This window comes from Mustela erminea, chromosome 7 (assembly GCF_009829155.1).
Source record: "Mustela erminea isolate mMusErm1 chromosome 7, mMusErm1.Pri, whole genome shotgun sequence".
Taxonomy (NCBI): Eukaryota; Metazoa; Chordata; class Mammalia; order Carnivora; family Mustelidae; genus Mustela; species Mustela erminea.
In genome coordinates this window covers 104,956,555-105,076,716 of record NC_045620.1, presented here as the reverse complement: position 1 = coordinate 105,076,716, position 120,162 = coordinate 104,956,555, and the positions used below count along the sequence as shown (strand labels likewise).

Genomic DNA, 120,162 nt, shown 5'->3' with positions numbered 1-120,162 from the left:
TGCACGTCTGGACTGTGGGATCGCCGCGGCCCCAAGGTGCTACACCCTCCTCTTGGGTCTGGCTAAGGCCTCGGGAGCCTTCCACTCCCCTCCAACATTTTCCCCTCTTGCTCCCTCTCTCCCATCCACAAGTGTTGGACTCCGGCCGGGCTCTTTCTCCTCCTCACCTCCAGCCGCCCCTCCCCTCTTTTTCAGTCCCCTCCCTTTCTCTCCACTCCCGCCCCCCATCCCGGGCCGCCCAGGCTCAGCCCATGGCCCGCCCCTGCCCGCCCCTACTGTCCGGCCCGGTCCCCTTCCTTCCCCTTGGCTGCCCGCTTCTCCGCCCGCCCTCCTTCCCGCCCCCTCCCCACCCCAACTGGCTCGGGTCCGCTCGGACTCGGCCCCCGGCCCGCCCCTTTCGGCCCTAGGCACCTCCTGCCCGCGGCTCGGCCGGGCACTTCGGGGTTAGCTGTCCTGGCGGCAGCGTTGGGCTTTTTTGGTGGCGCGCTGGATCCGGGACGGGCCAGGTTTAGGACGTCTGTCTGTCCCTCGATCGGGAGAGAATTCCCATACGCGCAGCCCCGGGATGGGGCGGGCCCTGCTGCCGCTACTGCTGTGGTTCTTCCTCCCGGCGTTCTGGAACGGAGGTGAGTGCGCGGGGCCCAGGGCCAAGCGCTGAGGGCCGGGGGCTGGCGCCTCGGAGCTCGGGGAAGGGTGCGCGCCAACGGGGGCGCGCCGGGCTGCTGGGCAAGTTTGCAGACACCTCCGCACGCCCCAGGAGAGCCAGAGAGTGGAGCGCAGGGACCCCAGCAACCCACTAACGGGGCACTCAGTATGGGTCGTGGGTGCACGTCCCGGTGGAGTCAGGTAGGGGTGGGCACCGAGGGTTCCCCTTTACCGCAGTGGAGGAAATCGAGCTCGGCCCGACGCGCTGCTGGTCCCGAACTTTTTGCTCCAGAGGAATGTTGGTCGCAGATCTGGTCGGGAATGCGCTGGAAACTTTCCCCTAGACACCGTTGCGTGGTTGGATCCCGGCTCTGGCAGTAGTTCTGGGAGCCGCGGGCCCCATCTCCCGAGGGAGACTAGCAGCCTTGGGAAGTTGGGATCACATTCCTGGTGCTGCGATCGACCAAGGACGGGAGACCAACAGGGAGGAACAGCGGTCCAGTCTGCTCCCACTGGGTCCTTATAGGTAATGTTAATACCTCTTTGCAAGGACACCCTGTGAGTGTGGGGACCCTGGACTTAGGGGAAGCATTCTTTTAACCCCTGTTATTGCTGAACAGAATCTAATGTGCTTGGACAGCGTCTAGGTTTGTCCTGATACGGTCACATTCCAATATAAGGTTCTAGATTGGTAAGTGGAGGCCAGGTAAGGAGGGTTACGTTCTGCATCAACAACCTGTTTGGAGGCTAAGTAACAAGTTAAAAGTTTGATCGCTGATGCATTTCTTGAGGAAGCTGGGAGAAACCTAACCAGGTTTTGCCAAAAAGAAAAAGAAATGGTGTGTGTGTGTGGGGGGGTATTTTGAATAAATACATTCTTAGTTAAAAGTTTTCTATTTCCATTCAGCATGTGGTTTTTGTCTCTTTTGACCATGAACATGGATGAATAGCTTTTACCTAATAACAGTCCAAGATATTTTTAAAGAATACTTGGAAAGTTCGGTTTATAGTTAAGCAATTTACTTAAATGTTTTCCTTTGAGATTTTCGTTTGAAAACTCAGGTGCTCAAATAAAAAATTCTTAAGCAGTGAACCCTCTTGTTACACATTAAATTACATATGCAATTTATAATTTGGGGCCACAGAGCAATTTGAAGCAAACATCAAAAGCCAAACCAATCAAAGAACCATTCTCCACCCCCACCAAACCCTAAAAAATTCTTCAGCATTTCTGCCAGATCCCATTTTTCATAATCTGCTGCAAATCTGTTCAATTTTGTTACTACTCAGGACTGACCATAAATAGTCTTGGAGGTATTGTGAATGTGAAAATTATGGGAAAAGCAACAAAAGCGACGGTTTTGGTGCTTAAAAGATATTTTAAAATGGTGTTTCTCCAAATTTTTAAAAACCAATTATCAAAAACCTTTTGTAGCAGACTTTAGCTTTAGTCAGATAATCCTAAAAGGTCTGCTAAACCCACCAAGCAGGAAAAATGAAAATTTTCTCCAGTTCTTCTTCTACCTTTAACCTTTTTTTTTTTTTTAAATAAGAGAAAGAGAGCGAGCTGGGGGGTGGGGCAGAGGGAGGAGAGTTTTTTTTTTTTTTTTAAGTTTATTTGAGAGAGAAAGAGTGAGAGAGCATGAGCAAGGAGAGAGGCAGAGGGAAAAGCAGACTCCTCACTGAGCAAGGAGCCTGATGCAGGGCTCAATCCTATGACTTTGGGATTCTGACCAGAGCTGAAGGGAGATGCTTAATTGACTGGGTCACCCAAGTGCCCAAGAGAGAGAATCTTAAGCAGACTCCATGTCCACCCTGATGCAGGGGTCCATATCAGATCACGACCTAAGCCAAAATAGAGTCCACCCCTTAATCAAATAAGCCACCCAGGCACCCTACCTTCTGGTTTTATCTTGAATTAATCAGTGAGATGTCTGACAGTGTTGTATCTTACCTTGTGAAAGCTCAAAGGTTGGGGTTCTCAGTGGCAGAATTAGAACAGAAGTAAGAATGCTATGGGTAGAGACTAAACATCGAAATTAGAACCTTTGTCCAGTTTTAATTAAGATTTTAGCGGAAGTGGGAGAAAGAGGGACAAGGTGAAGGATGTGTGTATATGCAATGGAGGGGAATGGATAAATAATTAAAATTTACGTATCACTTTAACCCCGGACTTCCCCCTCCCCAATACACACACAGATGCATACACACAAACACTATCCCATGAAGAAACACACATACACAGAGAACTGAAACTGCTGAACCATGGTCATCAGACTTCCCAGTATGTCCTTTCTGCTCAGTCTCTGGATGGGGGAGCCAGTGAGCAGGGAAACCAAGCAAAGGTTGGCTGTCTAGAGGGCCAGGGAGAGGATAGAGGAAAAATATAAAAGTGGAAAAAGTGAAGGACTCAGCCCATCATGAAGCAGTACCTACAGCTGAACTCAGTCCTTAGAACAAATTGTTTAAAAGTTAAAGGTTAAAACCCTTTAACATTAGCATTTCCTTCCCAAGCTTATAGGATGCAGGAACCCATATTACAACATATTGTAAGTATTTTCCCCCTAGAGAACTTTAAGTCTTCCCGCTGTTTACAAGCTTTATGACAATGGGCTCAAATGCTTTTTAGAAGTAAGCAGGACACATTTTAAAAATAAATAGTTTTAAAGAAGTCATTTGGATCCTCTTTTTGGAAGTGATGACTGGAACACAGATATGTTTAAAATTAATAATAACTTCTCAGTTTTATTTTTAGAAATAATTTCCAGATAATCAAAGGAGCAGGGCCAGTAAGTTACCAGCAGGACCAGTAAGTTATGAACAGGTTGAATCTTTAGTTCCCCTTGAATTGGGAACATGTTACCAGGTAGAAAAGCTGAGCCAGGATATTGATTCCCCTTACCTATAAATGAACACATGTATAACCGCGGCTTCCTACATAATACCCAGAATGAAATTAGAGAGATGAATTGGATTGTGTTTGTGTTGTGTCCCTTTCTTTAAAATTCTCCAGCAGCTTCCCACTCCTCCCAGGGTTTGCAGGGATATGAAGAGCCTTCCCACTCCCTTTGCCCCATTTCTGCCTTTTCTAATGTTCACACTGCTCCAGCCACAAGCATCTGTCTAGCACGTTTGCAGTGGATGTTCCCTCCAAATGGAATCTTTTCCCCCAAGATCTCTGCATGCTGGCTTCTTCTTGGGTTTCAGCTCAGATGTCTTAGAAGAGGCCTTACCTCACTCCCACCCCAACCAGAGTTACACAATACACACCTACTCACTCTCTCCATTGAATTTATTTTCCCAAGAACACTTTTCACTACCCGATGGTGAGATGGCAACGGTGCTTTCACCCACGTCAATGCTCAGTGAGTATCTGGCTGGTGTCAGAGGGCCAGGCCCCTATGGGTCTCACCATGTGCCCCTCCCCCTTCTCTGCTCCGGCTGGCTCACCCCAACACAGAATTGCTGCACCTCCCATGCCCTTGTGTTTGGGGCTTGGTTGATAGAAAACAGTCTATATTTTGCTGTGATGCCAAAGTGATTTTGTCACTAGGAAACTTAGGGCATTGATAGAAGATCAATTTTTGGACTGTATTAACCCAATAAAACAATATTGACATTTTATATTTTCTTAACTGTTCCAGGTAGAGGGGAAAAAAACAGGTCAAAAGTTGATTTTTCATGTTAACATGAATAGCATGTTAACAGGGATAGAAGCTCCCTGCCAGAGGTGGGTTGCCCGATATCCTGTTAGTTGTGACCCTGAGTGCCTTGCCTTTGGCCCATTGTCACTGGTTTGATATTACCCAAACTGCATGGCTTTGGGTTGGTATGCATCTCTGCAGGAGGTTAATGATTATGAAAATTAGAAAAAAGCAGGTTCACCACAGGAGTTTCTTGGGACTTGGATGGAAATGTTAAGGCGGTGTGGGGGCTGGGTAGGCAGCAAGCCCGGCTCCTTGTCCCGCCCTGCTGGCTGATCTTTGGGGAGCTCTGAGGGCCATGGGTAACTCGGGACCTCAGTTTCCTCTCTGGTACCGTGGGTCTCTTCACTAGTCACAGAACTTGGCAGGAGGATGAAATGAGCTAAGGGCACGCGGTAAATGCTCCCAAAATATTAGCCATCATTGCTTTTGGTTCTCCATTCTTCTGAACTCAAACTTTGGGGTAATGTTTCTCCCAGACAAAAAGTGTTGGGGGGAAAGGTTCTTTTCTCGCTGAAATGTATCCTAAGCTGCAGCCTGAAATACGAGAACAGAGCTGTGGGCCACCCCCTCGTCGCTGCGTTTTAGGGCTTTGTTCCTCGTCCTTGCTTGCGGAACCTAATGCCTATCACTTGTGGCTTGTCCGGTGAGGCAGGGCCTGCCTTGCCACCTCTCCCCCCACCCCCCCTTCGCCCCATTACCTTCGCTTGTTGACTTCAGACTTAACATACTACGGGAATAGCTTCCTGTCATGTGCCTCTCAGGAAGGTATAAAAATGCAGTCCAATTCCTGCTCAACTTTTCCCACAGAACCCTACTCCAGAGTGGGTGTGGTTTGTTGTTGTTGTGGTATTTGTTTTGGTTTTCTTGATTTTGAATGTAAAGCCTCCAGATAATCCCTTTCCCTTTTATCAGCTGAAACTAGGTTTCCCCAGTGAAGCCCTCTGGCTGCAGCCGATACACAATGAGGCTTTGTCTCTTGGATTAACTGTGGACGGTCTGAGTGTGTGTGCCTGCGGGTGGCCCCGTGAACACCGGGAACCCGCCGGGAGCTCCCGAGGCACTCCCGCCTCCCAGATACTTCCTGTTTGGTGGCTGGTGTGAGCCAGCACCCAGGTACCCTGAGGGAAGCCCTGACTTCTCCACATCATCTACTCCGGGCCTGTGCTGACCCCCAACTGGGAAGTAACTTACTCTGTCACTTACTCTGTCTCTTCACCCGTGTTTTAGACCTTCTGCCTCCAGCTGAGGGCTGAAAATGCCTCCTGGCCGGGGTTGAGAATTCCATTAGGATCTGTGGCTGTGACCTGCTGGGGAAGCCCTATTTCTGGTGTTTTATTTATTTACTTGAGTGATAGAGCTCTTAAGAGAGGAGAAAGAGAGAGAGAGAATATGGGAGAAGCAGACTCCCTGCAGAGCAAAGAGCCCCATGCGGGGGTGGGGGGGGCGGGGGCTGGAGAACACGATCCCAGGACCCTGGGATCACCTGAGTCTAAGGCAGATGCTTAACTGACTGAGCCACCCAGGCTCCCCAAGTTTCTGGTGTTTCGGAGTGATAAATGGGGCAGCTGGGTAGCTCCTTTTGTTAAGCGGCTGCCTTCAGCTCAGGTCAAGATCCCAGGGTTATGGGATGAGCCCCTCATGGGCTCTCTGCTCAACGAGGAACCCGCTTCTCCCTCTCCCTCTGCTGCCCCCTACTTGTGTGCTCCCAAGCACATGCTGTTTCTCTCTCTCTGTCAAATAAATTAATAAAATCTTTTTTAAAAAATTTGATAAATGGAGAAAGAGTGATTATGTCTTATACATGTCATAGAAAAACCTACAGAGTTCTTTCACTTAATGGTAAAATGGATTTTCCATGCGTCTTGGGGGTGGTTGGGGAGGACCAGCTGAGGAGAGAGAAAGAGAGAGAGGAGACAGATGTTGATGTTATGTTTGGACCAAAATCTTACAGAAGTTTTACACCAAAAACTAACAATGTTGGAGAAACTTACACTTGGGGAAAACCCATTTCATTTTATCTCAATTTATAGACTTTGATGACAGCAAATTCTATGCACCTGTGTCTCCTTGTACCTAGTCATTACTGTGTCTTCTGGGTATTTCTCAGTCGGTTCCTTCAAAGGTGCTGTCTGGCGCCTGTAGAGTGAGCCAAGGCCCCAGCTAGATCTGATCTTCACACTGTTGGTGTCCGCCCCTAGCTCACTCGGTAAGGGGGCTCGCCCTCAGGACATAGGTCTCAGGTTGGCATTTGACAATCAGGCAGATGCTCTCAGACAGATCTCTTTTTGTATAATCTGCTTTTTTGGAGGGGTGGCAGAGCTCCATTTACCTCAACATTCGGGGACAGTAAACGTCTTAGAATCTGCCTTCTCTGTGGTCTTGCCTCTCATTAGACACACAAAGGAAAGCCTTGTTTATCTTGGAGAAGCGATTGTTTTGCTATTTTAAGCTTTAGAGCTTGTTCTAGCTCCTGAGTAGACTGGCCTCATTATGGTTTTTGAAAATGGTATCTCTTTTTTTTTTTTCTTTAACAAGTCAGAACAAGCTGTCTTAATGGAGAATATTAGAACATGGACTCCAAGTTGCTGGAAGTTGTTTTCTGTCTCCGCACTACTTAGTGAATGCACAGTGAAGTCATGAATATTCATGGGCTCCCAAGTGCTGCCTCTTTGGGGGGTTGGTTTTCCACTGGCTCTAGTACAGGGCAGGCTGCCTCCACACAGGAAGTGAAACCCGCCCTTGAGCCTTTCTACAATTCTGCCTCATGATCTGAAGATTTGTTGTTGAAAACAATGCTCTTTGAAAGTTTGGGGGCAAAGAAAAAAGGAAGCTCATTAGATTTAGTATTCCGTCTAAAACATTCATTGAAAAATATAACGTCTGGGAATCTAGAGAGAGATGTTCTCATCCCAGTTTTGATACTAACTTGCAGGGACACCTGGGGTATGGTGCACCTCCTTTTGGAAACTCCACATCCCCACCTTTCAAATGGAAGGGCAGATGGGTGATTCTGGGCTCCCCTTCTGGGCAGAAAACAGATTCTGTCTGAAGAGGAGAGGTGGGGTGGGGACACGGTCTCTGTGTGGTTCCAGACACAGTGCCTTAGCAGGAGGGTGAATGAACCTCCCAGCCCGGTGTCTGACTCTGGTTGTGAGTGTCCTCAGGCATCAGCCTAGAAATGGCGCCAGAGGCAACACAAGAGTCTTTCTTAAAAATGACTCATACCAGTGGGTTCTGTCCTATGGGCGGCTGCCATTCCCTGACGCCTGAGCTGTCTGTGCCCCCGTCATGTAGCCCCTCCAGCTATGCAGATGTATATTTCTGAGAATACTGGACCTGCCCAAACAAATTATGGCTTCTTATGATCAAATCTATAGGGATTATGGACTCTTGGGTTCTGGAAGACATGGGGATGGTTATACAGTCTTTCTAGAAGGACTGGTCAGAGTAAAGCATGTCTCCACAGGGTGCACAGCAGAATCCCCAGGGTCCAGGGGGGGAATTACATCATTTTTAAAAAGTCTGTTCATGACAAAGCCTAAGAGACTCTTAATCTCACAAAACAAACTGAGGGTTGCTGGGGGGGAGGAAGGTAGAGAGAGGGTGGTTGGATTATGGACATTGGGGAAGGTATGTGCTATGGTGAGTGCTGTGAAGTGTGTAAGCCTGACGACTCACAGACCTATACCCCTGGGGCTAATAATACATTATATGTCAATAAAAAAATTTTTTTAAAAGTCTGTTCATTTAGTATCACGATATAATTTTATATTTGGAAATTAAATAAGTATTTTATAATGTGAATTGTAGGATGTAAAGCTCATAAGCATATTGGCTAGGACGACAAGGACAAACCCCTAGGAAGCTGTTTCAAAATACAGAAACCGAAGCCCCACTCAGGTCATATGGACTCAGTCTTTAGGATACAGCCCTAACCACCAGGAGTCCAAGCCATTCTGAGCTCACTTCTGGTGACACCCCACCAATGCAGTGCGTCTGACTCTTGAGGAAGACTGGGATGCCTCACACCTTCTCCCATTGAGGCCCCCCCATTGCTCCCCACTCCAGTCTGCTCACCTTGTCTCACCTCCTCCAGAGAAAATCACTCCTCCAACGCTAGGTGTTTTAATTCTCACGCATCTCTTTACCCTTTGACAACACATAATTGTATTGGTGACACTTCGCAGTGTTGTTTGACACCATGGCAGGTAGGGCCTACTTTTGGTTGCATGTAACAGAAAACCTCACTTCAGTGGCTCAGCCAAAAGGAAGGTATTTCTCTCCTCCAACAGGCAGTCTGAGGGTAGGTAGGCTGGGGTTGGGACAGAGACCCCATGATGTGGTCAGGGGCCTGGCTCTTCCTGGCTCTTCAGTCTGTCATCTGAAATATGATGGCATACTGCATGTTTTTAGTTTTAGAGCTTATCGCCTCCAAATGGATGCTGCATCTCTGGGCATTTCATTTGCATTCCAAGAAGAAGGAATTGGGAGGGACAATATACAGCCAGTTTCATACCAGCTGAGTCTGCCCTTTTTAGGCCATAAGAAGGTTATAGCTTTATGCAAAGCCCCAAGCTGTTGACTTCTGCTTGAGTTTCCTTGGCTGTACCAAGCTGCAAGGAAGAGTGACAAATCAAGTGTGTTAGCAAGTGGCTCCCTGAATGAGATCAGGTCCCATTTGTAGGAAGAGGAAGACTGAGCATTGAATAGGACATCAGCAGCTGTTGCTATGCACTTGGGATAAAATTTTATATGAATAGTGTGCTTTCTTGCAGCATGCTTTCTCATTCTGTGTTAAGTTTCCTAGACTCATCTGGGTTGAACAGTGCCCTGGTGTACTTACCTTCATAAGGCAACTATGTGGATACACCGTAGTTTATTTATCCGGGCTCCTTCTATTGGGCATTTAGACTTTTCTGCATTTTTCTGTTACAAGCAATGTTGCTGGTGTGGAAATGGGGTTCAGAGCAGACAGTAGAGAAAGCATTCTTGAGATGTCTTTGAAGCAAAACTGGTCTTAGTGTAAAGCACAGGGACAGGGTCCCTGGGCAAGAAGAGTTGCACTGAGGTCCTGAGGAGTGGTCCATTCTATACTTTCAAATTGGGAGGGGGTTAGGGACAGTACAAGCTTCCCAGGTATTTTGGGAACAAGGTTTCCAGGACCCTGAGAGGGCTCGCTATTGTTAGGAAAAGGTCTTTTATTGCTGTTTAGTAAAAACCTCAGTCATGAGACCCTTCAGATGTGTATCAGTGGGTTGTAGGCTTGTGGGATGACTGCCAACATATATCTTGGGGTAGAGAAGAAGGAAGTTTCCAAAGGAATTTCCATTTGTTTAAAGTAGATTCACAGGACCCTGGGGTGGGGGGGGGTCAGGCTGAGATTGCCTTTTGCTCTTAGCCAAGTGTCAACGTCAAGGCTGAGCTCCTGGAGGAAAGTCACTCTGCCTGTTTTAAGGACTTGTCAATGGTCTGTAAGTAGTAAGGACATTTAATTTTTTCTTTGGCCTTTGTTCCCAACATCAGTGCCATGAGCATTCTTGTTTTTAATATCTTCCTTAGGGAGGTTTAATTTGCTATAATAAAACGCACAGATTGTAATTGTTGAGTTTGATGAGTTCTGACAAATACGTGTCAAAACCACTACCCAAGTTAAGATAGCCGTAACCTTGTGTGTGTGTGTCTCACCATGAACAAGTGTGAGTCCTTAGCGGTGGAAATGCTGAGTGTGGGTTGTAGGCTGTAGGTAAGAGGAATACATATTCTCATCATATATTGCCAAATTGTTATTAGAGTAGAGAAAAACCTTTCTTCTGCACATCTTATAGGTAGGTGATTGCTGTGTAAGATCTCAACTGAGGCATTTCTTCAATACCGAAAGAATAACTCTAGATAGGTCTGGTAATGCTGCTCAGGGCTGGTTGTAGCCGGTTGCAAAGCAGGCTGAGACCATCTTAGCAGCACCCACTAACCTTCCAGGCTCACCACCCATCACCCCTTCCCCGCCCTTGCCTGGCACCAGGCACACCGGAGGCCCGTTCTGTCCAGCCCTCAGAAGCAACCACAAGCAGGGGCTTGGGAGCTGGAGCCTGAATGTGGCTGGTGAAGCGAGGGCTGGTGGGACCGGGAGAAGTCCCTTTACTCCTTCCCACCGGTGATGATCTGCACAAGCTGCTTAGCACCTGTGAACTTCAGGCTACTCGCTATAAACTGGGGGCAGTGGTAGTCCCTGCCGGGGATCAGAGAGGATCGTGTAGGTGGAAAGATTGGCAGAATGTGAGTGACCGGAGATAAAACAGGTGCTACAGCTTTTCCCTCTTCCCCAATAGAAGATACTAATCATTGTTGGATTTTTAAAATTAAATTTTTGGGATAACTTTAGATTCTTATGCTGTTTCTAATAAGAAATAATATGGAGAAGCTCCCACGTACCCTTTACCTAGTTTCTGCCAAAGGGTAGCATCTTAGGAAACTAGTACAATATCACAGGCCGGAAACTGTCATGGATTCACTCCACTAGCGCAGGAACCCCCGTAGTGCCCTCTTAGAGCCTACCCATAGCCCTCTGCCCTCTCACCTCCTTAACCCCTGGCAGTCAATGATCGGTTTTCCATTTCTGTAACTTTGTCATTTCAGAAATGCCACAAAAATGGAATCAGACTGTATTAGCTTTATTTTGCTGCCATGACAAATTACCACAAACTTAGCTGCTTGAAACAACAAAATATCATATCTTACAGTTCAGTAAGTCAGAAGTCTGACATGGGTCTCACTGGCGCTAACATCAGGGGGACAGCAGGACGTCCTTCCTTTCTGGAGTCTGTAGGGAGAGGCTGTGTCCTTGCCTTTTCTAACTTCTAGGGCCCACCCATAGTCCGTTGCTCCTGGCGCCTTCCTCCATCTTCAAAGCCAGCAAGCATGGGTTGTGCCCTTCTGGCATTGCAACACTGACCCCAAGTCTTCTGCCTCCCTTTCTGCTTTTATAGACCCTTGAAATTACACATTCTTGACAGCATTTGGTGATGTCACCATTTTTAATTTTAGTCATCCCGAGAGGTATGAAGTAATACCACACTGTGGTCTTAATTTGAATTTCCCTAATGGTTTACGATGCTGAACCCATTCTCATGAGCATATTTGTCATCCATATATACTCTTTGACCAAAGCCTTCTTCATGTCTTTGCCCTTTTCTAATTGGATTTGTCTGTTTCTTATTGAGTTTGGAGGGTTCTTTAGTAATCTAGATACTAGTGCTTTGTCAGATTAGGTGGTTTGCAAATAATTTCTCCAGGTCTGTAGTTGTTGGTTTTTGTTTTTGGTTTTGGTTTTTCTTAATGGGGTCTTTTGCAGAGCAGACATTTTTAGTTTTGATGAAATTCAGTCTATTACTTTTTTTTTAAAAGGTTTTTTAAAAAAATTATTTATTTGACAGAGATCACAAGTAGGCAGAGAGGCAGGCGGGGGGGGGGGGGAGCAGGCTCCCCACTGAGCAGAGGACCCCCCCCCCCATGTGGGCCTCTATCCCAGGACCCTGGGATCATGACGTGAGCCAAAGGCAGAGGCTTTAACCCAGGGAGCCACCCAGGCGCCCCTACATTTTCTTATGTATCATACTTTGGTGGCAAGTATAAGACTCTTTGCCTAGCTCTAGATCCTGAAGATATTCTCCTCTATTTTTTTTCTAAAAGTTTTACGTTTTACATTTCTATCTCATGTATTAGATATTAGTTCATTTTGAATAAACTGTAAGACTTAGGTCAAGTTTGATTTTTTTTTGCCTATGGATATCTGCCTGCTCCAGCATCATTTGTTTAAAAAACTATCTTTCCTCCATTGAATTGCTTCCGACCTTTGCCAAAAAGCAGTTGGATAGGGGCACCTGGGTGGCTCAGTGGGTTAAAGCCTCTGCTTTCCACTCCGGTCATGATCTCAGGATCCTGGGATCAAGCCCCGTATTGGGCTCTCTGCTCAGCAGGGCAACCTGCCCTCTCTGCTTGCCTGCCTACTTGTGATCCTCTGTCAAATAAATAAATAAAATCTTAAAAAAAAAAAAAAGATTTAAAAAAAGCAGTTGGATGAATTTATGTGGGTCTGTTTCTGGTTTTCTTGTGTTCCATTGATCCATGTGTCTGTACCTCTGCCATTACTATCCAGTTTGATTATTACAAGCTATGTAATAAGTTTTGAAATTGGGGAGACTGATTCTTCTCATTTTATTCTTCTTTTTCAAAACTGTTTTAGCTATTCTAGATCCTTTACTTTTCCACACAAATTTTAGAAGTACATTGTTTTTATCTACAAAAAAAAAAATCTTCCTGGTACCTTAAGAGTTGTGTTAAATCTTTATGTGCTTTTTTTTCTGACATCAAATATGTAGATTCAACAACAAATTCTCCAGTTCTCTGACCTCAACTGGGCGTCCTACAGTTCAGTTCAGTTCTGATACTACCTACCTAGAGTTAGCCTAGACCTCACAGGTTAGAGGCTCAATCTCATAGGACTGCCCTCCACTTAAGACACCAGCCCAAAGGAACTCTCTAGGCTACCTACCTTCTGCCCAGCTGATACAAATTCTTTCCCTTTCACATTTGGTAATACACTAGACAGAACTACAGAACTCAGAAAAGCATTGTTCTTATAATGACAGCTTTATTAGAAATGATACAATTCAGGAATAGCCAAATGGAAGAGATATATTGGGCAACCTGTAGGAGAAGAGGTTCAGAGCTTCCTTGTCTTCTCTGGGTGTACCTCCCTCCAACATGTTGATGTGTTCACTAACTCAGAAGTTCCCCAAGCCTTGTTGTTTCAGGAGTTTTACATGGGGTTCCATTACATGAGCGTGATTGTTTAAATCATCAGCCATTAGTGACTAAACTCAATTTCCAGCCCTTTTTTCCTACCAGAAGGTTGGGTGTGGGGCAGAATATTCTAATCCTCTAATCCCGTGTTTTTCTGATGACCAGCTCCTATCCAGAAGCAATCTAGGGGCCCCACCCTAAGTCACCTCATTAGCATGAACTCCGATGTGTTCTTTATGAATAACAAAAGATATTTCTATCACTCAGTAAATTCTAGGGATTTTAGGAGCTCTGGGGACAAGGACCAGATAAATGTATTTTTATTATACCACAATCTGTGCATTACCTTGAGGAGAATTAATATCTTTACTTCGTTAAGACTTCCAATTTATGAGCCCAGTATGTCTCTCCATTTATTTAGAACTTTTTTTCATTTCTCCTATCAGTGCTTTGTAGTTTTCAGGATGTGAGTTCTCAATGTGCTTTGTTAGATTTATACCTAAGTATTTCATCATTTGGGAGTAATTGTAAATGGTACTATATATTTAATTTTGAGGTCTATGTGTTCATTACTTAGTATATAGAAGTAAAATAACTTGTATATTTATCTTGTATCCTATGACCTTGATGAAATCAGTTATTTGACCTAAGGACATTTTTTTTGTGATTCTGTGAAATTTGCTATGTGGACAGTCATATCTGCAAAATAGTGACTATTTTATTTCTTCCTTTCTGATCTTTTCATTCTGATGCTTTTTATTTTTTCTTGCGTTACTGCCTTGACTAGAACTTTCAGCACTATGTTGACTAAGAATGGGGAATGCAGGGGCTCCTGGGTGGCTCAGTCAGTTAAGCATCTGACTCGATCTCAGGGTCATGAGTTCAAACCCTTTGTTGCGCTCCATGCTGGGCATGGAGTCTACTTGAAAACAAACAAACAAAAAATGGAGTAAGCAGAAGTTTTGCTTTGTTTCTAATCTAAGAGGAAAAGAATGAAGTTTTTCACATAAAGTAAAATGACAGCCATTGGGTTTTTGTTGATGCTCTTTATCAAGTTCAGTAAGTTTTCTGTCTCTATTTTTTTAAAAACTGTGAATGGGTATTGAATGGTTGTGGGACTTTGTTAAATGATTGGTATGATTATGTGATTTTCTTCTTTTTTTTTTTTTTTAAAGATTTATTTATTTATTTATTTGACACACACACACACAGAGATAGATCACAAGTAGGCAGAGAGGCAGGCAGAGAGAGAGGAAGGGAAGCAGTCTCCCTGCTGAGCAGAGAGCCCGATGTGGGACTCGATCCCAGGACCCTGAGATCATGACCTGAGCCGAAGGCAGCGGCTTAACCCACTGAGCCACCCAGGCGCCCCTATGTGATTTTCTTCTTTAACCTGTTAATGTGGTGGATGATATTGATTGATTTTCATTGATTTCATATACTGAACCAACTTTCTATCCATGGAATAAATTCCACTTGATCTTGGTATATAAGTCTCTTTATATGTTGTTGAATTCTATTTGCTGATATTTTATTAAGAAGTTTTTGCATCTATATTCAAGAAGGATGTTGATCTGTACTTTTTTTCTGTACTGTGTCTAGTTTTGGTATCAAGATACCAGCTTCAGCTTCATAAAATATATTGGCTTTTGTCCTCTCATATTTTCTGGAAAATATTATATAGACTGTGTGCTAATTCTCCTTTAAGCATTTGGTATAATTATCCAGTGAAACCATTTTGGCCTGGAAATTTATTTTTTGGCGAGTTTTCTAGATGATGAATTTAATGTCCTTTGCAGTTACAGGGATATTCAAATTATCTGTTTCATATTGGGTGAGTTATAGAAGTTTGTGTCTTTTGTGGAATTAGTCCATTTCCTCTATGTTGTCAGATTTGTGTGAGAGTTCTTCGTAGTATTTAATTATTAATCTTTTGATGTCTGTACAATGAATAGTAATTTTCCTTGTTTCATTCCTGATAGTAGTAATTTGTGTCCTCTCTTTTTCTTTGTAGTCTTGCTAGAGACTTGTCAGTTTCAGTGGTTATTTTCAAACAACCAGTTCTTCATTTCATTGATTTTCTCTAATACTTTTCTTTTTTCAATTCCATTTCCTATAAGTACATTATTTTTTGTTTTGCTCTTCTTTTTCTGTGTTCTGAGGTTAGATTACTGAATAAATTCTCCCTCGGCACTATGTTGTATCCCACAAATTTTGGTATGTTTTATCTTTATTTTTATTCAGTTCAGTATATTTTCATATTTCCCTTGAGATATCTTCTTTGATCCATAGATTATATGGAAGTTTAGTTTGCAAGTATTTGAAAAATTTCCTATTACCTTTCTGTTATTTCTAATTATTTCCACTGTGGTCAGAGACACAAACTGTATGATTTTAATTCTTTTACATTTCTTGATTTGCTTTATGGCACAGGATATGGTTTATCTTGGTTTATGTCCCATCGTCATTTGGAAAGAATGTGGATTCTGCTGTTGTTGGATGGAATGTTCTATAAATGTAGAGACTAGATTCTTTCCATTGGCAATGCCATCCAGTTCTTCTATAGTCTTGCTTATTTTCTGCCTTGTTCTTTGTTCAGTTTTTTGATCTTTTATTTTTTAAGATTTTATTTATTTATTTGACAGAGAGAGACAGCAAGAGAGGGAACATATGCAGAAATGGGAGAGGGAGAAGCAGACTCCCCACTGAGCAGGGAGCCCAACGCAGGGCTCCATCCCAGGACCTGGGATCATGACTGAGCAAAGGCAGTTGCTTAACAACTGAGCCACCAAGGTGCCCCTCTTTGATCAGTTCTTGAGAGAGAGAGATGGTGAAGTCTCCACCTATAATTGTTAATTTGCTTTTTCTCCTTTCAGTTATATCAGTTTTTGTTTCACTTATTTTGGTTTGTTTGGTACACACTCCTTTATGACTTCTATATCTTCTTGGTAGATTGAGTCTTTATCATTATATAATTTGCCTTTCTGTCTCTGGTAATTTTCTCTGCTTTGAAATCTACTTTATCTGATATCAATGTAGCTATCCTTCTTTCTTTTGATTAATAGTTACATGGTACATTTTTTTCTATCTTTGTGTTCAACTTGCCAGTATCATTATATTTGCTGTGAATTTCTTATAAACAACAGATAGCTGGATAAGGTTTTTTTAATCTGCTGTGCCAATCTTGGTATTTTAATATACTTAGATCATTTACATTTAATGTAATTATATATTAGGCATTGCTCTTTCGTCAGTTCAAGGTAATTATAAAATCCCTACTTCCTTTTAAGTTCCTTTATTTCCCCATTTAAAACATAATTATCTTAACTATATTTCTTCCTCATATATAGAACTATATCAGATGGTGTTACAATTATTCTTCAACCATCAGGCATAATTTAGAAAACTCAAGAAGAGGAAAGTCTATTGTATTGACCAATATTTTTGCTTTCTGTTTTTTCCTTGCTTCCTGTGATTCAGGTTTCCTTCTTTTATTGTTTTCTTTCTGTTTAGAGAATTTCCTCTAGCTATTTTTTAAGAGTAGGTCTGCTGATGACAAATTCTTAGTTTTCCTTCATCTGGAATATTTTGGTTTCCCCTTCACTTCTGAAAAATTCTGAGTTGACAGTTCTTTCCTTTCAGCACTTATGAAACTTGCCACTTCCTTTTGTCCTCAGTGGTTCCTTATATGAATTATACTGCCAGTTGAATTGTGTTTCCCCTATAGGGGAGACACCATCTCTCTATCTCAGTGCTTTGAAAAAGTTCTCTTTGTCTTTACTGTTCAGAAGTTTGACTATGATGTATCTTAGTGTGGATATTTTTGGGGTTTATTTTCAGATGTTTAAACTCAGATGTTTGATTTTGTAGGTTTATATTTTTTGTAAGGTTTAGGAAGCTTTCAGCATTATTTCTTCAAGTTCTTTTTCATTCTTGCTCTCTTCTTTCTCCACTCCTTCCAGGACTCTGATAATACAAATGTTAGATCTTTTGTAATAGTCCTGTAGGTTCCAGAGTCTCTGTTCATTTTTTTTTTCCCAGTCTCTTTTCTTTCTGTTGTTCAGATTAGATAATTTTCTATGGTTCTGTCTTCCAGTTCACTGATTCTTTTTTTTTTTTTTTTAAGATTTTACTTATTTATTTGACTGAGAGAGATCAAAAGCAGGCAGAGAAGCAGGCAGAGAGGGAAGGGGAAGCAGGCTCCCCCCTGAGCAGAGAGCCTGATGCGGGGCTCCATCCCAGGATCCCCAAGATCATGACCTGAGCCAAGGCTAAGGTGTAACCCACTGAGCCACCCCGGTGCCCCAGTTCACGGATTCTTTCATCTGCCCCTCCCTTCCATTATTGAGACCACTCATTGAGTTTCTAATTTTGGTTATTGTATTTTTTAGTTCAAAAAGTTGAATTTAAAAAACATATATCTTTTATTTCTTTATTGTGACTTTATTTTCTTGTCAAGGCTTCTATTTTCGTAAGTTTCTTGTTCATACTTGCTCACTGAAGTATTTTCATGATTCCTTTTTTAAAACCTTTTTTAGGGTGCCTGGGTGGCTCAGTGGTTAAGTGTTTGCCGTCCCGTCAGGTCATTAGGATCCACCGATTAGGATCGAGCTGGGATCCAGTAGAAGTCCTCCCATTCCCGCTTCCCCTCCTTGTGTTCCCTCTCTCCTGTGTCTTTCTCTGTCAAATAAATAAATAAAATCTAAAAAAATAATAAAACCTTTTTCAGATAATTCTCTGTCACCTTGCCGTTGGTATTTCCGTTTGAGATTGAATGTTTTATTGAAACCTAGACATTTAGGGGTATTATATTATGAGACTCTGGCTCTTACTTTTATCTTTTGTTACACTGGGTTTCCTCTCAGCTGCTCTGGCTAGCGAAGAGGTATGCTGCCTCTTCACTACCTGCCGGAGGTAGAATTCTAGGTTTTCTCTTCAGCCTGCATTGGCATCTGAGTGTAAGTTACTGCTGGTTAGAGGTCGGGTGGGAGTTCTGGCTGCCCATTAGGTTTCCACTGACACCTCCTGTCTGGGAAGAGATGTGGTGCCTTAGTACTTCCTGACTGTGCCCCACCTTACCTCCACTGACACTAGGGGAAGAAGAGGGATGGCCTCACTGGCAGCAGTGAAAGCCCTGATTATCTACTAGGCCTTCTCTGCTGCCACCCTAATGGGGATGAGGAGGGATGCCTCATTAATGCCAGGTGGGAGTGGAAGTCTAGGCTCTCCACCTAACCTTTGATAGCATGGGTGGGGGTGGGACCATAGGTTTTTCTGGGTGGTTTACCCGGAGGAGAACAATTTTTTTTTTTTTTAAAGATTTTATTTATTTTTCAGAGGGAGAGAGAGGGAGAGAGCAAGCACAGGCAGACAGAATGGCAGGCAGAGGCAGAGGGAGAAGCAGGCTCCCCGCTGAGCAAGGAACCTGATGTGGGACTCGATCCCAGGACGTTGGGATCATGACCTGAGCCGAAGACAGCTGCTCAATCAACTGAGCCACCCAGGCGTCCCGAGAATAATTTTTTTAAAAATATTTTATTTATTTATTTGAGAGTGAGAGAGTGCACATGAGCTGGGGGAGGGGCACAGAGAGAAGCAGGCACTTTGCTGAATGTGGAACCTAATGTGGGACTTAATCCCAGGACCCTGGGGTCATGACCTGAGCTGAAGGCAGACACTTAACCGATTGAGGCGCCCAGGAGAACAGTTTATTTTCTAAAAAATTTTCTGTATGGATGGGCTCTCCCTTTCCTGGTCTTTTGACTCAGGAAAAAAGGCTTTTTGAGGGTTTTGCTTTTGTTTGTTTGTTTGGTTGGTGGTGATGTTCTTTGCCTGATAACATTTCCAAATTGAGACATATGGAGCCAGAGGGAAACCCAGAGAATTTATCTTCATGGTGGGCTAGCATCCTGAAGTCCTGGCTGGGTTCATCTACCTTCTCTCCACTTTTTAGAGTAGTTGTTGTTGTTGTTGCTGTTGTTTGTTTGTTTAATGTTTGTTTCTGCTGTTTTATGTGTACTTAGTTGGACAAGTAAGGAAAAGTATATCTGTTTTTATAGAATTCTCTTTGACAAACTTGTTTGGTGTTCCAGAAAGTCACATTTTAAAGAATTTTTTTTTTTTTTAATTTGACAGAGAGAAATATCACAAGTAGGCAGAGAGGCAGGCAGAGAGAGAGGGGGAAGCAGGCTCCCCACTGAGCAGAGAGGCCATGCGGGGCTTGATCCCAGAACTCTGGGATCATGATCCGAGCCAAAGGCAGAGGCTTTAACCCACTGAGCCACCCAGGCGCCCAGAAAGTCACATTTTAAAAGGAAATAATTTTTTTTTAAAGAATGGCTTTTTATTTTCTTTTAAAGATTTTATTTATTTGAGAGAGAGTGTGTGTGTACGTGCCTGTGAGCAGGAGGGACAGACGGAGAGAGAGAATCCCAAGGAGACTCCCATGCTTCTGCAGAGTCCAACACCCATGGCCCCAAGATCATGACTCTAGCCAAAATCAAGAGTCTGACACTCAACTGACTGAGCCACCCAGGCGCCCTGAAAATGGCTTTTTATTACTAGGCATTAAGGTATTGGTGGGCTGGAGAGTGTATGTTGGGAGTGGCGTGATGGAGGAATTTAGGAGCCTGAGAGTCTCTGCCAGATCTCCTGAAAGCCACCACATCTGGCCCTTGGGGAGAACCAACCTCAGATACCCGGGGGACAAAGTGCTTCACCACTTTGGCCAGAAAGTGTTCCTTCAGTCTTCCATGACACTTGGTGTGCTGCCCAAGGGGAAGGAGAAGGAAAAACCTCAGTTAAGTAAACATATGTTCATATTTCCCTGCGAGAGGTTGAATGGTCCAAGTCAGCATAACTGGTCCCATATGTTCAGCATTGATGGTTCAGACATGACTAGTTGCACCTTCGAAATGACAGATAATTTGTTTCTTGTTATGAAAGTCTTAACTGGGGGTGAGCTGGTGGCTCAGTCGGTTAAGCATCTGCCTTCAACTCAGGTCGTGATCTCAGGGTCCTGGGATTGAGCCCCGTGTCGGGCTTCCTGCCCAACAGGGAGTCTGCTTCTCCTTCTGCTCTCTCCCTGTGTTCTTCTCCCTGCTGGTACTCTCTCTCTCTCAGATTAATAAATAAAATCTTTAAAAAAAGAAAATCTTAACTGCCATTTATTGCATGTCTGTGCGTGCCAGACACCACATGGAATTTTATGTGCAGTATTCTGCTATTCTGAAAGAAGGACGTGTTACAGATGAGGGGACTGAATCTCACTTAAACAAGTGACTTGCACAAGGTCATCTGGTCTCTGAATGGCTGAGCTGGGTGGGGCTAAACATTGCTTCTTTGACTCCAGAGTTCTAGGTAGCATGCTCCCCAACCACAGGCATTAAAATCTGAGCCTTCTGGGTAGGGTTCTCAGGTGGAACCCTTAAGAGCCCGTTTCCCCAAGGTGATTTGGGCTACTGGATCCATTCCCTTAGAGCAGGGGGGTCTGACCGGGGCTACACATAAAAATCACTACAAGATATGTATTTTTTTTTTTTAAGTCCGGATACCCAAACTGTACCCCTGACCATTAAACTCAAGCTTTGGAAGAAAAGCAGGCAGCAGAACTTTAAAACCTGCTATGGAGATTCCGATGTTCTGCTAGTTTGGAAGGCATGCTGGAGAGTTAGAAGGCAATGATAAGGAGTCACAGTCAGATTCTGGAACTCTTTTCTGGTTGAACTGGTGTTCCTCTACAGAAAGGATTTGAGGGGTGCCGTCCGCTTGGGAAGCTTCATTTACAAAGCACTTCTACCAAGAAAAAGTTAAACGCCCAAGTCAGGAAGTGGGGTACAGGCTAAAGGAGATCACGAGGAGCTACTTAAAGGCCTTTGAGGCCCTTGGAACTTCATTGCAGAAGTGCGTGCACGAGAAGGAAGGGTGCAGACAGGGCTCTGCTTTTTTTCTTAAGCCAGAAGGAATACCAGGGAGAGTGGGGGAAGGGATCCTGGGTATCCTGGGTATCAACATTGTTGCCCAGAGGTCTGAGCTCCTCTACACCATCCAAGCTGGGGCTGAGAGGTTGAATAGTTTGCTTGATGTGCTGCGGTCCCTGTTTGCCCCCTCCAGACCCACTCTTAACCCTGCTGTGCATCCCAGCAGACCAGCCTATGGGAGGGCAACCAGGAACTCACTCCCTGGCACTCTGGCTCCAGCTGGTTTGAGCTAAAGGATACTAAGTTACATATATTTGACTGACTAGATCTCTGTGTACTGGCATATCCATTGCTTATCTGAAATTCAAGTGTAACTGGAACGTCTTGTTTTTTATCTGGCAACACTATGCCCGTTGGGGGGCATGTGGAAAATCTGATCTGCCCACACCATGTTTTATACCCGACTTTGCTTTCTTCCCTCTGGACAGGCATGCCAGCGGGTTTTTGCTGGCATTCCATCTTTTCTGCTGTCACACCATAGCTGTGACCCCTCTGCACAAGCAGCCACACCATGTACTCCCCTTGCTTTCCAGTGAAGCCCCTGCTCCCCTGCTAGAGGCTGTTCTGCCCCGGTCAGCTACCCAGTATCTGCTAGCCGGGTTTTGCTGCACTTGGTACAAAAGGGACTGTTCAGGAGTCAGTGTCATCCCAAGAATGGTCTTTTTGTGTGTGTGTCACTTTTCCCAAGTGGTGGAGTGCATTTCCCAGATGGTGGAGTGCATTCACCTCAGCAAAGCTAACGTTTGCCATTTATAGTTTGGGAACAATCGAGTCAAGTGATTTCAGGGTAAAGGTTTTTTAAATTTTTCCCTCATTAAGTATTGCTGCTGCTGCTCTTTATCAATTGAGAAACCTTCACGTTGACATAAAGTGAAACAAAACAAAGTAGAAAGTTTCTGTTTGTTCTGTGTTTGGCCTCAGCCAGTCGCAGGGATGGGGAAAGAGTTTTTAAACTAGATGACAGGCAAGCTGCCCAGGGTCATGGTTCAGATATCGGCCAGAAGGATGGGGGTGGGGGAAGGGAGACAGTCCAGGTATGGCCCTTTCTCTTGGAGGGGGACACAGGACACTGCTGCTACAAAAGGGAGCCTTTTGTAAACTGCAAACTCACCGCTGAAGGAGGCCTTTCTTCCAGCTGTCGGGGGGCCACTTGATAGCAAAGCTACAACAGCCAGCCAGGTCAGATATGCGGCCTTAGTTCCTGGGCAGAGGGCATCCCTCCCTCGGTCTATCGCTGCTCTCCTTGACCACGTATGCTTTGCAGGTGGGAAGCAAAGAACCCACAGGCGTTCCAGGCTAAGCCCTCACTCTTGCCTCCTCCTCTGGGCCTCCTGATTCTGAGGCTGAGCTTCAGGGAGCTCACAAAACCTCTGTTTTGTTGTTTGAAGAAGTGTAGAAAGAGCCAGGCAGTGGGTCCCACAGGCTGGCACTTGAGTCCTGGGCTTATTTCAACACTCAGGCTAAGGTGCTACCGCTCTCCCTGTCCGGGCACCCAGGATTGTAAAGCAGATTGATGGCACCGGCACCCAAGGCGGGGTTGAATTAAATAGGGCTGACCAACCTGCACTCTTCCTCCCGCAGGCCTCCCTGCCACCCAGCCCCGCCCAGTCATCCTCCCATGGTTTAGAGGGCCTCCAAGGCCCAGGTGCTGCCCAGTGCACCCATTCCACCCACTACCCCAGACCTGCAATTTTAGTGGCTTCCGCTTCCCATATCCACCTGGGGCTGTAGTCCCAAGGCTTGGAGAGGAGGAAAGGAGCTCATGTTATGAAAGCATTATGGAGACCAGCCGGCCCTACAAAAATACCTTTGAGCCCAGAGGCTTCTGGCCATCACAAGCCAAAAGTTTCTTTTCTCCTCTTATTTGCAGGTGCCAATTTTGTCCTTCCAGTGTTGCTGTTCCCTATGCACTGACCTCTCTGATTAGTCCCACCACTCAGTCCTACAAGGCCCAGGCCTGGCCTCAGACATCCTACTTCAGGTGACCAGCAGGCCGCAGGTGCAGATGCTAGCCAATGACAACAACATCAGCCAAAACCTGTAGAAAGTTCTAGCAGACCCTGGACATCTGGTCATGTCCTACCACCTAGGCACTCATTGCAGGGGATTAGAGAGGCTAAAGAGCTCTTCTGAGGTCATCTCAGGTAGCAGGGGACTTTCCTAGGCAACCATTGAACAGTACTAATCACCAACCAGCCCACTTGCCATCATGCACACTCAGCAAGCATGCAGCCAATATTTGTGGACTTAAAGGTGGGATGTGTTAGTTGATGACACAGAAAGTAGGCTGCTCGCTAGCATTCCCTGGCTGACCAGTTGTGAGTCTACCGAACTAAGGTCCCTAAATGTCTGGCTCACTGTGGTTACGTGTGGTTGGTGGAAAGGTGTTGCTTCAGAGGCATGCCAGCATCCCATCTCCGTCACTCCCAGCCACAGGAGTGTCCCTACCTGGACCAACTCTCTTCCCTGCTCAGCCTTCAGAACTCTGCCCACATCACACCCATTTAGTCCGTGGAGGTTCACTGCGCATTGGGTCCGTGTCATACATCCTGCTGGGTTCAGGCCATGTCACCTCCAGCTTCTGAGGAAGCTGTAAATTTGTTCAGAAAAACAAGGCGAATCCACATGAAACAATGGACATTGTATCTATACAGTTTATTTGTTGCATGAATAAATATTTGCTAATCATGTCCCGTAAGCCTGTCCCTGCACTCAGCACTGGACGTCCATGATGGTGACAGGATCCCTGTCTGTACGAAGCTGATGTCAGAATCTGGTCAAGGACTGAGTGATGATAAGGAACCAGCAGGGATGCTCCATCAGCAGCTGCAGGGCTGGATGGGCGTGGCCCCCTACAGCTGGCAGTGCAGCTGCTGGAACAGCTGGATAGCTACTCTCCCACCTGGCTGGGAGGCCAGTTATCCAAGGCTACTTAGTAGCAGTTACTTAGGTATGGTTGAACTTCCCATTTCATTGGCTTATCCAGTGCACAGAAGGAAACAATCTGGAAAGGGGAAGAGGGGAGGGTGAAGTTTCTTGTGAATTACACCCAGATAACAGCAGGAAGCAGCCAGCTTTTCCCTGTATGACCAAATTATCATTCAGTCTCTGTGGGCTTTAATAATCTCTCACGCTGACTAAACATTGTCTTCAGTATGTGTCCATCTAACGGGCTGTCATGTTGCCTTTTGCTGTCTTAAGGATGAGTTAACAGGAGCACAGCTGGTGAGGACTAAAAGGTTGGTTCTATAAGCAAGCCTTGTTGGCCTAGTCTCCTCCTCCTGTCCTAACTCCCTCCCTCCCCAATAATTTTAAAGTGGTCCACTTCTATGTTTTCTGGGAAAAACAGGGGGAGGGGCATTATACATGGAAGTAGTTGAAACAGTGAAAAGTTAGCAGCTTAACATATGATCTCTAGGACTGGTCATTGCCCTGGCCCTTGGGTCCAAAACCTGGGATTGGTTATTTTGCCTTTTTTTCACATTATCTGTAATCACTCAGGGCCCCCTGTCTGCACTGCAGAGTTCTAAAGCACCATTGACCGTTAAATGAATGGCAACCCCACCAGCGCCCCCCACAGTTGTGCAGTGGGAACCTCACCATCCTTACCATCCATGAGGAGTTGTTCAGTCCTTGCGCTCAACCATGTAAATCAGCCCCTCTCAGGTATTGGAGAGTGGCAAGTTTTTAGTGATTCACAATAAAATAAGAAAATAGTAAGAAACAGAGGCGCCTGGGTGGCTGTGTTGGTTGAGTGTCTGACTCTTGATTTTGGCCTTGTGGGGCTCCCTGCTCTGTGCAAAGTCTATTTGTCCATCTCCCTCTTTTCCTCCCACGCTTGTGCTCTCTTCTCTCTCTCTCAAATAAATGATGGGTAAAATCTAAAAAAAAAAAAAAAAGAAAAAAAGAAAAAGAAAGAAAGAAATAGGGATGGCTGGCTGGCTGGCTGGATGGCTCAGTTACTTAAGCAGCTGCCTTAGCTCAAGTCATGATCAATCCCAGGATCCTGGGATCAAGCCTTGCATCAGGCTCTGGCTCAGTGGGGGGTCTGCTTCTCCCTCTCCCTTTGTTCTCTCTCTCTCTCAAGTAAATAAATAAAATCTTAAAAAAAAAAAAAAAGGAACAAAGAAAGACTAATAGCTAACAGTTACTGAGTGCTGACTATGAGCCCGACATAGGAATTCGTCCTTTCTTGCTAACAGCAACTCTATGGGGCACCATTATTGCCATCCCCCTGTGAGGAAGCTGAACCAGAAGCCCCTCCTGGCCTGTACTGTTCTTGCAACAGCCAGAATCATGACCACTCCAGAGAACTCCCCGGTGTTCTGAGATTACATCCTTCCTAAGAACTTGGTGTCGGACTGACCTTTCTGTTGCAGGATAGTGGCGATAGTGAGTTTGGCCCCTGGCCCCCTCCCCCCATCCTTCCTGCTTCCTGGCCGCTCTGCTGGTTAGGTCTTCGCAATCTTCCTGGCAGGTTCCCCACCTCCTGGCCGCCTCCTTCCTGCTCCTCTTGCTCCCACTCAACCGGATGTCAGTGCCAGGGTCAAGTATGGCTATGACCTTCCCCCTCCCCTACTCAGAAACCTTCCAGGAATGGTTGCTGCTTCAGACAGGACTCGGGGCTCTCCACGGTCAGCCTGTATTTACTCGCTCGATCACTTTGCTCCGAACACGGGAACGCCACCCTACGGCTACATTCGTGTTCCCAAACTATTAGGGCCTCCTCTTTCTCTTCAGTTTCCCACCACTCCTGCCGCTTGAAACCCTGTCCACTTCCCCCTCCCTCCTCTAATTCATGCTCTTACTTATTCATTCAACACACCTACTTTGAGCATCATCTGTGAACTGGCTACAGAGCGAGTACAAGGCCTCTTGGGGCTCTCAGTCCAATAGGAGAGAAAGAACTGAATGAGAAATCATAGGAGGTGTTACAAAGGGGAGGGGCCCCAGCACCTAATGGAGGAGGCTAAGTAATCAGGGGTGGGGAGGGACCAGGGAAGCCCTCTGTGACACTGTCAAGAACCAACCCCCTCCCCCCCCCAGTTAGCTATATCCCATTTTCCCTATAACTCCTAGGTCCCTCTGCTGCTCCCCCTCTGGGGCAAGTGCCTTTCTGTCCCCCATTAGACTATCACAGCAAATCTTAGACCCAGTGCTATGTAAGTACTGGTTGGGAATTGAATCATTGTATCCACTCCTGGCAATTCAACTCATGGAGCTTAGCTATCTTTTCAGCCATCGTAATGATTACAGGGTGGGTTTGCTCTCCTGACATCATCGGAGTGGGTGGCTGGCCCTTTAGTTTGTTCGGTGAGCTGCTTAGCTCATAGAAAACTGAAGACTGTATCCAACTGTAATCAGGGGTTATTTTGCAGGGTTGGGATTACAAAACAGGTTTCCATTTTATATTTTTTGTGTTTCTATAAATATTTGAATTTTCCACTACCAACTTGGGTTACCTTTATCTTAGCATTTTAAATGTCTTCAAGTAAATTAAACAAACCAAAGAATTATTTGCTTCTCCCACTCCACTTGTTTGCTTTCTGTTTCAAGAAAAACAAAGTTATCCAGACGTACCGCTGACTTCCCATTCCCATGGATATCAGTGAATAAGGACCATAGACAAGTTTGCTGATTTAAGAGGCAAAGGTGAATTGTAAGTGCTTCAAAGCCTCAAGAAAAAGAGCATTCTTGTGAACGGTCTGAAGGCATAAAAGAAACGGCCAGAGCATTCATAACTGCAGAAAGTATCCCCAAATTCAGAGGAGATGGTGGAACTGGATAGGACCCAGGCAGAGCTTTGCTGTTCCCTGCTAAGAGCCCAGGCCTACACTCACGCATAAGATTTGCCTGGCATGGGGGCGAGAGGAGAGGCAGGGGCCCCTCTCTGCAGAGTCGCCCTGACCTCCGCTCCCTGGAATAAATGAACGCTCCCATCACAGCACACTCATCCATCTGGATGGCTGGGCTCAAGGCCAGCCTACGGCTGACCCACATAGTCTTCTGCAAAGCTTGCAGAGGGCCCCTGCTCTCCCACAGCCACTGAAACCTCAGGCTAAAGGGAAGCAGTGAGCTTTCCCCGGTTTCTTATAGTGAAATCTCTTCTTCTCCAACCTGGCATTCACCCTGGAGGTAGTTCTCAAATGCATCAACTACGAGAGCCGAACTGGGTTGAAAGAGTACGTAGAGAAGACTTCTAACAGGAGCTGTGACCTTCAGCTGAGGAAGATGTACAGGCTAGAGTGACTTGGCAGGGAGGAAGCCAGAGGAGCAAATTCTCAGATCCTGTCATCTGCCCCCCAAATCTCCTGTTTGTATCTCCATTGGCCAGATAAGTGCTTAGTTGACTTCTTATCCTAAACATTACTTGTCGTTTATTTGAAATTCAAGCTTAACTAAGCGTCCTGTGTTCCTATTTGCTAAATCTGGCACAGCTCTAAGCAGAGACCACCCTACTCTCACACACACACACGCATGCGCGCGCGTGCGCAGGAGCCCAGGAGGGTGTGACATTCTGAGTGTGGCAGAGGGACAGCCACTGAGTGGGTACCCCCAGTCACTTACTCACAAAATGCCTGTGAATCTCCCATTCTTTGCCTGTCTCAAGCACTTGAGGCCAACGTGTTCGAATCCATAATCACCAGCAGAGAATGTGTGCTCCAGAAGTGCTATGAAAAAGAAAAACAGAACTACTATTGTGGGCCAGTATTTTTAGAAATACTTGTGGGCCAAATGAAATCAACATTTCCAGGTCCATTCTAGCATTTTACTGGAAGCTCCAAGTCATTCCATAGTCACGAATGACTGTCAAGAATGACTGATGTTTTCCCCCATACCTGTAGATGGGTCACGTTGAGGCACAAGAATTGTAAACTCCTGTCTTTGTAACCGGTAGTAGCCTTTGCAAGATCACTGGTTGGATTTGTGGCATAGTCTGTGACTGGGAGACAGTGAGAAAAGTGATCTCAGGGGCCATCACCTTCCTGCCATGCTGTTGAGTTGGGTATGAAGGACTTTGAATGAGTCGCCGTTATAAAAAATGGGTAAAAATGGTCAAAAGGTGCAAAGGTCCAGTTATAAAATAAGTTAAGTCCTGGTGATGTAATATACAGTAGGGTGACTATTGTTAACAGTATTGTATTGTAAAAAAGCCAAAATACTGTATTGTATACTCTCTGCCTAAGAGAGTAGGTCTTTAAAGTTCTCATCACAAGAAAAAACATTTTATAACTCTGTGTTGTGATGGTAGTCTGCTAAACTAACTAGATAAACATTTTGCATTATATACAAATATCAAATCACTATGTTGTGTACCTGAAACTAATATAATATGTCAGTTGTATCTCAATTAAAAAAAAAAAAAGTAAACTTTTGAATGGGTACCTGGGTGGCTCAGTCGGTTAAGTGTCTGACTCTTGATTTCGGCTCAGATTATGATCTCAGGCTCGTGAGATTGAACCCCGCATCAGGCTCCATGTTGAGCAAGTAACCTACTTAAGATTCTCTCCCTCTCCCTCTGCTCCTCCCCATGTCTGCCCCTCTTATGCTTACACGTGCTCTCTCTCTAAAATAACAATTAAATTAATTAAAGGAAATTAAATTAAAAAAAGGAAACAATTTTTGATGGGGGGAGTTCTAGTTCTTAAACATTCTTTAGGAGATAAGTAAACTGATGAATGAGCTTGTGAATGAGAATATACATCCAGACGTGTGTTAAATACGTTCTGCTCGTGTTTTCTAAGGACACTGAGGATACCCCAGTTCTCTCCCATCGTGGCCTTAGAGATTGGGAACCGATTTGGGAAACCCCATTATTTAAAAGGCTTAAAGTCAGGGACGTCTGGGTGGCTCAGTGGGTTAAGCCTCTGCCTTCGGCTCAGGTCATGGTCTCAGGGTCCTGGGATGGAGCCCCGCATCTGGCTCTCTGCTCAGCCGGGAGCCTACTTCCTCCTCTCTGCCTGCCTCTCTGCCTACTTGTGATCTCTCTCCTTCTGCTAAATAAATAAATAAAATCTTAAAAAAAAAAAAAGGGCTAAAAGTCAGATTTCTGTTTTGCAGCTGTGGCAGAGGTGAGGGAAGAAACCAAGCCTGACCTCCCATTGCCAGGAGGCCTGCAGGCTGACCACGTGCCGTTATCCCTTCCTCACACCAGTGGGTACCAGCCTGCCACGATGTCTTCACCAACTCAGCCTGGACGACCGCCTACAGGGAGTGCAGCCCATGCCGGGGTGACCTCTGCTGGGTCAAAGCTCCTACCGCCTCTGGCATTCAATCGTACAATTGGCCACATAATACTCTCTGAGCATAAGGATGTAAAATTTAATTGCTCCATCAATATACCTACTGCGTACCAGGACATTGCAGTTATTTCTTGGTGGAAGGATGGGAAGGAGTTGGTCGGGGCCCATCATGCCATTACTCAGTTTTATCCGGATGACGAAGTTACAGCAATAATTGCTTCCTTCAGGTATGTGTTCTTTCTCCTTTCCTTTTTGAATGTTGTTATGTTATTTGTGATTCAAAAGTAAAAACCTCCTAAGTTGAAAGACGGCTTTTTGGTTTCTGTGTGAGCAGCCCTCCGGGTGCCGTTAGAGTACAGATTCACAGCAGACAGTCTGTGTGGCTGATCTCTTTTATGTGGATCTTGGCCCCACTCAAACTGGATTATCAGAGGCTCTGCCTTCTGGGGAATCCCCCCCCCCGACCTGCAAGTCATGTCAAGCTCCCACTTGACTCAAGAACTTTCCCAGTGAGTGGGAACACTGTTGTTGTTTTTTTTTTAAGATTTTATTTATTTATTTGACACAGAGAGAGACACAGTGAGAGAGGGAACGCAAGCAGGGGGAATGGGAGAAGAAGAAGCAGACTTCCCACACAGCAGGCAGCCCAATGTGGGGGTCGATCCAGGACCCCGGGATCATGACCTGAGCTGAAGGCAGCTGCTTAATAACTGAGCCACCCAGGCACCCCGGGAACACTGTTTCTTTCCGGGTGTAAAGAGACATCTAAATTACCCCATGGGCGTGGAGCTTTGAACACATTCCCATCCCTTTCATTGGCCTTATCCCCCCTCTCTCCCCCACCTGTCCCCAGCATCCCCTGCTTCTGCAGATCGTGGCGCTGACGTAGCCCTCATGCCTGTTGGGGTGGGAAAAAGCTGGAAAGTCTGTAAAGGCTGGGGAAATGAGAAAACCTTAAGCCACCTGGGTCACTGTCTCTGTGTTCCACTCTGTTTTGGCAAGGGCCAGCCGAACGCGTTGGTCGGGGGAGGGTTGGCAGGGCTAAGCCAAGTCAGCATGTACATCTGGAAGAATCTGTTGTCCCGAGGATTGCGTCATCGTATTTTCAACATCCTGCAGACAGCCAGCTGCTTCCCCTCACCACACTCCCTCTTTTATTTTCTAATCTCTCCTCTTTCGCTAGAAGAGGTTTGGGTGTTTGGTTTGGTTTTGAGTCAGAGTCTCCTTGCGTGTACAGCTTTGGAGTTCAGTGGACCTGTGGTCCTAGAAAGCTCCAAACGAGGTCAGAGGCACACAGTTGGAGCAAATGCCTTTTTCCGTGGGATTCCTCCACTCCGAGCAGAGCCCTCTTTGATCTGGGACATTTTCACTTTCTCTGGCCTGATACTCGTGGCTGTCTGAGACAATGTCATGTCTTCTGGTGAATCATTTTGTTTCCTTTTCAGAAAGCTGCCTCAGAGATGCCACAAGGCTAACAACTCCAGTTTGAGTTGAGTGTGTCCATACTTCCACAAGATACACCCTTTTTTTTTTTTTTTTCCTAAGTTATAGGCTTCGTTAGCATCAAAGTAAAGAACACAGCTTTCATATTTTCCACCGGTTGATTTAAACTCGGGCTGGTTCTCTCGGGCTGCCATTCTCAGCCAGTGGCTGAGACCACTCAGGAGACTTGACTACATACTTTAATCCATCAACTACAAAACACAGATGTTTTACCATGCTATGGACACAGCTTCTGATGAGAGATCACTATTTAATAGTGAATAAGAAGCAGTTTATTTTTTCTTAAAGATTTTATTTATTTGAGAGAGAGTGAGAGAGAGAGAGAGAGAGAGAGTGAGTGAGCATGAGCAGGGGGAGGGGCAGAGGGAGAAGCAGACTCCCCACTGAGCAGGAAGCCGTGCAGGGCTCTATCCTGAGACTCCGGGATCGTGTCCTGAGCTGAAGGCAGACGCTTAGCCCACTGAGCCACCCAGGTGCCCCTAAGGAACAGTTTAAAGGCTTAAAGAAACAGAAAGCTGACACATTGGGCTCATCAGGTATCATTAGGAGGAAAGCACTACCCTGCTGACTCTCTGGGCTGGGAGTCCTGAACAAGGGTCCTGCCACTAGCCAGCCAGGAGACGATGGGTGAGCTGCCTTCTTACCAAAGAGATGAGTTTGGACTCCATGACCAGCGCTTCAGGTGTGTTCAAAGGGGCCATGAAATGATACCAAAGGACATAAACTGGAGAGATTTTTTTTTTTAAATTTTTTAATTTTTTATAAATATATGATGTATTATTAGCCCCAGGGGTACAGGTCTGTGAATTGCCAGGTTTACACATTCATAGCACTCACCATAGCACATACCCTCCCCAATGTCCATAACCCCACCACCCTCTCCCTACACCCTACCCCCAGCAACTCTCAGTTCATTTTGTGAGATTAAGAGTCTCTTATGGTTTGTCTCCCTCCCGATCCCACCTTGTTTCATTTATTCTTTTCCTACCCCCCAAACCCCCCACGTTGCCTCTCTATTTCCTCATATCAGGGAGATCATATGACAGTTGTCTTTCTCCGATTGACTTATTTCACTAAGCATAATACCCTCTAGTTCCATCCATGTCGTCACAAATGGCAAGATTTCATTTCTTTTGATGGCTGCATAGTATTCCAGTGTGTGTGTGTGTGTGTGTGTGTGTGTGTGTATAAATATACCACATCTTCTTTATTCATTCATCTGTTGATGGACATCTAGGCTCTTTCCGTAATTTGGCTATTGTTGACATTGCTGCTATAAACTTTCGGGTGCACGTGTCCCTTCGGATCACTACATTTGTATCTTTAGAGTAAATACCCTAAACTGGAGAGTTTTTAAACTTAAAGTACATAGTGGCGTATCTTGGGATTTGTGTCTTCAGAGTTCAGAAGGGGACCTGGGTCATATCTTTAGAACTTAAGAAAAAAGGTTATATTTTTGCACGGATTCAGCTTCATTTTCATAAACTCATTCTGAAGCGGGGAAAAAAAATCTTATCACACTTCCAAACTAAGCCGTAAAACAGATATAGTGCTCAGAATTCTTATAAATGGTGGATGCTGTGCTGAATTAAGTAGCTTGGGGGACAGTACCGAGTCTAATATCTTTCAACTATATTAAAGTCATGTTCAGGTGACCCAGGAACTGTATAGTGATTCATTATCGTGAATTAATCAAGATTATAAATATTTGTGTAATTGCTTGGCAGGAGAGAAGGATGTTGGAGACCCTGAATTTGATATCTTATAGATGAGGACCCTGAAGTCCCTATGAGCAGGGTGACTTGTCCAGGGTCACTAGGGAGTAAGCTGTCACCCTTAAGCAGGGGGCTTGATTTGCACACCTGCGGTGTCTTCTGTTCTCACATCTCATGGGCCCTAAAACAAATCTACTCTGGTTCCCAGTAAAGAGTTAAAGATTAGTGTGAGGCTTTCCATGTGTGGAATTTAATAAAGAATTCATGAGCCTGTAATTTTGTTGGGGTTGCCATTAATAATACCTGTATGGACCACAGGTATTTAAGGGAATGGACAAAATACAGATGTGTGTATATTGGCAGAGGTCAGAGGAATTATGGAGAGAAACACAAAGTATTTCGAGTCAGGACATGAAGCCATTATTGTATAAGGTGTTATAAGAAAGGCTGGAATTCACATGAATTTTGAAAATGACGGGGTCCCCAAATTGAGGCCCCCACAGCACTATGTACCAACGTGTATCCTTTAACTAGGAAGCCGTTGGGGGTTGTTGGAGACTGACAAGATTGTGGATGTGATTTAACTTTCTTAGTCTTTCTCGGTTCCACATTTCCTCTTCTACATTGGGCAGACCCTACACTTACACTCCCAAACGCTCCATTCTGAAAACAAGTGTTAGTCAAGTGTCTGGTCTTTGACGCTAAAACAAGACCCGTTCTGGTTGAAGGTGTACACTAAGGTGTGTGCGCACTTAAGGCAGTGGAGTTTTCCCCTCTTATTTCTTCCATTGCTTCCACACCCACCCCCCACTTTTCCGTGGTGGCCCAATGCCATCATGGCGCCCTCTCCCTTCCAAAGGAAGAAAAGACCTTGATAAAGTAATTTACATAGGAAAATATACACATCACTGGTGACGTCATTTTAGACACGAGGAGTAGAGATCTGTTTTTCCCCCAAATCACCACACAGGCAGCTGCTCACCAGTTATAAAAATAGCCAACCTTGCTCATGAAGGTGTTTACAGGCACCTTACTGGAAGAACAACTGCCTGAATGAACATCTGGACGTTGAGGTAAGGAGGGTAGAGCTGGTCTGTGTCCTGCCTGGACCTGTGAACAGGATAGAGGGAAAGAGAGAACCTGATGTCAGGAGCAGAAGTACTAAGATAGTGTTAATATGTTAAGGTGGTGTTTCCTTCAGATTATAGACTTGACCTTGAAGGGGAAATCAGGGGAAAGGACGTGGCATCTCCCAGGAGTCAATTCATCTTTCAATCATACCTCAGTTGAGGGTGAGAGGGTAGAAATGACAGATGTTCACATGCATTAAGTACAAGTCCCCCCTACTTGGGCAGGACTAGAGGAGATGTAGCATCATGAAGGAGAATGTTCCTGAAAGATTTTAGAAACTGCTTGGTCTTAGTTCCTGTAGGTATATATTTTCAAGTTATTTTATTTTATTTTTTAAAATTTATTTATTCAACAGATAGAGATCACAAGTAGGCAGAGAGGCAGGCAGAGAGAGAGGTGGAAGCAGGCTCCTTGCCGAGCAGGGAGCCCGACGTAGGGCTTGATCCCAGGACCCTGGGATCATGACCCGAGCTGAAGGCAGAGGCTTTAACCCACTGAGCCACCCGGGTGCCCCTCAAGTTATTTTAATAATGATAAATGTACTTTGTTAAATACTTAGAAAATACTGTACACATACAGAGAAACTGGCCCACAACCCCGAGGAATCTTTTCCAACCACATATAAATTTAGTATTCCTGAAATGAAATTGACATTTCATGACACAGATGATTATGTATCTCGTTTCGCTCATCTAACGTTACGAATGTCTTCCTGTATAATTAAACGTCTTCAGAATATTTCAGTGGTTCTATACAGCACTGTGCCCTGCTGCGGTAAAATGGAAACACATGTAGAAGAATGTAAATGAAATTGTAAAGGGAAAACCTTAAAGATTATTTTCAAAATGCCAACACCCCGGGCACATACAGGGAAAGAAATAACTGATATGGTATTTCAAGTCTAGATGCCCTCTTGAGCTGGGTCCATTCTGTGCTAACAATTTACATTTTTTCCTCTTTCACTTGAATGTCTATTATAGGTGTAGGAAATGCTTGGTGTCTGCTAGCAGGTTGCAGTATTCCTCATTGATGGCTTGGGGATTAATCCTAAAAATTGCACCCCCACCCTGCATACGCCACGTTCCTGACCTCATCCTAAGTGGTGTGCAGCTCAGGCTGCTTTTCTCCAGAACTCCTTCCTTTGGTCCTTTGCAGGACTTTAAGTCACAGGGCTGGGCCACCCCCTTGGCTCTCTGACCGACCATATAGTACCTCATTTGCATATCAACTTGATACCAACTTGAAACTGTAGCTCAACCATTTGTGCAGATCCCAAGATGCTGCATAGCCAGGGTCTTTCCCTGGAGTCTCTCAAAGAGGGTATAAGTTGGGGGTACACTCTGGCTTTGGCGGAAACACTCAATGGTCAGGTAAAGCGTTCCAGGCCATCACCAGCCATCAGACCAGAAGACTGGGGAGACCAGCTCTCAAGTAAAAACAAAGTGACTCTTAATCTCACCAAACAAACTGAGGGTTGCTGGGGGGAGGGGGTTTGGGAGAAGGGGGTGGGATTATGGACATTGGGGAAGGTATGTGCTTTGGTGAGTGCTGTGAAGTGTGTAAACCTGATGATTCACAGACCTGTACCCCTGGGGATAAAAATATATGTTTATAAAAAATAAAAAAATTAAAAAAAAAAAAACAAGGGACGCCTGGGTGGCTCAGTTGATTAAGCAGCTGCCTTCGGCTCAGGTCATGATCCCAGCGTCCTGGGATCGAGTCCCACATGGGGCTCCTTGCTCAGCAGGGAGCCTGCTTCTCCCTCAGCCTCTGCCTGCCATTCTGTCTGCCTGTGCTCGCTCTCTCTCCCTCTCTCTCTGAAGAAAAAATTAAAAAAATCTTTAAAAAAAACAAAACAACAACAACAACAAAAAAAAAACAAAAAAAAAAAAACCCAAAAGCCGCAGTTCCTGTAGGCAGCCAGTGCCTGGAGATTTAGTTTATTGGGGTAATTTGTGGCCAAGGGAAAGGATTTGATATGTTTTCTATGTAGCCTCAGGATTCCCCACTGGGAATGAAATTCTAGCTTAGTTGTCAGGAGCTAAAGCTGGAAGGACTTTATTGGTTTCTAAAAGTTGGGGTTCTTTAAAATTTTTTTTCCATTTTTAATTTTTTTCTTGTGGTAAAATATACATAAGCTACAATGTACTGTTTTAACCCGTTCTAAGCTTACGGTTCAGCAGCACTAAGTGCATTCACTCTGTTACTCAGCCCTCACCACCAACCCTGCCCAGAACTTTCTCATCCTCTCAAAGGGAAACTCCATGCCCGTTAAAGCCTAATCCACATCCTCTTTTCCCCCAGCCCTTTCTTTTCTATTTTCTTTCTCTGCAGCTTACTCCAGGTACCTCATATAAGGGGAATCGTGCAATATTTGCTCTTTCTCTGTGTTTCTTTTAAGAACACTGCAGCACTTAGCTGCTCCTGAAGAGCCATTCCAGAGCAAGGCCGTCTAGCTCTGAGAGGTCTGCGGTGCGGGACAGGGAGGCTCTGTGTGTCCTTGCAGCTGGCCCTGGGGCTCTGTCCAGGTGGTTCCTGTCTAGACGCGGTGGCTGAGTCCGTGTGGTGGCTTTGGTTTTCCCTGATTCAGATGTTTGTATTTGACCAAAATCTGACACGATTTTTATACCTTCTTGGAAGCAATGCATACACATGGTAAATAAAATATTCCAACAGTTCAAAAATCCTCTCTTCCACTCCAGCCTCCAGCCGCTCCCCAGCGAGGAGCTGTGGTTATCCACGTCTTTGGTATCTTTCAGAGATATTCAGTCCATATGAGTTGTGTGTGTGTGTGTGTGTGTGTGTGTGTGTGTGCACGCGCCTGGCCCCAGAGTTCATCTGTTAAAATGTTCCAGCTCTGGTTAAATCAATACCCAGGAGCCAGTGTTTTCTGTGGCTCTGTAAATACTGTTTTCAGCTGAGTCACATAGTAGGTTCTGATTACATCTTACTTCTTTATAGCTTTTTGATTTCCCTCAATTTAAGAGCTTCTTTGTTGGTTAGTTTGCTTAATTTTCTAAGTTTCAATCTCTCTTTTGTCCCTAAACTCTAAAAGCATCTTCTCGCAAAGTGATGAAATTACTAGGCTTGATTTTTTTCCTAGGAGTTGCCTGTCCTGGAAATGTCCCTCCTCCTGCTCCAGTCAGACCAGCTTGCCCCCCAACCCTGGGGTACAGCTCAGTCATGCTACCATCATGGAGGCCCTTGTGGCTCCTGTTTCCACCAGGAGCTCCAGGTTCCACATACCCTGGCCCCCAACCCCACTTCTTGTCTTTGACTCCCAAACTTTGGCACAGAGCCCACCCTCTACTAGTGTGGATTTTGCGTGTCTGAAAATGTCATTGTTTTTTATGCCTTCACCTTGAGGTAGTTTGGCTGGATACAGAATTCAAAAGGAAAATAATTTCCTGTTGTCGTTTGGAAGTCATTGATCTACCTGCTTGTCGCTCACAGATTTGTTCTTGAGAAGTATGGTGCTGTTCTGATTAATGGGTTGTGCTGCTTTACTTCTCTCTGGAAGCTTCTGGGATCTCCACTTTATCTTGGAGCGGTGACATTCCCTGGTGAAGCCCCTTAGTGGGTCTTTTCTCTCCCATTGTGCTGCCCACCTAGGGGCCTGATTAGGAAAGACCCAGATATCCAGTTCCTGGGGCATTTTCTTCAGTTATGCTCCCCTTCCTGTGTTCTTTCTGGAACTCCTCTTACTCAGTTGTTGGAACGCCTTGATTGCTATTCTGAGCTCAGAGCCTTCACTAGGGAGCCTCTAGAGCCTGCCTGCTATTTCCTTTATGGAGAAGGAGGAGCTCCGGGACAACCGCTCCTGTGTCCGCCTCCCCCCTCCCTGCCTTCAGCTCAGCAGCCTTTTACTTACTTGTCTAGGAGGTAAAAACTAGAGCTATCTTAGAAAGTCTTTCCTGCACTGTAAGTAAGATGGCTCCTGACTTGCTAATTAACGCAGGCACATAGCCCTTCTCCCCAGAGGACTGGTCACCTTTTCCTGATAATGAATGACGCAAGTTTTGATCATGTTCTCTTTGCCCTCCTTTTCTACTCCTGGCCTGGATTTTTCTTCTTTGCTGATTGGCTTAAGGTACTCCTAGACTTTTTGTGCCTTTTGTGTCTGACTTCTGCAGCCCAGGTTGGGCTGTTAAAATATTAACTTACCCCTAATGTTTTCTCTCAATTCTCTGGGGCCTCTGCACAGATGTACTTTGCATCCTTGGGCTGCTTTCCTGGGGCTCTGCCCTGCATGCCTCTGTGGCCTTCGCTCTCCCTCTGGTCCCTGGCTTCCTCAGTTACGTGGCAAACCTGCTACAACACCAGGGTCCCAGACCCCAGCCCAGAGCCAGGTCCTCAAAGGCACGGTTGTCCTCATCCTGTCAGATCTCATCATCAGTCCAGCCCCCGGGTCTTGCCTCAAGAAAAGGATTCCTCTTATAAATAAACTTGTGAAATATGCGGAAAGGACCCCCCTCTTCGGTAGCCATGACCTTGGTATTTTTTTGGAACCGCAGAGGAGACTTGACTGGTCAGCCACATAGGATCTTCAGGAGCTTCCAAGAGCAGGGGGCACCATTAAGCTACCAAGTGATACTCGTGATGGACAGTGCCCCATCCTAGACACATGCTTCTCTTCTTTTCTCTTCCTGTCACCATGACATTCCTGGAGGTTTATCAGAAGAGTGTCGGCTAGACCCTTATCTGGAGCTGTGAGGTCTCCTCCCATGTTCTCCTGGTGACCTATAGACATCGTGACCTTGGTTCCTGCCGTCAAGCATGGAGAGAGACCTGGCCTTTCTTTGCCCTTGAGTCTTTCCTAAGTGCAACATTCATTCATCAGGGGCATTTCCAAAATTATACCACTCCTACACGGGAATGAGGGGAAAGGTGAAGATAGTATTCTAAGTCAGTGGGTGTGCTGCTCAGGTTGGCACATCAGGAAATGCAGGTAACATGTGAGAGTCATGTTATTCGGTCTTGGAACTAATACGGTGGTACTGTTAACCCAGGCAGCTCTGGTTCCCCTGGTTCTGAGTGACACCATTGTTGTTGTTGTTTTAAGATTTTATTTACTTATTTGAGAGAAAGAGAGGGAGAGAGAGCATGAGCAAGAGGGCACAAGCAGGGGAAGCTGCAGAGGAAGGGGGAAAAGCAGACTCTTCACTGAGCAGAGAGCCCAATGTGGGACTCAATCCCGGGACCCTGGGATCATGACCTGAGCTGAAGGCAGATGCTTCACCAACCGAGCCACCCAGGTGCCCCTGATTGACACTACTCTTGACATATATTTTAGTTACTCTGCTGATCAGAAGCAAAAAGGGATCTGCAAAATGGCATTATTGGGGAGAAGTTGTAATTTAAAATTCCTGGGGCACCTGGGTGGCTCAGTCAGTGAAGCATCTGCCTTCTGCTCAGGTTGAGCCCCACATCAGGCTCTCCACTCAGTGGGGGACCTGTTCCTCCCTCTGCCTGCTGCTCCCCCAGCTGTGCTCTCTTTCACTCTCTGTCAAATAAATAAATAAATTTTTTTTTTTTTTTTAATGTTCCTTGTTTATTCTAAAAACGTGTGTTCAACCTACAGGCCTAGGCGCCTCGCTGTGGCAGCTTGGCTCCTGACTCCCTGTGCTGTGTTTATCCTGGCAACTGCCGCCTGTTGCCTATGGGACCCATGGGCCAAGATGGTGTCTCCTCACTCCTTGCCAGCTTCCTGCTCTCTTTTAAGCGTTACGTCTTCGTCCTCAACAAGGACTTTATTTTGCTTTGGGATAAATAAGTTGTATCAGGGAGCAAGCTGCTGGAAAGGAAGATGGACCCCTCCATGGTTTTCTTCTTTCACTTTTCTTCTCTCGCCATGACCTCTCCTCTGTCTGGTGAGCCCAACAGAAGAAATCAGCGTCTTTGGGCCAGGGAAGGTGTCGTTCCTTGGAGGGTGTCTACGAGCATTTCAAAGAGTTCCTCATTCCCTCACTCCTTCCCACCTCTAGCTAAGGACTGCTGTGGTGTAACTTCCTGCTTGTAACATGCTAGAAGGGTGGAAAGCAGGATTCTCAAGTGCGTAGAGCCAAGGCCACCTGTTTATAGCAGATACTTTACAACATGTCATGTTCAAACTGTAGTATAAGGAAACAAAATAAAGGTGATCTGTAATCAAATAATATGAACGCAATCGGGGCACCTGGGTGGCTCAGTCAGTTAAGCGGCTGCCTTCGGCTCAGGTTATGATCTCAGGGTTGTGGGATTGAGCCCCGCATTGGGCTCTCTGCTCAGTGGAGAACCTGCTTCTCCTCTCCCTCTACCTGCTGCTCTGCCTACTTGTGCCCTCTCTCCATCTCTCTAATAAATAAATAAAATCTTTTAAAAAATATTTTTTAAAAATTAAAAAATAAATATGAATGCAAACATACAAATACCAGGCATGGCCACTCCAGGAGAGAGGATAGAGTACACCAGGACTGGCATCCTGGCACTCCTGCACACACGGGGCAGCTGCAGATGGAGAGGTGTTGTCACTGATCTGAGTCACGGCCAAGTTCCAGACACCACAAATGGATGGTGGCCCCCATGTTCAGGTAATTGCAGCCCTGGGAAATTAGGTGGCTGTTAAAATCAGACAAAATTCTTTGTGTGTATGTAAATGGAACTGGGTTCTAAACTCAGAAAGTCATCTAGGATATGGAACAGTTTGCCCCTGACCCCTGAAAGTTGCCTTGGCCCCTAAAAGCCATGGTGCCCCCTAGTTTCTGTGCCCACCCTACAATTTTGCAGAATGCCTTGATGGGGGCAATACTGCCCAGTATAGAGAACCCTGGTATATAGCGTACCATTGAAGGCAGGACAAGTGACAGAACACGCATTAGTTGTGGTTCTTCAGAGAAACAGAACCAAAGAGGGAATGAGAGAAAGTTATTTTAAGGAACTGACTAATGTGATTGTGGGTGCTAGCAAATCTGAAATGTGCAGGGCATCAGCTAGAGATCCAGGGAAGAGTTGGTATTACAGTCTTGGATCCGAAGGCAGTTTGGAGGCAGAATTCCCTTTTCCTTGGAGGACCTAGATCTTTGCTCATTAGGCCCTCAGTTGACCAGTGAGACCTACCCATGTTATGAAGGGTAATCTTCACTCAGAGCCTGCTGATAGAAATGTTAATCACACCCGAAAAGTACATCTAGAGTAATGTTTGACCAAATATCTAAGTACCATGACTTAGCCATGTTGACGTATAAGGTTAATATAGCATATGACAAGGAAGTTGAAGAATGTTCTATTCCTATAACAGGAACCCAAAGGGTAGTCACTGTAAATATCTTTGTTTTCTTGGTAGCATAACCAGTGTGCAGCGTTCAGACAACGGGTCATATATTTGTAAGATGAAAATAAACAATGAAGAGATTGTGTCTGACCCCATCTACATCGAGGTGCAAGGTAAGTCCAGAAGCCACAGGGTGGCCTATATTAATTGCTTTGCATGTAAAACTCTAGAGTTAGGCACACCCATTTAGAACTCTGAATGCAAACTCTACAAATGCGTAAGTGCTGAAATTTTACAAGGGGATCCTCTTTTGAGACTTTAGGTAATAATGGATGAATGACATGAATTCGATTCCCAGAGTTTTAGCTCTATCCTCGGCAATAGGGCTGAGATAAAAACAGATTATGGACCTTCCTGTCCTCAGATTATTTACGATGTAGAAACCTGGAGACTGTTTTTCAAAGTGAAATGCATTCCAATCACCAGGTCTCAAGGCTGGTGTCTGAGACCGCTCACCTCGTCTAAGGGTGATTTGTCTTGGAGGGTGAGTGGTTTTCCTGAACTGGGTCAGCAGCTGGATCCAGGACTCATTTGGGGCCCTCGGATTTATTGGATACATGGTTCAGTGCCGTTCCATGATGTGACATGAGACGGGCTCAGTGGAAGCACGAAGTGAGATATGGACTGGGAGAGGGTGGTCTCTGCCGTCAAGGAACTTGAACTGCAGTAGGTAGTGTGAGCTGATGCCTAGGGGAGCCCAGGTCCCAAGGCCCCGGGTCTCTGGGTACGCATGCTTGCTTTCTGCAGTGGCAGGGCCTATCAAGGAAGGCTTCAAGGAGGAGGCACCTCTAGTATCACCACAGCTGCTCATTCCTTACCAGCCCACAGGCTGCCTCCAGGGCCCTGCATCCCAGCTTTCTGAGAAACTCTGTCAGCAGAAGCACCCAAACAGCTTTCTTTTCTGCTTTCTCCTGACCCTTATCTCCCACAGGCTTTAGAGCAGGTGATTGGCTATTCAGGGAAGTTCAGCTAGAACCATCTCCCACTGAAAGGCTGCTCTGCTCCCCATTCTTTTGCAAACCTAAACCTCATATCCACTAATGCTGCAGGAGGCCTGGGGGAGGGACACCTCAGAGGAGTCTCCTTTAGAGCTTTGTTCTAGGCCCATCCCAGGCTGGACAGCTAAGCCTCCTCAGGATTATGTCAACATCAGCCCACGGGTGGAGACGGGTTGGTAGTGTTCCTGTGTTTGCTGTTAATCTTGGAAAAATGTTGAGAGGACATTTAACTTGTCAGAATCCCAGCAAAATGCCCAGGGCAGGAACACGTTAGTTCCAAATGGAGTTCTGCAAAACTTCGAAACAGGCAAAAAGGACCCCATTTTGCCATTCCCATATCATTCCTTCTGGGACCCGGAATGTCAGTTCCCAATCCCAAAATAACACAGTTTAAATCCCCAGTAATAGTTAGCTTGACCTGTTAAATTTTTGGCATATGCCCCAAATGAGTACGAACTGACTTTCTCTGAGGTATTTCTAAAGTTCCATTCCTTGCCGTCTCTCTAAGTTATAGTCGAAGACTTTGGGATTATAATATGTGACTGTGTCTATATTGTTCTGGTGAGAATGTACTTTGAGAAGCGTCCAGCCCTGCACCAGTGGACAGATTTTCAAATTCATTATCTCTCCTCTTAAAGTGTCACACAGAGTAGATCGTCCTCAAAAACAGGCGGACCTGTTACGTGGCTTTGTTTTTACTGTGTGTGTATTTTGGGAAGGAATACTGAACACGTGCCAGCCTGTGCCAGGAGTCTGAGCAACACCTGGTTTCAACATGGGCAGGCCTCCCTCTGGTAAAACCAGTTCTGAATCACCTTCACAACCCGTATGGGAAAGTATCCTAGAAAGCTGGCTGCAGCTAGTTGGGGAGGCCTTAGCTTCTATTCTTCCCGAGCCAACTTTCAGAAGATGAAAACTGGCCAGGGGCATCTGGGTGGCTCAGTGGGTTAAGCCTCTGCCTTTGGCTCAGGTCATGATCCCAGGGTCCTAGGATCAAGTCCCGCATTCGGCTCTCTGCTCAGCGGGGAGCCTGCTTCTCACTCTTTCTCTGCCTACTTATGATCTCTCTCTCTCTCTCTGTCAAATAAATAAATAAAATCTTAAAAAAAGAAAACTGGCCATTCCAGGTATATGAAGAAATCTATTGCCAAGTTCCAGAACAGTCCCTCCCCCTTGGGACTCGGCATTTGCTTGTGGATCTAAAACGTTCTTTCACTGAACTCTTTCTCCACAGGACTTCCTCACTTTACTAGACAGCCTGAGAGCATGAATGTCACAAGGAACACGGCCTTCAACCTTACCTGTCAGGCCGTGGGCCCTCCTGAGCCCATCCACATTTTCTGGGTTCAGAACAGCAGCCGTGTTCACGAACAGCCGGAAAAGTCCCCCTCTGTTCTGACTGTTCCTGGTAAGTCCAAGTCATGTGATTTCTTTAATGTTTGCTCTTGAACAGTGGAACGGATCAAGTTTGGTGCCCGTGGCTGGCGCAGTATAAGGCTGGCGCGGTAGAAGACAAAGATAGCACAGGGGTGGCCGCTGAGGTTAGGGGCTGGGGATGGGGAGAGGGAGGAGGGAATCTCAGGAGAGAGAGTTCACGAGCTGGGGTGGGAACTGGGTGAATACCATGAAGGGTGTCCGTGCTTAAGTGAGCAGAGTGGCCAAGACCCCTGAGCCCTGGCAGCAGGAGCCCTGCAGGCTGTTCTTGGTACTAGGAACACAGGGGCAAACTTCTGGAAACAGTCTTCCTGGCTTCCTTCCCTCTCCAGGGCTCCTCCCCTAACCTCCACAGCCTCATTCCTGAACCCACAGTTTTTCACTCTGAGATATGCTCCCCGCGGGGGAGTTCCTCTCTGACCCCGGCTTCTATACTGGCTGTGTGATAATGGCCTTGAGCTCTGTGTCTCCTGACCTTCAGTCTCATGTACTCAACCCCCTCCCTGGCAGTTTCCCTTGCTGGTACATATGCATCTTAAAATGAAACTCTTGATCCACCTCCTCCACAGATGGTTTGCCCCAGAATTCCCCATCTTAGTAAATGACACCGCCAGCGGCCCGTCCTTCCTCTTTCTCATTTTTCATGTTGTATGCATCAGCAAGTTCTATCCATTCTGCTTCTACTGTATGTCCCGAGTCTGTTTTTTCTCCCTCCATGCTGCAGCACCCCATCCACATCACTGCCGGCTCTCGCCAACACCAGTGCAGGTGCTCCCTGAGGGGTCTCTGCTTCCAGACTTGGCCTCACTCTAATCCATCCTCCATGGCTCCCTGTTGTCTTAGACTGTCACTCTGAGTTATTCCTGCCCTTGCCATCAGCCCTGTGTGCTCTGGCCACCACCCAACTCTCCAACCCAACCCCACCCAACCCACCTTCTCATCCCTGCTTATTAAGCACCAGTCATCCTGATTATCTGTCATTTCCTCACACACATGGCCCTCCTTCCTGCCTCAGGACCTTTGCATTCTCTCTTCTGTCTACCTGCAGTGTTCTTCCACTTGCCCTTTGTCCCATGACACAACTCCAGTAGCAATTCTTCCAGGAAGCCTTCCCTGATCATTCAGCTATTTTAGGTCCTCCCCACCTCTTTGTTGACTCCCAGTCATGTGTTCCTGTGGACTCCATCGTTGCACTCATCACAGTCTATCATCACCCACTTATTTGTTTAGCTTCTTGTCTGTCTTCTCAGAAATTATATGCTCAGCCCGAACAAGGACTTTGTCTGTCCCAAGGCAGTGCCTGACTCACAGTAGCACTCACTGAATATTCATGGTGACAGCAGACCAGCAAGTGAATGCCAGCCCCTTGGTTTTAACTCTGGATCACTTTCCTCACTCCTCACTGCATAAGGAATATTATGGTTTTCTCTGCCTCCATCTGAATTGTCTTCGAATTTCTCCCAAGGAGTTGATAATCAGGCTCCTTCTTAGTTCAAAGTCAATTTGAGGAACCTCCGTAGTGTTCTTCAGAGTGGCTGTACCAGTGCTTGCATTCCTACCAACAGTGGAAGGGGTTCCCCTTTCTCTTCATCCTTACTAACATCTATTGCTTCTTGTGTTGTTGACTTTAGCCATCCTGACTAATGTGAGATGGTGTCTCATCATGGTTTTGATTTGTATTTCCTTGATACCAAGTGATGCTGAGCATGTTTCATGTGTCTGTTGGCCATTTGGATGTCTTTTTTGGAAAAGTGTCTATTCATGTTTCTGTCCCTTTCTTAACTGGGATATTTGTCTTTTGGGTGTTAAGGTTGATAAGTTCTTTGTAGATTTTGGATACTAACCCTTTATCAGATATGTCATTTGCGAATATCTTTTCCCACATTATCAACTGTGGAGAGAGCCCATATGTCCATCAACTGATGAATGGATAAATAAAATGTGTGTACACACACTCACACACAGGAATATTACTCAGCCATCAAAAAGAACAAATCCTGGGAGACCTGGGTGGCTCAGTCAGTTAAGCATCTGCCTCTTACTCAGGTCATGATCTCAGGGTCCTAGGATCGAGCCCCTTGTTGGGCTCTCAGCTCCGTGAGGAGTCTGCTTCTCCCTCTGCCCCTCCCCCTGCTTGGGCTCTCTCTCTCTCTCTCTCTCTCTCACATATAAATAAATAAAATCTTTAAAAAAAAGAATGAAATCTTGCCATTTACAACGACATGGATGGAGCTAGAATGTATTATGCTAAGTGAAATAATTCAGAGGATGATAAATACCATATGACCTCACTCGTGGAATTTAAGAAAGAAAACAGGTGAACATCATGGGAAGGAGGAGGAGAAAAAAAAGGAGAGGGAAACAAGCCATAAGAGACTCTTAACGATAGAGATCAAATTGAGGAGTTGGAGGGAGATGAGGGGGGGAATGGGCTAGATGGGTGGTGGGCATTAAGGAGGGCACTTGTGATGATGAGCACCAGGCGTTCTGTGTAAGGGATAAAATCACCGAATTCTACTACAGAAACCAATATTGCACTCTATGTTAACTACCTAAAATTTAAATTTAAAAAAATGTTTAAATAAAAATAAGTAAGTAATTTGTAAAACCCAAACAAAGTCCATTTGAAAACTATACCCCCACCCTTTCTAGGATGGTGGCTCTGAAGTCCCATAAAGACTTGTTTTCATTGAGGTAAAATTGATATACAGTTAGGTGTGTGGAACTTAAATGCAGAGCTCAGTGAGTTTTGAAAATGTAGACACGCATGGAACCAGCACTTCAGTCAAGACCCAGAACATTGCCATCACCTCAGAATGTGCCCTCATGCTCCCTTCCCATCAGCCTCCACCTCTCATAGGCATTGGTGTTCGGATATCTGTCACCAAAGATCAGTTTGCTAGGTCTTGAACATTGAATAAGTGGAATCGTAAAGTATATATATTCTTTTGGGTCTGGCTTCTTTCCCTCAGTGTGATGTTTTTGGGACTCCTCATGTTGACGTGTGAGTAGTATGTTGTTATTGCCAATAGTGCTCTATGGTATGGATGTGTGCCATTTTGTTTGTGTGGTAAACATTTGAGATGTTTATGGATAAATAAAGGAGCTACAGATATTTGTGTGCAAGGCTTTGGGGAGACACAGGTTTTTATTTTGTCTTGGATAATACCTGGGAGAAGAACTTTTGGATCATATACTGGGCATATGCTCAACTTTTAAGAAAACCACCAAACTATGTTCTAAGTTGTGCCAAGTTATATTCCTAGCCCCAGTGGATGAGTGTTCCAGTTGTTCTATCTGTGTCCTTGCCAACATTTGATATGATGAGAGTTTTTTTTCCATTTTAGACATTCTAGTGAATATGCAACAGTAAATTTTAAATTTGCATTTCATTTCCCTACTCTCAAATTTTAAATTAGATTTAGAAATGATTTGAAAGATTTGAGTGGGGCGCCTGGGTGGCTCAGTCGGTTCAGCGTCTGACTTCGGTTCAGGTCATGATCCCAGAGTCCTGGCATCGAGCCCGGTGTTGGGCTCCCTGCTCAGTGGAAAGTGTTTCTCCCTCTCCCTTTGCCCCTCCCCACTGCTTGTGCTCTGTCTCTCAAATAAATGAATGAAGTCTTAAAAAAATAAAAACAAGATTTTAGCATTTTTAATTGTGCTTGTGAGCCAGTCATATATTGTTATCATGGAAGTATCACTTCGGGTCTTATAAAAATCTTAAAATCAGCTTGACAGCTTTTGCAAGAGTCTGTTGTGATTTTGTTTGCAGTTGTATTGAATTTATAGATCAGTTTAGGGGGGATCGCATCTTAATATTATTGAGACTTCCAATCCAAGAACACACTCTGTCCATTTATTTAGGTCTTCTTTAATTTCTCTCAGCAATTTTTTATAGTCCTTAATGCAGAGGTCTTGTATGTCACTTGTTAAAGTTATTTATAAATATTTTATGTTGTTGATGCTGGTAAGTAGCACATTTGAATTCATTTCCCAATTGCTTACTATAAGTATGTAGGAAATAAGTTAATTTTTGTATGTTGATCTTACATCCTACAACCTTGCTTGTTAAGTTAATGTGTTAGTTTCTAAGAGTATTTTATTGTTGTTGTTGTTTTGTAGATTCCTTAGATTTTTTTGTAAACAGTGTTACCTGCAAATAGTTGTCTAATCTTGCCCTTTTATCCCTGTCCCCTTCCTTATTTTACTAACCAAGACTCTAGCACAGTGCTGAATAAAAGTGGGAAGAGTTAATATCTCTGTCCCAATCACCAACTATGACAGAAATTGGATTTTGGTCAGTGCCATTCATCAGGTTGAAGAAGTTTTCTTCTATTCTCAGCTTGCAAAAAATTTTATTTTTTTATCATATGATTACATGGTTTTTCTCCATTATTCTCCTACTGCAGCAAATTACACTGATTTTATTTTCAAATGTTAAACCAGTGTGCATTCCTGGGACAAACTCTACTTGGTCATGATGTATTGTGGTGGATTCAGTTTACTAATATTTAGTTAAAGACTTTCCCATTTACATTTACTCTGTTTCACTGCCATACTAGGGTAACACCAACTGGGTGTACTGCAATTCAGTTCTGATACTGACTTCCCAAAGTCTGCCACAAGGCTCACTTCAGGTGCCAACTACAAGTGTCAGGGTCGGGGGTAGGATCCCCAGACCACCTGCACTTCCTACTGACTGGCTATAAATTTGGAGATTCCCATGACCCCCTCTGGTTTGATAATTTGCTAGACCAACTCACAGAACTCAGGAAAATGCTGTGCTTACCTATAACAGTTTTACTATAAGGAGTATGCCTAGGGTGATGTCTGGGAGGGTCTTGCATGCAGAGTGCTTCCATGCCCTCTCCTCTTTGAATCAGAGGGTGTCACCCTCCTGGCACATCCAGGAAAAGGACACTCTGCTGAGCTTTGGGGTGCAGATTCTTTTACTGAAATCTCCGAGCATGGGCATAACTGATGAGATCATTGGCCGTGAGCGCCTGGGTGGCTCAGCTGGTTGGGCAGCTGCCTTCAGCTCTAGTCATGATCCTGGAGTCCTGGGAGTGAGTCGTACATCGGGCTCTCTGCTCAGCGGGGAACCTATTTCTCCCTCTGACCTGTCCCCTCTCGTGCTCTCTCTCTCATTCTCTCTGTCTCTCAAATAAATAAATGGAAAATCTTAAAAAAAAAAAAAAAAGAGAGAGAGACAGAAGGAAAAGAAAAGAAAAAAAAAAGAAAAGAAATCATTGGCCATGTGATTGAACAGTCTCCAGACCCCTCAACCCTCTTATCACATGGCTGGTGGTTCTGGTGATCTGTCTTCCTCCTGAGGTTTTCCAGGGGCTATTCTACACTTCTTAGTGTAACAAAGCTACTCCTGTCACCAGGCAGTTATAAGGGACACAAGCTAAATTCTTTATTGTACAACAGTGCTCATGAGGGGAGTGGTCTCTAATTTTGTTTTTGGAATGTCAGCTTTTGGTATCAGGGTATTTTGTCCTCATAAAACTAGTTAGTACATATCCCTACCCCCTCTATTTTCTGAAAGAGTTTAGTAACATTGGTGTTATTTTGAAAAGACATGCATAAATTTCAGTGGACACTCCAGTATCATGTTTGGGACACAACATTCCTGGTAGTATAGTTTGCAGTACTTTTTTTGATGAAGATTAACATGTTTGATTAATGTTGACTTTGAGGCTAACTGAAATCCTCAGGTCTTTTTTTCTCTTTAATTACTGCAAAGTCAAACTCTCCTGTTTCTTGTATCTTTAATTATTTTTGGAAGTTCAGCCTACCATTTTTCCTTATAAAAATGTAAACCATTGTCCCAGCCAACGGAGGGCAGTTGGAACCTCCATCCTCTCCTTCAATTAACAAATCAGCCTCCTGCTCTGTGCCAGCTGCCTTTTGTGTCTCATCCAAGTTGTTGATGAAAATCTAGATTCCATCCTAACCGAGGGCAGAGTCCCGTGACCTGCTGATAAAGGCAGACTGAGTTGACATCAGCTCATTAAATCAACTTTCTTGGCTACTGTTCAACCACTTGTAAATCTGCCTGCTTTCATTTTCCTTCCATTTATTTCTCTTTCTTATCTTCTGAGATGTTATCACTACATTGGGCTGGTAACTATCACAGAAAGTCTGGAAATAGCTTGAATTCAATTAAAAAATCAGACCTAACTTCTGGGTGAGCTAAATAACTAGAGGTGACAATTTCCCACATTTTTACATGCACTAGTTTGATAGCACTCTTTTTTTTTTTTTTTTAAAGATTTTATCTATTTAGGGGGTGCCTGGGTGGCTCAGAGGTGACAATTTCCCACATTTTTACATGCACTAGTTTGATAGCACTCTTTTTTTTTTTTTTAAGATTTTATCTATTTAGGGGGCGCCTGGGTGGCTCAGTGGGTTAAGCCTCTGTCTTCAGCTCAGGTCATGATCTCAGGGTCCTGGGATCGAGCCCCACATTGGGCTCTCTGCTCAGCAGGAACTCTGCTTCCCCCTCTCTCTCTACCTGCCTGTCTGCCTACTTGTGATCTCTCTCTCTCTCTCTCTCTCCATCAAATAAATAAAATCTTTAAAAAAAAAAAGATTTTATCTATCTATTTATTTATTTGAGAGAGACAGAGATAACAACAGAGAGCATGAGTAGGGAGGAGATGGAGAAGCAAGCTCCCCACTGAACAGGGAGCCCAACGCGGGGCTCCATCCCAGGACCCAGGGATCGTGACTTGAGCCGAGGGTAGATGCTTAACCAGCTGAGCCACCCAGGTGCCCCTTGATAGGGGCACTTAAATTTTGTGGTGGATTTGTCTCTCAGTGATTCTGTACTACCAGGATCAGTGTCTTTTTTCTTTATGAAAATAGGGACAAGGTGCCTGTGTGCCTTAGTTAAGCATCTGCCTTCAGCTCAGGTCATCCTGGGATCAAGCCCCACATTGAGCTCCCTCATCAGCAAGGAGTCTGCTTCTCCCTCTCCCTCCTCTTGCTCATTCTTTCTCTCATTCACTCTATCTCTCAATAAATAAATAAAATCTTATTTTTTAAAAAAGATTTTATTTATTTATTTGACACAGAGAGAGAGATCACAAGTAGGGAGAGGCAGGCAGAGAGAGGGGGGGAAAGCAGGCTCCCCGCTGAGCAGAGAGCCTCACGAGAGTCTCGAACTAAGGACCCTGAGACCATAACCTGAGCCGAAGGCAAGGCTTAACCCACTGAGCCACCGAGGCACCCCAATAAAATCTTTTTTAAAGCAAAGAAAATAAAATAGGGACAATTTGTCAATCTCTGTTCGTCTGGAGCTTTTCCTCTATTGCATGTTTTCTTAGAAGGTAAAAGTGTTAAAAAGTAAAAAAAAAAAAAAAAAAAAGGAAGGTAAAAGTGTGTTTCTTTGATAAGATTTGCAAATTCTTTTAATACCCAAGACTATGTATAATTTGTCTCAGCTTGGAGAACTGATGTATTTCTAAATGGTGATATACTCTCACAACTACAACCTATTTTGGGTTGCAAGTTCATTACAATTTTTATTTTACTTTTTTAAATTTGAGGTTTTTTTCTTTGATAGAGAAGATAGAAATAAAATAGAAATAGAGCAGTGTATATCCTAATAGTGTGTTTTTTGTTGTTGTTAAATTATGTGTTTATGTATTAGAGAGAGAGCATGTGCAAGCACGTGTAAGATGGGGGTGCAGAGGAAGAGGGAAAGAGAAAATCTCAAGGAGATTCCACACGGAGTGTAGCTGGATGGGGGGCTTGATCTGAGAACCTGAGATTATGACCTGAGCTGAAATCAAGAGTTGGACACTTAACTGACTGCGGCACCCAGGCGCCCCCCAACCGTGTGTTTTTTAAAACAACCTTTATTGTGATGATATTTACACAAAGCTACACATGTGGTTAACTTACATAGAGGTACATGCATGGGCATGCACGTGTGTGTGCACGGGTGCGCATATCCACACACACACACGAGTCTGTGTATAATTGATGAAATCTGAGTAAGCTTTGTGGAGGGGACCAATGTCAATTTCCTGGTTTTGACAGTGTGCTGTGGTTATGTAAGACGTTAACATTGGAAAGGTAGGGTGAAGGATACACTGAACTGCCTTGTGTGTTTCTTTACGTCTTTCTGTGAATCCATAATTATTTCAAAATAAAATGATTTGGGAGGATCCAGGTCATGAGGCCGGGTGTGGAACCTGCTTAAGATTCTGTCTCCCTTTCCCTCTGCCCCACTCTCTTAAAAAACAAAACAACAGGTTTTTTTTTTTGTTTTTTTGTTTTGTTTTGTTTTGTTTTAATTTTTTATTTTTTATAAACATATATTTTTATCCCCAGGGGTACAGGTCTGTGAATCACCAGGTTTACACACTTCACAGCACTCACCAAAGCACATGCCCTCAAAACAACAGTTTTTAAAAAAATTTTATTTCCCATAATTATTAAATGGTTTTATATCTAAAATGTAGAAAACTCAGAAAATGTAGTTTTATATCTTACTATACATGTACAGTTACAACAAAACACAGATTTGTTTCTGTTTAAACTTTTCCTGTAACTGTATTTATTTGGGGGTGTGTGTATATATATATATATATGATTTTCCTTCAAATTAGAATAATACACATGCAGACTAATTTCAGCCTTTTTAATTTTATTTTTTAAAGATTTTATTTATTTACTGGGGTGCCTGGGTGGCTCAGTGGGTTGAAGCCTCTGCCTTCAGCTAAGGTCATGATCCCAGGGTCCTGGGATTGAGCCCCGCATCAGGCTGTCTGCTCAGCAGGGAGCCTGCTTCCTCCTCTCTCTCTGCTTGCCTCTCTGCCTACTTGTGATCTCTGTCTGTCCAATAAATAAATAAAATCTTTTTTTTAAAAAAAAGATTATTTGAGAGAGAGAGCAAGTGTGTGAACAAGTGTGACTGAGGGGAGGGGCAGAGGGAGAGGGAGAAAGAGACTCTCAGGCAGACTCCACGCTGAGTGCAGAGCCTGACGTGGGGCTCCATCTCACAACCCTGGGATCACGACCTGAGCCAAAACCAAAAGTCAGTCCCTTAACCAACTGAGCCACCCAGGCGCCCTTATTTCAGCCTTTTTATTACTCAAGTAATACATGAACACATTTTCATTGTAAAACATTCAAACCAAAGCAAAATGGGCAATCTCTACGTGTTCACTCCCCACATAGTTGTCACAGACAGTGTGTGTGACAACACACAGTGTGAGCCACTGGTTCACTTCCTTCTAGGCCCTTCTCCTTTAAATGTACTCACATATGTACATATACACATGGATGACCAAGACATGTAGCTCTTTCTATGTAGGTACTCACGGACCTCTCACTGTGTATGATAATTGCCTCATTGCATGAATGGACCATAATTTATTTAACCACCCCCTTATTGATGAGCATATAGGTGGTTTTATTTTGGTGGTTGTTGTTACTTATGTGGACATCTTTGTATCCATATTTATTTCTTTTCTGAAAACCTTTCTGGACACCCCGTCCTTGTCTGTGTTTCTACCTTGCCTCTTCCATCAAGTTTGTACCTCCTCCCCATGTAGAAGCACTACCATCTACTGTCTCCCCACCCTAAATTATTGATCCGTGTGATTATTACATATTAGTTATTCATTAACTCAGCCCTGTCACCCAGCACAGTGCCTGGCACATCAAAACTGTGGGAATGAATGAATGAACTAATGAACAAATGAATTATAAACAGAACCTGAGTCAGAGGTCCCTTGACTGGGACAAAGGAACATAATGAGAGTGAAGTAACTTGTATTTGCTTAATTGCTTTTGCATTTAAACTCCTTCTCATTTATATTTCTAACCAGTTCTATGAAATTAATAGAGCAGTTTTTTCACACCCATTTTGTAGACAGAGGGCTTAAGGAGGTCCGTGGAGAAAGGGCCAACCATGCAAACTTCTGACACATCAAGTTAGAGCAATTCAGGGATCTGTGGACTATTCCCAGGCACCTGAATTTTGTAACACTGTTAAAGAATTTACATTATTCTTACTTACATCTGTGTTTAATTTTGAGGATGCGGTAGTGAGACCTGAGCCCACCTCAGAAGTTCACAGTTGAGGAACTAGGTGCCATTCTGACCAGATATGCCCGGGGTGGGGTTTATGCTTCACCTGCTGCTGCAAACCTGGGAGTGTTTGCAGGGAGAGGCCATCCCATCTTGAAATTAACTATGTTGAAATTAACCAAGAAGTCAACTTTTCTGAGATCACTTTTACCAAGAGAGTGCTAAGTAGGACCATGGTTTAAAGAGTCCCGATTGTTGAAACATGCTTTGAGCAAGCACATTTATGAACAGGAAGTCTGTATGCTTTTTTTTCTCTTGATACCAGTTGGGTTTTTTGTCCCTCTGTGACATAAGAGCTGTCTTTAAGAGACACAAGCAAAGCAATATTTTGTCTAAAGGGCACTGTTCTGAGTCAACAAAGCCAATCTCAAAGATTGCATGCTGTGTGATTCAATTTATATCACATTCTCAGAAATGACAAAGTGAAGATGACTAATCAGGGTTTAGCTTAGGTAGGATGTTCCTAAAATATGAGGGAGATTTTTTTTTTTTTGGTGCTGAAGTAGTACAAATCTTACCTGAAATAAAGTTTCACAGAGCTGTACCCCCCCCACATACTCCAAAGAAAGAAAAGGGGGGGAACAAAAATTGGTAAAATCTGAATATGGTCTGTATTTGAGTTAATAGTATTGTACTGACTTTTGGTTTTGTTCACTGTATGATTATGTATGATTATGTAAGAGCTGTATGATTATGTAAGATCTTATCATTAAGGGAAGCTGATGAAGGATGTACAAGAACGCTACTAGTTCTGCAGTTTCTTGTAAATTGAAAATTATTCCAAAAACAAAATTTTGTTTTATTATTATTTTTTAAAGATTTTATTTGTTTATTTGACAGACCAAGATCACAAGTAGGCAGAGAGGCGGGGGGTGGGGGGGGAAGCACTAAGCAGAGAGCCCGATGCAGGGCTCGATCCCTGGACCCTGAGATTATGACCTGAGCCGAAGGCAGAGGCTTATCCCACTGAGCCACCCAGGCACCCCTTGTCTTATTTTTTTAAAAGATTGTATTTATTTATTTTTGTCAGAGAGAGCACAAGCAGGGGGAGCAGCAGGCAGAGGGAGAAGCAGGCTCCCCACTGAGCAGAGAGCCCGATGAGGGGCTCCATTTCAGGACTCTGGGATCATGACCCACGCCGAAGGTGGATGCTTAACAGAGTAAGCCACCCAGGTGCCCCAGTTAAGGCATTTTTAATACCCATTTTCAGATCAGGAAAAAATTTGGAGCTGGTATGGGACCTGCTTGCTTAGGGTTTAGTCTCCATGTGGCTCCTGCAATGATCCTGGATCCTGATAAAACACAAGTTGGATTAGATTGGTCTTCCGCTCAACGCTCTGGGATTCCCATCCTGCTTAAAGAACAAAGCAAAGGCCATTTCCTTTGCCCCAAGTTCACCTCCCCCCATCATTAGCCCGTTCACTCAGTCACTCCTCTGAGGACATTATCCTGAGCCACCTCTGTCCTGAATATTTAAAATCACAGCCCACTTCCCAACCCATCCCTGGCCCTCTGATCCTTTTCTGTTTTTCCATGGCATTAATCACCTTCTGATAGAGCATGAAGCTTACTTATTTATCAAGGTTATTCCTTCTTACCCACTACCCCCTGTGAGAATATGAGCTCTTTTATTCATGGATATACCCCAAGTGCCTGAGAAAATGTCTGACACCTAGTAAGTACTCAGTAAATATGTGTTGAATGAACGAATTCAGGGCAGAGAGTGTGTTCCAAGTTAATAGGCAACTTCCTTTATGCAAAATGTCCTTCCCTTGCTTTGCCTCTTTTGCTCTAGGGGGTAAAAAAAAAAGGAAAGAGAAAGGGCTGCTTATCCAGAACTTAAGAATTGGCCCAACTGGTGCTCTTAGAAGTTGCTTTCTTAGCAATTCTGATTGTCCTTCCCTCGAGGGAACATCCTGTTCCTGAATGTTCTTTAAAAGTAGCTTTCAGACCCTGTTTCAGAGGCTGTCTTTTTTTTTTTTTTAAACAAGCAGACCAAGCAAGAGGGCCATGAACGTCAGGAGTTGGGTGGGATGTGACCGAGTACACAGAGGGGGTGGCCCACTGGAGGAGGACATGGCTCAGAAAGACAGGAGGCTCCAGTTACCAGGGTCACTCCGGAGAGAGTGGGTAGTAGGGTGGGGACTTAAGGGGGTGGATGGCTTTTTTCCCCTGGAAAGCCACAAGGGCTGGGGCTATAAAACTTCAAGGTCTATTCCAGTCTGGGTATTGTTCACCCAGACAGAGAAGTGGAAAGGAAAGTGAGAGGCAACAGTCTTTCCCAACACACGCTAGTTGCTATATCCAACCCAGGCTCTTCCATGAGTCTGTAGCCCAGAGGTGCCATTAAACCAAGGCAGTATATATAACTGAATACATTAAGCAAAGACGATTACATTTTGCCTTCAGTGTTGGCCCATCCACTTGGGGAGAAAGTTAACTTTGGTTTGAACCAGTTTCCCCTTCTGGCTGCTGCCAACTGTTTGGCCTGGGGACATGAATCACTTCAGCGCTTGGACAGAACTGCTGGAATAGGTGGTTTAGCTACTTCTGGGGAATTCTTACTAATGCTTATGTCTCCTGCCGGAGAATTTGCTAGAGATTGTCTTCCTGACTTTGTGCCCACTTTGAAAAGAAACACAAAAAGGAAAAGCGACTTCCCACTTAACATCATGTTCCTGACAAGCAGTTTCACTTTCAGCATTGACAAACTTGCAGCTCTGAAGAACAGTGGGCCCCAAGTTGTCTTACTTAGGGATCTATAGCTGGTCAGCGGATCTCACAAAATGAATCCGTCCTCTTGGGTTTTTTTTTGGTTTTTTTTTTTTTTTGGGCTCCTGGAGGGCCTGGAATGTGATCTGTATCTTGTACTCAAGTGTTTCCCAAGAGTTTTGACAAGAGTCATTGAAGTCAAATAACTGTGTCTGGCTTGACTATATAAAAAATATAGGTTGCATAACAACTCTCTGTATTTTCTGATTGAGCCAAAGCCAGTTTTTCTAAATATAAGCCAGATTTTGCACATTCGTGGAGACTGGTGTAATGGGCGTCTTATTTGAAAGCTTATGACTTGGAAGGCTAAAGGTGATTCTTCAGCATGAAAACCAAAGTGTCACAGGTTGGACTGTGAAATAATGGTCCCCAGCATGGATGCCAGGCAGTGGCTTTGAGGGATGAGGTCTTGATCCTCATCTGGAATGTATCCGTCTTCCTTGTAAAGTTAATGCCTGACAAAGTGCCAGGAATCCAAATCTCTCCACCTTGCAAAAGAAGAAGGACCTTGCCCTGACTTATCTGGAGTCACTACAGGGCACCAGTTCTCAAATGCTTTGGTCTCAAGATCCCTTTACAGACTTAGAAATTATTGTGGACCAAAGAGATTTGTTTATGTGAGTTCTATCTGTTGATAAGTACTGAATTAGAAACTAAAACAAAACTTTTAGAGCATAAAAATACATAAGCACGTACTCAGTTACCTGATAGAACTACTATTAGCATCATCACACAACATACAGCCTCTGGAACATTCTGAAACATTGCATCACATGTTCCTGAGAACATGAAAGTGAAAAGGACTTTCTTATCATTATTGTTAGTGTTATTATTTTTATTATTATGACAAAAATAGTGTCATTAGGGCTCCTAAGTGTCAATTAGGGCTCCTAAGAGGGCCTCTGAGATCCTTTCTTTAGGAGTCTCTAGACCACAGTTTGAGAGTGGCTTCTATAGTGTATTGGTTCAAGGTTAAGAAATTTCCAGATCACTACCTAAAAGATTCCAAATTTTGTTCAGCCAAGGACTTGCCCTCCTAGTAAAATTTTACTGTGTATGTTTAAGAATTATATGCATTGTCAGAGCATCTGAGTGGCTCAGTCAATTAAGCATCTACCTCTTGATCTTGGCTTAGGTCTTAATCTCAGGGCCATGTGTTCAAGCCCCACACTGAGCTCCATGCTGGGCATGGAGCCTACTTAAAAAAAGAAAAAAAAGAATTATATATATTGTCTTGTTGGATTGTGCCCTAATAATAGTTGTGAAGATAATTGATCTAGAAGAAATCTTTTTTCCAATTTCAGCATGTATGTGTATTTTCGTTGCCAAGAAGTGTTGTAGGGTGATGAATCATGACTTCCAAACCCACATAATTATGCCATCTGGATAAAATTCTGCAGGGAAAGTAGAAAATCATGATGGAACACTTCTGGTAGCTGAGAGAAAATTGTTTCATTGGATAATGCTGGGTCTCCCATCCCAGTCATGGGTACACTATAGAAGTGCCTTTAAAGGAGTTTTACTTAAAATGTCAGAGAACCTGAAATTACATTCTTTGCAGCCCTTTAAATCATAAAAAATTTAAGGTACAAACCTCAAAATTTTATGAGAGACCACATATATTTTTCAAAGTTATTTGGGAGGAATACAAGCAGAACATACAAGACCCCTGAGGCAGGGTATTCAAGGGTGTCCTTTTATAGATGTGGATACTGGATTTGAGAGAAGTATTCCTCTTCAGTGAAACAAATCTATTTTTTTTAAAAGCCATCGCACAAACTGTTAGCAGTTTCATCCATCACTCAAAAGGGAGGGACCAAAAATGTGAAGTGATGGCTCCTATCTGAAATTTCAGTTTCCTAGCTCTTGGAATTGTCAAAATCGAAGCCATTTAGTTAGGATTTTCCTCCATTCTGAGGGAAATACTCCTCACCTCAGAAAATGAAAATACCTGAAGTATCTATCCTATTCTGACAGAACATTATTTCAGAGAAGTGAAAAGTCACCATAGAATTGTAGGACAGAGACACACAGCTTTGTTTTTTTTTGAGAGACCCTGTCTAGTCAGCAGAATTCAGGCGCCTGGACTAACTTCCATCTGGATGGAAAAGAACAGAGCCCCAACAGCGCTGGTTTTTCTGTGCACTTCTAACCTTCAAGAGAAGAGCCAACATAAAATAGGGATCATGTTTGCATTTCTTAGAACTTCTCCCATGCGGTTCTCTGGCCACTTGGACCAGCCTTGGGCTGGCCTTCCCTTGGCAGCTTGTTCCTCCCTGATTTTTCAAATTTTTAATTACTGTTAGTGACAAGCTTTGAATTTTAAAATTATCAGTTGGAGAATTTCCTGTATAGTGGATAGAAGAAAACAGAGTAAGGTTTTCAGGCAGGAAGTGAATGGAGGTCTAATTTCAAGAAGTTTTTCTTTCTCTAGTTCATGATGTGAATTCTGTGCCAAAGACACCTTTGTGCGCCAGAGACAGAGAAGTTTCCAGAATCTACTAGATGGTACATATGGCTGTGCTTTTAAAAAAAACAAAAACAAAACAGAATTTTTAATTTTAGAATAGTCTTAGATTTTAGGAATCATGGAGATAATACAGATTTTCCCATATACCCCACTTACACGTTCTCCCATTAGTAACATCTTACATTAGTGTGATGTATTTGCTATAATCAGTGAACCAATGAACATTATTATTAACTCAAGTCTATATTCAGATTTCCTTAGTTTTTACCTAATACCCTTGTATGGTTCAATGATTTCATCCAGGATTTAGTGGTCTTGTCTCCTTCAGCTCCTCTTGGTTGTGACAGTTTCTCAAACTTTCCTTGTTTTTTTTTTTTTGTTTTTTTTTTTTTAAAGATTTTATTTATTTATTTGACAGAGAGAAATCACAAGTAGATGGAGAGGCAGGCAGAGAGAGAGAGAGGGAAGCAGGCTCTCTGCCAAGCAGAGAGCCCGATGCGGGACCCGATCCCAGGACCCTGAGATCATGACCTGAGCCGAAGGCAGTGGCTTAACCCACTGAGCCACCCAGGCGCCCAAACTTTCCTTGTTTTTAATTGTCTTGACAGTTTTGAGGAATACTGGTCAGATTTCTTATAGAACACGTCACCGTTTGAACTCTCTGATACTTCCCTCCTGATGAGACTTGGGTTGTGTGTTTTTGGAAGGAAGATTGCAGAGGGGAAGTGCCATTTTCATTACATCATATCAAGGACACATTCTGTCAATGTGACTTAGTGGTGTTGACCTTGGTCCTGTGGCCAAGGTAGCGTTTATCATTTTCTCCACGCTAAAGTTTAAAAAAAAATAAAGTTTTGCTTTTATTTCCTTTTCATACTGTCCTCTTTGGAAGGAAGTCACTTTGTGCAGCCTATGCCTAAGGGGTTGGGAATTATGATCCTCCCCCTTGAGGGCAGAGAATCCACATAAATTATTTGGAATTCTTCTTCATAGGAAACTTGTTTGTTCCTTCCCATTGTTTAATCATTTATTTATCTCAGTATAAATACTGAGAAGCCACTTGTGAATATTTATTTTATACTTTGGTTTACAATCCGAGGCTACTTCATTAATTTTCTTGCTCAAACTGTTCCAGCTTTGGATACTAGGAGGAGTTCTTTCCGTTGGTTTCATGTCTCTGTCATTCCCCCATCACTCTGTGTGTGTGTGCTTGTATGCACGCGTGTGTGTGTGTGTGTGTGCACACCACATGACGTTTGTGTTAAATTTGTTCTAGGCTCATCTTATCTGTTTCCTGCTCCAATCTGAGAAATCAGCCATTTCTCCAATGAGTTCTGGTTCCTTTTATTGGCAAATAGTATTAGAAACCAATATCTGAATTATCTCTCCTTTCTATTTAAAATTAATAAATCTACTAGGTTTTTTTTTTTTTTAATTTCTAAGATGTTTTCAAACCTCTGAAATGATAGAATTTTTCTTCATTCAGCACTAGTGTCTTCTCTTCAGGTAATAATAATGTCTTGTGTTTATGTAATAATTCTTTATGAATTGTTACTTTTTTTCAGAATTTTTAAAATGTATTTTATTTATTTATTTGAGAGAGAGAGGACAGGAGAAGGGGGAAGGGGTAGAGGGAGAGGAAGAAGCAGGCTTCCTGCTGAGCTGGGAGCCCGAAGCAGGGCTTGATTCCAGGACCAGAGATCATGACCCACGCCGAAGGCAGACACTTCACTGACTGAGCCATCCAGGCACCCCAATATTCACTTTTAAAAATGGATTCATTACGACGGACCACCTGAAATTAAGCACTGTGACTTTCATCCTGCTATGTCTGGTCTTCTGAAATGTCATTAGTGTGTGATGTCGTATGTACTTGTGGCTAAGCAGCACACGATCGTCCAGATGACCTTCAGGCAGCGCTCTTCTTGACATTGGGGCCACTGATTAGCCGAAATTTAAGTCTAAAATTACTGCTTTTGTTATCTAACGTCTCACCACCCGGGAAAAATAAAACACTTAAATGAAGAACAGCTGCCTTTAGGCCCATGGTTGACTTGCTCCTGGTAGCTAGGGTCCAATCCCTGGTTTGTGTTTCAGCCACCAGCATAGTTTTAAAATTAACTTTGCATTTATGGCCTGAAGTCATGAACCAAAAAGTAAAAGAATGCTAAAACAACCCTCGGAATCTGGTGAGCTGCAGCCTGTTCTCTGTGAGCCTGGTCTCATGACTCCCCTTCCATTCCAGGTCTGACGGAGACAGCCGTCTTCAGTTGTGAGGCTCACAACGACAAAGGGCTGACCGTGTCCAAGGGTGTGCAGATCAACATCAAAGGTAAGCACTGTGGCGAAGTCCCTTGAACATGTTCTGGGAGCTGGTCAGGGGACGCAGCAGGAGTTCTGCAGCCAGATATCTGAGTTTGAACCCTGTCTTCCCCAGGGACTTTCTTTGTGACCTTGGACAAGTCACTTAACCTCTCTGGCTTCAGTATAAAAGAGGGATGATTACATATTTCTACATATTTTTGAGGCTTACATGAGATAATGCAAGTTAAAAGCAACCAAAACAGTGCCTGGTGCCTAAGTCTTTGATAAATATTAGCTCATTTAGTTCTGCTTAGTCTAAGGAAATAGGCTGAGATGTCTACCCTCCATCTTCTTTGCTCCTGTTTTCACCTTGCCCTCTCCCACCTTGAATTAGTCCCTGTTACCCCTTGAAGAGCCCCCACGGGTGGGGGCAGCTTAGGGCATTGATCGAAGGAATGGGCTCTGGGCAGCTGGGGCTGACACAAGTCTCCCCTAGCTGCTGCCCTAAGAGGAGAAAAAGGAGGGGAGAGCCCAGAGCTCCTATGTCTCTTCCTCCAAATGTCCTTGTTGCCTCTGAGCTGGGCCATAACATAATGGGAGACCTGTCTTAGAAGGTCCCCATGCTAGTGGAGACATTCCAATCCAACTGTCTGCCTCTTCCTCCTGCCTCTCGGGGATCAGAGTTATTTAAACCCAAAACTTGAAACGAAATACTGTCATTTTAACCCTTTTCAAATCATCTTTCTTACTTTCTGTCATAGAAACTCAAGCGAATTTTATGTTTTAGTATTTGTGGTTTTTAAAATATTTATTTATTTATTTATTTGAGAGAGTGAGAGAGCATGAGTGGGGGAAGAGGAAGGCAGAAGGAGTGGGAGAAGCAAACTCCCCACTGAACAGAGAGCCCACCTTGATCCCAGGACCCCAAGATCATGACCTGAGCCAAAGGCAGATGCTTGGCCAGCAGAGCCTATTTGTTCTTATTTTAAATATTGAAAAGCAAATACTGGTTCCATATTTCTTTTGGTTTTAATCTTGAGGGAATAACACAAGGGAAAAGCAGAATGTGTTTAATAATGAGTTAAAAATTAGGTAATATATTGGGGTGCCTGGGTGGCTCAGTGGGTCAAGCCTCTGCCTTCGGCTCAGGTCATGATCTCAGGGTCCTGGGATCAAGCCCCACATTGGGCTCTCTGCTTGGTGGGGAGCCTGCTTCCTCCTCTCTCTCTGCCTGCCTCTCTGTCTACTTGAGATCTCTCTCTGTCAAATAAATAAATAAAATCTTTTTTTAAAAAGTTAGGTAATATACAGCTGGGGACTCAATATTACAGAAGAAGTTATACTTTAAAAAGATGCTATGGTGGCACCTGGGTAGCTCAAGTTGGTTAACACCTAACTGGATCTCAGCTCAGGTCTTGATCCCAGGGTTGCGAATTCAGGCCCCACATTGGGCTGCACACTGGGCATGGAGCCAACTTTTTAAAAGTAAATAAATAAAATTTAAAAAAATCAAAAGATGCTGATGTGTCTTTTTGGCACATCAACTAGATGAAGGCGATGAGGGGACATTCTCTAAAAGTTCATTGGAAGAAAAAAAAAGAGCAAACTGAAACTTACTCCTGGAGGAACTGTATAACTTCCTTCCTCATTATGAGTCTCATTATTACAGTTTTCAAAAGCAATGTTGGGAATTTCAGGAATTCATGGGTAGGCGTAAATTTATAAAGACTATTTTCATGAAGTGTAAACACCTTAAAATTGAAACATTTATAAAATGAGAGACACTTTTTAAAATTTTATGCTTCACACAGAACTTAGCTTTTTTTCTTTTTTTCTTTTTATCAGTTCTCTTTTGAAAACTTCTGTCTGCTTTTCATTATTTAAACATTGATGTCAATGCCACCAAGACTCCCTTCTTCTAATCTGTTCCTAACTATAATATATGCAGCCAAATTATGATCTGGAGAGCCATACATTTTAGGACAATTCTACAAGTAATCTATTTAGGGAAGTGAGTCAAACAGAATGCTGATTCTTTGCCACTCACCAAGCTATGTGTCTGCAAGTAAACAGAAACTCCTGAATATGGTACCTGGCGTACTTCTCATGGTCTCAGCTCTCCTTCCCCTGATCTTCTGTTCCCGCTGTCATTGCTTCCCCTCCGGCACACCTCCCCCAACCCTCCTCCATGTGTTAACCTTCTTAATCTTCCCCGCAGCCCCGTGGAGCAGGGCTGTTACCATCCCCACTAACAGAAGAAGGAACGGAGTTTAGAAAGGTCATTTAACCGTGACCCGGGCCACACAGCCAGCCTGGCAGTAACCAGACTCCCCTGTCCCTGCTGGTGCTCACACTAATGTGCTTGCTGCCGCCTGCCACCAGCCTCCAGTGTCCTACTGAGGGACACGTGATCCAGGCTCAGACAGACTTGGGTTCAAGTCCCCGTTCTGCTGCTTACAAGCTCTGTGATCTTCAGCATGTTTTTACCTTCTCTGATTCTCAGTATCCTCATCCATAAATGAGGATCGTGAGACCGCCTGCCTCTCTGACAGGGTTTTAGTGATGACGAAACAAAGCGAAGTCCGTAACGGGCTGACCCATTGTAAGCGTGTGAAAACAACATTTTTGCTTATAAATGTGATTATGACTCTTAATTCAGATGTAAAATTAGCCCCAAATAAGATCCCCAAACTCCAGATCCTTCTTAGATTCGAATACCATGGAGGCACCTGGGTGGCTCCGTGGGTTAAAGCCTCTGCTTTCAGCTCAGGTCATGATCCCAGGGTCTTGGGACCCGCATCGGGCCCTCTGCTCGGCAGGGAGCCTGCTTCCTCCTCTCTCTCTGCCTGCCTCTCTGCCTGCTTGTGGTCCCTATCTGTCAAATAAATAAATAAAATCTTTAAAAAAAAAAAAAGATACGTAACCATGTCCCACACATGGCCACGTCCCACACATGGCCAAGTCATTGCACACTTTATGCCTCCAGTCCCAGCAGTTACAGTTGGATCTTTTGCTTGAACTGATTTCTCACCTGTTTCCTTGGCCTGGATAGCTGCTCCCCGCTCTGCCACACACCCACACTCATGCTCCCTTCTAGTCCCGGCATAGGGCTCTCATCGTCAGGTAGTGTGAGTCTCCACTCCTCAAGCAAAAGCTGCACAAGAATAGGGCTATGGCTCTGATTGGGGGAGTGGGGGGGATAGATGTAGAGCTCCAGCACCCAGCAACGTGCCCGCATGCAGGAGGGCAGTGACCACGAGCTCAGTGAAGGAAATAGACATCTCTTCATCCTTTTCCAGCTAAGGTCTCACTTCATCAGGCAGCCGGAAAGCAGGTCTATGCTCCACTCCTCTGGCCTAGGCAGCAGTGTTTTCATCACCAGAAGACCTGTCTATAAGCTAATAGCTTAGTCTCAGGCCTAATGCAGTTTCTTTTTCAAACTTGGGTCAAATTTTCTTAATTTTAAGAAATGGAAACAAGCATGATATTTTGTTTGTTTGGTAGCTGTGGCCACCTGTGGTTTATAACTGTGTTTGTATGTGTGTCTTTATTTCTGTGTAGCAATTCCCTCCCCACCAACTGAAGTCATTGTCTACAACAGCACTGCACACAGCATGCTCATCTCCTGGGTCCCAGGTTTTGATGGATACTCCCCATTCAGGAATTGCAGCATTCAGGTAAACCAGCAGGATGAAGAAAGAACGGGCTGTTTGGTGCTCTGAGGGTCTACTTGACTTTTCTTCCTCCTTGGCCTTTCTTAGTGCCCAGGCCTCCAACACCTCTGTTCAGAAGTCTCTTGACCCCTTCCCTGCTCAGTGCCTGCCACACACGCCCCATTCTGTGGTGTTCTGCCCCAGGATGCTGTTTCCTTTCTCCTCATGGTTCAGGACCCAACCAGAAGGGAAACAGGTTTCCAGGGCAGAACGACATGAGACCAGGGAGAATTAATTTTTAAGGTATAAAAACACATCCCTAAATAAATACCGGCTTGTGATCAGGAGTTCCGGGAAGCCAAGAACTCCTCATCCTGTCTCCTCCTGGGCCAGTGACTGTGAAGGACAGGCAAGCATGAGATGGGTCATTTTTGCTGTCAGGTGTAATACCTTGGCCCCTGGCTCCTAGAACAACCTGGGCATTACAGACCTTGCAAAGTCTTTTCCCTTTTTTTAACCACTACCCAAAACTGGTGTGAAAGAATGCTGTAAGAAATACAGGCCAGCCATCCTAAAATGGTACCATGCCATGATGTAGGCCCTGCTTTGAGTGTTAATTTCATCAAAATGGAAAGGGTAGCAGTAACACTACCATTTACCGAGTGCTCACGATGACCAGGGACTTTGCAGACGTTATCTTACTTAAAACCCACACCAGCACTGCAGGCTCCGAATGCTCACAGAACCTATGAGTGGCAAAGCCAGGATTCAAAGCCAGAAAGTTCTGATGTCAAAAACAGTGCTCAAAACCATCCCTTCTTCCATGTCTTAGAAGAGACATTATTTCTGGGAGCAGGTAGTCAAACATGTGTGGATTGTCCACTGAGAACATCAGTGCCTTCTGCCCTGCATGTTGTCACACAGTAGGGTCAGAAATTGTTCTTAGTTTCATAAATGTCTGGCCTTACTAGCTGAAAACATGTTAACCTGACACCTGCCATTCATGCAAGCTCAACTTGAAGCAGTGACTTTTAAAGAATTTTATACGTTGACAACCAGATGTTTTTAATACCAAACAGAATTAGTTTCTCTGTTTTTACTGCCTCCCACTCTTGTCTAACAGCTGTTCCTTCTCTGGAAAGTGAAAACATTCTATTATCCCCGAAATAGCCTCCACCCTCACCTCACCAGCTCTAGCTTTGCTTAATTCTTGCCCCACTTTATGTGTAAACCTCCTAAGGGCTGGTAAGTGTTAGGGATTATTATGTCTACAAAGTCCTCACCAGGGATATCTGTTTTTTCTGGGCAGCTTTTTCTGAGATCTCTTTCACAGACCATAATATTCACCCATTTAAAGGGTATAATGTTGAGGTCCCTGTTCGGCTCAGTCGGGAGAGCATGCAATCTTGATTTTGGGGTCGTGAGTTTGAGCCCCATGTTGGGTGTAGAGATTATTTAAATACGCTTTAAAAAATAAAGTGTATAATGTTCTTCGCTATGTTCCCAGAGGTGTGCAGCCATCACCATTGTCTAATTGTGGCTATATTTATAAAAGCTATTGTTCTATAGTTTTCTTGTGTTAGCTTTTTCTGGTTTTGGTGTCAGGGTGATACTCGTCTTACAGAATCAGTTGGGAGGTGTTCCCTCGACTTCTGTTTCTTGGAAGAGTTTGTGGAAGATTGATGTGAATTCCTTAAATATTTGGTTGAAATCACCAGTGAAGCTGTCTGGTCCTGAGGTTTTCTTTGTGGAGGTTTTTGGAATACTAACTCAGTCTTTTTACTTGGTATGCATCTACTTAGATTTTCTATTTCTTCCTGAGTCAGTTTTGATAGTTTATGTGTTTCTAGGAGTGTGTCCATTTCCTCTGGGTTATCTAATTTGTTGGTATACAATTGCTTATAATATTCCATTATAAGCTTTTTTATTTCTTTGAGGTTAGTAGTAATGTCCCCTTTCATTCCTGATTTTAATACAACTTTTCCCTTCTTTTCTTCTATGTGCATTGGGTTAATTTGCTCTCTTTTTTTTTTTTTTTTTTTTTAAGTTTCTTAAGGTAGAAGGCTAGGTAATTTATTTGAAATTTCTTCTTCTTTAATATAAGCATTTATAGGGGCACCTGGGTGGCTCAGTTGTTAAGCATCTGCCTTCGGCTCAGGTCATGATCCCAGGGGGAAGCCTGCTTCTCCCTCTCCCCCTGCTTGTGTTTCCTCTCTCGCTGTGTCTCTCTCTGCGTCTTTCTCTGCCAAATAATAAAAAAAACTTAAAAAAATATATATACATATATATAAGCATTTATACCATACATTTCCTTCTAAGCACTGTGTTAGCTGCATCACGTAGGTTTGGGTATTTGGGCCTTTTTTTCCCATTCATCTCAAGTTTTTGGTTATTTTCCTTGTGATTTCTTTCTTTCTTTCTTTTTCTATCGGTTATTCAGAACTGTGTTAAATTTTCACATACTTGTGAATTTCTCAAGTCGTCGTCTTTTGCTTATTTCTAATGTTATTCCATCACATTTAGAGGCTATACTTAATCTGATTTTCAGTCTTTTACATTAACTACAGTTTGTTTTATGACCTAGCATTTGTTCTGCCCTGGAGAATGTTCCGTGTGTAGGGGAAGGTATATTTGGCTGTGTTTGGGTAGAATGTTTTATACGTCTTGTAGATATAGTTAGTTTATAGTCTTGTTTCCTTCTTCTATTTCCTTGTTGATCCTCTGCCGAGTGGTTTTATCTGTTATTGAAACGGAATTAGGGTCTCAACTGTTGTTTTTGAGTTGCCTTTCTCCCTTCAATCTCATCAGTTTTCGCTTCTTGTATTCCAGGGCTCTGTTATTAGGAACATCCAGGGCCAGTTTCCCTCTATAGATATAACTATATCTACATATCTAGAGATCTAGAGATCTGTAGTTGTACATGTATAACCAAGGCATGGACCAGCCCTTTTTAAAACTGCTGCTGAGCTGTATGAAGAGTCCAAGAGGACACGAGGCTCCTGCTTACATGAGTATGGTTGCCTTTGGGGAGACTTTGTAGGCGACTTCTGCCACCACCTTGAGTGAGTAGGTCTCAGAGTGGACAGGAGGTAGAGTACGGTGGTAGGAAGGTCTGAAAACATCAGGTCACCCCTGAAGGTAGAAGATGATCACACACATCTGTTTTCTCTCTCTCTTTTTGCCTCAGCTTTGGGCAGCCACGGCATGAGCGACAGTCATCCAGTCCCTGGATGATCATCCAGTCCGGTCATTACAGGCCCTCCTTGCCCACCTTGGATCCTGTGGTGCCAGACATGGTTATTCTGTCTTTTTCCCACCAATCTCCCTTCACCCATAAGAATACAGTTATTTTACAAGTTAAATTCTAGGAGCAATATTGTGACATACCTGTATATATAATTATTTGTTGTTTATCTGAAATTCAAATATAATTGGCTATCCTGTTTTCTCTGACCGGTCCTAGCAGGGTTAGTCAGGAGTGGCTGTAGAAGTGAGACTTCTTTATTCTGCAGGTTAACAATGTATTCCCACTTCTGAAGGAACCAAGCATAGTTTTGTAGCATGTCCCCAGTCCCTTACAATTTTAAACTCTGACTTGGTAACAAATGAATGTTTTGGACAAGATTCAGATCCACGCACTAGCAGACACACCCTCTCACTTCCTTTGGTCCTGATGTTAGTTCCTTTCTTCACCCATTTTTGGGCCGCATACACCATTTCTATTTTTAACTCTCCCACGTACTTCTTGCTATTTTGTGCCCTCTTTTCCCCTAGGACCCACTGAGAAGGAGTGTTATAAAAAGCCCGTCTTCTTCCAGCAGTGCGTTCTCGAAGAGCGTCGCTGTGCCTGGAAATGCTCCACGCATTGCTCCGGAAATGGGGCAGGGGTGGAGAGCCAAAGGTTTCCTCCACCTTAGTTGCAGGGGTTGGTCACCAGGAAGTAGGTGCATACTCTGTAAAGTGAAGAAACAAAAAGTAAGTTCTGCCAGCGGCCACCACCAAGATAAGCACGTAACTCTTTGTTTCTCCTCTGGTGGTTCCTCAGGCCAAATGGTACTTTTGTCACCCAGTGGAGTCTGCGGGTCTGAGTCAGAGGTGAGACTTGGCCCCCACGCCACCCTTGCGATATCCGCTAGGGGATTTAGAATTCCGAAATGTTATTTATGGCCCCTTGGCCAAAATTTCAACACATATATCCTGAAATAACAGCTTTGTGTATCCATGCCCCATGACTGCAAGCCCATTATTATTAGGAATATGTACAGGGTTTAGGATTTTTTTCCCCCCCGGTTAGTTTTGGTTACTTGTGTTTTATTCAGTATCACTTTCTCTTTTCTGATTTTATAAGTACTTATATATTGAAGAGATTTTGAAAAACATGTAGAGGGGAAAAAAGCATTCTCTCTTATTCCCATTTCTAGAAAGGAAATATGCTTAAGGAAAAATGTAGAAGCTTGGCCTAGATTTTTTGCACAGAAGACATCTGGAGACGGATGCGGGGAGACTGGTAGAGCTTACAGAGAGAAAGATGAAGGGAAAGAACTCAGCGGAAAGGGCTAAATCTTTAATGAGATTTGGAGAAAGGTTTGTTGGGTGAGGTGCAAATGACCTTTCCCTGTATCTATGCACCAAATAATGTCAGAAAATGCACATTCTCTGCATATGCTTTTGGACTTGAATTTATATTGGGGTTGAAGTAGGGGTTAAAAAAAAAAAAGAGGACATGCTAGAATTTACCTCAAGGCAAGAGCAGAGTTCATCAGGTTGCATAATGAAAAGAAATACATGGGGCGCCTGGGTGGCTCAGTGGGTTACAGCCTCTGCCTTTGGCTCAGGTCATGATCCCAGGGTCCTGGGATCAAGCCCCGCATTGGGCTCCCTGCTCAGCAGGGAGCCTGCTTCCCTCTCTCTCTCTGCCTGCCTCTCTGGCTACTTGTGATATCTCTGTCTGTCAAATAAATAAATAAAATCTTAAAAAAAAATACAAAATAAAAACAGAAATCTTGTATCCCAGCCCCTAAAGTAGGATTTGGGAAATGTTCTCTGTAAAGGACCAGATAGTAAATATTTTAGGTTTTGGTCCCACACAGGATGTCAGTTGTCTTTGGAGTGTGTTCTCTGAAACAGCTGGAAGAAGAAGGGCTATTTCGTCTTATTTCCTCTTATATATTACCATCATTATAATATTATAAAGGTCGCCATTTGCTCTGTTACCTGTCACAGTGAGAATGCTTGTTTTTGGCGTGTTACACGTGTCCTCGGTGGGTGCTCCAGTAGCATGACTAACACACAGTAACGCTGGTGGGGAAATTAGTGTGTAGCCCGAAAGGAAGCAGGTACTTCCCCTCAGTGGAGAGGAAGGGCCACGTGCACTGAATGCAGCAGTGCTCCAGGTCTTGCATTCCCACCACCTTACTAATGCCTGTCCACATTTTTACTCCTCACTTAGGTCAAGGAAGTTGATCCGCTGACTAATGGCTCAGTCATGATTTTTAACACCTCGGCTTCACCACATCTGTATCAAATCGAGCAGCTGCGAGCTCTGGCCAATTACAGCATTGGTGTATCCTGCATGAATGAAATTGGCTGGTCTGCAGTGAGCCCTTGGATTCTGGCCAGCACGACCGAAGGAGGTAATTCCTGGAGTTCAGAATAAATATTGCCCCTAATAGCATGTGATTAAACAAGTCCTTCCCGGTGGCCTTGAATTAGAGTTTCAACTTTGCTTTGTTTGGTCTTTGTTTCTGGACCATTTTATTTTACTGCGGTAGCCACTGAAGAAGATACTTCCTTCTTTTTAGTGACAAAACTTACACTTACTATGAACAGATAATATGTTCTTTTACATAGGAAGATAATCACAACACACTTTATGGCATATATTATTTTAAGTTAAAATATAATAATATAAAAATTATTCATCGTAGCGTCAAGGTCAAGAAAAAATGAATGTGGGGCACCTGGATGGCTCAGTGGGTTAAGTGCCTTCAGCTCAGGTCATGATCTCTGGGTCCTGGGATCGAGTCCCTCATTGGGTTCTCTGCTCGGCTGGGAGCTTGCTTCCCGCCCCCCGCCCCCACCCCGCTTGCTTCTCTGCCTACTTGTGATCTCTCTCTGTCAAATAAATAAATAAAATCTTTAAAAAAGAAATAATGAACGTGAAGATGGTTCATGTTTACCAAACACCACGTGCCCGGCCCCACATTAGGTGCTATGCATGAATTATTTTATTCGCTCCTCAGAGAAGCCCAATGAAGTAGGTTCTCTCTATGCTGACTTGCTCATAGCAAATTTTATTTATATCTTTAAACTTTAAAGAATTTTCCAGGGGCGCCTGGGTGGCTCAGTGAGTTAAAGCCTCTGCCTTCAGCTCAGGTCATGATCCCAGGGTCCTGGGATCGAGCCCCATATCGGGCTCTCTGCTCAGCAGGGAACCTGCTTTCCTCTCTCTCTGCCTGCGTCTCTGCCTACTTGTGATCTATGTCTGTCAAATAAGTAAATAAAAATCTTTTTAAAAAAATAAAATTAAAAAAATAAAGAATTTTCCATTGTGCTGTTTTTGATTTCTGAGATTTTTGTTACCGTCTATGAATATTATATTCCTGTTAAATTCAGATCCACAATTTCTGTTCTTTCCCAATTTAGAGCTCTAGGTTGTAGAACGTCTTTCCTGCCCTTAACTCGGGCCTCACCTACTCAGTGCTCTAGTCATAATAGAGATGGGGGAGGAGGGCAGACAGGTCAAGATCAGAAATCTTCAGGGTTAACCCTTGCACAAAATGACTCTCTGGTGCCAAAATTATAAGATGTCTTCTTCTCTCAAATGATAAAGAAAAGCCTTTGAGAACAGTTTTTATAGGCTGTGTTTCATTTTCATTCAGTTCAAAAATACTTTCCTCACTTCTTCTTTGACCCATTAGTTATTCAGCTATGTAACTTAGTTTCCAAATATTTCGGGGTTTTGCCCGAAATCTTTGTATTCCTGATTTCTGATTTCACTCTGCTGGTGCCTAAGAACATAATCTGTATCACTTACTTTGAAATATATTGAGACTCTTTCTCTATGGCCCAGAACACATCTTTCCTGATAAGTGTATGGTGTGCTCTTGGAGAGAACGTGTGTTCTGTTCTTCTTATATGGAGTAGTCTATAAATGTCAGCTTGGTTGAGTTGGTTGATAGCGTTTTTCAGATTACATTCTTACTGCTTTTCTGCCTATTTCTATCAATTATTTAGAAAGAGACATTGAAATCCACAGTTATAATTTTGGGTTTATCCATTTCTTTTTGATGCTCTGCCCGGTTTTGCTTCATACATTCTGAAGCTCTGTTATTTTATGCATATAGATGCTTAATACTACTATGCTCTCCTAATAATTGGCCACCTTCTCATTATGAGATTGCTTCCTTTATCTTTGGTAGTATTATTTTCTGTAAGATCTACTTCGATATTAATGTAAGCCATTTTAGCTTTCTTTTGAATATGTGATATATCTTTGATTCCTCCTTATTTTTAATTTATTTGTGTCTTTCTGTGTAACACAGAGTGATCCAAGTGTTTTGGTTGGGACACCCCAAAGTGTCAATATTGGTTTTCTTTCCTCTAGGACCACTCACTTTCTCTAGCAAAGAAGTCCCCTGTTTCCCGCCTTAGGAATGTAAATATGGCTGCCGATACTCTAGGAGCCGGGTGAGGAAGAAGAGTGAGGCAGAGTCCTCCTTGTTCAGTGTACAAACTTCCACTTATTTCCCCAGTTGTCTGTCTGGCCTCTCATTGTGCCTTCATTCTGCCAGTGCTGGAAGGCCAAAGGTTTTTCAGTTCGGAGACCAAGGTGGCTTCCTGTCTCCAGGGGGATTTGGAAGGTGTCCCTGGCAGGTGTGTGGGAGTAGGTTAGAGGCATCTTGAGGACTAGCTACTTCCCAGTCAAACTTTCAATCTTCTGGTACCGGGGCCCACAGCGTCTGAGCCTCTCCATGTCCTTTGGGGAGTACAGGCTTGCTGAATTAGTTACACCTTCTGTGTCTCTTTTTCAGCTTTCAAGTATATGTTGATGTTTCTTTTCCACTGTTGACTCTACTGTACCTTATGAGTTTATACTGTTTTAAATTCCTTAGTGTTATCATAGAGGGGTTTCATGAGGAGCAGACATAAAGACATGTTGAGGGGCCCCTGGGTGGCTCAGCTGGTTAGGCAACGGCTTTTGGTTCCGGTCGTGATCCCAGAGTCCTGGGATCAAGTCCTGCATCAGGCTTCCCCTGCTATGAGGGAAGCCTGCCTCTCCCTCTCCTTTTCCTTCTCCCTGCTATTCCTCCTGCATGTGCTCTCTTTCTCTCTATCAAATAAACAAATAAAAAATCTTAAAAAAAGAAAAAATGACATGTTGAATTAGCCACATTTATCCGGAAATTCTACAGCTGATTTGAAACTATATGACTCAGTTCACAACACAGCTTTAGCTGCATGACATTTCCTAAGTAGAAATGAAGGTTAGAGTACCCTTTTGTTTTCTTTTTAGGCATATCAGAAATATATAACTTAATCTCCCCTAAATACAACTATAGGCAGTGGTTTGGCATGTATTACAATTATTTTTATTCTTTCTGTATTTATATAAAACTTTTTTTAATTCTAAAGTGGATTGTTACATACCTTTTTTCAGTTTGATTTTTCCCTCCATTAGATATTTTTTCATATCTACACACCTGATCTACCTAATTCTTTTCAGTGGCTGGGTAGCAAGTAATCCATTGGAAAATGTATCAAAATTTATTACATCATAGTTATTGACTGAGCATTACATTTATTCCTTTTTCTCATTATTTTGCTTCAGTAAATGTAATACAGGAGAATTTTTTAGATTAAATTCCTTTAAATAAAATACATGGTCAAAGAGCATATTATTTTCAGGTGGATTTTTTTTTTAAGATTATTTATTTTTATTTTTTATTTTTTTATTTTTTATAAACATATATTTTTATCCCCAAGGGTACAGGCCTGTGAATCGCCAGGTTTACACAATTCACAGCACTCACCATAGCACATACCCTCCCCAGTGTCCATAACCCCACCCCCCTCTCCAAGCCCCCCTCCCCCCAGCAACCCTCAGTTTGTTTTGTGAGATTAAGAGTCGCAGATTATTTATTTTTAAAGATTATTTATTTATTTGAGAGAGAGAGAGGCCGAGTATAAGGATGGGGAGAATAAGAGGGAGGGAGAAGGAGAGAATCAGAAGCAGACTCTGCACTGAGCACAGAGCCCTATGCAGGGCTTGATCTCACACCCCTGAGATCATGACCTGAAGGGAAAGCAAGAGAGTCAGATACTTCACCCACTGAGCCACCCAGGTGCCCCCATGTTATTTTCAATTTTAATAGAGAATAGTCAAGTTCCTTGTTCCCAAAAAGTAATCTGGTAATGACCTTGACCTGTTTTCCAAATTATTTTGTACATATATATAATACATGCATACTTTTTTTCCTAAGCACTATGACTTTTATCCTTGTATCCTCGTGAGAAATAACAGATAAGTGGGTATGTGACTTAAGCAGAACGTACTATAAACCAGAAAGTGAAAACCAGAGTTAAATTTTATATTTTGACATCCAGGCATTACCATTTGATCTTCTGGTCTTTAATAATGAGATGTCTTACACACACACACACACACACACACACACTTCTTTTTTTTTAATTTTCTGACCGATTAGCTCAGTTCTCAGACCATTAGTAACCTGCCTTTGGACTTTAAAATGGTAGCTCCCTGCCTTGTACATCTCACATGAAACAGAACTGATCTCCAGTCCATCTGGTTGACCTTCCACCTCACAGGTGGAGAACTGGAGAGCCCTGTTTAAATTGCTTCCCCAGGAGGAGACCAGGAGCACCACAACCTCCTTCCTTGCCTTTCCTTGTCTTTGTGATTTTAGTTTGGAAAAGTGCTTACTTTTTAAAAACTTCTGTGGTATTTCAGGGGCACCTGGGTGGTGCAGTTGGTTAAGTGGTTGAGTGTTGGTTTCAGCTGAGGTCATGATTTTGGGGTCCTGGGATTCAGCCATGTGTTGGGCCCCACACTCAGCACCGAATCTGCCGTAGGATTCTCTCTCTCCCTCTGCCCTCCCCCCAACTTACTCTCCCGTGCTCTCTCTGTATATAATAAATAAATAGATCTTTAAAAAATAATAAAACTTATGTGGTAATTCAATGCCCCTTAAGTGAAAAGAGGGTGAAAATCTGCTATTAATCTCAGATTTTGAATGCTTGCCATAGAATATTTGAAAACCAAACATTCGGAAACTAAGAAGAAAATGTACCTCTGTGTACTTTTCTCTGTGGTCCCTCATTATTCTCTCTTTCTTTTGTAGCCCCTTCAGCAGCACCTTCGAACGTCACCATGTTTCTGAATGAATCTAGTCATAAGGTGGACATCAGATGGGTCAAGCCTCCAATTAAGCGGCAAGAAGGGGAACTGCTGGGCTACTGGATCTCTCACGTGTGGCAGAGTGCAGACACTTCTGTAAGTCTGATCTCTGAAGGAGTTCACTTGTCTCCTTAGATTTCCTCATTTAATCCTCTTGTAGAAGCTTTCTTTCTGTTGTGAGAAGACCAGGAATTATCGAAGAAGGCCACCTTTCACTGAAGAGATAAAATTCCAGGGAATCTTTGGGGCTTTTCTCGCTCACTCACTCATCCATTCATTTATGTATTCAGTAAATAAGTGTAGGACATATCTCTGTATCAGTTGATTCATGCCTTCTGGGAACTTGGGCTCTTGTAGGAAGATAGTTGAGAGCCACCCAGATAGATTTCGACCGACCCCAGGGTCGAAAAGCTGTGTGGTTTAGCAGTCCAGCCATTCATGGCCCCTTAGAAACTCCAGAAGATGCTTTTTTGAAGAAGATTGTCAAGGAAGAGCCCCAGCCTCCTAGAGAATGGCAAGGGGCAACCGGACTCCAGAGGACAGGGTTAAGTCAGCAACAGGCTGCCTTAATGCAGCTCCACAGAAGTAGGGACGATGCCTGCATGTGGTTGGGTAGGCAGCTCCCAGACAGGCCCCCTTCCCACCTGGGAAGATGAAGAGAATTGAGGTGACACTGACTTCTTTGTGGCACAGTGTCCTTGGAAAGGCAGAAGCACTGACTTCATCATCAGGACCGTCTCTTTATTACCATCGTGCAAAGCTGACTTTTGCTTGATCAACCTGGTCCTGGAGATAGAGCAGATGTTAGCATCCTTGTGGCATTTGTGGGGGGCATCTCATGAAAGTAGTGTGGCTGCTTAGCAGGAAGAGGGACAGAGTCAACAGCTGCCCCCACAGATGACATCCAAGCTTTGTTTCAGTCATTTTCCACCTCACGTCATCCAGCTTTATAGAGTATTTTTTTTAAAAGATTTTATTTATTTATTTGAGAGAGAGAGATCACAAGTAGTCAGAGAGAGAAGAGGAAGTAGGCTCCCTGCTGAGCAGAGAGCCTGAGTGGGGCTCAATCTCAGGACCCTGAGACCATGACCTGAGCCGAAGGCACCCCCACTGAGCCATCCAGGCACCCCGTGCGTCATCCAACTTTTCCCAAAACTGCTCTTTCCCCAAAGCACAGTAGGAATTTCTTCTTCTCCTTCTTTTCCTGACTCAGTTTACCTATCAGGAAGCAGACTCTTGGAAGCAGTAGGTGATGGGAGATAGGAAAAAGAAGGCTTGAAGTCCATGACTTTTTGTGCCTCAGAGTGACGACAGAATGTTGTCTATACAAGTCAAACCCCTGCTTAGGAGTGTTGCAGCCACGAAAGAAGCCTCTTGTCTCTTGGTCTTTGGGCCTAAGGCCTCTGTGTAGGGTGCTTCTTTGATTAACAGTATTTCCAGAGTGGCTGAATCAGGGAAATCAAGTGCCTCTCTCAGAGACAAGCCCCTTTCACAATGCTAAATTGTGAACAGTCCCTGAAGGGCCAATCATTGTATTTCGGTTCAGTAGGATTTTATTTTTCCCTGGTTGGCAGAAGATAGTCATTATCAGCAGACACTTGAGAGGTCTAAAAAAACCCCACAGTTTTGTTTAAAGAGCTGCAGGTCATCCTTTTGACTTCTGGCGTGAGTGAAATCTGCTTGTTTCGAGGGGACGTCTGGAGCTGAGGTGTGCTGAAGGGCGAGAGTGAGGAAAGCCTCGCGGATGACGCAGCGGAGAGCCTCGTGCCCTAAATGCCACCCACAGCCCGCTGCACTGCTCATGCTTGTTGCCCTTTGTTCAGAACGGTCCCCCCTGTGGTGAGAACAATACTGCCACAGTCAAGGCTGTGACCTTTCCAGTCATTACCTCCTTGGAGATGCTGGATCATCCCAGTGAGAACATCATTTGCATTGTACCCAAGCTATACAAAAGACTCAGTGGCTCACTTTCCTCAGGATCACATTCTCTCTCTCCTTTTTTTAAGATTTTATTTATTTATTCATTTGACAGACAGAGATCACAAGTAGGCAGAGAAGCAGGCAGAGGGTGAGGGAGAAGCAGGCTCCCTGCTGAGCAGAGAGCCCGATATGGGGCCGATCCCAGGACCCTGAGGTCATGACCTGAGGCGAAGGCAGAGGCTTACCCCACTGAGCCATGGCAGCTCAGCTTCAAGCTTGTGGGCCACCACTGGAAGCAAAGAAAAACACTGAGGGAAAAGCCAACCCTGGGAGGATCCTAAAAACCCCTGCCCGAAGTGAAGTTTGAAATGATCTCTGTCCCCATCACCTCTGTCTCCTGAACTCCCTTCATTTCAGGAGGGCAAGACTCAGACACAACTTCTTCTCTCAAAACAGTTCTTTCATTTCCAGTTTTAGCAAACTCTATCTAAAGGTATATCTTCTCTATGCAAAACAATGGAATTGGATATTTTTGGAAGGTATTTCCAGGTTTTACTCTAACAAGGGTGGGTTTTTTGTATGCAGTTTCAGAACTTTCTTAGAAGTGATCCTTGGGGGCACCTGGGTAGCTCAGTCGGCTACGCAGCTGCCTTCGGCTCGGGTCACGATCCCAGGGTCCTGGGACTGAGTCCTGCATTGGACTCCTTGCTCAGCGGGGAGCCTGCTTCTCCCTCTGCCTCTGTTTGCCACTCTCCCTGCTTATTCTCTCTCTCTCTCTCTGACAAATAAATAAATACAATCTTATTTTTAAAATGTTAAAAAAAAAAAAAAAAAGATGTGATCCTTGGGTGGGTTATTGTTTATACCTTTGTTATCCCACCTGTTATGTCACTTTCAGACTAAGAAACTCCTGATATTTACTGTGTACCACAGTTACTTGATCTGGATGAAGATTCTGGCCTTTTTTTGTTCTGTTTTTCTTTATATCCCTTGCATTCCAAATCTAAGCTCAAAATCTAAAAGTCAGGAGCAATTACAATCTAGTCTCCTTGAACGTGGGGCCACGTCTCACTCATCTTAGTACCATCTAAGCAGAGGACTTTGAACTTGTTTTCTAAGCATTTATGACACTGGGCTCGATGCATAGACCTGGCTGACGCCTATACCAGCTGGAGAGTTTCTCTTTCTGATGGGACAGCCTTTGGATGAGTGTGGACTAGTGTTTCCCATCCATTCCCACTCCTATAAATTGTCAGTAGAACACGAGAAAACATTCTTTTCCATGAGAAAAGAATTCAGCGAGCAAATAAGCTTATAAAATATTGCATAGTATACCCCTTTCTGGAAGATCCACAGTGTGTACTGGCAAGTTTAAGGCTCTTTGATATTTTATGGTAAATAAGTATGTTTAACTTTGACCCAGAATTGCCCATATGGTAAACAGAGGCTCATTTTTATATGTGTTATTCTTACAAAGCTCATTATTATGGGATTGTGGCTCTAATGCTGGCTTAATTGTGTTTGGAAAGGGTAGAGATACTAGATCAGAGGGAAGTTTCAAAGTAGATTATTAGGGGCCTAGAGAGAACCGGACATATAGAAGCAACTTCTTTTTAAAGACTTAAAAGAGCCACAGTGCATTTGAGGATTCCTTCCTCAGGCCGAGAGCACTGCTTCCTGACAGTCCGCAAGGCTGGATTCTGGCGTGTGCCCCCTGCCTCTTCCTTTCCTCATCGCTTCCTGTCACTCAGTGTCAAAGGAGGGCAGAGCATTTGAGTCGATGTCCTGTGAAAGTATGAGGAATAGGTGAGATTCTTGTAGGATTGGTCAGCCAGGTGTCTGGAATACTTACGAAACCCAAGGGTTGATCCAGGATGGTACATATGGCCTGGACAAGAAACTGACAATGGTGGTAAATTCCATGAATTGTACAAATAAACTTCTTCTTTTGGGGGACTAGCTAGCCTTGATTATTTTCTCTGATGTACCAAGACTTGAAATATACTGCAAAAGTCACTTCTGTAAGAGGACCATCTATTTATAGAGAAAGATGATCCACATATAGGACCTCATAGGTGATATAGGAGTAATAATGACCACCATGGGTTACTTACAGTGTGCCAGACTGTGTGCTAACTGTGGCACATAGAGGAATCCATTGACTCCTTACAAAAACACTGTGAAAAAGATATTCTTACTTTCAATGTTCATTTGAGGAAACTGAAGCTCAGAGATGTGGAGTAACTTACACACAGTCACAGAGCTTAAAATTGGCAGCACTGCGGTAAGAACTCAGGCTGGACTGACTCCAGAGCCAGTGTTTTTCTGAGCCCGCTACTCCTTCCCACATGCCATTGGCTTTCTGCATGTGTGTCTTGCTCAAATTCCACTCCGTTGCCTCTTAGCAAAAAGAAGTAGGAACAGAGCATGTTTGAAGAGTAAGATTTGAGTTTTGCGTGGACACCTGTGAACAGGAAGCCTGTTCACTTTTGTGATCACTTTTGTTGTCATAGCAGCACAGAAGCTTTGACCTAGTGGTTCCTCCCCCATTGAGTGTTACTGTTCTTTGAGGCAATAAGATGGGCCTTCTTTTTTTTTTTTTTTTAAATAAAGATTTTATTTATTTATGACAGACAGCACAAGCAGGGGAAGCAGGGGAGGGAGAGGGAGAAGCAGTCTCCCCGCTGAGCAGGGAGCCCAACATGGGACTCGATCCCAGGACCCTGGGATCATGACCTGAGCTGAAGGCAGCTGCTTAGCCGACTGAGCCACCCAGACACTCATGATGGGCCTTATTCTAAATTACAGTTATGAACTCCAGGGCTGTGGATTCTTACAGACTTGGGAGATATTAAAGTCTTTGGATTACTGGAAATGAATACTTATGGTAGTAGCTCTCACTGACTGTAGGCCTCACAGGAAAAAACAGAAACTGTCTCCTAAGATACGCTGTCACTTTCCCCAGTGGGCACAGTCCACATGAAAAGACAGATTTTAAGTCGTCAAGGATACATGCCTCAGTGGGTGAGGATAAAGGCTCACGGAATGAGAAATGGGCAGTTAGCCCATGGTGTGTGCCCTAGGACAAGAACACCTCATGCCACGGAAATGGCCACCCCTTCTGCACTCCGCACCCTGACCGTGAGAGATAATCCCCACAGGGGTGCCTCCTACATGTGTGATTTTAAATGGATTTCTTTGTCAGATTTCAAAATCAAAATGAAAATAAATACTTGGGGATATGGATACAGTCATACCTCTCTTTACATATTTGGCATCAATAGAATATGGATAAATTACATGCATTTTTAAGAACAGGGATCATTTTGGGGGCACCTGGGTGGCTCCGTCTATTAAGCATCCGACTCTTGATTCCAGCTCCGGTCATGATCTCAGGGTCACGAGATTGAGACCCAGTGTGGGCTTTATGCTGAGTGTGGAACCTGCTTGAGATTCTCTCTCTCCATCTGCTCCTTCCTTCCCCAGTCCCACTCAAGCACACACACGCACACACTTTTGTGAATCGCCAGGTTTACACACTTCACAGCATTCACCATAGCACATACCCTCCCCAATGTCCATAACCCCACCCCCCTCTCCCAACCCCCTCCCCCCAGCAACCCTCAGTTTGTTTTGTGAGATTAAGAGTCACTTACGGTTTGTCTCCCTCCCAATCCCATCTTGTTTCATTTATTCTTCTCCTACCCCCTTAACATCCCATATTGCATTTCCACTTTCTCATATCAGGGAGATCATATGATAGTTGTCTTTCTCCGATTGACTTATTTCGCTAAACATGATACCCTCTAGTTCCATCCACGTCGTTGCAAATGGCAAGATTTCATTTCTTTTGATGGCTGCATAGTATTCCATTGTGTATATATACCACATCTTCTTTATCCATTCATCTGTTGATGGATATCTAGGTTCTTTCCATAGTTTGGCTATTGTAGACATTGCTGCTATAAACATTCGGATGCACATGCCCCTTCGGATCTACATTTGTATCTTTAGGGTAAATACCCAGTAGTGCAATTGCTGGGTCATAGGGTAGTTCTATTTTCAACATTTTGAGGAACCTCCATGCTGTTTTCCAGAGTGGGTGCACCAGCTTACATTCCCACCAACAGTGTAGGAGGGTTCCCCTTTCTTCACATCCTCGCCAGCATCTGTCATTTCCTGACTTGTTAATTTTAGCCATTCTGACTGGTGTGAGGTGATATCTCATTGTGGTTTTGATTTGTATTTCCCTGATGCCGAGTGATGTGGAGCACTTTTTCATGTGTCTGTTGGCCATCTGTATGTCTTCTTTGCAGAAATGTCTGTTCATGTCTTCTGCCCATTTCTTGATTGGATTATTTGTTCTTTGGGTGTTGAGTTTGATAAGCTCTTTACAGATTTTGGATACTAGCATTTTATCTGATATGTCGTTGCAAATATCTTCTCCCATTCTGTCAGTTGTCTTTTGGTTTTGTTAACTATTTCCTTTGCTGTGCAAAAGCTTTTGATCTTGATAAAATTCTGGGGATTTAATTCTTTCACGGTTATGCATGCCCCCTAATTTTGAGAATTAAAATTCTCAAAATTCTCACAAATAGATATATTTGAGTCCTTAGACATGGAAAAGCATGAAGCTGGAAGCAGGCCTGATGGCCCTCATTGGACATGACATTTTTTGCACTTTCAGGAGTGTTAGGGAGTAAATTGTGAAGTAGACATGTTATTTCTCAGCTACCAGATGGACTCACTACAGGGCTCCATCACTATGGGTCTGGACCATAGAGTTGCTCTATTTGATGATCTCCATCCCCCAATTAAATAGAGAATGCCAACAAACTCATAAGCAAAACTGAGTTTACCATAAATAAAATACTGTTTCTTTAAAAAAAAAAAAAGATACTGCTTGATTATACCAAAAAAATTGTTAATTTATTATTTTGTTTACTTAGTTAATAAAAAGAAATCAATGACAAATCTCCTTGGCACCCCGTCTTGGGGGTAGGGGTGGTAGAAAAAACAAAAATATCTTAAAGCTCTATTTCCCCTTTCATCCCTTGTCTGAGGGTATTTCTGAGTCCTGATGGACACTGCTTGTTTAGATGTAGAAAGTCTCTGGGTGGCTGACTCAGTTACCCCCTTGGTCGCCAGTGTTGGGACTGCCCTCTCCCTAAGAGCTAAGCCGTCCCCATCTGGCATCAGTCAGAGTGATTAGCATGAGGGACACCTAGGTGGTTCAGTGGGTTGGAGCCTCTGCCTTCGACTCGGGTCATGATCCCAGGGTCCTGGGATCAAACCCCGAGTCAGGCTCTCTGCTCAGCGGGGAGCCTGCTTCCCCCTCTCTCTGTGCCTGCCTCTCTGCCTACTTGTGATCTCTGTTTGTCAAGTAAATAAATAAATCTTTAAAAAAAAAAAAAAAGATCTCAGGGTCCTGGAATCGAGCCCCGAAGCATCAGGCTCTCTGCTCAGCAGGGAGCCTGCTTCCCCCGCCCCGCCGCCTGCCTCTCTGCTTACTTGTGATATCTCTCTCTCTTTCTGTCTCTGTCAAATAAATAAATAAATAAAAATCTTTAAAAGGAAAAAAAAAAAGTGATTAGCGTGAGACAGGGTGACTAGGGAATAAAGCTGCCACCCCAACCAGGCCTCTGCTCTCTGTGATCCATGGTATCTGTACCCCACCCACGTGGTGTGACCTTTCTCTCGGTCTCTCTGTGAAATCAGAGAAGTCTCCCATAATGTAGAGATTAAAGACCAGTTCCTGGGGCCTCATTTCAGCCTTTACCAGCCCAGTCCCCAACATAAAATTAGTTTCTGACACCAGAGGACAGCATCGTCGAGGTTTGGAAACAAAGGGGATAGTGTCACAGAGGCACTGAGGTCCGGTTATCCCCCCCCCCCCAATCATTTTACCTATGTTTTCATGGCGCGTGTTGCATGGCAGTGGTTATAAAATAAAATAAGTAGAAGTGAAACCAGATTTTTGGAAAATTGAGAAAATTGTGCATATATTACACTGGAGGGGGGGAAAAAAAAGCAAACAGTGCCCGTGGCCTCCTCAATGTAGATTTTAGCCAGAACGCTTATAATTGCAAGGAACAGGAGCCCATTCATGCTGGCTCAAGGGACGCTGGCAGGAGGTCAGTGTCAAGGTACAGTGTGGCTCTTGGGCATTAGGCTGTGGTGGTTCTGAGGGCAGGGGTCTCGAGGAGGCATCCGGCTGCCTCTGCTACATGCTCCTCCCGTCCAGAGGCTTCTTTGCTGACCATTCTAAGTGCCATGCCCTCACAGCCTTAGCTGACTCAGACAGGCCCTGAGCCCTGAGGTTGCTGCCAGCCCCTTCTGGGTTCTTGCCCACCTTTTGGTTCCGTCAGTGTGGCCTGAATGAGGAAGGGAAATGGTGGAAACACGGCCACTGCTCTCCGGGATGCAGGTGGGACGACTTCCCTGAGAGGAACTGCGGGCAAGCTGGCAATGTGCCCTTGGCGCCTCAGTATTTTATTCCCCTTCCTTCCTTTTCTGTCCCCAGAAAGAGCTGTCTGAAGAAGTTGGCTGGAATGGCAGCCATGCTGAGATTTCTGTTCAAGTCCACAACGCCATGTGCACAGTGAGGATTGCCGCTGTCACCAGCGGGGGCGTCGGGCCTTTCAGTGACCCAGTGAAAATATTCATCCCTGCACACGGTGAGAGCCAGGTTCCTTGCCGGCTGATAGCCTCTGTCAGCCCCGGCGATGCACAGATGGCGAGAGTGACCTGTGGGATGGGCCTCTGGTTTAAGGATGAAACACAAAGATGGAAGGAAATGTTGTCAATGATAAAAATCGTTTTATCGTATAAAGATATGCTAACACACTTCACAGAGTGCTGCTACCTGTGAGTCCTCCCTGCTGATGGTAGTACTAAGTCACGAAGGAGAGGAGTCCTTTTGGAATACCAAATTTGACTTGCCCTGGTGAGTTTAGTTTCAGTGATGTCGTTGGACAGGCAGTGTGGCCAGTCCTTAACTCTCTATAATGGGTACTGTTTGTTTATGGGCTAGTGTCCATTTTCTGCGTTATTTAAGCAGTCGGGTTATTACTCATCCAAGCCTTGCTGACGTGATCGGTACAGAACACGAAGCGTTGCCTACGGAAGCTGTCCTTACACGGCATGGGGCTCACCAAGCTGAATGCTCAGCCTGTGTGCCATCTTTTGCATGTTGTTGGAGTAACCTTGGGCAAGCTGCCCCTGTGAGGCCCTGTGTGGCCCCAGACGTTTCCATTAGACCAGGGGAGCCCCCTTTGTTCTGACTCTCACTACTCTGAGTCACTTGATATTAAACTGCTATCGTAAGCTCATGATATTAAACTGCTATCATGCTCACTCATGCATGGGTATCTCTTTCAATATGATTTTTGCATTTACAAATTGGGTCTTTGTACCCGCAGCAGACAGAACTTGGGCGTGGGCGACTGAATTCCTGAATGTGTGTTGTGGTGACCCTCAAACATGCTGAAAGGGAGCCATATTACAGTTTCTGCAGCCCATGGGCTTACATCCAGGGAACATTAGTAACTGGTGATGACAAGCAAGGTGTGTTTCCCTGGTAGAAATTCAGAGACAATGAGATTCTGATTCTAAGGGCATAGGTTAAAAAAAAATCAGAGTTTAAGAGGACAGAGCTCTCATCTTCATACATGGGAAACACTCCAACGTCTTATAAAGCTGTGCCCTTCCAATAGTCCTTGCTTTGCACAATTCCAACATGCATGCATTTCAGTTGCCACAGTTGGGTTAAATCACACCAGTTCCCCAATGACATGGTCTGAACTTGAGTTACCATCATGTAGTCTCTGTAATTGCACGAAGCCTGCACTTCGCCGCCAGCTGTCCCGTCCACAAACCCCTACGTAAGTAACAGATGCACATCATGATTGTAACCAGTCTTGTCACTTGTCTCAAAGTTTCTCAGCGGTTGCAGACTGTACTCCCATGATTCAAATCACACGCATCTAGGAAGACACTTGACACTTGATAAAAATAAGTCCTTGAAAGAGGGTGTTGGTGAACAAAGACAAAGCGCGGCAAAGAAAGGAAGGGTATCGGTGTGAAGTGAACTTGGAATTGAATGCGGAGCGTGGAAGACACAGCTGGCTGTGGGAATGCAGACACGGCTGCCATGTGACTGACTAGCTCTGTGGCCAGGGAATACAGCGAAGGTGACTTTATCACATGAGCCGAGTGGCCGCCCCCAAAAGAGGAAGATGACCCCAAGGAAGTTATGCAAGCCACAGTCTTCACATAAAGGAACGCTCAGAGATAGTTCACAGCTTTGAAAGCATTGAGGGTAAAATGGGGGGAACAAATCCAAACCCAGAAGGGAGTATGAAAATTCTTCAGGGCGCAGAAAATATACTCTTGCCATATCTTAGTTATGGGACCAGAAGAAGAGAGATACTATTCAAACTACTCATGATAAGCTTTTCTACAAAGAAATGTAGTCTTTGAATTCTCAACATTTCTGGTGTTTTAAATTAAAGTAGACCAGATAAATAAGGGTTTATCATTGTTTCCAATTCCTTATACATTCAAAACTGACATGGAGAGAGTCCCCCCTTTAATTATTAAGATCACTGTGCGTGGTCTCCTCTCTCACCATCAGAGTGAGGACTGCCCACGTATGCAGACCACGGAATATGCAAGGACTAAGTTCTAGAGGTTTTGACTATCTTCTTTCCCTTTTACGAGCCGGTGTTTCTTACATATTTTGGATCCCAATGGGATGTTTTCAATGGATCCTATTGATTTTTTTACTAGGTTGGATAGATTCTGCTCCCTCATCAACCCCAGCACCTGGCAACACAGATCCTGTGCTCATCATCCTTGGTTGCTTTTGCGGATTTGTTTTTATCGGGTCAGTTTTATATATTTCTCTGATCATCAGAAAAAGAATCCAGGAGACAAAGTTTGGGTAAGTCTCCCCAGTTTAAAATGTTTTGCTCCATGGTATCATATGCTTGTTCTGCCAACGGATAATGCTTCTCCTGCTGGCTCAGCTCCTCACCCCTGTACTCAGCTGGGGGTCCTGTCTTATGTACATCCTGGGGGCAGGCAGCTTCCATGCTTAAGCTGGAGACAGCCAGCAATGGAAGCCAGACTTGAAAGAGGCTCATTTACGGAGAAGAGCATCACTAGGCCTTCAGTACTCAAACTTGATTGCTGTAAAATGAGGATTTTTGTTAGAAGTCTTAAAAATAATCCTAGTTATTTTTTTTTAAAAACAAATGAAATGTGTGTATAGACAAAAACATCAGATGGAAATTCACCAAAGCATTAGCTATTCTGGATGGTATAAGTGTAGATGATTCTGTGTTTTCCTTTTTTGCTGTATTTTATGCATTTTCTGTAATGATCAGTGATTTTTTCTAAGAGAGAAGAACTTGACATTTTCACATTCAAGTGTAAAAGAGGCTCTTATTCTAATTTTCTATATATCTGACTTTTAGAACAGTAGTTAAGTATCAACAGAGATGGGCAGGCATGTTAAGGCAACCTATGAGAAGAAGGCTAGGTGTGCAGATTTGTTTCTGACTTTGTTTTCTACTCCAGTCCCTCTGTAATGAGTTTGGATTTCCATGAAAACCCGTTTATCACTCATAGAGCAGAGGAAGTATTCTGTAAGAGGCAGGTTGTTGACAGCCTGGAATGGGACAGAGGGAGGGAGGGTGAGTGACTGTTTTGAAGGGAGCTGAGCAACCTTTGTTCATTGCTGCATCGTAACAGTCCTTCTAGAACATTCCACTCCAAAACTTTCCATTGGCATAGAGAGGGGGCTTGAGACTAGAGACTCAACTGCCCTTTATTTGTATCCATCCTAGTCAGGATACTATCCTTCAGTACTTATTAATTCTGTCCCTATAATTATTATATCTTAGTATGTGAATTCTAAGAATTACTATTTAAAAATTTTTTTTTAAATTTTATTTGCGAGAGAAAGAGAGCACAAGCCAGGTGGGAGGGGCACAGGAAGAGAGAGAAGCAGACTCGCCACTGAGCAGGGCTTGATCCCAGGACCCTGAGGTCATGAGTTGAGCCCAAAGGTAGACGGTTAACTGACTAAGCCACCCAGGCCCCACTAATAATGACTATTGTATTTTTTTTTAAGATTTTATTTATTTATTTAACAGAGAGAGATCACAAGTAGGCAGAGAGAGAGGGAAGCAGGCTTCCTGCTGAGCAGAGAGCCCGATGCGGGACTCGATCCCAGGACCCTGAGAGCATGACCTGAGCCAAAGGCAGAGGCTTAACCCACTGAGCCACCCAGGTATCCCAAGAGTGACTATTTTAAAGAAATGAAAAACTCTGATCTAAATCCTGAACATGTAGTTGACTGATGTGCATCCCAGAGTCTAGGTGTTATTTGTGAGCTCATTGTGAAACAGATGCAGAGAACCTCTGCAGAAGTTTTAAGAGTAGCTCAGCAATATGTGAAGGCCTTGTAGGTGAGAACCTGGGCTTTTCAAGAATGAACAAAAACAGGCACTGCTCCTGCCCTCATGGGTGCTCACAGCTGATGGAGAATCAAGCAGTAATCACACAAGTAAATATAAAATGACAACTGTGTTAAATCATATAAAGGGATATGTAAGAGTGTATAATGGGAGAATTTGGCTGCATTAAGAAAGTCAGAAAAGACCTCCCTGCAGAGGTGATCCCTGAACTAAAATATGAAGAAAGAACAGGAGTTATTCGGTGAAAGAAAAGGGAAGGATTGTTACAACCAGAAACAGCAGCACATGCAAAAGCCCTATGGTGACAAGGAGCCTGGCATAGAGAGAGGAAGGCACTGCCCTAGAAGACAAGATGCTTGTGTTCTAACATTAATTCTGTCACTTAAATGAAACATGGTTATTTTTCTTCCTTTCCTTACTATATTCTTTGGAAATAAGTCAACGTGCATAGCTCACGCTTACCAGGATGAGGAGTTACGCTTCCTCCACCTCTAAAGGGCAGAGTATCTCCGTAAAATATTTGGAATTCTTCTGCAGAGGTTTGTCTCTACACCTCATTTATGTATTCAGTCACAAACATACCAGCATGGACTTGGGGTATTCATTTTATACTTTGAATTATAATCCAATACTACTTTATGTTGTTGCTCAGACAGTTACAGCTTGGGCCATTGGGAGCTCCTCACTTGTTCTGTGTTGTTGATGGTACTTGGACAGAGTTGTTTTGATTTTGCTAAACAGACCTGAAATAGAGCTATGGGAAGAAACCTCTTTCTCCCAGTGGGAAATGTCTTTGTCATAGAGGCATTTTGAACAGGCAGTGGCTTGATGACATCCTTGTCAAACCAGCCCCTGTCCTGGGAGCCCTTTTCTTACAATATGGGATGTCTTCATTTCTGTTCACCCAGGAACGCCTTTGCAGAGGAAGATTCAGAATTAGTCGTCAGTTATATAGCAAAGAAATCCTTCTGTCGGCGAGCCATCGAACTCACCTGTAAGTTAACATCCATTTCCCTTTTCTGGCAAAAGTTAAAGTAGTTGAGAGCAAAGAAAGAACAATGAATTCATCAGTAGATCTCTAACAAAAGCCAAAGGAGTCGAAGAATGGATATTTTTAACATGCAAAAGGTCTTCAGAAACCAGAAACCGGCAGTAGCTAGTCAGACGTCGTCGCCATGTGCGCCACTGTTGGCCAGTTTACTGGAACTTTCGAGTGGGCCCTGTGGTAAAGTGGCCGGGTTTAAAGACTCCTAACACCACAAACAGGAACTCACTACAGTGATTGGAGAAGATGTGGTCAGAGGTCAGGGCTTTAAAGAAAACAGCAAAGCAATTGACATGATATCTAAGCTTATTTCTCGCTTTTCTGTGGCAACCCACTCAGAGAAGAATTTGCCAAGCAGTTAATTTACCTTTACTCTGCCCTTTGCCAACATACTTCATAACAATCATGGTTTGAGTTTTGCTGCATCGCAGTGGAGCCTTCTAGTTTGAAGAGTGAGAATAAATGGACAGCTGCGTTCTTGAATAATTAAGAAACAGTGTAGAAAGTAGGTGCAAATATTATCTAATTCGAGCTTCTGGATGCATGCCAAAAGCAAAAACAATAAAACAAATATATAAGTAGGATAGAAAAAGGGGCTCTGAAATAGGAACTTGTTCAAGGAAGAATATTTTTAATTTTTATTTTATTTATTTTATTTTTTTACTTTTCTTAACTGTGGCACACACTGAGTCATTTGCCAATGTTATTGAATTGTTTAATTCATCTTATTAGTAACACCTATTGTCAGTGCTGCATGTTGATACCTTATCGTAGAAGATCTTACTCTCCACTTTCCCGCAAGTACTCAGTTTAGTACTTGTTACATCATTATAATGAGGTTCCATATCCCATAGGTAGAACGGTAGCTTGTTCTCTCAGTGTTTCTTATGGCTGCTGGGCCTCTTTCCCTGGCATTGGACAGGGGAGGTACGCCAATGGCTCTTTTGAATGCTGTTGTTAGGGATAAAATAGCAAATACTCCACTAGAAAGTACCTACTATCTTCCTTTCTCCTTTAAATCAAGGGCACACCCCCCCCTCCCGCCATACCCTCACGAATCTGATTTCTGGCTGCTGATACTGCATGGTGGGAAGAGAAACATGGTTCTGATTTTTATAATCCTTCAGAATTAATCTTGCCCTGAAGAATTCATTTTCCTCACTTTAATCATAACAGAATTAAGGGTGATGCTTTATTATAGGCTTTTTGTGGGGAGAGCCATGCGTACAAAATGAAGAACATGTTTAACTCCTTCAAAGGGCTGTATGTATCATTTTAATAATGTTCAAATGAAAGGGAATACACTGACAATTCTTAATACAGACTCTGTCCCTCCTCTATAGTGCATAGCTTGGGAGTCAGCGAGGAACTGCAAAATAAACTAGAAGATGTTGTGATTGACAGGAATCTGCTAATTCTGGGAAAAATCCTGGGCGAAGGTAAGCAGTTAATTTCTTTTTAAAATGTGAGGTAAGAGGATAAGCCATTTACAGTATTTATATATATATATTTATTATGTAAAGCACCATTTTGTGACTTTAACTTATAATGCAGATAGTTCTATTTTATAATTTATTAAAATGAAAAAGTGAATAGTGGTTTTTGAAACTCAGATTAGGCATATGAAAAGGACCTCTATGGTGCCTTGCACAGACAGTAGGGCCTTGAAAAATATTAATTCCCTTCCTTCATTGAAAAAGCGTGCAATTCATTGGTCAGTTTCCTCTTTACTCTAAATACCTCTGGTTCTTAAGTTTACTGTCTTGGGCACTTTCCTAATTAGTTAAATAGGAACAAAAGTGAAAATACGTTGTTTGTCAAACTGATACTAGGATGAATGATCATGGTATTAAGAATTTCTACTTTATAAATGTCAGTAACGTTTTCTACGTTGTTCTCTAAGTGTATTGGATCAGTTATAATGCTTAATAAAATGACGGGCTGAGCCGAGCCTGAGCCAAGCAGGCTTGTGACAAGCAGGAGTCACAAGCAGCTTGTGACAAGCTTGTGCATGGCCTGTGTCCCTGGTTTGCGAGTGTGGGTGACCCCATTGGGCTCTGCCCGGCTACCGCATATGGGTCACTCTCCGGTCACGTAAAAACAGCAGCGGGAGAACTGTAGCATTTCTGTGGTCCAGGAAGATTCTCCACAATCTGTATAGATGTCGTCTTACTTCACAGGAGAGTTCGGGTCTGTGATGGAAGGAAATCTTAAGCAGCAAGATGGGACCTCTCTGAAAGTGGCTGTGAAGACCATGAAGTGTGAGTTACCGCTGATGAAACACCTTCCTGCCGGTGTAGGCAGTTGGGGCAGTAACCTGGTGTTTTGTAAGGCCAGTGAGGGGGTTCGTGTGTCATGCTCTCAGTCACTGATGGGTCCGGAGGCCATCCAGAACACTGTGTGGTCACAGAGAGAAAGTGACCGTCAGGAGCTCTTCATATCTTCATGGTATATACTTTATACTCAAAGAAATTATGTTTGTTACTTACACCACGCCTTCCTCTCTGTCCTGTTCTCTCTCTATCTCCCCCTTCCTCCCTCTCTCACCTAGTAGAGCGAAGGACTCCAAAATAAAGCATGGATTTCAGGGCACCTGGGTGGCTCAGTGGGTTAAAGCTTCTGCCTTCGGCTCAGGTCATGATCCCAGGGTCCTGGGATCAAGCCCTGCATCGGGCTCTCTACTCAGCAGGAAGTCTACTTCCTCCTCTCTCTCTCTCTCTCTCTCTGCCTACTTGTGATCTCTGTCTGTCAAATAAATAAATAAAATCTTTAAATAAATAAATAAATAAATAAAATAAAGCATGGATTTCCAAGACAAAGCTGATCTGGTGGCAGCCTCTGACCCCAGGGGTGGGTCTGGTTGATCCGGCCAGCTCGGTGGGACCACTTCCTCACTTGAGGATGGTTGCACAGTCCTCAGGAAGTTGTGGGCTGCCTTGAAGGGACATTTCCCAGAGGGAGGATAGATATTTATGGGTCAAGGGTATATGAAGAGCAGTGATCCCAAGCTGGAACGTCCAAACAAGCTGGGACAAGAGCCTGCAGCCTGCAGAAAGGGCCCTGTAACTTGTCACAAAGAATCTGCTTTTATCCTACGAGTACCAGAACACCAGTAAGAATCTTAAGCAAATGAACAAAAGCAGATCACATTCTAGAAAGTTCACTTTGGTGGCAGTGTGGAGGAGAATGAATTACGGCATTGACAAAAGGAAAGACAGATGCTAGTTAGGGCACTCCAGAATTTGTGCAGATGCCGATCTCGAAACGAGGCTCAGAGACGTCGTGACTTGTCGAAGTCAGATGGCTTGAAGGGGAGAAGGTTGTGCTGGACGTTTTCATCACCGCACGTTGACCAGGCTGCAATGGCTGAATATGAAGATTGCCCTCGTGCCCTTTCCCGAGAAGGGCATTTCTAGGGCCTGGGGAGGCAGGATTGTGTTTTATTCTTCAGGTGTCCAGCTGAGCACCCACAAAATAGACTGTGATTTTGGGGCATTTTGCCCACAGTTGTCCTCACGACTCAGATGGAGAGACACTATTTGGTGCTCCGTTTGTTAATGTCTTTAACACTACTTCCTCGTTCACCTCCTGTATCCATTCAATATTATTTTGGATCAAGGAGTAAAATCGGTTCCTTCCTAAAATTTAAATTCACTGTCTCCTGGGCCTTAAAACACAAATTAGATTATAAGCATGTAGCTTGACTTTTTAACCAGAACTGGAGGCTGAAGTTTTAATTTCAGGGACAAAAAGGAACGCTAATAACCAGTAAGTCACTGGACTAGTGCTTTCTGCTTTCCAAAACCTTTTATGTCTAGAAGAGTGGCCAATACTTATGGAATAAGTGCCAAAGGACGTTGCAGTCATTCTTACCTTTCATCAGGAAGACAGGAAGAAGAAATCAGTACAACTCAGAAGTAGATTCAAGTGTTACCCTCTGAAAACCCAGACGCTTGAAGTTAGAGTGGTCCTTGGAGCTGAACCCAGCACAGGGCCAAGTCAGGGGGCTGAGCCACATTCAGCTCCGTTCCTGCCCCTTGCGTTTTTATTTGAACCTGATCCATGTGAAGGCTCTCTCCATTGTCCCCATTTACCAGTGGAAGGTGTAGGGGACCTTGTAAAAGGGGCTAGGCCTGGAACCTGTTTCCTCTGGCCTTGGCTATGCTCTTTGACTGATTTAATTACTTGCATAAGAATTACATCTGTGCTAATTACCAAAGATGGAAAGAACAGTCTCTGGCCTCTGCGTCCCAGGCTCCCACGTTTGCCGGGAATGTTGGTCCCTTGGGGAGGAGTGGGATGGGTGGCGTTTGCAGGTGTACCCTATGCTTTCTGTTCCACCCACCTCATTGTCTTAGCAAAGGTAATAGGTGAGGGCAAAGGTAGCAGACATTTTGCAGATCTCTATAATTTTTTTTTCTTTTCTTAAATTTGCCTTAATTTTAGAAGAAAAAGATTAATGTATACAAAGCCCATAGAATGTCCAGACCCTATGCTAGAGAAACGCATGTATGATTTTAGTCTAGACTTAGTGTTATAGCAAATTCCCTAAGGTATGCCTGGCTTTATGTTTGTTTTTTCTTTGTTTTTCTCATTTCTTTGTTTTTAAAATACACATCACATAAAATGTACCATCCTAACCATTTTCTTTTTTAAAGATTTTATTTATTTAAGAGAGAGAGAGAGAGAGAACACCAGCAGGAGGATCAGGAAAGAGAGAAGCGGACTCCCTGTGAGCAGGGAGTCCAGTACGGGGCTTGATCCCAGGACCCTGGGATCATGACCTGAACCAAAGGGAGCCGCCCAATGACTGAGCCACCCAGTCACCCCAATCCTAACCATTTTTAAGAGCGTAATTCAGTGGCATTGAGTTCATTCACACTGTTGTGCAACCATCCCCTCCCCCATCCACCCCCCAAATTTTTTCATCTTGCAAAACTGAAACTCCATAGGCATCAGACAACTTCCCATCTCCTCTGCCCCTACTTGCCCTGGGCTACCACCATCCCCCTTTCTGTCTCTATGAATTTGACCTCTCTAATTACCTCATAAAAGTGGAATCACACAGTACTTACACTCTTGTGACTGACTTGTTTCACCTAACATAATATAGAATTCAAGATGTCTCTCTCGAGTTGGTTTAATCCCAAAATGGTGTGGCATGGAAGTTAGGACAGCATATCCAGTTCCCAAGGCATGATTGAGCAATTAGCCTTGCAAGATAGAGAGAAACGCGTATTCTGGCTTTCTTTACGGCAAAAATAATTGCAACAGATCAGTTGCATTTGACTTTCAGGGTTGTTGGCTTTTTTTAAGATTTTATTTATTTATTTGACAGAGAGATCACAAGCAGGCAGAGAGGCAGGCAGAGAGAGAGAGCAGGAAGCAGGCTTCCTACCAAGCTGGGAGCCCAATGCAGGACTCAATCCCAGGACCCTGAGATCATGACCTGAGCTAAAGGCAGACGCTTAACCCAGCGAGCCACCCAGGCGTCCCCTGTTGGGTTTTTTGTTTTGTTTTGTTTTGTTTTTGTCTTAACAAATATACTTTAATTTTTAGAGCAGTTTTAGGTTTCTAGAAAAATTGGGCAGAAAATACAGAGTTGCCATCTGCCCTTCTCCCTTCACAATCTTCCCTACAGTAACATCTTGCATCCCTGTGGGGCATTTTTTACAATTGAATATCTGTAACCCATGTGATACATTATTAACTGAGGTCCATAGGTTATATTAGCTTTCACCTTGTATCGAACATTCTGGGTTTTGACAAACACAGTGTCCTGTGTGCACCATTACAGTATCATGCAGAAGTTTCCCTGCCCTACATTCTCCTGTGTCCCTCTGTCTGTGCCTGCCCAGCCATCCATGCCTGACAACCGCTCATCTGTTTATCGTTACTGTAGTTTTGCCTTTTCCTGATTTTGGTTTTATAGAACAAAATTGCCCTTACCTCCTTCCCCTTCACTGAGTAAATGATCGGTGTCTACCATTTTCCATCCTCTCTCCTAGTGGACAACTTTTCTCAGCGAGAGATTGAGGAGTTCCTCAGTGAGGCCGCGTGCATGAAAGACTTCAGCCACCCCAACGTCATCCGACTCCTAGGTACCTCAGAGAAATGTGGGACTAGGGGCCAGCGGGGCTTGGCTAATCCACTCCATGCCAAAGGAAAAGTCTCTGGGGCAGATAAGTTTATACTTTGTATGACCACCACAGTAATTGATAACATTGAGTTTTTCACCCCAAAGGCTTCTTACAATTATATTTTCTGAGGCTGATGACAAAAATGGGCTTGTATGTCTTGGACACCCCAAGGGCTCAGGAACGTTTAGTGTCCACAGAGGTCTAGGTGACTGTGGGTGAAAACAGGGGCCCCCACTTTACTCCAAGGCAAGACAAAAGCTTATGTTAAACTATGTTATAATTTATATTGATTTAAAGTTATCCATTAATCAAATACCAGTAGGATAAAGCTGTCAAAGTAGACAAATTCCATCGATCAATCTTTGAGAAACAATTTATTAACGTATTTTCAAGTATGGTTTGCTGGGATCTAATACTGCCAGCGTCACGGGACACAATTTAATAGAATTTGGTTTTGTGGCCCTGTAGCTATCAAGACTTTGCTGTATCAGTGCTACAATCCCGAGACAGAACAGCGACCTAAAAATAATTGAATATTCCGCTGACTTCTTTTTTTTTCTCTCCTGTGTCTGGATACGTGCTCAATTCTTTGGGGGAACTTTCAAAGTTTTATTACGATCGAAGCTGCAGAGAGATATGAAAAATAATGCTTGGATACCAAATCATTTCAAAGAAACCACTGTTATTCCTTTGTAGCTATTGGTTTTTGCAGACTGAGAACCATCGTGCTTTGTGATGATGGGCCATGATGTGGGAGAGCTTTACCAGCCTGCCAGCAGGCGACAGGCCCTAGTTCCAACTTTTAGGGATAAGTGGTGTTTGCTGCGTATAACTGTTAAAACTTAGACATGTGAATTTTACCTCCTGGCCCTCAAAATTCTTTTTATAGTTTTGAGCATTTGATGGCCCCAGGCTTTTTCACCTGACCGGGTATTAACTATCCCAGGAAACTAGTTTGCCCTTGAATTCTTTCGCAGTCACCCCTCACTTAGGCTCAGTGTAACAAAAACTCCACAGGTGTCTAGATGACTATGCTTCTTAACTGATTAATTTTTGAGACCTCTCATGCAAAGATTGTTACTAATCTGAAAGAAAAAAAAAATTACCAAGAAGTGGACCCAGCATGTGTTCCACATTCTAATACAACTTGTTTGTGATTTATGGGTTTTTACTTTATTTTATTTTGTTCATTTGTTAATTTTTTAAGGAGGCCCTATGCCCAGCATGGACCCCAACACAGGCTTGAACTTATGACCCTGAGATCAAGACCTGAACCGAGATCAAGAGTCAGAGGCTTACCCGGCTGAGCCACCGAGGCGCCTCATGTTTATTTTATTTTTAACTGTTACCTTGAGAGCACATGGTTTCAATTTGGCCTGTGCTCCTGCAGTGCTTTTCTGGTTACTGGTAACAAAGAGCTCTTTGTAACTTTCTCTGGTTTTAATTTCAGGTGTATGTATAGAAATGAGCTCTCAGGGCATCCCAAAGCCCATGGTGATTTTACCCTTCATGAAGTATGGGGATCTGCACACATATTTACTCTATTCCCGACTGGAGACAGGACCCAAGGTAATTACCCAGTCGTCTTGCCTCTGAACAGCCCCCAGGCTTCTGTGACAAGGCCTGGGAAACCTCAGCAGCTAACCCTGAAAATAAAGGAGCGAGAGAGAGGACGTGTGGCCTCTGTTCAGCGCTCACTATGCATCCTGGGGCTGAAATGTGGTTTTTGTCCTCACAGCAGGCCTGCGCATAGGTCTTACAATTCCCACTTTATGGGGGGATGAAGCCAGCTGGGCGCTCATTCTCATGGCTCCAGCCTTATCGCTGTGGAGCCTGGTGGGCCCCACATGCTGACAGAGCAGCCTCTTTCTTTTGAAGTCTCCTCTTTCCAGCTCGTTCACTCTGAAATCACTAGAAGCAGGATCCGTTTCATTCCCAGAGGAAGTTGCACTGAGCTGTTTTTCTGGACACTGAGCATGAATGTACCCCGTCCACCTTTTGGATTATCAAGAGCCCCTCCATCCTCCGGATCAGAAAGCCTGTCATGAATCAGCAGACTGGCACGCTTTCCTTCAACCCTCCCCCTAAGAGGGGCTGTCACTCCACAAGGCAAACACTGTCTGAATCCCCCAGCACAGGGGAACGTGACAGAATATGGAGCTTAGACTGAGGCACCATATCCACCGGCATGTGGCCACAGGTCCCACACAGGTGACCGACCAGGGCCCCCGAGAAAGGAGAGAAAGTCCTCATCCCAACTGCAGGGCATAATGAGGAAAGTCATTATCCCAGGAGATAGACAAATCTGCAAGAACAGCCATTTATTGAATTTGGCAAGGCACTTGAAAAACAAACACAAAACCTTGAGACCCAGTTTAGGGTAAACACTCTGGAACTTTCTTTCCTATGTCCTGCTGACGCTGTGTGTTATGGATGTGAAAGGTCATTCCTTGCTTTTCTTTTCTTTTTCTTTTACTTGTTTTATTACTCCCAGGGAGGTATAAGTCATCTTTCTTCTTTCACTTCCCCTTGGTCTCATGCTCAGATTTTTGTTCTCTTCCTCATGACTTCTTTAAGTCTTCCACCCACACACTCACTAGCCAGAGTTAGGAAATTATAGCCACATCTCAGAACTATTATAAAATCACTGAGGCTTCTCCGAAGTGGTGAAGGGCCTAATCCAAAATAGGGGACTCAGCATGACAGTATTTCTCTTCCCTTTTTTTTCTTTTTCTTTTGTTTTTATTATTTTTTATTATTTTTATTTTATTTTATTTTATTAAAGATTTTATTTATTTATTTGACAGAGAGAGAGATCACAAGTAGGCAGAGAAGCAGGCAGAGAGAGAGGAGGAAGCAGGCTCCCCCCTGAGCAGAGAGCCTGACGCGGGGCTTGATCCCAGGACCCTGAGATCATGACCTGAGCCGAAGGCAGAGGCTTAGTCCACTGAGCCACCCAGGTGCCCCTGTTTTTATGTTTTTAAAGATTTTATTCATTTATTTATTTGAAAGAGTGAATGAGAGAAAGAGAGCATGAGAGGAGAGAGGGTCAGAGGGAAAAACAGACTCCCTGCCAAGCAGGGAGCCCGATGCGGGACTCGATCCTGGGACTCTAGAATGGTGACCTGCACCGAAGGCAGTCACTTAACCAACTGAGCCACCCAGGCACCCTTTCTTCCTTTTTTCCACCGTAAGAAAGATGTAACATAATAAGAAGCCTGGAAAAGGAAAAACAAACAAAACAAAACAAAACTACAATCGGCAACATCTTATCCAGTCATTGGCATCTTCGGCCATTCCTAGCCCAGCTGTTCATTCCATGCCTCCGTGATTCACAGGCTGGTGCTCAGGAGGTACGTGCCTCCCCGCAGGCCATCCACGGGGCTGACTCTTCTCCAGCGCTTTGCAGAGGCTTTGTTTTGCGTATAGTGTTGCAGTAATGGCCTAGCAACCACAGGAGGTCCTTACTAGTAATAGAGTCTCAGGTGAGGAAACTGACGCACAGATCGGGCAATGATGGAGGCAGGACTGGCGCCTGGGTTGCAGAGCCCCTGCTTTCGGCTCTTCTCTGATGGCCCCATCCCAGTGTGCACCCCTCCCTGGCAGAGCAGCCTCCAGACAGTTGGCTGTGAATGGCTACACGCCATCCCCTTGAATGGATTTCGTTTCACATTGATGAGCAATTTTACTCCCATTCAGTTTTCTGGTATGTGGTGGGATTTTTCTAATAATTGTTGGAGGCATGGGAATTTCATGTTGCATAAGAGTAAATTCTACAGTAAAAATATCCAGGCTCACATTCAGGGCTATTTGATGGCCAACAGTCGTCTGTTTTCACTTGTGACATTCAGCCCTCCTCTCTCATATGGCCTCTTTGGAAATAGAGTAGCCTCTTACTGAACTTTTTTCCTGAGTCATTGTGGAAGAGATAGGGACCATTTATAATCTTTATAAAAATCCTTTTTAAATTATCATACAGTGTTACTCTTTCGCCCTTTCTGGTATATAGTTCTGTTGAGTGTTAACACATAAATGGATTCACGGGTCTGTCATCACAGTTGAGATCCAGAACAGTTTCATCACCCAAAAACACCTCCTCCTGTGACATCTTGGTAGTCATGCTCTGCCCCCATGGTGGACTCCTGGTAACCACTGATCTGTTCTCCATGACTATAGTTTTGTCTTTTTGAGAATGTTTTTGAGAATGGAATCATACAGTTTGTAATTTTTTGCTCCTTTCACTCAGCATTATGCCTTCGAGATCCATTAAAGTTAGTGAGATCAGTAGTTCATTCCTTGTTTGATTGCTGCGTATCTCCTAGTGCATAGACCAGTTTGCTTATCCATTCACCTATTGAGTCACACGTGGGTTGTTCCCAGTTGGGGGCAAGGATGAACGAAGTTGCTAAAAAAAAAATCATGTACAGGTTTTTGAGTGAACATAACTTCTTTTTTCTCTAGGGTAAAAAGTCCAAAGGTGAGATACTAGGTCATACTAGGAAAGGGTATGTTTAATTTTAAAAGAAACTTCTAGATTTTCCAGAGTGGCTATACTTTTACATTCCCACCAGCAGTGTATGAGAGATCATTTGCTTTGCATTCTTGTTAGCGCTTGGTATTATCAGTAGTTTTGGGGTTTGGTTTAATTTGGTTATTAGCTGCTCTGATAGATGGGTAGTGATATCTCGTGGTGGCTTTTATTTACATTTTTGTAATGATTAAGGATGTTCAGCATCCTGTCTTGTGTTTATATGCCATTTTTATATCCTCTTTGGTGTCTGTTAATGTCTTTTGTTTATTTTTTGATTGGGTTGTTGTTTTTCTTATTGTTGAGTTTTCAGAGCTCTTTATATATTCTAGATACAGTACCTTTCTTGGATATGCAATTTGCAAAGATTATTCTCCTAGTTGGTATCTTATCTTTGTATTATCTCTTTTTTGTGTGTGTCTTCGTATTCTCTTAATGTGAATAAAAATATTTAACTTTTGCTGATGAATCATGTTTTTGCTGTCATGTTTAAGAACTCTTTGCCTAAACCCAGATAAAAAATTTTTCTCCTATGTTATCTTCTAAAAACTTTGTGATTTTATGTATTACATTTAAGTCTATGATCCTTTTTAAATTAATTTTTATCTAAGGTATGACATTTAGCTTAAGGTTTGCTTTTATTTTTCATATAGATGACCAGTATCATTTGTGAAAAGACTATCGTTAATCTATGGAATTGATTGCTTTCGCATCTTTGTCAGAAATGAATTGGCTGTGTTAGTGTGGGTCTATTTCTGAGTTCTCTATTCTGTACTGTTAAATTGTGTGCCCATTCTTCGCCCCTCCCACATGGTCTTGAATACTGTAGCTTCATTGGAGCATTTGAGTTGGGCTTTATATTACACACAAAGGAAGCCATATGATCTGCTATAGATCCCAGCTTATCTTTCCTGCTTTATCACCCCCCATTCTCTCTGCCTCTTTGCTTTTGACACATGAGACAGCCTCCTTTTCCTAAAACACATGTGTGCTCTCAGATCACTAGGTCTTCGCTCATTCTGATCGTGGCTGTGTACTTCCTCTTAATTTGCCATTTTACTCCTACGCCTCTTTGGGGGATAGTCACAGTGACAGTGTAGAATATTTTTTAAATTTTTCCATGAGCGTTCATCCCTTTGCTGAGGTTCTAGAGCAGGTTGCTTGTATCTCTGCTTGATGCCCTTGCTCCCTTTGGTGTGTCCACCCCTATGAGAACTGGGGTCCTGTCCTGTCCTGCCGTCTCCTGTCTGCCCTGCACACCTCCAGATGTACTATTCCCATGGAAGATGGAGCGGCACATAGGGCCCAGCACCCCAGCGCTGCAGGGGGAGCACATTTACATAACTTGGTTCACGCTAGCAGGAGCAGAGGGATCTCACACAGTGAAGCCCAGAGGTAGGACAGCTCTGCCTCAACAACATCACCTTGTGTCCACAACTGTTCGACCTTTCTGCTTTTTCAGCTGTAACTGCCCCTCCCCGTGTCTGATGGGGGCAGCTCCTCCAGGCCTGACGTCATCACCCACCAGCCTCCAGAGACAAAAAGAGAAGTCTGCTCTTTCCCCTTCCCTCTCCCTCTCTTCTCCTGGAACAGTTCTTTTTTTTTTTTTTTTTTTTTTTTTTGAATAACACCTTTACTGAGATAGAATTCAAACACCCTACATTTCTGCCATTTAAAGTGTACAACTCAGAGGTGTTTGGTATGCTCAAGTTGTGTAGCATAATTGTAGGACATTTTCATCACCTAACAGAGTCCCATACTCTTTTGCAATCACATCCCTATCTCCCCTCCCCACCTTGTTCCCAGCTCTAAGCAACCTTTTTAAAAAATTTTTATTTTATTTTATTTAAATTTAGTTAGTTAGCATATGGTGTTTTATTAGTTTCAGAGGTCATTGATTCCTCAGTCTTAGGTGACACCCAGTACTCATCACATCATGCGCCCTCCTTAATGCCCCTCCCCCACTTACCCCATCCCCCCACCCACCTCCCCTCCAGAAACCCTCAGGTGAAGCAGCAACCTGCTTTCCGTCTCTCTCTAGTTACCTATTTCAGATATTTCAGGTCAATGGAATCATAGTCTGTGGTCTTTCATATCTGGCTTCCTTCCCAGAGCATGTTTTCAGGGTTCATCCACGCTGTAGCTTCTATCAGTACTTTTTGAGACCAAATAATACTCCATTGTCTAGCTATATTATGTTTCGTTTGTCTGTTTATCTGTTAATGGACTTCGGGTTGTTTCCATTTTTTGGCTTTTATGAATAATTCTAAGAATTTTATACTTGAGCTCTTACATTAGGTCTTTGATCCATTTTGAGTTAATTTTGTATGAGTTCAGGTTGGGGTCCAGTTTCATTCTCTTGCATATCCCACTCTTGTCCAGTTCTTTCATCCACTGAATGATCTTGGCACTCTGTTCGAAGTCATTTGACATTGATTTGTGGGTTTATTTCTATACTCTTAATTCTGTTTCATTAATCTGTGAGTCTGTCCTTATGCTAGTACCATGTTATCTTGATTATCATTGCTTTTTTTTTTTTTTATGGTGGTTAGATTTATTTCATTTTTTTAAAAATTTTTTATTTTTTATAAACATATGTTTTTATCCCCAGGGGTACAGGTCTGTGAATCATCAGGTTTACACACTTCACAGCACTCACCAAAGCACATACCCTCCCCAATGTCCATAATCCCACCCCCTTCTCCCAAACCCCCTCCCCCCATATCATTGCTTTCTTATTTTGAAATCAGTAAATGTGAGGCTTCCAACTTTAGTCTTCTTACGCAAGCTTGTTCTGGATATTCTGAGTGCTTGAATTTTCATATGAATTTTAGGATCAGTTTGTCAATTTCTACAATGAAGCCAGCTGGAATTCTGATAGGGCTTATATTTAATCTGTAGATCAATTTGGGAAGTGTTGCTATCATAAAAATATTAAGTCTTCTGATCCATGAACATAGGATATCTTTCCATTTATTCCATCTACTTTAATGTCAATGTTTCATCATTGTCAGAGTATGTTTTGTATCTCTTCTGTTAAATTTATTCTTAAGTATTTTATTTTGAATTCTTTTTGGATGAAATTATTTTCTTAATTTTATTTTCAGATCGATCATTGCTATTGTATACAAATACAACTAATTTTTGTATCTCAATCTTATATCCTGGAACCTTATTGAATTCATTGCTTAGTTCTACCATACAGTTACTTTTTAAATTACTTTTGGTCCCAGTCTGCAAGAATAACATAAATGTTCTAGGGAAAAATAACACAAATGATTAGTACCTAATATGTGCTACACTCATGATGCCAGCAGGACTTCATATTCTTAAGCACCCAAATCCTTTCCTGGAAACTATCATCTGGAAACTCAAATGCCTCAATTATACAGAAGAAAAGCATAAGAATTTCCTGCCTGATTTGTTTACATTTTTTTCTTTACTTGTTTTTAACAACTCTAGTATATAAAGGTAAAGGATAATTAAAGCATTTGGCTATATATAGACAGGATGTAATTAACATATCTTGGGTGGGAAATATAAATCTTCAAAAATTCAGCGTCTTCGTGAACACCACTTTGAAAACTCATGTTCCATACAGAATAAGCCATGACAAATCCAATGCCCTGAAGAGAGTTTGTTATGGATGGACCCATTCATGACTGCCAGGAACTTGTGGTAAACCCTCTTCCTCGCGGCCCTTGTGCTAAAATGTTTAGTTACTACACAGAGGTCTTCCTCAGTCATCACCTTCATCTTCAGTCCTGACAGGACAGGTTCTCTCACCGAGCCTTCTGGATTGATCTGTACAGCGTAGACTTGACACTCCCCAGAGGACTCTAGAGAAACAAAAACAAAATCCCTGAATACCTCTCCTTGTGGTCCTTTGGTCCTGTGATAAGAGACAAAGATGGTCCTAATTTCTGTCTGAAAGAAACTTAACCTTTGCAAGTGTCTCAAAGTAAGATGATTGCATACGCTTGTATGACTGGAGTGGGCTGAGCAGGCTTTTTGTCTGTCCCCCACTGAAGGCAGCCTGCCTCTCTTTTCCTGGCACAGGTGTTGTGTCCCCCTGCCACTCTGAAGGACACAAAGGATCCCATTTGACCTCGTAACTTGGAAAAAGAAATACTCACCATCAATATTTTTTAAAGACAGGGAGAATGTGAAATTTGCCAAAAATTTTGTGGTTTGTTTTTGTTTTTATTCCTTTTTTAAAAACTTACTTGTGAGGTGAGTGATATGGAAGTGAAAGGCTTGTTTGCTTTGAGAAATACAAACACTAAACAAACAAACACAAAAACTCTCTTTCTCTCCTCAGGTGGCAATAACTCTCCACAAGTTTAACTTTTAAAACATATTTTGTCTTCTTGCTTCTCCTCTCCCCAGCATATTCCGCTGCAGACACTACTGAAGTTCATGGTGGACATCGCCCAGGGAATGGAGTATCTGAGCAACAGAAATTTTCTGCATCGGGATTTAGCTGCTCGAAATTGCATGTAAGAGTCCTGGTCCAACCCAGGAGGGCTAGACCTCATCGTGTGAGATAATTGGGGGGCTGGGTAGGAAGAGGGGCTGGCCTGTTGCTATTAAAACATGGGAGAGAGGCAGGTTTGGCTAGCTCTGGAGATGGGATTTCTCTGGCTCTAATGTATGACTGGGTCTTTTCACAACGTCTGCCTCTGCAAGTCTGGTTGGTTTCCAGAATGTTCTCCTGTGACTTTTTCACCCTCTCTGCTTGGACTGTGACCTTTGTGATCCTTCCCTTTTGCCATTGGCTCGCTTTGGACCCAGAATTATATGTAAGCCAGCTACTCATGGAGGCAGTAAGGAAAATCGTAAGGGTTTTGTCTGTCAGGCTTCGAGATCCTGCCTTGTGAACATGTGCTGTGAAACTACATGGAGGCTTTCCTCTTGCATCAGAGAGACAAGGACTTACACAAGAATTCTGACCTCAGGCTTACCCCTCTCTCCATTCCGCTCCGGTAGGACCATCATTATCTGCTCTAAGTCTTCAAAAACAATAACTGTTTCTCGATTTTTAAGTTTAGTTATTCCAGGAAGACAGAGTATTCTTTAAATGTATTATTGTTACTGTTTTTCTTGGTTGGAGATGTGACCATAGCGTCTGGCCCCCAACTCCTTACCTAGCCTCCCACCAGTCCCCTCCCACTCGTCCCACATTTTTAAGACCCAGAAGGGTCTTGTTTGCTTGTTCGTGGGTTTTTTTTGTTGTGGTGGTGGTGGTGGTGGTTTGTTTTGTTTTTTTTTTTTAAGATTTTACTATTTTATTTGACACAGAGAGAGTGCATAAGCAGGGGGAGGGACAGAGAGGGAAAGAGAAGCAGGCTTCCCCCTGAGCTGGGAACCCGATGTGGATCTGATCCCAAGACCCCAGGATCATGACCTGAGCCAAAGGCAGACACTTAGCCGACTGAGCCACCCAGGCACCTCTTATTTGTTTATTTAAGTGATTTTTATACCATGGAGGGAGAATCATGAAAAGGGCACCTCTCTTTGCCCTGAATATTTTCCTTCGTATTTTTCCCATCAGGTAGGGTGACCAGTTGTCCACTTCGCCTGGGACTGAGGGATTTCCCAGGATGGGGGACTTTGTGGTTTTAAAAGCCAGTGGCAGACAGGCACAAAGCAGTCATCCTACCTCCAGACCACTCATTTCTCCTCCTCTCTCCTTCTTCTTGTCTAGGATCTGCTTTAACAGCCTGGGCTATAAATGCAATTGTATCCCTTTCATTTTCCGCTTAATTCCTCAAGTACCCCCTGGCTATTGTAACGGGAAGTCCAGGGTCCCCCTCTCATACCTTGTACTTCCTCACCTCCCCCAAACTGGCAGGAGCCAGTGCTGCTTGCAGACACCAGGCAGGAAGGCTGCTGGGCATTCGCTGAGTCCCCTGGAGGGCCCTGGATTTGGGCCGCTGCTCTTTCTCCTCCCTTGAAGCATCCCTTCACTCCAGGTGGCTCTCCTCTCTGTGCACAGGTGCCCTTGTTGCTCCAGGTCCCCACACGGACCACAAGGTGCAAGGTTATAACTCCCTGTCATTTGCTCTGCCATCGGTCCCAAAGCAGGACCCTCACAGGCCGTTGGGATCTCTTTCGGTCACTTACCAAGAATGGTTTCAGCTGCATCTGATGCAGACCCGTGGTTTAGGCTTTGCCTCTAAATGTCACTGAGGACGTGAACTTGTCCTCTGCAGGTTACGAGATGATATGACCGTCTGTGTCGCGGACTTCGGCCTCTCTAAAAAGATTTACAGTGGTGATTACTACCGCCAAGGCCGCATCGCTAAGATGCCTGTGAAGTGGATCGCCATAGAGAGTCTTGCGGACCGAGTGTACACGAGTAAAAGTGACGTGGTACGTGCGGGGCTTTAATTCGGAGCCCCACATTGCAGAGATGACGGCGCGCAGGAGGAATTGACTTGAGCTGGTGTCGTAAGACGTGTTACTCTCTGATAAACTGAGGATTGGGAGCATGTGCACACCTTTTGTTTAGTGCTAGATTCCTTAAATCAGGTAGAAAACTATATTCTGATGACGTTGCTTGACATTCAGAAGATCTGTTTTGCATAGGCCTTTAATTTATTCCGATCTTTTTTTTCCTGCAATGTAGTGACTTATTTCCCACACCTAAGATATTAACATGAAAAATGAGTTCGCCCAGTAGCTCTGTATCAAAGATTCTGTGTAATTAAACCCTTACCCAGAGATTGGGAGCCAAAGACACGTACCCACAGCAGGGGAACAGAGCATTACACAGAGCACTGACATGCGGAGAGAGGGCTCTCCGCCTTTGCCAGATTTCCCAGAGCAGCCTTGGTACAACCAGGGAAGTGTGGCTCTCTGACCCTCGCGTTACTGCAGTGCTGGGAAAGCAGCATGTCTCAGGCATAATTGTCAGCTTTGTGCACCATCCTCGGGCTTTAAGGAAATGCCCTTTCTACATGAAAAAGGCCATTCAGCCTTTCAGAAAAGCCTTGCGTCCTAACTTGCTGTTGCTTTGTTCTCAGTGGGCATTTGGCGTGACCATGTGGGAGATAGCAACGCGAGGAATGACTCCCTACCCAGGAGTCCAGAACCACGAAATGTACGACTATCTTCTCCACGGCCACAGGCTGAAGCAGCCCGAGGACTGCCTGGATGAACTGTGAGTGAGCTTCTCCGTGTTGCCGGGCGCTCTGCATGGGGCCGGCTGCGCAGACCTGGGGAGGTGCGGCCGCTCAGCAGGAAGGCTCACGCTTAGCCAGATGGGTGTGTGCAGAGGGTGGCACGTAGATGTCCCAGGCCATGAGCCTTTCTTGGTGTGGGAGCTGGTGTGTGCACATCTCCAGCAAGCTGGCACGTGCCCTGATGTTCTGTAAGCCCCTCTAGGGACTAACCCTATAGACAAACAGGTTGACTCTCTTGCACGTGAGGGTCTTGAACGAATATCTGTCCTCTTACCCCTATGGTTCCTTTTCTATACAACACTTCAGACAAACCAATCACTATGATATCCTCAGTTAGGAAGTCTGGAAGTCTATGCCAGTGACTAAGGTCAGCCCAGTCCTCAGAATTGCTAGGGAGATACTCTAACAGCGTGATTCCTCAGCCCTGTGTGGAGACTGTCACTCTGTTGGTCCAAAGCGGGCCTAGAAACGTATGCGTTAAAATCCTCCCTGGGAGACCGACCAGGTGTTCAGCCAGGCATGAGAGCCGCCAGCTCCAAGTGTGCTGGACCACAGGGACACCTGTCGCCACAGGCCCTCTTGGGGGCAGGCATTACGGGAAGAGGTCCAGGACTTGCAATCAGACAGGCCGCTGCCTCCCAGCCAGCCGCATGTGTGGCCATCACGACTGACTGGACCTCTCTGTGCCTCATTATTAGGCACACACAAAAAAGTAGAGTCATGTATTCAGAAAGGGATTGGGAAGAAAAGTTAAAAAAGAGAACGGGTAGAATGCTCAGCTCGCGGGAACGTCACACAATGGTACCAGGGTTTAGTAGCATCCTTCCAGATAGATGTCGTCCAAATACCTTGCTGATGTTAAAAAAATAATTTTCTCATGGCACTGGCCTCTAGCTTGGTGATTTGAATCTTCTTGATGGAAATCACGGGAGACTTGGGCTTGGAAAGGGCATTTTCAGCATAGTTAACAAGAACGTTTTAGGATCGTGGACTGCGTGGCTGTCATGGAACCCCAAGATGGGTCTGTGGTGTGAGGAAACACGTGGGGACACCCCTCTACACACACACACACACACACACACACACACTCTCTCTCTCTCTCTCTCTCTCTCTCTCTCTGGCCCTGCTTCTGCACACGGGTGAGAAGACCTAGGTCAGTGTGCATTCAGGCCTCACAGATCCTGTCCAAGCCAAGCAGAAGGAAAACTTCATTGACCAGAGCCTCACCCTGTTTGGTGGTGGTTATTGTGGTTGTAAATACATAACATGAAGAACTGACACAGAAAACCTAAGTCCTTAAAAATATCGTAAAATCCTAATTAGATTAAATTTGGGGTTTTATGGTCGTTTTTAAAGGGACCGCATCAATGACATGTTTGCGTGTGATAATGAGGAAGCTGTTACAGCCAAACAATATTGAATGAAGAGTTTTGTTGCCGTCTCTTTCTTGGCTTTTCTTGTGCTCCAGAAGTTGGCATTTGGCGATTATCTGGGGTTTTAGTGAGGTCTGAGCTGTGTCACACGCTGGTTTTGAGACATTTCACATAGAGCCAAGCAGGGAATGCTGAGTCAGTGAGAAGTTTTAGGTGAGAGCAACATAGATGCTGTGTGTTGCGGAAATCAGGCAAAGCAGACGGGTCTGTGGTCCCCACATTACAGGCTTACAGGGGCTCTGGGGAACCAGACACTCTTCCTACATCTCTCCTCAAATCTGGATGTTGGAGAACAGTGTATCCCAAAGAGGCCTCTGTTTACATATCTGTGCATTTTCTTTTAAAAAATGAGACAGATACTTCTGAGCTTCCCCCTCCGTGTCTGCTGTCTAAACTTAGTCGAGATGAGTTCATTCCTGTATTGAGTTGCCCCTTGCTCTCTTTAAACTCAACTCTAAGCACTATGACAATGTAAAGAGCAGAGAACGCTCTGTGCCCTGCTCCCCATTGCCCAAGAGGCCACACTGTGTGATGCCTCTGTCACCTATGTGGGACGTTTCCTTAGCTGAGTTCAGGGCATCCTGGCTGCAGCCCTCAGGACTCCCCACCTACCCCAGCCACTATGGTTCCCGGCACTTGTGTTGATTGCCCTCATTGTCCAGTGTGACCCCAGGGAACCACCTTGTTCCTTGATCCTGCTGAGTCCTATCCGCCAGCAGATGTCCTTCAGAGTCCCCCTCCCCTCCATTCCCACCCATGGGACCCTCAAACCATGGAATCCCAGGCCTGGACGGGCCTGGGGCCATTGACTTCCATTGACTTCTGCTTCCTCATCACATATATGGAAACAGTGGCACAGTGACCTCACAGTGTATGTGAGTGATGAACGGGTCAGGCCACTGTTGTTTCCCATGGAATAATGCAGGCCCTTCTGTCTCCCATCTCATTTTTCTCCTTACCCCCAGGCTCCTAACACATCCTTTGGGTGGCAACCAAAAGTGATCTTTCTGAAATTAGTCTGATCATGGATGCCCCAAACGTACTCCGGATTGCCCATAAGGCAAAACCCAAAACCACTGGCATCTGACCCATGGCAGGCAGAGGGGCTGAAGGGCTAAGAACATGATGTTAGACTCTCCTTTGCCAGGGACAAAGCAGGTGCCTGACAGATATGGGTGAATTCATCCATTTATAAATTTTGTACTTGCGTATGATAGCATCTTTTAAAATTCTTTTTTAAAATAGTGGTAAAAGAGGGGGCTCCTGGGTGGCTCAGTGGGTTAAAGCCTCTGCCTTAGGCTCAGGTCATGATCCCAGGGTCCTGGGATCAAGCCCCACATCAGGCTCTCTGCTCAGCAGGGAGCCTGCTTCCTTCTCTCTCTCTGCCTGCCTGTGATCTCTGTCTGTCAAATAAATAAATAAAATCTTTAAAAAAAAAAAAAAAAGATAGTGGTAAAAGAGATGTAACGCAACCGCTTGTAAATGTGAGGTTCAGGAGCATTAAGTGCTTTCACTTTGTTACCCAACAGTCGCTACCCTCCATCTCCAGGACTCTATTCATCTTATGAAACTGAAAATCTATACCCATGAGATGCTCCCCCTCTCCTGCCTTCAGCCCCTGGCAGCTGATAAGATTGGATTCTCTCTTTTATAAAATCTTAACAGAAAAACAAAAATGACCATTTACAAAGGCAGCTACCAAACCTATTGGGTTTTTTCCCACCCATAAGCTGAAATTACTAAAGCTCACAGCCCCCCATTACTTTCCAGGCCCTCTTGCTCCTCTCCTTGGTCCACTACTGTGGCATTGCCCTTTGTGGGGAGCAGCTTAGATGATATAGATGCTCCCCCATCTGTAAAAGCCGTGTTTTTTTCTGTTTTTGTTTTTTTTTTTAATTTTATATTTATTTGACAGAGAGAGACACAGCGAGAGAGGGAACACAGGCAGGAAGAGTAGGAGAGGGAGAGGCAGGCTCCTCACTGAGCAGGGAGCCTGATGCCGGGCTTGATCCCAGGACCTTGGGATCTTGACCTGAGCTGAAGGCAGATGCTTAATGACCGAGACACCGAGGTGCCCCCATGTTCTATTTTTAAGTACTTCACAAAGCACTACAAGTAAGTTTCAGGGTGTCTGGATGGCTCAGTCGGTTAAGTGTCTGCCTTCGGCTTATGTCATGATCCCAGGGTCCCATGATCAAGCCCCACATTGGGCTTCCTGCTCAGTGGGAAGTCTGCTTCTCCCTCTGCCCCTCACCCCACTTGTGCTGTCTCTCTTGCTAGCTATCTCTCAAATAATTAAAATCTTCACAATTAATAAGTTTCAAAATGATATTGCTACTTTGCTACATGAAAAAAGTGATAGATTATTCAAATGCTTTCTCCTAAGATCAGGAAACAAGAAAGTAAGTTAGATAACACAGCCCCTTGATGAAGTAATGGAAAGGAGAATGTGTCTCTAAGGACAGAATGCCTCAAAGCTCATCTCCGAATGCCAACAGTCAAGGCTTTGTTGGGGGAGGGGGGAGTCATGCAAATTGATTTATACCACAAAAACCTTGAAAATGGAAACAAAAACTGTTTGTCAAGTCTAAGTAGCCATCTACTGAAGTTTTATAAAGACAGAGAGAGGCCAAAGCACGGTGAAGCCTGATATCCAGGTGAAAATCAGGGTTCTTAGCCGGGTGACTATGCCTCAGTGTCCTGTTTTCATGGCCGGCCCCTTTGTAGGCATAGTGCTTTGCAGATCTCCACCTCCCAGAAGCATCCTCAAGTATTGTTAGAGGCTGCAAAAGTAAACAAGTGAAAAGATATTGTTAGATACCTCCATAGATGAGATCTGCCCATGTGTGAAGGACCACATGGTAGTAGAATTAGCCAAAGCAGGGGCTTTATTCTTTAGCCAAAGAAGGAGCCACTGGGTGGCTCAGTGGTTTAAGCCTCTGCCTTCGGCTCAGGTCATTATCTCAAGGTCCTGGGATTGAGCCCCGCATTAGGCTCTCTGCTCATCGGGCAGCCTGCTTCCCCCTCTCCCTCTGCCTGCCTCTCTGCCTACTTGTGATCTCTGTCAAATAAATAAATAAAATCTTTAAATAAATAAATAAATAAAAATAAGGCAAAGGATCTACATCACATGTTCAGTGTAAATACAAGAATTGCATATTTATGTTCATAAGATCGCATCTACTCCATGTGTCAGATGATTTTAATTTGGGTTGTTTTCATATCCAGGGGCACGAATATCAATTTCTGAAAACAGGACAGAATCAAAATGAAATGATGGTGTAACTCACTCTTCATCTCTGGCCAGTAGTTCCTAATTTGGCCATCTCTGTTTTATTGTGCTCATAATTCCTTTTTTTTTTTTTTAAGATTTTATTTATTTATTTGATAGACAGAGATCACAAGTAGGCAGAAAGGCAGACAGAGAGAGGAGGAAGCAGGCTCCCTGCTGAACAGAGAGCCCGATGCGGGGCTCGATCCCAGGACCCTGAGATCATGACCTGAGCTGAAGGCAGAGGCTTTAACCCACTGAGCCACCCAGGCACCCAGTTGTGCTCATAATTCTTAATTCTATCAGACACTGGGAATGAAGAAGCCAACTGTCTGTACAGAGGGGCCATGAGCTCCTGGGAGTAGGAGTTGTCCAGTCAGAGGCTGGTTCCCCTACCGTCCACACAGCAGTGGTGGCATCTATAACATCCCAGAGTCTGCTCTCATTTTCACTGCAGTATATCAATGACAGGGCTGTTGAGAAGTCGCAGTTTGGTGACACACACAAAACGCCCAGCCCTGTGAGGTAGACATCCTTCACCACTTTATCCCCTGCCCCAGGGCCCAGCTAACACAGCTCTCCTGGCTGTAGTCCCATTTTGATGGTATAGAACTGGGGTCAGCATACTTTCTCTATAAAGTGCCAAATAATACATATTTTTGGTTTTGCAGCCCATGTGGTTCTGTAACAACTACTTGACTCTGCCATGATAGCAGAAGCAGCTGTAGACAATATGTAGCTGTGTTCCAATAAAACTTTATTTACAAAACAGACAATGGGCTGGACTTGGCCTGTGGGCTGTCTGGTTTGCCAACCTCTAGCATGAAGGGAGGACCTGAAATAATCCTGTTTCACGACATTAGATATAATTGCCACATAAGTTCTGTATTCCTGGGGCCAGAGAATCACTTATTACATACCCATGGGACATTTATAAAACTGAACAAATATTATGCCATGAGCAAACCACAGAAATTTACCAGAAGTAGAATTAGTGTGGATTAAAATGTGACGGAATCAAAGAATAGGTGAAAACAAGGTGTGGACTGCACTCGGGGCTCCGGGTGCTGGACCGGGAAATAACTCACGCTTCTGTATGCTTGTAGGTATGAAATAATGCATTCTTGCTGGAGAGCTGAGCCCTTGGACCGACCTACCTTTTCCATGTTGAGGCTGCAGTTAGAAAAGCTCTTGGAAAGTTTGCCTGAAGTTCAGGACAAAGCTGATGTCATTTACATCAACACACAGTTTCCCGAGAACTGTGAGGACCCTGGAGAGGGCCCCGCCCTTGCTCAGCTAGACATGAATATTGATCTTGACTCTATTATTGGTTCTTGTACTCCCAGTGCGGCTGTCAGCATCGTGACGGCAGAAGTTCATGAGAACAGACCTCAGGAGGAAAGGTACATCCTGAACGGGGGCAATGAGGAATGGGGAGATCTGGCTTCTGCCGCCCCGGAAAAGAACTGTGTTCTGCCAGGGGACAGACTTGTGAAAAATGGAGTCTCCTGGTCCCAATCCAGCACACTGCCCTTGGGGAGCCCATCACCAGATGGACTTTTATTTGCCGACAACTCCTCAGAAGACTCAGAAGTCCTCATATGAGGAGAGCCGAGAGACATTCCCAACTCAAGGCAATTCTTCTTCTGCTTTGGGAGAATCCCTGTACACTCCATGTTTTTGGAATCTGTCTTCCTTTCCCAACTGAATGCCTTGGTCCTAAAGCACCGGGTGAATGTTGTCAAGTAAGTCATCGTGAAAAATATATAATATATATTTATTTAAAGAGAAGGTACATATATATGTATATGCTGGAAAGAGAAAAGATCTATTTTAATAAAAGATGACTTATTTCATGTTGCTTCCCTTGCAGATCTAAAATTTACACTTTAACAGCCTCATCTCTACAGCTGTTCCCTGGTGTTAACATTAGCACAGAGTCAGTGTTATTTTTTTAAAGTCCTTTTCTTTTTTATGACCATTAAGTGTTAAAAATAATTGGTAAAATGAAATGATATATTTGACTTTGCTTCTGGTCTTATGAAAAATCTGATATTCTTACACGAATCACCTATTTGCTAAGAATGATTTATTTAATATTTAAAGTTTTATAACTGATTAATTCTTTGATAGGACTTCTTAATAAAATATGAACGAGGAAGGATGTGTCGTACTTACTTGGAAAAAGAGCGGTTACTGACCAGCAGCCTCTGTGTCTTTGCAAAAGGAATTCCCTTTAATGCCTGGCCCTCTATGCAGTCCCTTTGACCAATCTTGGCATTGTTCTCTCAGGATATGGAAAAACCACTCCAGAGTCCACAAAGATGAAGAGCAATAAATATGGAATGGAAGAGAACACTCTGGATGGAAAGATTTAAAATAACTTGTTCGAAGAGAGTCATACAGGTGGAGCGCTTTTCTGTTGGAGAGTCGCAATTTGCAGGAGGTAGATGTGGGCCATGGACAGGGTCCACCCCGGCTTGGAACTCGGCGCCTCTTGAGTTCACATCCAGGCTCCGCTGTGTCTTGGCAGCCAGTGTTCCTGGAGCACTTGCTGTGTTTCAAGCACTTTACGTGAACTGCCCTATTTAATCTGTACTACACTACCATGGCCACCGATGCCATCTTCACGAATGGGCCAGGAATCCGAGGCTGGAGACACTGAATGTGCTGTGGGCCACATCTAGGGACCTTTCAATTGTATCTAATAAACACATAGGTAGCACTTACTGTGTGGCCACACAAAGCACTCATTTCATCGTAATAACACTCCCAGCAGGTACCTACTGTTCTCTCCACTTCACAGATGGGCAGGCTGAGGCAGGGAGACCCTAACTTACTCTCCTGGTGAAGGCAATAGACTGATGGCAGTGTGAGCATTGATCCCTCGGGCCTGTTGCTGCCCACTTGGGAGCAGCCTCACCCAAGTCGCCACAGCCTGTGAGGATCTGTGTGGGTGCTGGGCCCAGAGGGGTGGCCCCCACAGCCTGGGTCCTGGTCTTGGCTGACAACCCAGAAGCCCCAGACTCCAGCAGGAGCATGTTTCACTGTTGCTGTGAAATGCTCCATACAAGAAAGTTCTGAGGGCTTGAAAAGGATCTGCATTGTAGAAAAAGCTAGCATTACATTTTATCAGTGAACAAGCAAAAAACAAAAAAAAGGTTTTTAAAACCTATAAAGATAATAGATAATTTCTGCTGTTAGAAATTTTGGAACGGTTGTTGAAAAAATCAACAAAATATTTTATATCACCTACTTGTGCAAAATTTTTTATTGATGGTGACTATCAAGAATATGAATAGTTCAGGGCACCTGGGTGGTTCAGTCGATAAGCGTCTGCCTTCAGCTCAGGTCATGATCCCAGGGTCCTGGGATCGAGCCCTGCATCGGGCTCCCTGCTCAGTGGGAAGCCTGCTTCCCCCTCTCCTACTCCCCGTGCATATGTTCCCTCTCTCATCGACTCTCTCTCTCTCTCTCTTTTAAATAAACAAATAAAAATCTGAAAAAAAAAAAAAAATAGTTCATCATTAAATCCTGGATTGGGAACTGAGTGGCTAGTTCAAGCAAAAAACCATTGTAGTAAGGTATGCTCACATGCATAAGATAAATAAACAAATTGAAAAACTGTTATTTGGAAGTTTCATGTAAATTTAACATGAAATACCTAAGTTAATATACTTTGTGATTTATATTTCTGACTCTAATTGTACAGTGTAAACACAGATAATAAAGAGCTCATCAAATGCCCATGGCCCCCCAAATCCTTTCCAATTTGCTCAGTCTGTACCATGTGGCCTGAGAAGGGCCAAGAAGCCTGGACCAGTTCTGCTCCAGAAGAGCGTGGAGAGGTGAGCAAGCTATGGCTTCTGGCTTTTCTTGAGACATCAACAAACACAGCAGAGAAACTCACTTCGTCTGCAGCCCACAGCAATGTACCAGGCCCTTGATTAAATGGGATGCGATGGGCAGCACCTTCCCATCCCTACTCCCTTTTCCCCAGAGGGAAATGAAGATGCAGGACCATTATTGCGACATTTCAAATCTCACTGAGAAATGATTGAAAGTTCTGGAAGAAGTAAGTTTCAGAGGACACCATCATTGGGAAACTCCATCACATGAATTGAAAATAGCCTTTTAAATTCCCTTTTGTAAAAACTCAAATTACTTTTGTAAAGTGGCTCTTATGGGTGAAAAGCGGGGAGAGAAAACAGAAACAAATTGGGTCATTGTCTTCTGTGAGGGCAAGAGGGCAAGAGAAATAAACAAATACCAGAAATACTCGTGACCTACAGGTTGGGACTAGCTCTGCTTTGGGAGGGTTTTTCTTGTTTCCTCCCACCCTACCTCCTTCCTTTCCTTTCTTTTTCTTTCCTAAGTAGAAAGCAGAAGTGAAGATCAGAGCCTCCTGAGCTGGGCCACACAGGCAGGGGCATACGCTGGACAGGAACCAGTCATGTGAACGCTCCTTGGACTGTAGGCAGGTCACTTGGCCCTGCTGGAGCCTGAATTTTTTCTCATAAGTGTACAGCACAAATCGCAATCCCTTCTGCAACCCCATGGGTGGTTCTGTAGGAAGGGAAGGAAGCAAGGTCTTTGAAAGAACTTTATGTTTATTAGAGGCTTTTCCCAAGTGGAAGCTTCTCCCAATTTTGTTTTTTATGCAGTACAAACTCACCAGTTGTCATATTAGAAATATTTTCCCTGATTGTGTTATCAACTCCCTCCAAGATGACACTAACTCAAAAATAAAAGAATTTCACCATTGCCAGGGATGCACAGAGATAGATGAAGTTGGCAGAGTGAAGGAGACTTGCTGTCATCCCTCACCCCAGATTACTCCGGGGCTCAGAGGCAGGCAACTCTTATACCCTGATGCCCAGAGATTCCTCTCTTATCCGTCTCATCCTGGCATTAGACTACTTGTGAGCCTCAGTGCCCATCCATCCCCGTATGTGGGTGATGGCAAGCAGTAGTGGCCTTTGGACAAGATTGCGGGACCAGAGTTGGGTCTGAGTGCCCTCCCAGGATGGAAGGACTCTCCCTCTGCCTCCATGACCCCAGACCCAGCAGAAGTTTCAGCTCAGGAAACAGGCCAAACCACAGTCTCTTATCTTGCAAGTCAGATGGACTGTAGCCAGACTAATCCTGACTCATGAAAGTCAGGACCTTTGTGACTTCTCCTAGTCAATGGCAAAAACAAGTGAGAACTTCTGCTGAGTCAATGGGAAAATAATGGACCCAAAAATAAACCAGCTATGACAGCAACTTAACTTCTCTGAAGACACTGAGTTACCTTAGGTGACAAATGAAAAAATGGGAAGTTTTGTTTTCTTTAATGAACATTTCTGTAAATCATGATGTTTCTACATGTAGATTTTATCCTCTCTTTTAAAGCTCCCAGAACAGAAGTAAAACTGCCCTTCTGTTTAATGTAAACCTGTCTAAATTACCTAAATTAATTATATTTAAATGTAATGAGGGGTGCCTGAGTGGCTTAGTTGATTAAGCGTGGGACTTGGTTTCGGCTCAGGTGGGGATCTCAGTGTCCTCGGACTGTTGGGCTCCACGCTCAGTGTAGACCATATTTGTCCCTCTCCCTATCCACTCTGCTCCTTTCCACCTACCCCAGTAAATAAATAAAATCTTTAAAACAAAAACTTTTTAAAAAAAATAATGTTTAGGAGCACCGGGGTGGCTCAGTCGTTAAGCATCTTCCTTCGGCTCAGGTCATGATCCCAGAGTCCTGAGATTGAGCCCCGCATCCAGCTCCCTGCTCAGCGGGAAGCCTGCTTCCCCCCCCCCGCCCCGCCCCCTGCCCATGCATGTGTTCTCTGTCTTGCTGTGTCCCTCTCTGTCAAATAAATAAATAAAATCTTTTTTAAAAAAGGTAACGATTATTTCTAAATGCCGTAACCCAAAGACCACTACCTCAGAATATTTTCATGTACCTCATCTTCTACTGAAATAGGATTCCATGTGTAGATACTTGAAAGAGCAACTTGATTGTTCTATACATTAACCCTTCCTACCTCTCAAGGACATGAGAATATGAAATTAATTTGTGGACTTACTGAGACTGCACAGTTATAAATTCTAACCAAGCAGTGTTTTCAAACAACAGTTCTGTGAGGCCACATATAATCCATTCATCCATTTACTAATATTCCCTGAGAAGAAGTCTTTTTTCTGGACATTGGGATTTGCAAAGAACAGCCTTGCTGTCTTGAATAACAGTCTAGAGGAGGGAAAACAGGGCTTTAGATGAATACTTTCTTTTAAAAAATATTCTTCAGAATGCTCTGACTTGCACATTTTATTGAAGCCAAGCCTGCAGATGATGTTTAGAATCCCAACAAACCTCAGAATTAGAGAACACGTGCTTTCGCTGGAAGCAGGCCCTCAGGCCCTGCCCTGTCAAACTTAAAATTAAAGGGCCATTTGCAGGAGTTTGAAAACCAAAGTTTCATTATACCACAATGGTCTGGGCAGTTCAAGGGAATGTAGACTGCCACTTAAACTCCACGAGTCCTGATGGCTTCTTTTAACATAGTGTCTCCAAGGATAGAAAATAATTTCTTGTTACATAAATCCATAGTTTACCCAATCTTTTTCTTTCTATACTTCAAGTTATAGTATCTCTACTGATCTATCTTCAGATTTGCCTGTTCTTTCTTCTGCTGGCTCACATCTGCTCTTGAGTCCTTCTGGAGAGTTTTTCATCTCAGTAATTGTACCTTTAAAAAAAAATTGTTTTTTATGTTAACTCTGCCCCCAGTGTGGGGCTTGAACTCACAACTCCAAGATCAAGAGCTGCATGCTCTACCAGCTGGGTCAGCCAGGTGTCCCTCAGTAATTGTATTTTTAACTCTGAATGTGCCACTTTTTCTTTTAATAACTTGTATTTCTTTGTATTCTCTATTTGATTTCTAGTTAAAAAAATTTTTTTAAAGATTTTATTTATTCATTTGACAGACAGAATTCACAAGTAGGCAGAGAGAGAGAGAGGAAGGGAAGCAGGCTCCCTGCCAAGCAGAGAGCCCAATGTGGGGCTCGATCCCAGGACCCCGGGATCATGACCTGAGCCGAAGGCAGAGGCTTTAACCCACTGAGCCACCCAGGTGCCCCTCTAGTTAAAAATTTTTAAGCATAATTTTCTTTAGTTCTTTGAACATATTTATAAATAGATGCTTTTTTTAAAAAAAAGATTTTATTTATTCATTTTACAGACAGAGATCACAAGTAGGCAGAGAAGCAGGCAGAGAGAGAGGAGGAAGCAGGCTCCCCCCTGAGCAGAAAGCCCGAGCGGGGCTCGATCCCAGGACCCTGAGACCATGACCTGAGCCGAAGGCAGAGGCTTTAACCCACTGAGCCACCCAGGCGCCCCTAGATGCTTTTTAAAATAATAAAATGCCTACCAAATCTGTCATCTGGGCCTCTTCAGGGACAATTTCTACTGACTACTTTTTTTTCTGTGTATGAGTTAACTTGTTCATTTGCATGTTTCACATATTTTTTATTGAAACTGGATATTTCAGATTATATATAACAACAACTATAGATTCTAATTTGTTCCTCCTTCCAGAGGTGGTTGTTATTACTGTGTGTTTTCTTATTTGTTTAATGGCTTGCCTGAATTAATCCTATAGACTGTTTGTCCTCCAATGCTTGACTACTGATGCCTCTGCTTAGTTAATTTTTTTTTAAGACACATTTATTCAGAGTCATGATCAGACTATTACATTTAGCAATCAAGAGCATGAGTGCAAAAAAAAAAAAAAAATCTACATTAAAACCCTTTGTTGGAATGCTTTACACTTTCCACAGAACAGAAACTAAAATAACCTGTTATACAATTAGTCACAAATACAGTCCTCGAGTTTTTTTTGCCCATACACATGAGTATTGTCTAAAACATGTCTTCTTTGTAGCAGCTAGGCCCTGCCACCACTGTGCTTGGCTGAGTTCACAAATCTGTTGTAACCTATAGCTTCCCTGTCACTTCTCTGGCTCTCCTCTCCTGCTAAGCTTTGTTTCCTGGCAGTAATTAAAACCTTCTACCACTGCCATAGCTGTTGCTGCTGCTGGAACCACCATAGCCACCTTGGTTTTGTGGTTTGGAGAAGTATTGGCTTCCACCACCATAAGGGCCAGAGCTTCTGCCTCCAAAATTGCCTCCTTTCATGGGTCCAAAATTTGAGGATTGATTGTTGTAATTGCCAAAATCATTATAGCTTCTGCCACCTCCAAAGTTGCTTCCATCATTACCAAATGCATTATAGCCATCCCCACTGCCACCATATCCACCACCACCTCGACTGCCACCAAAGCCACCTTGACCACTGAAGTTTCCTCCGTGACCAAAGTTGTCATTCCCACCAAAACCACCTCCACAACCACCACCAAAGTTTCCAGAACCACTTCGACCTCTTTGGCTCTTTGGCTGGATGAAGCACTAGCCATCTCTTGCTTAGAGAGTGTTTTCCTAACTTCACAGTTGTGGCCATTCACAGTATGGTATTTTTGAATGACAATCTTGTCTACAGAATCATGGTCATCAATTGTTACAAAAGCAAAACCCCTCTTTTTGCCACTGCCTCGGTCAGTCATTATCTCAATCACTTTGATTTTCCCATACTGTTCGAAATAATCTCTTAGATGATGTTCTTCAGTGTCTTCTTTAATGCCACCAACAAAAATCTTTTTCATAGTTAAGTGGGCACCAGGTCTTTGAGAATCTTCTCTTGAGACAGCCCTCTTTGGTTCCACAACTCTTCCACCCACCTTGTGAGGCCTTGCATTCATGGCTGCATCCACCTCCTCCACAGTGGCATATATGACAAACCCAAAGCCTCTGGAGCACTTGGTGTTTGGGTCTCTCATTACCACACAGTCCGTAAGTGTTCCCCATTGCTCAAAATGGCTCCTCAGACTCTCATCGGTTGTTTCAAAGCTCAGACCTCCGAGG

General features: G+C 43.9%; 1 protein-coding gene across 1 annotated transcript; it reads left to right on the top strand.

The window, feature by feature from the left end:
- The first annotated feature begins 329 nt into the window (after window positions 1-329).
- MERTK (MER proto-oncogene, tyrosine kinase) lies at window positions 330-113,883 on the top strand. Its single transcript, XM_032352766.1, has 19 exons — window positions 330-626; window positions 29,192-29,600; window positions 41,044-41,144; window positions 43,264-43,437; window positions 61,061-61,147; window positions 64,681-64,796; window positions 70,222-70,405; window positions 75,134-75,285; window positions 83,633-83,786; window positions 85,900-86,053; window positions 88,502-88,587; window positions 89,982-90,077; window positions 90,819-90,899; window positions 94,647-94,739; window positions 96,229-96,347; window positions 103,696-103,805; window positions 105,522-105,681; window positions 106,335-106,471; window positions 112,304-113,883. The coding sequence occupies exons 1-19, from the start codon at window positions 566-568 to the stop codon at window positions 112,800-112,802; spliced, it is 2,973 nt and encodes a 990-aa protein (XP_032208657.1). The 5' UTR covers window positions 330-565; the 3' UTR covers window positions 112,803-113,883.
- Window positions 113,884-120,162: the final 6,279 nt, after the last annotated feature.

Bases quoted from the DNA above. Each gene is read 5' to 3' on its own strand.
- MERTK (XM_032352766.1), top strand. From the start codon at position 566: ATGGGGCGGGCCCTGCTGCCGCTACTGCTGTGGTTCTTCCTCCCGGCG. The intron at 627-29,191 runs GTGAGTGCGCGG...TCTGTTTTGCAG, and splicing joins CCCGGCGTTCTGGAACGGAG to CTGTGGCAGAGGTGAGGGAA. The intron at 94,740-96,228 runs GTACCTCAGAGA...TTTTAATTTCAG, and splicing joins CAACGTCATCCGACTCCTAG to GTGTATGTATAGAAATGAGC.